Genomic DNA, 144179 nt, shown 5'->3' with positions numbered 1-144179 from the left:
AGCACTCCTTCCTCTCAAGACTGGGGGATCATTGTGGAAGAGTGGGCAAAAGCAGCACTAAAACAAGAGGTGGTGGATGGCTACAAGAAAGCAGTATCTTCTGGGCACAGCAGAGCAGCTGTACGTATGGGCTCACAGGCAGTTATGACAGCGTTCACCACACCAAGACCTGCGCAAGCACAAGCCTGGCCAAAGCTCAGGTGGATAAGGGAGGTGGTCGTGGCCACAAAATCTCACCCTTACCTAAGGAGCTGTAGGCAGTTGATAGTTCTGTGAGATGGAGAAGCAGTTTTCTCTAAGGGTTTAACTCTAGTAAGTCTACAATGCCCCAGTCCAAGAACACATGGGCAACACAAACTGCACTTGTGTTTTGTTTTAAAGAACATGAAATTGAGTGGGAAGGGAAAGAGAGTGAACCCAGTAGGAGTTGGGGTTTGTGAATATGATGAATGCATGCTCTCCAAATTTCTCAAAGAAATAATATTTTTAAACAAATTAACTTTTAAAGCTGGGCATGGTGGCACATGCCTATAATCCTATAACTTGGAAGGTGGAGGCAGGAGAATCAAGAGTTTATCTTCAGCTGTATAGAGAGTTCGAGGGTTGACTGGAATATGTGAAACCAGATCTCAAACAAACAAACAAACAAACAAACAAAAAACACAATAATTTCTAAACTTACTATGGAAACAATAAAAACAGACAACAAAAAATAGCTTCCAATGTCTATAGTCTTTTGTTTTCTGACACAATGGCACCTATGGGACATCAGGATGTTGGCCACTAGACACTTCCTATAAAAATCCCTAAGTAAGAGACCGTTGATTTTCTTCCCTCCTTCTTCCCAAAGGCCTTTGATACAGCAGTGTCAGAGGGACCCTGTGCTGGGCATTTTTTTCTCATCACTATGACTGATGCCTGACAAAAGCAGCTGAAGAGACACAGGATTGATTTTAAAGTCACCATCTATTACAGCAGGGACGCGTGAAGACAAGAATGGCTGTAGCTGTGGAGGAGAGAGGACAAGGCAGCTGGCCACATGGTGCTCACAGTCAGGAGGCAGAGGGAGGAGGATAATGGGGCTCAGCTCCACTCTCCTGCTCATTCTCTCTAAGCCCTTGGGTATCGTGATGGTGCCATCCGAACTTAGGGCAGATCTTCCCTCTTCAGTTAGACTCCCGATAAACACCATCACAGACACACCTTGAAGTGGCTCTCCTAGGTGACAGCAAACTAGTCAAGTAGACAATGAAAATGAACCATCATAATCCCATATCGCCCAGGTCCAGAGAAAGACACTGGCAGGAAGCTGGTTCTGATGAGGCATGACATAATGTCACTTCTCTTGCCAAATGAAAATTCCATTATTAAAAGCCTCACCCATCCCTCCTCCTATTCATCCCCCTAAAGGAATAGACAGCAACAGGATTGAGGTATATAAATAGTCTGTTGTTAATTGTGAAAATATTTTCTTTCCCAAAACTAACAGACATGTTTTCTTTTCTTGGTATAAATTAGTAATCAAAGAAAGAAAATGCTTTCAAACAATTATACTAATTTTAAAAAACAATAAATGTCTGTAATTAGAAAGCTGGGCATTGATAATAATGAAATTTTTCCAGTTTATGGCTTAATTAAGTGATGTGGGATTCCCCTCCATATGCTGTAAATACCATTGGTCAATAAAGAAACTGCCTTGGCCTGTGATAGGACAAAAGAATAGAGGTAGGCAGGGAAAACTAAACTGAATGCTGGGAGAAGAAAGGCAGAGTTTAGAGAAGCCCAGGGAGCTGCTGCCAGAGACAGACATACTGAAACTTTGCTGGTAAGCTACTGCCACGTGGTGATACACAGATTAATAGAAATGGGTTAAATTAATATGTAAGAGCTAGCCAATAAGAAGCTAGAGCTAATAGGCCAAGCAGTGGTTTAATTAATATAGTTTCTGTGTGATTATTTTGGGAGTCTGGGCAGCCAGAAAACAAACAAGCAGCCTTCCTACTACAATTAATTAAGGATTGTCAAAATTAGCAGGCAGGCCCTCTATGCTTTGTGTCTCTCCTTTACTCTCCCCTACCTCAATCTTACCCCGTATCCACCTCACTAAGCCTCTAATCCTTTGTCTCACCAAAAACTGTCATCTCTCTCCTCGTACCTTGGTCACACCTGGAGACCATAAGGATGGGTTGTTCCAAATGAGCAGAGGAAACGGGCATTTTCCCCCAGAGAAAGGAATGTGTGCTGACATCCCTCTTGTTCTGGCCGTATGAGACAGACATCATTGCCTAGTAGAGGCTGTGGGCAGATGGCAGCCTCAGCAGCCTGGGCTTTTGGTCAGCATAATGCCATGAGATGCTTTCCCTGACATTTTGCTCAGATGTTCCCAATACACAAAGTTGGCAGCATAGGATCCTGTCAAGTGTTTGCTAGCCTGAAATTACGGCCTCGTCATGATGCCTTGGCCCAGTGAGTGTGTGCCTCCCCTCGATTCCAAGTCCATAGGCAAAGACCAGGGACAGGACAAGAAGGTCACAAACCCGAAAGAGAAGCTGGAACACCAGCACAGGGTAGAGCTGAGGCCAGCAGAAAGATGAGTGGATTGTTGGAGCTCAGTAGGAAAAATACTTGAGCTCACAGAGATCCATCTACCTCTGTCTCTCAAGTGCTGGGACTAAGGTACATGCTACCACTCCCTGGCCTCTATGGCTAATTAGTGGCTAGCTCTGCACTCTGATTTCCAGGCAAACTTTATTTGTTAGAGCACAAACAAAACATCACCACAGGCTCAGACAAGAATAAATGAAGCTTCGTGCATTAGAGGCCAGGTGACAAACTATACATTAGGCCTTCACAGCTAGCACCTCTTTTGTTTTTGTTTTGTTTTTTAGACAGTCTCATATATGCCAGGCTTGCCTCCAGTTCTCTATGTAGGCAATAAACTTAAACTTCTGATTGATCTGTCTAAGCCTCCTGAGTGCTAGGCTTTCAGGCATCCATCTCTGCCATGCCTGGTTACAGGATTCTGGGAATAAAATTCAGAACTTGTTGCACGCCAGGCAGACCCTCTACCCATTGAACATCCCAGTTCCTACTTAAAAATACTAAATATCTATTAATTAACTCTCCATTCATAAGGAGTTTGTAATAACAAGGATGATCTGGCTTGCTGTTACCGGTAAATCACTCTTAGATAGAAATTGGGGTCTAAAGCCAACAGACAAGAGACGCTGAGAGGTCTTCTAGATTACAGGAATGGATGTCTTCAGGGCCCAGGCTCAAGACACCACATATCATACCCAGTATCTGAGAAGAGTTCTGTGGACTGGGGGATGACTTGGAAGGAACAGACAATTCCTCCAGTGAGTGCTACAGTTACAGTGGAGGAGGGGGTAGTCATGAAGGACAGTGAGGATGACCATGCTTTCATCCCAAGGTTGCCGCCCTGACAAGCTGCCTTTCTGGTTCCTATCCAGGGATGCAAAGAACATGGGAATCATGGGTGAGTGTAGAAGAGGAGGGGAGAGGAAGGGAGGAGAGCAGAGAAAAATATATAGCTCAATAAAAACAATAAAATAAAAATAAACCAAGCATGGTAGCATGTGCTTGAAATCCCAGTACTGAGTAGGCAGACAGGCACACTACTAGAGCTTACTGGTCAACCAGCCTAGCCCACTTGGTAAGTTCTAGGCCAGTGAGAGGTCCTGTATCAAACAGGGTTTTGGAGACCCAAGGAACAAAAGCTAAGGTTGAGCTCACACACAGAAAGAAAGAAAGAAAGAAAGAAAGAAAGAAAGAAAGAAAGAAAGAAAGAAAGAGAAAGGAAAGGAAGGAAGGAATTTAGGAAGGAAAAAAGGGAGAGACAGAGAGAAGGAAGGAAGGAAAAGGAAAAAGAAGCCACCGATAATCATTATATTAAAAGAGGTAGAAAAAAAATCTCTCAGTTTCACATAGCCGAAGTAGCCAAAGAAAAATAAAATTTGAACTTTCTGTAATCTTCATTCTATATCTTCTGCCTCATCCAACACATTATCTTGTGGGTGTGTGCTTACCCACTGATTATTTTGTGTGTGCTCACCTGCTGTTTGTCGTGTGTGTGTATGTGTGTGTGTGTGTGTGTGTGTGTGTGTGTGTGTGTGCTCACCCCACTGTTTATCCTATTGTATTTCCTTTTTGCTCTTCTGGAGTTCAGCATTACATTTCCTCCCCTTCACCCCCACAACACACACAGAGCCAAGTTATGAGTGGCTCTCCCCTTGACAGAATGTCATGAGAACTAACGAGATCATGTCTTTAAACGCTTTAATCACATAGAAGACAAACTCAAGCAGAAGTTTGTATTGTTACAGTGATTCTAATGATTATAATTAATACTAGACAACATGATGATAAGAACGTGTTGTCATTATAATGCCTAATTAGAGCTGTTTCATCATTATTTTCTTCCCGGGCCTAATGACCATGATCATCATTATTAATAACAGTTGGAACCACAGAAGAGACAATGGCTGCGTGAACAGGCAGTTTGGTGCCAGCTTCCTGTTATACAGGGAGAGCACTCCAATGGCTGCTCATGATGACATTTTAGCTGTGAATGACAAGGCACAAATCTCTAGAATGAGAGAAAGGCAGCTCAATCCACCACCAACTCCCTGGGGCTACATCTCTCTCCCAGCACACAGTTAATTTCTAGTACAACCCCTCCCTCCAATGTCAACATCATTTGTCTTTATACAAAAGCTCTTTGGTAGGAAAGCCTAGCTCTGCTCTGAAAGCATGGACCAGCCACCTATTCTCAGTATCCCCCCTGATATGGGATATCCTTCTGTATATGTCTTGTTCTTATTGGTTAGTGAATAAAGTTGCTCTGGCCTGTGGCAGGGAAGAATAGAACTAGACAGAGAAAACTAAACTGAATGCTGGGAGAAAGAAGGTGGAGTCAGAAAAGCTCCATGTAGCCACTGAAGGAAACAGCATCCCCAGAACCTTACCAAAAAACCATAAGCCTCATGGTAAAATATAAAATAATAGAAATGGGTTAATTTAAGATGTAAGAGCTATCTAGAAATATGCTTAAGCTATTAGCCAAACAATATTGCAATTAATATAGTTTCTGAGTAATTATTTCAGGTTTAGGCAGCCAGGAAATGAACAAGCAGCCTCCACCTACAAATTTGCATGCCAACGTGGGCTGACTACATCTACATCCACATAAAACCCAAGAGAGCTTGGAAAGGAATTCTAGACACACACACACACACACACACACACACACACACAAAAACAGAGTTTAATGCAGCTTCTTGGTAGCCACATTTTTTTTTTTGAGATGAGCTCTCTTTGCTGGCGGCAAGCAGGTGTGCTACAAGTCCTTTAAGAGAGGTCTTTCTAACTCAGCAGTAGCAGCAAAAAACAAACAAAAACAAAAAATGTGCAGCTTCTTTAAGAAATGGTGGTTTCCTGGTTCATGCTGGTTGAATGAACAACTCTGGCTCTTTCATGAGGCTGAGCACTTAAATGGGGTCTGTGTGTAGCATGACCTGCTGAAAACCTGGAGCTGGGGGAGGGGTGTGCATGGCTCTCAGAGGCAGTGAACATGCTTCTGCCATGTTGGACTAGATGGAGCCAACAGGCAGGGTCATAGAGTTGGTCCTAGCCACATCCACTTAACTTTAAAAGAAATAGCACTCCTGGTCAGAAAATATTACAGATACACATAAAATAAAAACAAATTCAGATGAAAAACAACATCTAAATGGGTCACAGTGTTAAATAAATGTACATAGTCTTGAGAGAGAAAAAAAAGGGTATAGACAGTTATAATGTAAGAGTAAAGACAGTCATAGATTAAAGGAGTAAAGACAAAATAAATATTAAACTTGTAAAAAAAAGTAATAGAGTAAGAAAAATAAACCATGTAAAGATGGATTATACACAGAGAGTCTAGATTATGTATATTATTGTGTTTTCTTTGAATTTTTTTTTACTGTAAATAAGCTAAGTACAGAGAGAGACATTTCACTGTACAGGCTGCTAAGTTAAACCAGCATATATGCTTTAAAGGTATCTTGACTTCAAAACTTAGGTCTAAGGATATGTTGCTTTGGAAAAGAGGTCTGCTTTTGTTTCCACATAAGAATCCACCTGTGGATTCCTTCTAGGCTTATGTGGCTCGATTGAACAAGACTCCCCAAAAGGTCTCCATGAACCCTAAAAATTGTTTGCCCAACAAAAAGCAAGACGCAGTTTGGAGAGATCTACACCCAAATTCTCAAATATTGTTTATAAATGTTTGTTTACATTTAAATGGAATATGCCATAGAGATGAATACTTTGCATTGTTATAAATCTTGGTTTATTGATACAAATTTAAGGTCAGTTTATATGTATATTTCTGCTCTTGATTAAGGTATTGTGTTTGTCAAGCTCATCTAAAAATGTAATGTATAGTTTAAAAACAGATTAATAGATAGTCATCCATAATATTCAAGCTTGTAGTCATGTTTTCTAGATATACTGATATATTTCAGATGGATAGATATTCTTCAAACTTTTCAAAGACTAACAGAATATGGCATTTAAATGTTTTAAGAACTTAGGACTTTTCACAACAGTGAGACACACCTTCTCTTGGCAGCACCAATCTATTTCAAGAGGATGATAGACGTCAAAGAGGCACCTTAAGAGTTTGTTAGCCATTTGGAAAAAAAACTGCTCTTGCCTGGACTGCTTGATGTTATACTGTATAAACTGGACATACAGGATCCACAGAAAAATGACTGCTGAAGCTGCCTAAAGAAGGTGAGACAGTCCTTTGGGGTTCCTGATTCATAAGAGACATTTTCCAGGACAACTGATGAACTTTGCCCATATAAGACAAAAGATATCCTCAAATTTCCTGCTTCATGGAAAAGTCTGCCAGATACTATGGGCCTGTAGGCTAAAGATGGATGCTGCAACATTACAGAAGAACTTTGTGTGACTGTCCAGGCAGTGAGATGTCTCTGTCAATTCTAGAGTTTTAGAAGTTGCTTACAATACACTTCCTGTCTACTTAGGTAATATTGTATATATCCTTCTGGAGTCTTTGATGGAGTTAAAGAATAGCTAGTTAAAATTATAGTTTTCCTTAGTTATGATAAAGTAGATATAAATATTGTAACTGTAATTCTTGCTTGATACCTGTTTTTATATGTAATTTTACTATGTTGAAGTTAAAAATCTTCCTTTCTACTTTGACAGAAAAGGGGAAGTGATGTGGGATGTCCTTCTGTATATGCGTTGCTCTTATTGGTTAATAAAGGGGCTTTGGCCTGCAGCATGGCAGATTAGAGCTAGGAAGAGAAAATTAAACTGGATGCTGGGAAAAATGAAGATGGAGTAATGGAGATGCCATGTAGCAGCTGAAGGAGACAGCTGCCCTGGAACCTTACTGGTAAACCATGAGCCATGTGGTATAGTACAAAATAACAGAAATGGCTTAATTTAAGATGTAAGAGCTAGCTAGTAATACGTTTAAGCTATTGGTCAAACAGCATTGCAATTAATATAGTTTCTATGTGATTATTTCATGTCTGGGTGGCTGGGCAATGAACGAGCAGTCTCTATCTACACCCCCTGAATCATCGCAAAAGATAAAACCTCTGTGAGGCTGTGGAGGCCAGCGCCATTGCCACTCTACACCCCTGAGAAGGTTTGCCCACATCCAACCTGCAAGAAACTGTGTGAATGAGGAGAGCATGAGACCACAGAAGCCCTACTCACCCAGCTCATCGCTTCCCTACTGCCAAGTCTTGACCAATGGCACTTCTACTTCTACTCTTCCTCATCAAAGACATCGCCATTGTAGAGGGGTGATTTAAAAGGCTCTTCTTATAAGAAGTTCCTAATTCACAACCCTCACAAGTCAGGTTTACAGATAGGAAAATATATAGTAGATAATATTACCATAGTAACATTTAACATTTATTATTAAAGTAACGTTGCAAAATATGGAAGTGTAGGTCTGTCATCTCAGCACATGGGAAGTGGAGGTGGAAGGACAAGGGGTTATCCTCAGCTACATAGCTAGTTTAAAGTCAGCCTGAGCTACACAGTGCTCCAAATTATTAACAACAAATAACAGTAACATATGATTATAATGCCTACATATACAATATATCATAACAGCATAAATATATAATAGAAACACATATAAATGTCTTATATTTAAAGTTCAGTATATGCCACATTTTGCATGTATTTTTGCTCATGCTCATTTTTATCAATATTACTATTCTATTTAACTCATGTATATGTCCATGTATATGGCTATGCATGGGCACAGGTACATGTGACCTCATGACATGAGGTCAGCTTCTGGTATCATCCTTCAGAACATCATCCCCCTGTTTTTTTGAAACAGAGTCTCTCATTGGCCTGAAATAAACCCAGCAGGCTAGACTGCTAGCCAGCAGGACCCAGGGTTCTGCCTGTCTCCTCTTCCTCAGGATTGCAGCTGTGTGCCATGGAGCTCAGCCTTTTAATGTGGGTGGCGTGTCTATGGCACATGCTTTATATACTAAGCCATCTCCCATGCCTGGCTGCACTTAGCATTATTATCAATCTTATTTTTCCAAATGAAGCCCAGGTAGGGAATTTTCCTAAGGTCATACATCCAGCAAATACAATCTGTTAAACACTCGACCCTCTGCCCTCTGTAATAGCAACTACAGAAGATGGCTATTTATCATATAAACTTGGAGATGAACACAGGGCCACGTGACGTTCACTTCAATTTCTGGGCTCCATTCCATCACCATTAACAATGCCCCCACTTCCTGCTCCTGCCCCAATAGGAAACGGTAATGCAGCAGATGTTCAACAAATGTTGCTTCTAATTGAACTGCACTGAGACTGAGGAGCAAGAGGTAGAGTGCACAGCGATACAAACAGGGTCAGACCTTTGTCTTAAAAGTACCGTCTGCCTGCCTCATACTGTTTCCCCGGTTCTGGTGAAAAGTAAGAGAAATGTGGCTGAGACTACATTGCACCAGGGACCCAGCAGGATGAAGACATCCCAAGCATGTTCTTATCTGGACTAACACAAAGCTTGCTACAGAAATGTGTGCAAGATGCCAGCCTCACCAAGTCTCATTGCTCTGCCCTTCTCAGAAGAAAAATTTACACAAGGCATTCCTCCAATTAGGTTTTTGTTCTGTTTTGTTTCTTGAGACAAAAATCTTAGGTACATCAGGCTGGCTTTGAACCCCTGATCATCCTGTTTCTGCCTCCCAAGTCCTGAATTACAGGTATATGCCACTATACCCAGTTTTATGTTGTACCCAGAATCAAACCCAGGGCTTCTTACATACTAGGCAAGCACTCTGTGAACCAAGTTACATCCTCTGCCTTAAGTTTGAACTTCTGATTTTCCTGCCTCCACAGTGCTGGCATTATAGGGATGTGCCAGCATGCCAAGTTTATGTGGTGCTGGGAGCCTACCCCAGGTTTTTAAGCACGCTGGGCAAGCATTCCAACTACCTCCTAGCCCCTCCAATTAGCTCTTTAAAGAATTAACCTCTGTAGGAACTTCCTATTGTTATGTAACAGATTTACCACAGGCTCTAGTAGCTTTAAGTGACAGCATTCTCTGATGGGTTCAGTGCCCACGAGCCAGACACAGCCAGCTGTGCTTTCTGACCAGTCTCACAAAGCGAGAGTGGAATATTAGGCTGGGGCTATCCAGATCATGGCACCAGAGGAAACTGCCACCAGACGTTTCGGTAGGGTTAACAAAAGCTATTCCCTTGGAGCTATCAGGCTCAGGCCAACTTGCTTCTTCAAAGCAAGAATAATAATAATAATAATAATAATAATAATAATAATAATAATAATAATGGGGGCCCCTGTTACAGGAGCAAATCTTCATCCAGAGAGCACCGGTGAGACCTCCGGTTCTTATAACCCCAGAACAAAGAACTGGACCAGGACACGTGGACAGTGATTGACATGGATTGTGATTGTTGCAGAAGAGAAAGGAATTCTTGAGAATGGAAGTAGACTAAAGAGCCCCGAAGGCCCAAGGCTCAGTTATCAGGACTGTCTAGAGGTCGCATACACAGAAAAGCCCCGACCAGTTGTCAGGACTGTCTAAAGGTCACCGTACATGTCACGATCTCCCTCACTTCATTTGCATATCACCCACCTTCCCCGGGCATGCTCTGTGCCTTCCACATGGGCCTACTGGAAAGGGGTTTCCAGGCATTCAGCAAGCTGACTTTTTCATGTGAGTGTTGATACGTGTCTCTCCATGATCTGCTGAGGAATCTGAACTCTGGGAAATCATTAGAGGCAGACAGACAGGGCAAAGAGGCCCTATGCTGCTTACTGTAATTTTCACTTACACATTTAAGATGGCCAACTTCTGGATTCTTCTCCCTCGGTAAAAGAAAGGCTTGATGTGGAATTCCCTCTCCACCCCAGGGAAATGTTTGGTGGGACTTTCAAATCTACCACAGGGGGGCTCCTAGGAGAGAATCAAACCAGCTTCCCTGTCTTTGTCTGGATTATCCAATCCCCTGCAATAACTCAAGCTGGTTAGTTCTGAGGAAGAAAGACAGTTCATCATATCCCCAGATGTAACCCCCTCACCTCACCCCAGTATTTGGGCACATTCAAAAAGCAGTGCTTTGGGTCTCCTCCTCACCTCAGGGAATTTGTCTCTGTGTTCTCTCTCTCTCTCTCTCTCTCTCTCTCTCTCTCTCTCTCTCTCTTTTTCTCATGATATCACTTTCGATAAATTTGGTTGAATGCTGAGACCTTTCATTTCCTGCCTTTTTATTCTTTATATCAACAAAGAAAATAAGTTTCTGCAACCCTAGACATCACGCCAAGGGTTCCACAACCGCCCCCCTGTTGTTTGGAGTCTGCCTCTGAAGAAGGCTGTGTCCTCTTTGGAAGGACAGTTCCAACCAGGCCAAATTCACCCACAAAATCGCCCTGTAATCAACTCAAGGTTAACAGGAGAGTGGTTACAACTACAAAACCTTTCCTTTTGCCTTACGATGAAGATGCTAGTAGAACCCTGTAGAAGTGACCCACATTCCCCGCCTTTATGGTGAGGAAGAGAACTATAGATTGATCAGTACCAGGGAGGAGATCACAGGCCATGCTGAGATTTTTCTACCCTCCTTCGCCTTGCCTCCGCCTTCCCACCGAACCTCTTCTGTTGCCTCAAAATAAGAGAGCTCACACTGAAGTCTGGGTCAGGCTAACATAACCTCATCTCTTTCAGGAAACTCAATTTTCAAGTTTAGGTACCTTCCTAATTACTGATCTCATCTCTCGGACACTAACTCTGCCCTATTCTGGCCATCAAAGCACAAAAGGGTTTACTTGGAGTCTGTATTTTCCTCTTCCTAGAAGACATTCCCGTTACTCTCCACTCTCCGGTAATGATTCAGGTGAGACTTCTGAATTCCCTTCCCCTCCCTCCTGTTGTTTGTAACACAATGACAATAATAACAACGGCAGCAGCCCTGGTGGTGACAATGTCAGACAGTTCTGACATAAGGGAGGCGCTCTCCCCTGCCTCCCACAGAGGCTCCCACAATCGCACATCTGTCAGGGACTGATGGAAAAACAAAACAAATTAAGTTTAATGTCAGGTTGCATCGCCTCCTGTTTGGGAACTCTCTCTACTTCTTTGTCGCAGGATCTGTGACTATGACAGACAGCCACAGACCCCTGATTATCATATTCCCATCATCAATTCTGGTGAAGGGATCCTTCCCTCTCCAGGATTTGAGATTCCGGTCAGAGTCTCAATTCCATCTGGCTAGTCATTCTCATTATTATGCAAATGTCAGCTTTACCTGAAGGCAAGTGCTTTCTTCTTAATATTTAAATTCCATCTCCTTTCCGTTGATCTCTAAACAACAGTCCATCTTTGAACTTTCCATAGAGAACTTTTTTAGGGATGCAATGTCCCCTAAGATTGTTTCCCTTTTTAAAAATAGATAGATCCAGATGGTGTGGAAAGATGTGTCAGGGAGGGCAAGCAGCCCTTCCTCTGATTCTAGAAAAGGAGATCTCAGGCTGATGGAGGGTCCTCAGCTGCTAGGGAAAGGCAGGTGAAAAGTCACCCACTGCCAGAGATGAGACAAAAGGGACAGGCGAGGAAAGTCCCTGTTCTGAGGAGGTAACAAGCAGCAAGAGGGGCCAGCAGCCAACTCAAACAGTCCATGAAGGGATGGCAGCAAGAGGGCCCAATGCTAGGAAGTAATGTCAACAGGTGGGTAAGCTCAGAGAGTGCACTGGAAACCGGAGGTGGACTATGGATTCCAAGTTCCCTGCTCATTGTTCGTCCAGGGTCTAGAGTGTGATGCTATGTCAAGGCCCTAGCAGCTAAAGGTGGAGCTTGATATGATAATGGAGTGGCCAAGTGACACCAGCCTTGTGCCCACTCACCATTTCTTCCTCTCCTCATCTCCTTTCTCACAGACTCTCTACCCTCAACAGCAATGCCACCCAGGTGGGCCCCTTGATGGCTCTCATGTGGACCTCTGACCAAAACTAAGTAGATCAGAGATTCCATCAGACAACTTGGAATTAGGAGTGGATCTCCCTCTGTTTATCCTATCTCCATCTGCTCCCTCCTTGCTCACCTCTGCCTTCTCTGAGCTAGGGGAGCACACAATGTGTATGGCTCCCTGTGAGAGCCAGGAGAGCGCTCAGGGCATGACTCCTGGGGAAGACAGTTGATAGCTGTTGGCCATAAATCCCCGTTAGGAGCTCAGGGACTAAGTTCCCAAGGCTTCCTTTCAGTGTTAGGGGCAGGAGTCAAACTATAATTCCCTGAGTAACGAGGAGAAAGTGGCTATAAAAGGACCAATAACGCTATGTTCAGCTAGTCATAGCGGACAATGAGGAATACTGAGAATTCAAGAACAATTGCAGTGGGTTTTTGATCCTACTGCACGTACTGGCTTTGTGGGAGCCTAGGCAGTTTGGATGCTCACCTTAGGAGACCTGGATAGAGGTGGGCAGTCCTTGGGCTTCCCACAGGTCAGGGAACCCTGATTGCTCTTCGAGCAGATGAGGGAGGGGGACTTGATCGGGGGAGGGGGAGGGAAATGGGAAGCGGTTGTGGGGACGAGGCAGAAATCCTTAATAAATAAATAAATTTAAAAAAAAAAAAAAAGGACCAATAACGGGGTGATATTAAATCTCCACAGGCAACTTGATTGGCTGGAGAGATGCTTGGGAAACAGAGTCTGTGCTGTTGCATCAGTGAGGGGGTTTCCAGAGACGCCTGGCATCTCAGACTGCAACTGAGGAGGGAGTCCTTCTTCTGCCACAACAAGAAGAGCGATGGCGCCATCGGGCAGCCTGGGAGCACAGCTGGAACACAAGGGGCAGGAAGTGGAGGCCTGCTGGCGTTGGCTCGTCCCCTTGGACTCCTCCCTGACCTGCGTGTCTCTGCTCCACCATGTTCTTGGTTCCAGAGTGGATCCAGCTGCGGGCCGACTTCTGAAGCCATGCGCCAAATTAAACTTTCCTCCTAAATTGTTTCTCTTGGAAACGAGGCAATGAAACAAGAAGTGAGGCGAATGAAGAATGATCTCCTTCTCTGAAGGGCTGTGATGGACAGTTACCAACTCATGCTTTACATGTTACACACCCAGTGAGAGGGAGGGATGGCAACCATGGAAGGTAGCTTGAGCAGGCTGGTTTTCTAGGCTGGGGTCAAAACTTCAAGTTTGTGAAATAAATAGGATTTAAATGGATAAACGGAAACACTAGATGTTGGAAAGAAAACAGCATCAACGAAAACAGCCACCCATGGTTGCATACTGGAAAAGGAACGATGTGGAACCAGGAGAGAGAAAACTAAAGGACTCAAGCAGAGTCAATAGAGCTATAGATACGAAGTCTGAACCCCACTTGTCTCTGGCAGAGAGCAATGGGCAGAAGAATCACCAGCAACAGCAAGAGCCCACGAGCCTGCCGCCTGCCACTACTCCCTCTGCTCCAACGGGGCCAGTCCAGGCCCTGTAGACTCTGCCCACTTGGAGCACCCCACCCTGAAACTGACTACTACTGTCTCAAGCTAATACAGAATCAAATATCAGTCTCAGAGTGTGGGAAGGAAACTTCAAACAGCCACTTTGGGTTGAGCTTTGTTTTAGGTATAGTTTGAGGGAGCAACACACATTCTGGATTCAGATTACAAAGAGTTTGGCCACCAATTCTGTCCATGGGAGCATCATCTAACCTCCCCGGGTCTGTTTTGTCATTCCATCTCCAAGCTAAGAGTGAGGACATCGTGGAGGCCGCGTACAGTGGTGGGTCAGGCTGGAAATAATGACTGTAAAGTGTCTACACGACACCCGACAAGAGACAGTGGATCTGTCTGTTGGTTGACACTCTTGCCCTCAACACCTGCCCTGCTGAAGGGCAAGTCATAAAATTGCCAGCTGGGCATCAGAGGAAGATGGGAACAATGGCCAGCTGCTCTGCCTGACTCCCCATTGTGCACTAGGAAACTCCAGTGTGTACTGTGAACAGAGGCTTCACACATATACACACACACTCACACACACTCTCATACACTCTCTCACATACACACACACATATACATACACATACACACACTCTCATACACTCTCTCACATACACACACACATATACATACACATACACACACTCTCATACACTCTCTCACATACACACACACATATACATACACATACACACACTCTCATACACACACACACACATATACATACACATATACACACTCTCATACACTCTCTCACATACACACACATATACATACACATGCACACACACACATACACACACTCTCATACACTCTCTAACATACACACACACATATACATACACATACACACACTGTCACACACACACATATATACACACATACACATACACACTCTCACACACACACCATACCCTTTTCCCACATCTCCTCACTTATCGAGATACGGAACCAGAGGCTCTCCTGGAGTACCGGGACTGTCTCTGAAAGGACACAGATGGAGTGGTCTTTCCTCTCTGGGAGTGGCAGATCAGTCCATTCCACTGTCTATTCTGTTCTTCACCTCCACAAGGTGCCATTGTCTCCATCTGCTGTTAAAACTTCCATTTCCAGATGTTTCTCTTATGGCTTAGTTGTGCCTTTGGACAATGGCCTGCAGATAAACCTGAGCAGAAAGCTTGCCCAATAATCTAGAGCTTATTCAAATGCCTTCACACTGAGAAAGAAATTATAAAGGAATTAATACAGATGAATCATGATGGTGTATTTGAGACACGGATAATAAGAATGATTAGCATTTATTATTTACTGAAAGCTAAAGATTTATACAATTTATCCTAGCAACCCCTTACGATAACAGCGGTGAATATAAAGAATCCCATGATGGCAAGAATAGGTAGGGAAACTGAGGCTCAGAGAGGTCAGATACTGCGCTGGTTAGCACTCTGTGAGTGGTGGAGCCTACCTCTGCTGGCCACTGTCTTAGTTTAGCATCACTGAACCTACGGAAGCCAAGGTTTATTTTAGCTCAGGGCCTCAAAAGATTGACTCCATCATGGTGAAGAAGGCATGGGGGAGTTCAGGTGGTGGAAGCATTGTGACAGCAACCAGGAAGCAGAGACCTTGACTGGGAGCAGGGGCAGGGACAAGCTCCAAAGCCCCTCCCCCTAGTAACAGGAATAAGCTCCAAAGTCCCTCCCCTTAGTAACTACCTTCCACCAATCAGGCCCTGATTGGATCCTCAGTCCTCAAAACAGTGCCCCAGCTGGGGACCTACTGCTAAGAAAAGAAAAAGAGATGGCTCAGCAGTTAAGAGCACTGGCTGTTCTTCCAGAGGTCCTGAGTTCAATTCCCAGCAACCACATGGTGGCTCACAACCATCTGTAATGGGATCTGGTGCCCTCTTCTGGCCTGCAGATGCACATGCAGACAGAACACTGTATACATAATAAATGAATAAATAAACTTTTAAAAAAAAGAAAAAAGAAAAAGAAAGCCAGGAGCGAGTTGAGATGTTTCATATCAAGCCATACCAACCCCTAACCTCTTCCTGCGATTCCCGCTGTGAATGCAGTGACCACTGGCCTGAGCCTGTTCTGGCCTTCCAGAGAAGGCTTAGATACCTGCATAGGATACCTGGTGAGTTTCCTCAACAGCACAGGGCAAGATGTGCCCTGTCATGGGAGGTTAGGCAGGTCTTGACATACTCTGGCTGGGGATCAGCACACTTCCTCACTTGGAGGGCTACTCCAAATGAAAGGGGAGTCCCAAGAAATGACAGCCAAAGAGATTTCAAGCAAACATCAAAGGGAATTCATGACAAAAGGTGTCTGCTCCCAGCTCCTGGCTCCCCAGCAATTCTCCTGCCTCCACCCCAGCACCTAACTTATCTCTACCACCATCTTCTTTTAAATCCTTTGTTTTTTCAATTTTTAACTTTTGTCTTTTAAAGAAAAACATTGTACACATATGCAGTATCTGTATACAATGGGTATGTGTACACAATGGAGAAGCCATTGTGTACATGCGCATGAGAGAGAATTATGTGTGTGTTGCATCTGTATGTGTTTGTGTATATGCATGCTCACACGTATAAGTGCAGGCATACATGTGCCATGGGATGTGTGCAAAGGTCAAAGGCAGCTGTGGATGTCCACCCTCCCCTTCCCCTTGTTTGAGATAGTCGTAGTGTTTTGTCACAGCACATGATATGCTAATAGCCTGTGGGTTTCCAAGAATCCTATCTACACCTCTCACTTCAGCCCAGAAGCCTGGGAATTACAGATGTGTTCTACAGAGCCTGGCCTTACATGGGTTCCAGGAATCTGAACTCAGCTTGTATGATAAGCAATTTTATCCACTGAGACATCTTTTAGGCCTCTTTAATTTCTGTTCTATATGTGGGCATTCATGCGTGCGTGTGTGTGTGTCAGTGTGTGTATATGTGTGAGTGAGTGTGTAAGTGTGTGTGTAACTATGGGCATGAGTACATATATGTGTGTGTTTCAGTATGTGTGAATGTATACGTAAGTGTGTATATGAGTTTGTGAATATGTGTGTGTGCCAGCGTGTAAGTGTGGGCATGTATACATGTGTATGTCAGTGTGTGTATTTGCATGAGTGTGTCAATATAAGCAAGTATACACATGTATGTGTGAGTGTGTGTCAGTGTAGGCAGGTATACACATATATGTGAATGTGTGTGTGAGAGTGTGTCAATATGTGAGTTGTATATATGTGCACGTGCACGCACCCACCAGCCACAGGGTACTGTGGAGGTCTGAGGACAGCTTGTGGGAGCTGGTTCTCTCCTAGTATATGGGTTCTAGGGAAGGGATTCAGACCATCAGGCTCAGCAGCAAGAGCCTTTATTTCCTAAATTTCCTTGGCCCACTTTCTTCCGTTCCTGAGACAGGTCTCACAGTATAGCTGGGCTGTGTTGTGGGATATTTGCACACTGTGTGAAGATGTAATAAAGAGATGAATGGCCAATAGCTAGGCAAGAGGAAGCTAAGCAAGACTTCCAGAGGCAGAGAGAACCCTGGGAAAAGGAAAGGTTGTATCACCAGCTGTATAGTATGGAGATGAGGTATGGAGTCACGTGGCAGAACATAGATTAATATAAACAGGTTAATTTGTTATAAGAACTAGTTGGGAAAAGGCCTAAGCTAAGGCCAAACTTTCATAATCAATAAGTCTCTGTGTCATTATTTGTGGGCTAGCAGTCCCGATGAAAAATTACTACTACAGGCTTAGCCTAGATTACTCAGAAGCCCAGGTTGGCATCAAACCCAGGGTAATCCCACCATAAAGAGCCTAAAAATGCTTTAAGGGAATCCTTCCTGATACCCACATTCCTACATTCCTTAGACACATCACCGGAGATGGAAACCCAACCCCCCACCTTTCTTGGCCTGCAAGGAAAGTGGACCCCAGCAGATGCAGCATCTGTCCCATCTGGTGCCCCCCAGTTCCCATCTGGCTTGCCATCTGAGGTCTTATTCGGCCACTCTGACCCTCTCTCCGACCCTGTGGTCCTCAGACTGCAACTTCTTGTTCCAGCATAATCAAAAGCAGCCTTTTCCAAAAGTAAAGCCTATCTACCAACACTGGCTTCCCCTCTCTTCTCCACAGACTCTGGGTCCTGAGGGGTTTTCTCCCTCCAGCCTCCTCCTCACTGGGGCTGCCATCCAGGGCATCTGGCAGCGGATGGTCCCTGCCTCTGAGTTAGCCAGGACTGTCTCTGTAGAAGGCCAGCAGATGGAACCGGCTCCCTTCCCTCATGCCCCACCCAAGAGCCCAGCCTGATTGATCAGACCAGATTCAACATACAAATTTCCTTTGCCTCCTTGCTCCAACTGTCAGGCAATAATAATCTTGGCCATAATAAGGGCTGACATTTAGCAAGTGGAAGACAAGTAGCCAAGAACATGATATGAATTATCTCAAGTGAACGTGAACAGACAACGCGAATTCAGAGAAATTCTTCCAATCCCGTAGAAAAAAAGAGAATAGTGACAACTCAAGCCTGGAGAGCTAGACTTTAGGTGCCAGGCTCTCAAGAGCAGTTAGCACATTGAGTAATTGATATTAGTGTTCCACCACATAGTAGGTCAGCCGTCTGTAACCATTTATCATATATTAAAAAAAAAACTTAGAAAATGAGACACTAATGTTTCCCAGCATATAAAAACAATGTGTTTTGGGAGAAGAAAATGTTAGTTCCTTCAATTGTACATCTATCGAATTATCATCCCATGCCCCCACAGAACAGTATAGATATGAGGTCAGGCACTGGGGAGGTGATTCAGTCACAAGCCTGAGGATCTGAGTTCTGTTCTCCTAGGTTCACGTAAGAAAAAGCTGGGTGTGGAAGCATGCAACCCCAGTGCCATGGAGATGGAGACAGGAGGACCCCTGCCAAGATTGAGAAACTTTGTCTCAAAAAAACAAATCAAAAAAAAATGAAAAGCAACTAAGAATTACACACAGTGCTGACCTATGACCTCCATGTGTGCGTGCACATGAGCATACATACACACACTCACACATAACACACACAAATATATATATATGTATATATATATATTTTATATATATATATACATTTTTAAAGAGTGCTTAAAGAAACGTTTCCACAACCATTAAGCTGATAAGAAAACAGGAGTCCTAAATCATGGCCGACTCCAAAATTTTAAAAATGCATAATTTGGTTTCATAATGTGAAATACATATTATTAATGTAGAAGAAAGAAATTGCCCGTGCTTTCTATTCAATCCTCAAAGGAGAAAAATCACATCCAGTTTTGTTTTCCTAATCTTAAGACAATTTTTTCATCACTTGGCTAAATGCCTTTTCAGAAGCTAATTTCCCACCTAAGCAGGGCAACCACGAGGTACGTGTCCTGCTGTTATCATTAGCATCACACCACTGTAACTGGTTTTACGTTTGAATGCCAAACCAGAGTCCACACTCTTCCAGGTGGCTCCCCATGCCCACCCTGACTCCCCACACTCAGTGCAGGTATACTGGTGCCCGAGTACAAACCCAGGACAATGTCATGACCTCAGTATCCGGGTGCAGGCTGGTCGTTCACTTCCTGAGTGTAGGTGGGTGATAATTCTGACAACTGCTGAGGGGGGACCTTCACCAGAGAAGCAGCTTTGTCCTCCAATACCTGTCTGGAGGAGGCATGGAATTTTAGATGTGATGGGGAAGGAAAACCGAAGTTTGAGGAAAACCTGGCATACTGCCAGCAGCGTCAGGGGCCTGGCCTCACCCTCAGGATCTATGCATGTACCTGATATCAAGTAGACAGTGGACTGGCAAGTGCACCTGCGCCAGAAAGCATTGCAGATCTGATACAGTCAGTTGACCCCAGCTGCTCAGAGCTGCCCTCTAAATCTCACTGACTGCTTGAACTCCTCAGACAGTAGAGTCTTCAGTCTACACAGGGAAGAAGCAACAGCTGGCTAAGAGACCAGATTCCAGGGGGTGTCCATATACAGAGTAAAAAGAAGAAAGAAACTCCAAAGAAATGTTTGTGTCCTCCCTTTTGGTGTCCAGAACATTGAGATATCATAACCCACGGAACTGGAACTTCCCCAGATCTCATGCTGTGGGAAGGAAAGGGCTGTTATCAGCCAAAGGGAGAGTTTGCCTCCCAGGAAGCGATGGCCCAAGGTTCTGACAAGCTGTAGGATCCCTTTGCAGAAGAGACTGGAATTGAGGTGGTGGACATGACCACACCTTGACCAGGATGGAATGGCTCACCTGTTGGCTTCTACTTAAACCTGAACCTTGTGTTAAAATCCCAAAGATACACTTTGAAGGTCACCGGGCCTCTTAGTTTCTCTTTGCAATGTGGCCACATTGAATAAATCTCTCTCTCTCTCTCTCTCTCTCTCTCTCTCTCTCTCTCTCTCTCTCCCTGTTTTTCACCATTACTGTGTTTCTTTAGTGGCTCTGCAGAGGGGGTGGAGCCAACCCTGGCCTCTTAGGCTGCTGGGGTTCCTACTCTGATTCTGACTCCAGCAACAAGAGGGAAGAGGGAATGAATTTCTACATCAGTGGGGATGAGCTGCCTTGACAAGACACATCCAGTCAGACTTCAGAGAGGTTAGCCATGTCTTCCCCCTGCTTCTGTGGCAAATGCTTCCCCGTGAGACACAGGCTAGAGGATCCAGTATTCAAAAAGCAGCAGGTGGATTGGAGACCCACAGACCAGCAGTGAAGAGCATGCGCTGCTCTCGCAAAAGCCCAGAGTTCATTCCTAGCACCGAATCCAGTAGCTCACAACCTCCTATAATGACAGATTCTTCTTCCGACCAGACACTCACATGCCTGTGCATACATACACAGAGAGACACAAACGTGAATAAGAAACAAATCCTAAAAATAAGAAACTCAGTGTGGTTTTGAATACCAGACACCTGTGACACAGAAGGAACCTCAAGCCCTGGTCAGCACCTCTTAGAGCACTTCTGAAGCTTTGTGAGACCCTGCTGGCTCGCGTGATGACTGGCTCTAAGAGCAAAGGTATTCTAAAGCGAAAGGTCAGAAAGATCTCGTGCTTCCTAAATGTTACCCTGGAAACCACAGTAAGAAAGAAAACTGGGGCTGGAGAGGTGGTTCGATCAGTTGGGTGCTTTGAGGACCTGAGTTTGAGGCCCAGAGGCAACGTAAGAGAAAGCTAGGGAGGCAGAGACCAGAAGATCCCTGGGGCTCACTGCCCAGCTAGGGTAGCCTCCTTGGTGAGGTCCTGGCCAATGGCACCAAGAGTGTCCTCTATCTTCCATATAATGCACACACATGGGTACATTCGCATGCACACACCCATACATGCACAGGCACCGCACATACAACACATGTGCACACACACTCGCAAGGATGCCTTGTTTTGTTGCTGGTTGTTTGGTTGTTGGTTTGGGTTTTTTTGAGTCAGGGTCTCATGTAGCCCAAGCTGGTCTTCAACTTGCTATGTAGTCATAGATGATGTTGAACTTCTGATCCTGTTGCCTCTGCCTCCTAAGTACTGAGATGATACACATGCTCCACTATACCTGGCTTTATATTGTAATTTTTAAAAATTACCCATCAGTTAGTAGACTGACTAAATTTAATCCTCTCCACCACCCTGCTTTCCAACTACAGGAACTAATGCCCCCAAGAGACTGAGCTACCTCCTCACACTGGAGGTTGGACCTGGCCTCCCATCAGTGAGTTCCAAGGTTATCCTTTGTATCAAGACCTGGCTTTCAGCATGAATATCAGACTTAGAAGGAAGCAGATCCCAAATTGCAACCTCCCTGAAGTAGAAATGAATCAGTCATTTGTGGAGAAAGTCTGCACATGGTCTCTAGGCACAACTAACTGTCTCTCAACCCCAGGCCCATATGCCGCTCCCCTTTGCCAGGGCAGCCCACCGGGCCGCTGGGTGTCCTTCTGCTCAGGATGCCCAGCAAAGTAGGTCACACGTAGCATCAGCAGGCTTTGCTCAGCTCAGAAGGTCACCTCAGCCAGCGCTCAGCATTTGTGCGTCTTCTCGAATAAATAATGAACATGCAGGTTTTTCAATATGGCACTGCTGAACTGATTCCCTGGGAACAACATTCTCATCACGCCACGGATTGCCAGCATATGCTTCTCCTTGTAGAGTTGATGCCAAATGGATATTACATCGGGGAATATGGTTTCATAAGGAATTAAGGACATCAAGCAAGAGCTGGTTAGAAAAACAGACTCAGGAAGAACGCATACAAAAGAGAAGTCCTGAGTGCACTGACAACACAGTTTAGGGTGAACAGTTAGGGAACGGATGACGCTGCTGAAAATTATGAAATCAGCCGGGCGGTGGTGGCACACGCCTTTAATCCCAGCACTCGGGAGGCAGAGGCAGGCGGATCTCTGTGAGTTCGAGACCAGCCTGGTCTACAAGAGCTAGTTCCAGGACAGGCTCCAAAATCACAGAGAAACCCTGTCTCGAAAAAACCAAAAAAAAAAAATAAATATGAAATCAGACCTCAAAATGTCACCAGGTGATCTCCATGAAGACAGAGCTGCTCCAGAAACATAAATATGCCACGTGAAGAGCAGCAATCCCTCTTCACATAGGTTTAATAGAATTGCAAGAGAAATTCCAGGGCTCTCCATAGACAGATGAGTGGTCCACATCCCCGTCTCCAGAACCTGTGACTATGTCACCTTGAGTAGCCAAAGCGACTTTGCAGAAGTGGTTAAGCTTGACACTTTGGGCTAGGGAAATAGTAGAGTGTTGCCATCAGGTGACTCACAATTGCCTGAAATCCCAGACCTAGAGAATCCGGCACCACCTCTGGCCTCTAAGTACCTGTTCATGTGTACATACTCACAGAGAAATCCACTTTAAAAAGTACAGATTCTAAAAGAGGCTAGGGATAGCTTCTAATCCTAGTGAGCAGTGGGAGAAGTTAGACTATCTAGAGCAAGCTGGCTAGCTAAGGCCCAGCTACAGACCAGGCCTCAATATATAAGGTGAGCGGTTGAGGAACACATGACTTCAGTCTCTGGTCTCCTCATGCTCATGTATGCACATGGGTCCACACACATGTGAACATGCATACACACACTACACACATACACAAAACACTTTTAGACAGGGTCTTACTATGCATCCCCAGCTGACCTGGAACTTGCTATGTAGACCAGGTTGGTCTCAACCCACAGAGGGCTATCTGCCTCCTCCTCTGCCACGCTGGGATTAAGGTGTGTGCCACTGCACCTGGTTTGCAAAAACACTTTTAAAAGATAGTTTGGTTCTATTTGCTTAGAAAACTAAAACAAAGCCTGTTTATATCTTCTATTTACAGCATAAGCCAAAATAAATTTTGCATGACTGAAAGAGTAAATATCTTTTAAATATTATAAAACATGTCAAATAATAACATTAAATATGTTTAGCTATACTCAGACATTAAGTTTCCCTATTGTTAAGGGAGGAAATCTAATGCTATAAAAAGTCTTTTTAATACTCAAAATATAAAAATTAAAAGGAAAACAAAGCATGAAATGGACCATATTGTATAAAGATGCCCAATTATCTCATGAAAATAAGATGTTCCATAGATGGATGAGCAGAGAGTGTGATCTGATCGTCTGTGCAAAAGATACTGAGCTCAATAAACATATGCAAAAATGTTCCACCTTGCCGTGATCAAAGGAAAACAAATTAAAACACTCATTAAGCATCATTTTACACGTATTACATTAGCAAAAATCACGATAATTTTCAAGGCTAACCAGATTCTGATTAAGTCTGTGTGCTCGCCTGCTGGTTACAATTTGGTTGTGTTTGTTAGGTGGCTTAACTTTATGTAACGAAGCCATAAAATAATAATTTTCCTAGAATGGAGGATTCCGTCACTGGGAATCATCTATCCTGAAGAAGTAAGCTATAAAGAGAAACATGTCTAAGCGAAGAGATATTGCCGCAAGTAGAGAAAAAAAGTAAGTCACCTTTTACTTAACATGACATTAGATACTTAATAAAATAGCAAGAAACGTGGGGGATGTTGATACTAAGAGTCTGCTTTCTTTTCCCAGTAGTCTCTCTCCTGCCTCCATCAAACACACATACACAGAGATCCTATATGGTCTATATACTTGTTTTTGTGCCCATATCATGATTTTTATCACTATGGCTCTATAGTATAACTTGAGAATAAGATATTATACCTCCAGCATTAATATATGTGTGTATTTCTATGACTCACATATGATAGAAAACATGTAACTTTTATACTTTTGTACATGGGTAGTATCACGTAACATGATAGTCTCCAGTTCTATTCTTGCAAGAGGCAGTGTTTTCTTTATGACTGAGGAAGGCTCTGCCGTGTACGCCGCACATTGCTTCGTCCATCTGTGGGCAGACAGGGAGACCGACTCCACAGCTTCAGCTGCTGGGATTCACGCCGCTCTAAGCGCAAGCCTTCGGGTAACTCTGCTGTATGTTGACTTATATTTCTGTTTTCTTTTTTCCTTTAGGCTTCCATAGCAGCTGGACTAACCGCCACTACTGCCAACAGTGTTGAAGGTTCCTTTTTTGAGTCATCCTCATGAACTTGGGTCACCTTTGAGGTATAAGTTCAGAACTCTTGATAAAGGTTGTGAGCAGAGAATAGCATCACCCAGGTGAGGAGAAAGACAAGAAGAGAGACATAGGGAGTGCCATTGCTCAAGGGGTAGAGGGAAGAAAGGGGTCAAGAGGGAACAAAAGCCATGACAGTGAGTCCTACTCCTGCCCTCGGTCCTGTCTGCCAGTGTAGCCTCCCTCTCCAAGTTCAAATCACCTGCACCCATATAAAACTGGGTGTGAGGCCGGGCGGTGGTGGCGCACGCCTTTAATCCCAGCACTCGGGAGGCAGAGGCAGGCGGATCTCTGTGAGTTCGAGGCCAGCCTGGTCTACAAGAGCTAGTTCCAGGACAGGAACCAAAAGCTACGGAGAAACCCTGTCTCAAAAAAAAAAAAAAAAAAAAAACCTGGGTGTGAGAGTAGGAGAGCCAGCTCAGCATTTATGAATGTGCCGTGGTTTGAAAAAAAAAATGGTCCCCAAAGGGAGTGTCTCTATTAGGAGGTGTGGCCTTGTTGGAATGAGTGTGGCCTTGATGGAGGAAGTGTGTCACTGTGGAGGTGGGCTTTGAGGTCTCATATATGCTCAAGTCACACCCGGTGGGAGAGGCCATTTTCTATTGACTGCGAGACAAGATGCAGGACACTCAGTTACTTCTCCAGCACCATGTCTGCCTGCATGCCACCATGATGATACCGGACTAAATATCTGAAAACGTAAGCCACTCCAGTTAAACGTTTTCCTTTTTAAGCGTTGCTGTGGTCATGGTGTCTCTTCACAGCAATAGAAACCCTAAGACAGAGTGCATACTGTTTTTGTAGAGGACCCAAGTTCGGTCCCAGCACCCAGGATGGGTAGCTCACAATCAAGCTGGGACCTTTAAAATCTAACTCCAGGAAATCCAACCCCGGCTTCTATAGGCACTGCAAATACATGCACATACTCAAACCAGGAAGACCTTGTCTCTAGGGAATACGGTGGATGGAGAGGGGTTGAACAGGACATTCAACATCCTCCTCTGGCCTCCACACAAGCACACACACACAAAGTAGCCTCCCCAGTGGTTCCCAACTGCTGACACCTTGATCCAGGGTGACCTGGACCAGATAAGGGATCAGGAATCAACAAATGTTGACTTATGTTGATTTTATGAAGCAAACAGATGTTTGCTGTATAAAAGCAATTTCCACTTCCCCTCCACCTCTTTTTTTTTTTTTTTTTTTTTTTGTTTTGTTTGGTTTGGTTTTTCGAGACAGGGTTTCTCTGTGGTTTTGGAGCCTGTCCTGGAACTAGCTCTGTAGACCAGCCTGGTCTCTAACTCACAGAGATCCGCCTGCCTCTGCCTTCCGAGTGCTGGGATTAAAGGCGTGTGCCACCACCCGGCCCTCCACCTCTTTTCTCACTCCATGGCTCTCTAAAAGTCCTTGTCTTTCCGTTTTACTCCCTTGTACATAAAATATCCACACCGAAATTTCCTCCAACCACCTCACAGGCCTGTCCAAACAAACTGTGATGTGAGTTACTGTTCAGGAGACCCTCCAACCGTGAGTCACAGCCCAGGACTACAGAGAGGTTATCAGTTCTGACTCCCTTTTTGTTTCATTCCTTCCTGAAACAGGTCCATGGGCTGTCTTTCTGGGCTCCCCACTAGGTAATGGATGGAACTGTCACCACCCAAACTCAATTGCCCTCTCCTTTCCAGGTCACTCCAAATCCCAGTCACAACGAAACAAATGGGATGCATTTTGCAGGTAGAGTTGGCAGGACGTGCTCCATTTGCTTTTTGGCCCAGGCCTTTAATTGCATTTGGAAGTAAACAGCACACTATAGGGTGTAATGAGAGTGCAATTTGGAAAAAGACAGAAGAAGGGAAACTGAAATGGATCCAGTCGGGCGCAAGAGGTACATCAAACAAACTCAAAGGAACTGGAACATGTGAGATTTCCTGAGGACATTTGGAAATCAAACTTATTTCGTAGGTAGGCCCGACCCACACTCTTGGGGCCTGAATTTCGAGATCTTTCATCTTAGGATCACATCTTTTACGCCAACCATTTAAGTGTCTCCTCTGCCCATTGCTGTGGCTATTTCAGCCTCTCCATGCTTTCTGCTTTCCCAGTTCGAGCCTCCCACTCCTTCAGACTGCAGGAGCTCCTGTTCTGACCTTCTCCTGAACTTGAGTCCAAACCAATAGCAGGGGGTCTTTCCGGACTCTACCAGGTGACATGTTAACAGTATCTACACTAAACAACTCTTTGGAAACATTATTTTATTTATTGTTGATACTGTCCCCTTTTTACATATTAGGAAACTAAGTTTCATAGATGTAAACTGCTTGAAGTTGGACAGTATTCAATCTTTATTGAGAATGATCGTGGTCCAGCCTCAAGCATCTTTTAAAGGCTGCATCTGTTTTGTTTTTTTGTTTGTTTGTTTGTTTTGTCATCCTTATAGTCCCTGCACATCACAGAAGAAATATGTCTATATTGGGGAAAGAGAAGGTTAAGGCAAGACAAACCCTGTTGGACTGGGAATGTAGCTCAGTTTGCAGAGGGCTTACTGAGCAAGCATGAGATAGTGGGTCCCTTCTTCAGCAGGACCGGAAGTCCAAGAGTACCCTCAGGTAGATAGCAAGTTTTAGCATGAGCTACAAGAAATCCTATCTCAAAAGGAAAAGAAATTATGAAAAGTAGAGTCTCACATGGATTATAGCCATGTTCTTGTCTGTTCTCTGTTGCTTTGTAGACACCATGAGCAAAAGCAATTTGGGAAGGAAAGGGTTTATTTCCTCTGACACTTCTAGGTCACAATCCACCTTTCAGGGAAGTCAGGCAAGAACACAAAGAGGTATTCAAACAGAAACCAAACAGGAACACTACTCATGGTCTGCTCACTGATTTGATTCTCTCAATCAGCTGCCTTACACAGTCCAGGCCACCTGCCTAGAGAGTCACCACCCACAGTGGACAGGGCCCAATCAAGAACATGCCTCCCCAGACATATTCACAGGCTAATCTGATGGGGGCAACTCCTCAATTGAGAGCTCTTCTTCCCGGGTGTCAAGATGACAACCAAGCTCAACCACCACAAGGCCCCAACACTCTTTTCCTAAAACAGATCCTCAAATGACATTTTTCTAGGGACCTTTGGACAATGTTAATTTGCTAATAATTCCAGTGTTATTTTAACCAGTGCAGACTGATTAAAATTTTTTCACAGCGTTTTAAACACAGTTTTCTGAATCTTAGCCCTGTAGCCTGCACAAGGATTACTTGCCGTTTCTGTGAGCTAACACGGACTGACTGAGAAGCCTTAGCCATCACCATGGTAATCGAATGCCTTTTGTTTTCAGCTCTTGGGGAATATGCTCATCAAAGAGACTGGAGCTTTATTGAGGAAACAAAACGTATCGCGTGCCTCTGGATATGAGTGCATCAAATTTAAAGGGATGTTTTCAAATCCTGAAAACAGCTCATTTCTTCTCCCTTCTCAGGAATAAACAGCACGTGCTGTCTAAAAGCAGGCTAACCCCTTTCTTTTCTCCTCCTGAAGCTGGGACTAGTAGGGCATCTAGCAAAGATGAAGGGTCTCCACAGAAGCAAAGGCCCTCGTCAGCCCTCCAGGGCCCCCCTCATTTGCACTAACACCGCAACTGCTGCACGGCTAAGGTCAATGCCAACTTTGTGGCTGTGGACTTCACTCTACATCAAGTGTTCATCTCCACACGCAGTGGCGGTTGACTGTCTGTGAAGATGACAACTGCCCATCTGTTCACTACAGTCTGCGCATCCTCCTACCTGCAATAGGGCCCAGTTTCCCGTTATGCATCTCAGCTGTCCCCATGACTTATCCAATCTATAAAATAGAACAAAAACCTAGACTTGGGGACAGCTCAGATAGTAAGGGGCTTTCTATGCAATCATGAGGATCTGAGGTCAATCACCAGAACCCATGTAAAAAGAGTCAGGCAAAGAGACACCTGTTTGCAGTCCCAGCACTAGGGAGGTAGAGACAGGAAGGTCCCTGAAAGCCAGTCAGCCTACCCTACTGCCAAGTTCCAGACCAATGAGAGAGTCTGTCTCAAAGGCACCAGGTGGACACTCCTGAGAACACCACCATGAGGTTCATCCTGACGTCCATAAACATGTATATACGTGAACACCCACGTAAACATGGACATGTACATGCAAATACAGAAACCTCATGCTCGATAGACTCTAGACTCTAAGCCCAAAAACACCTGACAGCTCCTGTGTTCATTATTTTAGGATCTAGTTGCTATTGAAAAATAGAATGAGGAGCCAGACAAAGGGGGAAGCCTAGCTAACTTCTGACTTTCTAGATACCCCACTGAAGTACCTGATACATGTGTACTGGTGTCTTGGATTCTCTGGCACCAACTGAGCTTTCAACTGAATGAAGACACATGGGTGGTCCTAGCCAACACCACGTGGGACAGAAGAGTCTCCTGAATAATCCCTGAAAAATCACAAAATAAATAGTTGGTGTTTAAAGTCACTTAGGTGACTGTTACCAGAGGTTATCCTTCAGCCTGCACATGTGTGTGTGCGCGCGCGCACACACACACACACACACACAGAGAGAGAGAGAGAGAGAGAGAGAGAGAGAGAGAGAGAGAGAGAAGGTGGTTTGCTCAAGCCTTACACTTTTAGCAGCTTTCTACCCTAATAACTCCAAATCCTTACTGTCACTTAAATAATCATATTGTTGCTCCAACAGACTCCTCTAGCTTCCACATTAATTGAATCGTAAGTGGTCTGTGAGTAGGGGCACCACCAGGACTATTGTGGTTTTTCTGTGCTGGGTGGTGCTGGGCAGATGGCCACAGATAATGTCTTAGAAGAGTCTCCACCTTCTAGGCGCACCCTCTCCAGGGCTACCTAGCTCCATCATTTACAGGAACACTTCCATCACTGTCCAAATGCAGCCGGCCAGACAGGGTGTTTTCTGCATAAGAAATGATCCAGTGATTTCGCCAAGAGTGTTTTATGGTATTAATAAAATTGAGTGTTATGGGAAATGCCTTTTAAGTAGACCAGGTCTGAGGCCAAAGTTCTAGAAAGCTTTTAGTTAAAATGCAAATCCACTGAAAGTCTGAGCTGTGCCAGCGCTGAGGCCGTATCCAGCCGAATGCACAGGACTCAGCCCCATTTCCCTGGTCCATGTGTCCTTGTGTGCACTCCACCCACGGAATGAAACAGAGCCCAAAGGCTTGGGCGTAGAGGTTAAGGGAAGCGGGAAGGGAGCGTGAAAGAAAACCAAATAGAACCAGTGCCTGCCTGCCATTGAACTCTTTCCAAGAGAGGCCCTAAGGTTAAAAGAAAGAGGAGGGATATTTTTTCTTTGTTCTTTTCTGCACATGTGTACATGTTTGTATATGTGGGGGAGCACTGGGTGGTGTGTGTGTGTGTGTGTGTGTGTGTGTGTGTGTGTGTGTAGGTCAGAGGCTGACATCAGAAATATTCCTCAACGGCTCTCCATTTTGTTTACACAAGCAAGGTCTCTTGATGGACGCACTGATTTGGTTAGTCTAGCTAGCCAGCTTGCCCAGGAGATCCCTGTCCCTGACTAGAATTACAGGCAGGCCACCACACTGGTTTTTTATGTGGGCACCAGGGATCCAAATTCTGGTCCTCACATTTGTGAGTCAAGTGCTTTATCCACCAAGCCATCTCTCCAGTACCTGGAATATTTTTTATACTCAGTTTGAAACTCAGACATCTGTGATTGACTGGGTGACTTGAACAAGTCACCGTCTCCTCCCAAATTCATGTATGCAGAGATCACGGGCTTGCATGGAGAACAGCTATAAAACACAGTTGGGAGGAGGCGGGCGGATGCTGAGATGGGCATGGAGATGGTGCACAGAGGCCAGGTTGGCTTGCTCACTCTATTGAGACTGGGTCTCATGTGTCTAAGGCTGACTTTGAACTCACGATGCCACCAAGGATGACTTTGAACTTCTGATGCTCCCCCCTCCACCTCCCAGATGCTGGGATTACAGGCCTGTGGCACCCCCGTGCTTGGTGCTTGGGAGAGACCCCTGCCGCTCGATGCCAACTAGGCAAGCTCTGCACTAACTGGGTTCCATCCTCAGCCCATTCAAGGCTTCGTCTCCTTTTGTTTTTCACATGAACCTGCCGCCTCGCTGTAGCAATAGTGCCTGAAACAGCAGCGGAAGTCCACAGGACTCCTAAGGTTTCGCCCTTAATTAGAAGATGCTGTCTGCCTTAACACAGTTCCTATGAGTTAGAGATGAGGGTGCATCAGTTCAAGTCAGGAAACAGAAATCATAGTGACGATTTTGACAGAGAAAATTCATCCTAATTTATCAGTGTTATCATGATATAAAATCGCTAACAAGGCTCCCGAGGGAGCAGATGAGAGAGTAGCTCTCTCAGCCTGAAGTGACCAATGCTCCTTACTTGTGGGGACAAGGGCTGTCCTGAATTTCAGGACACCTGAATTACAGTATTCTAAACCCCAAAAGTCCCAGGAAAACCAGACGAGCCAGCCACCCTATACAAGTCTAAAGCTGTGAGGATTCTGGTAAGATACTAGAATTAACACATTTCAGAAGTGTAAGGATGAGGGACTGGAGAGAGGGCTCCATGGTAAAGAGCATTAGCTACTCTCCCAGGGGTCCTGGGTTCAGTTCCCAGCATCCATGTCAGAATGCTCACAACTTCCTGTAACCAGTTCCAGAGGATCTGACACCCTCTTCTTCCTCCTCAGGCACCCACACACATGTGGCATCTACTCTCATAGACAAACACACATATACACACCAAAAAAAAACATTTTAAGTCTTAAGAGGAACATGTCAGGAATGGGACCAAGATGATGAAGATGGCACCTGGCTGGATGGTGATGTCGTCAAGCAAGTTCCTCAGAGTGAAGATGGCTGCGTGAGAAATGCTAGGAAAAATCCCAACCCTTGTATGGTCACAGCAGACTCTGCTCCAGCAAGGAAGCTCTGCCAGGGAGCTGCCCACCAGAGCATCCGAAATGTCTTCCTCTTGCGCCCCCTACTGCCAGGCCTCACAAGGAACCTGCTGATGAGACAGAATGCAGTCGGCAGAGTTGAGTCCCTGCAACTTGGGGCAGAATGCAAGCTGCTAAGCTTGGGGCTGGGACAGGGCGCTGTTTAGTAACTGGAAGATAGGGTGTGAAGTGCGTGGTGAGGATGCTGTCTGTAGGAAAGGATTTAATCGGAGAACATACTTTCAGAAATTTTTCCTAGGACTGGAAGGAGAGAGCTTAGTCGGGATCTGTGTTAGATCTCGAAAACTCACATCAAAAAGAAAGCCAGGCATTATGGTTTGTAATTCCAGTGCCGGGAAGGCAGAGACAGGTGGGCCCCTGGGACTGACTAGCCAGTCAGCCTAGCCTGCTTGTGAGTTCCAGGCCAGTGAGAGAACCTGTCTTATACGGTGAACCACGCCTAGAGAGCAATTCTTGAGGGTGTGCTCTGCCCTCCGTATGCACACAGAGGTGTGCACACCCATACTTGCACAAAAGACAATAGTTCTAGGCTCCTGCGTCTGGTCCATTCAAGCATTCAGGAAGAAGGTAATGCCTGCAGAATGTTGTTCTCCGACCTTCCATTAGCCCCCTCCCTGGCTCTGTTACTCCCTCCACAGAACCTCCTAAGCCACTGGCCACCACAATCGCTGCCTATGGACCCTAGGTCATGTCTCCTGACCTTCTCCTGGGAACTATGGCTCCTGCTTTGCAAACTTCTAGACAGCCCAGCTGAAAGGAGCATTAGGCGGCTTTAAAAATTGATACGGCTCATTATTCTTTCATGAGGCACTGCAAATCCAACCTCACAGGCCAAAGGCGTGTGTATGCATGGCGCCCAAGCGAAACACCACAACACTCTGCCCTATTCCTTGTAGATTTGTTCTCTAAAAGGATACAGAGAGGGAGCTGCAAATACCACACACCACCAGAGGTACTCAGACAGCTGTCGTCATGGTGAGTGAGGGACTCCTTCACAGGGATCAGGACAGAAGCCAACAGTGCCCGAGCCCCCTCACCCAACGCCCACTATCCTTGCCTTTGCCCTTAGGTCAGCCACGGGAGAAGAGATAAAGATCCGCAGCTAGGATTCCAGGCTCCACATCTGCTGCTGTGGGATGGAGAATCTCTCTCCAGGGATTTCTGTTTTTTATTTTCCCAGTGCAGAAATGGCTTGGCTGTATTTCCTCTTTTTCCTCACCCTGTTTCCCAGTCTTTCCCCTTTCCATCTTCTCTTATTACCTTCCCCTCTGTTCACCTTCCTGCCTGTCCATCTCATTCCTTCCTTCTGGGCCTGGCCTCTCTCAGTCTGTTTAGTTTTCTCCCTTTTTAGTTTTTGCTCCGGCTCCTTCTGTACATGAGTGTGTGCACATGTGTGTGTCCTGATGACCTCCTGACCCCTGTGGCTCCAAAGCTTCCTCTTTGTCACACTTCCAAGCCTAATCTCACAAGGTTGAAGAAAAATAACAAGCCTGTCCCCTGGGGAAAGAGAACACTCCAGTTCTGTCTCCTTCTTGCTATTGCTGATGAAAAGGGGGAGCCAGGGCAAAGATGGGTTCAACCCAAGATGCTGAGTCCAACTGTGCTAAACAGTGAGCCACAGACACCCAGTTCAGCCTGGAGCCTTTGTTTAGGATGTCCAGCCATGTGCTCATCTCTAGGCCCTCAGAGAGAACCAGATGGGGGTCAGTCCTTAACCCAGGCGTGCCACACACGCCGTGTGTGGTGAGGACAGCAGGGCACCGTGAGAGGACAGTGTGAAGTCATCTGAGTCAGCCGTCCTGGAGGCAGTCTGCTGAGCTTTGGCGGGTGGGTGGGTGTGGACTAGCGCACCTGAGGCTGAAGATGCACTGAAGGCAACCACATGGCGATAAACAGAAGGTTGCTGTGCACAGGACAAGCACATAAGCTGAGAGGAGCCACTGCAGCACCCACACCAACACGGGCAATGACGGGGCAGAGCCAGGTGGCTGAGAGCCCATGAATCACATGGGAATGAGAAGGCAGGTTATGGGAGTTGCTGCCACCTCTCACCCTTTTAGTGCTTACAGTTCACAGAAAGCGTCCCACGTGTGCCTGCCTGCCACTCGCTGCCTGAAGGAGCCTTCTGACCACTGACACTGGCTTGGCCCTCTGTGCAGAAAGATAATAGTGGCAAGCAATTCACACCCTCGGGAATATACTTAGCCAATGACCAATGAGAGTTTTGTTCTGTTGTTTTTTTTTTCCTTTCAGAAACCTGGTTTGTCACCCTTTGAGTAACACTGCACAGCTGTGTCACTGTCCTTCAGGACTGAGCTCCTGCTGCCCATGGATGGGGTGGCCTGCTCACCCACTTGCTGCCTCGATGGGCTTGGCAGCTCATGGATGAACTTCTTCCCCCAAGGAAACTCCCTGCACTCAATTCTGTGTCTACTGCTTCTGTAGACACAAGAGAGCATGTGAAAGCTAAATGCAAGAGTGGAGTCGGGTTCATGTTTCAGAAGAACACACCCACTGCAGAAGTCGGTCTGGGACATCTGGAGGCAGAGCACAAAGGAAAGAAAAACTGAAGTCACTACAGGGCCACCAAAGGGGAGCCAGGGGTAAAGACAGGCACCTGCCACCAAGCCTGATGACCTGAGTTTGATCCCCATAACCCACATGGTAGAAGGAGAGAATCAACTATAATAAATTGTCTACCAACCTCCTCCACAGGCAGGCCATGACACACACACACCTACACACACATGCACACATGCTAAACAAATGTTTTGAAATAGCAATAAAATAAGTTATCACAGCATTCTAGGCCAGAGATAAGAGAACCTCTGTGGAGTAAGGACAGCAAGAGAGAGAGAGAGTGATCATCTGGCTCAGAAACACAGTGAAGGACAAGTGTTGGATTGATAGGTCACAAGCCCCTCCCTTAAGAAGTCAACTGACTCTTACACCGCAGTGTATTGAAAACTGGGGGCGGGGGGGATAAGGAATGGCATCAAGGAACTCCAAATGAACTGTCTAGCCTGGTAGGAGCCTGGAGGAGGTATGGATGGTGCCTGTGAGGTGGAAGAGAATTAGGGAGAGTGAGCAGGAGATGGAAAAGGGATTCAGACAGGACCAAGGGTCGCTGATGAGGAGTCAGAAAGAGTCGAGATTAGATGGAGTGGGGGTTAGAGAGAGGGATTAGTGATTAAGAGCACTGACTGTTCCCCCAAAGGAACCAGGTTCAATTCCCAGCACCTATGGCTACTCACAAGTGTCTCTAATTCCAGTTCCAGGGATCCAAAGCCCTTATGACCTCTGCAGACAGCAGGCAGGCAAATGGTGTACAGACATATATGCAAGCAAAGCACACACACACACACACACACACACACACACACACACTAAAAATAATTTCAAAAACTAGTTGGGATGCATAATAAAAGATAAAAGAACCCTAGAGAGGGCATTAAAAAAGGGACCCTCTGCCTCTCTTCCTGTGCCCTTCCTGACTTCTTGGGGACACTGATACTATTCTTGGAGGTGATTACAGAGTACACAGGCCAGACCCCCCAAGAGGCCCAAGAGATTCCATCTGGCTAAGAGTTGGGACTGAGCCCTCCCTTCCTCTAAGCTCGCTGCCCATAGGGATCAGCAGGTATTATGGTTCAACTTGACCATCAGCTTCATTGGATCTGGAAACTGCTAAGATACACTGTGGTGGCTTGGATTTAAATGGCCCCCACAGGCTCAGGGGGAGTAGCATTATTTGAAAGGATTAGATCTTGTGGCCTTGTTGGAGTAGGTGTGGCCTTGTTAGAGGAAGCGCATCACTGGGGGTGGGCTTTAAAGTTTCAAATGTTCAAACCAAGCCCAGTGTCACAGTCTCCTTCTGCTGCCTGCTAATCCAGGTGTAGATCTCTCTACTACTTCTCCGGCACCCTGTCTGCCTGCATGCTGCCATATTTCTTGCCATGACAATAATGGATTAAACCTCTGAATCTGTAAGTCAGGCCCAATTAAGTGTTTCCCTTTATAAGAGTTGCTGTGGCCATGGTGTCTCTTCACAGCAATAGAAACCCTAACTGAGACACCCATCAACAGGAGGGCATTTCCTAGAAAGATAAACCGCAAAGAGATGGCGTACCCTCAGTGTGGGCAGCACCTAGGGTATGAAGAGGTCCAAAGAAAATCAACGCTGCCCACCCACCCACTTGCCCACCTTCACTTCCTGCTGCTGCTGCACTGCAAAAGATCCAAGTTTCTTTAGCCTACTAATGTGGACTAAGGACCAGAAACTCTCCAGAACTCCTCTAAGCCCTCAATACCAGATTGTAACTGCGAAAACACCCAGCCTCATGGGCTGAGCAACTGCCAGAAGGCAACAAACTCAAAGCACAAGTGATTTATTTCTTTTTTAATCAATTTTTTAATGCACTGATTTTATGTGGACGGGTGTTTTGCCTACATGGATGTCTATGCACCACAAGCATGCCTGGTGCCAGCAGAATCCTGAAGAGAGTACCAGATCCCTGGGACTGGAGTTAGACAGCTAGGAGTTGCCATGTGGGTGATGGGAACTGAACCTAGGTCTTCTGGAGGAGTAACTAGTTCTCTTAACCGCTGAGCCATCTCTCCAGGCTCTGTAATGTACTTCTTGGTTGGCTTGTCCAAAAGTTTAAGTACTTAGCCCAGGCCTGTCTCACTGTATCCAGAGTGTTTTGAAGATCTGTTTGAACTACCTAGCCTTCCTTGGCTAACACTAAGTAGATGTTGGCCTGGTGAAAGGGAATCCCCTATGCAGACACTGCCCATCTCTAGAGCTCACAGAATTTAAGATATAAACATGCTTGACTTAAAATGAGGGCAGAGGCATAGAGGGGCTAGCGGAGAGGAGAGCCTATTAAAACATACTTTCTTCAAAAGCGCCATAATGATATCACATACCTTATATGCAAACTTAAAAAAAATTGATGCTAGCCAGGCAGTATTGGTGCAGGCCTTTAATCCCGGCACTCAGGAGGTAGAGGCAGGTGGATCGCTATGAGTTTGAGACCAGCCTGGTCTACAAGAGCTAGTTCCAGGACAGTTAGGATTGTAACACAGAGAAACCCTGTCTTGAAAAAACAAAAACCAAATAAAATAGGGCTAGAGGAACAACTCAGCAGCTAAAAGCACTTGGTGCTGTTGCAGAAAGCCCTTGTTTGGTTCCCAGCACCTACATTATTGGCTCAAAACCACCTATGACTCCAGTTCCAGTGGCTCCAACACTTCCTCCTGGCCTCCAAAGGCACAAAATACACACAAGGTCCACATACACACATGTAGACAAGCACTCATATACAAAATACAAGTTAACTATGCTTTCGAAAAGACAATGAATCACTTAATTCTGTAGCAAACAGGAAAACCTAACGGGGGACATTTTCATTTGGGAATTGGTCAGATTCTACGTGGTCAAGTCATACAGCAAAGTCAGGTCAGAGAAAATGGAGAAAATAGGGTGGGTATGAGCGCTGGTCTTGCTGTGGTGGGGTGGGACCAATGAGCTGTCTAAGAGGGCTAATACCCTCAAAGATGGGGATGTTGATAGATACATCAAATTTACATAAAAAAGGTTTGGAACCCCAGGCAAACCCAGAAAACTTCCCCACAAAAATGGCCCACACTGGGGCTCTGGACACAATACAGAGGGTTTCAAGGTCATAGTTAGCTGTTAACATTTTCCCGAACCTTGGTGTAGTGGTTTGAGAAAGTCCCCCACAGGTTCAGGTCAATGAACGCTTGGTCCCTGTCTTGTGGCCCTAGGTGGGGAGGTTATAGGAGATTTAGGATGCGGAGTCCTGCTGTGGGAAGTGCATTGCCAGGGGCAGGTTGGGGATGTATAAATTCATCCCATTTCTAGTTTCCTCTCTTTGTTTTTTAGTATGAAGACAAAATGTCACCAGTCAGCTTCTCCTAGCAACAGAGATGTGGCTAATACCCTTGGGAACACCTAAACAGAGTCCAGATTAAGCTAGGGGTGGGGGGAGTGACTGGTTACCTGCTACTGTTCTTTCTGTCTATACTGCTTAAAACAGCAGGTCTTTTCCTCCCCTCCGCCCGAGTCCAGATGAGGCAGCCAAGGGAGGCTGCCTAAACTGCTGTACATGTTAAGCTGACCTCACGTGGTCCCCTTCCTTCTGCATAGCCATGCCCCTCTTGGAAGTCACCCCCAGTTCCATGCTGCAGACCACCACACCTAGCCCTCGATGTGTCTCTTTATCACTGAAAGAGCAAGATGCATAGGAAAAGGCAAAGTCACAAAAGCAGAAACAAGCTACTTAGAAGCAGGGAGAGCTTCATTTGAATCTCAGCCAAGCATCTCCACACTTGTAACCAGAAGGGGGTGAGCTAGGGTGCCCAGTGCAACACTGAGGGTGTTCTAGGATACAGAAAGGTCATGGGTGCTGAGCTGATCTCATTTCTCTCCCTCCCTTCTCCTGTAACAAGATTTAACATCGATAGGGACTAAATGGTTGGTGATAGAAACACTGTGTGTTCATATGTGTGTTTGCTCGTGTGCACATGTGAGCAGGCATATATGCATGTGTGTACTTGTGTATATGGAAACCAGAGGTCTACCTCGACTCAGACCTTAGGAATGCTATCCAGTTTGACCCAGTTCTCTCATTGACCTGGAGTTTGACATTTGGGCCAGCAAGCTCCAGGGTTCTACCTTGTCTCCACCAGGACTGGGATTACTAATGGACACCACCATGTCTGGCTTTTCTCCGTGGGTTCTGGGAATCTGATCCAGGTTCTCTGACTTGCAAGTCTATCAGTTGACTGACTGAGCCATTTCCCCAGCGCCGCTCTGTAAATTCTACCACCGCATTCTGGAGACCATCATTTGTTTTCTTTTTGTTTGCCTAAGAAAAAAGTAATACTGAGGGAAAGAAATAAGTGGCAAGAAGACAGAGACGGCAACAGCTAGAGAGAGCAAGTGTTAGGGAGATGAGCAGAGACAGCAGCCTCACCACCTGGGCTCCTGGGAATCCTGCAGAAACCTGACCCCCACATTACTATGATTTCTGAGGCACGTGGCAGAATGACCAAAGGAGAACAGTCCCTTCTTTGAGCACTCAGATCAGAAATCACCAGAAGCCATGTTGGGCACCGTCTGTTCCATGGCCTTCCTTTCCTTCTGCTCCTTAAATTCTGGCATGCTTCCCCTCCCGAGCACCTGCTTAGGAGAGCCAGCAGGAAGGTGGACTAGGTCCTGCCCATTTGGCCAGACCTGGAGAAGGGACCCCTGAAGTGGCAGCATTTAAATCCCAGTGTCCTTGCAGGTGACATCCACACGGTTTCTTCTTGCTCCCTGCCATGTCTGACAGGCATAAGCTTTGCTGTAACTGTGAAGATCTGTCAGGTAGGGTTTCCATGGCTCCCTTAGGAAAGAGACTCTGCTGTTGCCAGCCTGAGTTTGGACCACATCTGTGTGCTGAAAAGCAAATAGGAAAACTGCCCTGTTCCAATAAAATCAAACTCAGCCAAAGAAGGGTCAGGACAGGTGTCAGCATCAGGAGGATAGCTTTCTCCTGTACTCCGCAGGGTAGAGAAGTCCCTCAAGATGGACAGTAGACACTGAGAGTCTCCGGGGACGAAGACAACTAGAGCAGAAATCAAAAGCCCATGGTCCAGCCTCAGCCCTAGCCCATTGTCCAGTCCCTATGGGGCGGTGGACAATTTCTCCTCTTTAAAATAAGTATCAGTGTGCAAGATCCCATCCTGTCTCTTGTGCAGGCTTCATATGAGGCAGGGGAATGAAAATCAGTCTACAGACATTAAGCTCACTCTAAAAATTTTAAGGTAGACTCAAACTAAAATCAGTCAATGAACAGAATGGGTAAATTTGAAAAGTATTTATATAGCTAACTACTATATATAACGTCTTTATGATTTTCTTACATTTAAACTTATTCCATTAGAATACTAAGCTATTCTACCTGTAAGTTTGACCTTTTATTTTTTATTTATTTATTTTTATTTTCCATTCAAATAATTTCTACTTCCTCCCCTCCTCCCCTTCCCCTCCAGCTTCCCCACTCACCCTCCTCCCTCCCTCTCCAGTCTTAAGAGAGGACAGGATACCCAAGTTTGACCTTTTATGAAAAAAAAAATTTGATGTGCTTACACTTGAAAATATTCTTTTAAATAATGTCCATATACATATCTATTCTGAATTACCTAAAAAAAATTTCAACATTATGTGAAAAAAATTATTATGGCAATGTTAAGTTTTATGTTTTTCTTTCAGTTGTTTATTCAAGATTTATATCTTTTAGTATCTGCTTTTCTTATATTGAAAGTAGATTTTTTTTTCAGACAATATATACTGGTTATGGGTGCCTCTCCTTCTACTCTTCCTAGTAACGCCCCACATTCCCTCCCATCGGGTCCACCCTTATTCTGTCTCTCATTGGAAAAGAATGGGCTTCTAAAGGATAATAATAAAACAAGATATAATAAGAGTAAACCAAAAAAAAAAACAAATCAGAACACAACAAAACAAACAAACAGAAGGAAAAGAGCCCAAGAAAAAGCACAAGCAATAGATACAGACTCGAGTCCATTCATTATATATGCGGGAATCCCATAAAAACACAAAACTGGAAACCATAATATGTATGCAAAGGATCTTTAGAGTAGAAAAAAATAAAAATGAGGGAGGCGGCGGCGGGGAGGAGGCAGAAATCCTTAATAAATAAATAAATTTAAAAAAATAAAATAAAAATGAAAATAAAAGATTAATAAAGGTAAATTTAAAAAAGGAAGGAAGGAAGGAAGGAAGGAAGGAAGGAAGGAAGGGCCCTGACAACATTGTGAGACAGGTGGCTACCCACTGCTTAGCTGTAGTTTGTAACCCCAGTGAAACTCCCTGGGAGAAAACTAAATTGTCATTTACAAGTATTTATCTTTGGAGATTGCTTCAGGGCTAGGAATGGAGGCCAGTGCCCACTTCAAATCCCAGCTCCAGACCCCCACCTGGTGCAGACTCCGCATGCGCTATGCACGCTGCCTCAGTCTCTGTGAGCTGTCTGTGTCTGCCCGGATGTCCTCCACTGTTCTGTTTCCTCTTCCACATCATTGCCTGAGCCCTAAGGGGAGGATTTATGGAGTGTTCCACGGTCTCTCTCTGTTTATTGTCTGTCTGTGAATCTCTGCAGGAGGGACCTTCTCTGATGATGAGAGCAGGACACTGATCTCTGAGTATAGTGATGTCATTAGGGGTCATGCTATTGCTATCTCTTTTGAGACAAGGTTTCATGTATCTCAAGATATCCCTAAACTATGCAACTGCAGACAACTTTGAATATCTGATCTTTTTGCCTCCACCTCTGATGTTGGGATTACAGTTGGAAACCACCACATATCATTGTAATCTATGTAATCTATGCACTGCCAGAAATAAAACCCAGGCTTTGTGTATGCTGGGCAAGCACTCTCCCAACTGAGCTACATCTCCAGCCCAGCACATAGAAATATTTAAAGAACAAATTGCATCTATGTATGAAAGTTCATGAGAGAAGTTCACAAGCAGAATAATGAAAGAAGCAAGATACAAAATACTATGTATTATCCAGTTCTACAAATATGAATATCAAAATCTTATATGAAAACAAAAACAGAAAAAAAAATGAATCTAAAGACAACATTTTGGAGTAATGGAAATGTCCTATAGCTCAGTCTAAATAGCAACTATGGGGTATTAATATGTGTTAATGGAGACAGTTTTAGACCTGGCATCCTGGTACCACACGGTACTTGGATAATACCATAGCTTAAGAGTATAAAAGAAGATCTGGGAAGATGGTTTAGAGCACTGGCTCTAAACCTGCCTAATGATACGGCCCTTTAATACAGTTCCTCATGTTATGGTGACCCCCCCCAACTATAAAATTATTTTTGTTGTTACTCCATACCTGTAATTTTGCTACTGTTATGAAATGTAATGCAAAAGTCTGTGTTTTGCAATGGTCTTAGGCAACCCCTGTGAAAGGGTTGTTCAAACCACCAAAGGGGTCATGACCCACAGGTTGAGAACCACTGGCTTAGCGGGTAAAAGGCTCACTGCATAGGGACTAGCATTTAGATTTGTAGAACACATCTACAGCTAGGTGCTCATGGTGGCTGGCCTGTAATTCTAGCACATGAAGGACAGAGACACAAGCTAAAGGAGCCCCATCAGTCACCTCTGGTGCGACTGAATAGCCCTGGTTTGGTGAATAAGATGGAAAGTAATCAAGGATGATGCTAGCCTCATGCATCTATGTGCACATGTAGATATCATATGTGTGCACCTGCTAACATGTGCATACACACATGCATACACACTACACAGAGACACATATGCCAAATCAGAAGTATGAGAGACGGCTGGGGAGAAAGCTTAGTCAGTAAAGTGCTTGTCTCATAAGCAGAGGACATGGGTTTGATCCCCAGCACCCACGTAAGAAGCCAGGCTTGGTGAGGGTTTCTACTGCTGTGAAGAGACACCACAACCACAACAACTCTTCTAAAGGAAAACATTTCATTGAGGCTGGCTCACAGTTCAGAGGTTTAGTCCATTATCATCATGGCAAGACATGGCAGCATGCAGGCAGACATGGTGCTAGAAAAGGAGCTGAGAGTTCTACATCTTAATCCACAGGCAGCAGGAAGAGAGCTGTGTCCCACACTGGACAAAGTTTGAGCACATATGAGACCTTAAAGCCCACCACCACAGTGACACACTTCCTCCCACAAGGACACACCTACTCCAACAAGGCCACTCCCCCCTAAGGCCAAGCATTCAAACACATGAGTCAATTCAAACCACCACAGTGGTGAGCATCTCTAATACCAGCACTGAGAAGGCAGGCAAAACCAGGAGACAATAGCTGAGACTCACTGACTCCAAATAAGTGAGCTCCTCGTTGATGAGGGACCACATCTCAAGAGGTGAACTGTGTACCTGGGGATGGTACCTTAGGCTGTTTCTCCATATGTATGGTCTCTTCATGTATGGGCACCTACACACATACAAGCATGTACACACATACATGCACACACACACTCATGCATTTTAAGTATAACAGAGGAAACAGAAGCCAGACTGCTGTGCTGGGTGGACTGACAATTAGAACTTCATTCTATGATGCTTTCTCTCTTTATCCGTGACCTCAATCTTTCTTGAAAATTAAAATGCAAAATATGCAGCTTTTCAAAACAGGATGCAGGGTCAGCGACAATTTAAAGGCGAAGTGTCTACCCATACATTCACACACAGATACAAAAGACGCTGCCTGCCCCTGGCTACTACCAGATGAAAACCTCTAAATTGGCTACCACCAGGCTACAAAGCACTGACGAGTTTCCAATCCGAGTGGAAGGCAAGCCCTGCAGTAAGACTGAAAGTACTGCTTGGTTTGATGGATGGGAGCATGATAAGAATACACTGAGGTGGAAATAATGACTCGCCTCTCCCAGGACCAGCAGGCCCTCCTGCCTGCACCCAGGACCAGCACGCCCTCCCGCCTGCACCCAGGACCAGCAGGCCCTCCCGCCTGCACCCAGGACCAGCACGCCCTCCCGCCTGCACCCAGGACCAGCAGGCCCTCCCGCCTGCACCCAGGACCAGCAGGCCCTCCCGCCTGCACCCAGGACCAGCAGGCCCTCCCGCCTGTACCCAGGACCAGCACGCCCTCCCACTTGTACCCAGGACCAGCACACCCTCCCGCCTGTACCCAGGACCAGCCTTGCATTGCTAACCATGGGGTGCCAGGAGGCCAGTGGCATCTCAAATCCATCCTGACTCATCATGCAGTCAAATAACACACAACCTGTAAAAACCAAATAATTTCTGCAAGAATGACCCAAGGGGGCACTGAGCACAAATATCTCTCTTCCCAAGTAACTAGAAAAGGCTTCTGTGCTAGGGTAGGGTCCCTAAAAGAAAAGTCTGGAAGATTCTGGAAGGAGTGGTGTGTGGAGGGGATGCTTTCTTTCAGGAGGAACACATATAGAATGAAGTGAGCAGAGAGGCCAGGGAAGGAAAATATGGCTATGGTCTCAGCTTCAGGCAAGCTCCGTCTCATTCCATGGAAAGTTCTGGACCAAAAGGACTGGTAAGAGAGCCAGTCAGTAAAGTGCTCATTTTGCAAGCAAGAGAACCAGTTCAATCCCCAGAGCCCATGGTGGCACATTGATTGTATCCCCACTCTGGGGAGCCAGAGACAGGCAGATCTTTGGAAACCCTGGGGCTTACAGGTCGGCTGTCCTAGTCTGCTTAGTACGCTCTGGGCTAGGGAGAGACTCTCTCAAAATAAATAAATAAATAAGAAAGAAAAAGAAAAAACAAGGGGGTGGTACCTAAGAAATAAAAGCTGAGGTAGCCTTCAGTCCTCCTCTTGAACAAACACACACACACACAAACACACATAAACATACTCAGGTAAAGTAGACTCCCTACCTGACAAAGTGACCCAGCACCAGCCCACAGCTGGGGAACTAGATACCGGTCCAGTCAAGGAGTCTTGGCTACAAACCAGCAGACTTCCATCCCTACCTGCATGCACCCCACCCTCCTATCTCCTGCCAGACCTCTTCTCTGAATGCCAGACTCATGGATCCAGATGTCTGACCAACATCTGTGGGAGACGACCAGTAGGTACTGGGTTTGTCCATTTAAGCTCCTGACAGTCACCCCGAAGCCTGCTCCCTCCCTCCACCAGGCTCCCCATCCATGGCTAGTCCTGCTCCTCCAGCTACTCTCAATCACATTCTCTCTCTTTCCCCCTCCCCTCCCCCTGCCCACTCCATCAACCACTCCTGCTAGATCTACCTCTCAAATGCCAGCCAGAGTTGGACCACTTTCCATTACCCCACATCACCCTTGCCCAAGCCACAGCTGTGTTTTACCTGTAATTTCCCAATAGCCTCCTCTTAACTTGATTTAACCTTCCAAGCCCTGAGAACTACTCTTTAAAGCTTGACTGAGAGATGCTGTTGAGGTAACTGAATGATTTCACCCCTCCAGTGGCCCTTATGACATACAGAGAAAAACCCACTGCGCCCTGTGCCCTGTTGATCCTGAGTGGCCTACAGACTTACCCCTGAACTGCCAGCGACTCTGACCTCTTGCTGTTCTTTGGGCTCTGTGGACATGGTCCATCCCCAGACCCTTCCACTCACTGTTATCCTACAGAGTGACCTTCAACGGTCTCATAAGCCATCCCTGACTGCCTTGGGGTCCCCACCTGAAAATCCATCTTCTCGGTAATGAGTCCTTTGTTCTCAACCCCTCTTCTCTCCCAGAATTCACATCCCCATTTCCTGGACTAATGCACTCAGCTTTAGCACTTCACTTCTAATATCTTATGTTCTTGTTTAAAATCTGTTTCTCCCGGCAGTGTAAGAGCGGGGACTCTTGCTGTTTACTCCCTGCTATTCTAATCCCAGTGTCTGGAAGAGGAGGGCACACAATAAATGCCAGTTTAATGAATAGATGCATACGTGCATGCATGCATGACATGCATATCCAAATATTTAGAGAAACCCACTCAATGGTTTTAGCTGGATTTTTTTTTATTTTCACTCTCTAAGCGTTTTCTACCTCCTTCATAATCCACTTTTACTACATATATAATTTCCATGTTTGTTCTTGTGATGGTTTTTAACTCCCTGCTTCCAGAGTCCTCACCTCAGAACATTTTTAGCATTTGACTCGGAAAGTCTGCTCTCACAACACCCCCTAACCTGCCAAAAGACAGAGCAGCCTGCTCTGCCCCAGCTCTGGGGTGTCTAGACCAACAGATAAGGTGACAGACAGGAAAGGGGCCCTGGAGCAGAGGGGGCTCTCCTCTCACAAGACTTTGCAGAAATCCCTCCCCGCCACCACGGGCCTCAGCATGTTGGAAAGAAAATGGTGTCCCTCTCCAGCCAGCTGGATCAAACCGTGGGAAAGGAGCCATGTTCTAAAGAAATCCCGAGAGCTGGAGAAATAGGTGTCAGGAAAGAGCTTGCCTCTCATGCATGAGAGCCTGAGTCGGGTCCACGGAACAGCACGATGGCAGGAGGAGAGAGCAGACTGCACAGGTGCCCTCTGACCTTTACCTGTGTGCTGTGGTACAGGTGTCTACACATACATAAAATGCACATATGCTCATAATAATAATAAAGAATGAAAAAATATATAGGCACCCAGTCAATCCTCAATTTTAGGTAAACTATATTTCCTAGTAGAAGCATATCCTAAATATCACACTGAAAAAAATTCATTCATTGTTCTTCCAAAGTTCCAATGTAAGTGGGTGTCCTGAATTTAATTCACTTAGTTGAACAAGTCTAAAGTAGATTAATTCTCCCTTATGAGCAAACCAAGAAAAGATTTTCTTAATGGCTTAAATGGAAAATATCCCCCAACAGACTCAAGTGTTTGAGTATTTGGTTCCCCAGTTGGTAGTGCTATTTTGAGAGGAAGCGTGACCTCACTGGAGGAAGTAGGTCACTGGGGTCAGGCCTTGAGTTTTATAGTCTGGCCCTACTCTCAGCCCTCACTCTACTTCCTGGGCCGTGGAAATGTATGTGGGCAACCTCATGCTCCTGCCAAATAGCCCGAGCCTTCAGCTGCCATGGTGGACTATATCCATCCCTTCAGACCAAGCCCCAAAATAAATCTCTCCTATATTAAGCTATTTTTTCAAAGCAATGAAACAAAGCAACTAATAAATTCTCCTTACATACCATTACTTGGGGTTACAAGAAGGCTTTGATATCCCCTTTTCTCACACATGGAAGTGATGGAGTCTCTCAGAAGCCACCATGTTCTGCTCATTTGGACATGGGCACACATTTTTCCTTCTATCCTAATCTCCAATTTTCCAATTCAAAACTTCAACTTTCCCTTTTATAGTTATTACCTCCACACAGAAACCATCCTTGAAGATGCACATTCATATCAGACTTAAATCTTGCCCTGCGTATGTACAATCACCACCCTGAGACTGGAAGTGCCCCTGGGTACACCCACATGTCCCACCAAGCATGAAATTCTTGGAACAGGACTATGGCCACTGGCAGAGTCTCAGTATTCTCTCCGGTGTATGGCTTTTACAGAGTGTTTGGTAAGTCAGCACAGTGGCCAACTCAGCTGTCATCCCAGCACTCAGGAGGCTGTGGCAGGAGGACCAGGCATTGGAAGCCAGTGTGGGCTAAAAAGTGAGAATAAGGATGACAGCAATGGACAAGCTAACAGAGAGGGAGAAAAGTTCATGGGGCCTCAACCCAAGACCAAGAACCATGGACAACTTGGAAATGCTGAGAGCAGAGAAATGGTCTTCCTTAGACAAGACACTCCTGTCTGATCCAATACAAGAGGTCAACCCTGAGCTCATATACACATACATAACATAATACAGATGGAGTGTGTCATTTGTGTACTTAGGAACATATCTATGTATGTGTGTTGTATGTTCATATGTCACAAAAATGAAAGAAAAAGATGTCAGAATATGTGAGTACCTGGGAAGGGTTAGAGGACACAAAGGAGAGAGGGGAAATTTTGCAATTATATTAAAATTTTCAGAAGTTAAAAATCAGTATTCAAACTGCAGGAGCAGGGAGAGGATAGATAAGCGAATGCATGTGTGCAGGGGCGGAGGAGGATTCAAATCTTAGGAATCGGAATCAGTAAGGGCATCCATAGTTCTCTGACCTTGGAAATTTCCCTTACCCTGGACGCAGGAGTGGTCTCTCATCCAGGAAGAACCCACTTAAGAGGGTTGACAAATCCCCACAGCCCGCAGTGTAGAGTCTAACAGAGCACTCGCAGGTAGACTAGAACTTGAGTTCAGTCAGGAGACACAGCCTCCAATCCTGCCATGCCCACTTGCCACCGGCTTTTCCAGGGCCCCCTCAGTAATGCTTCTGAATGGGCTGTGGTCTTTCTTCCGGGTCACACGTTACCACAGTTCACTCCAAACATGTTCTCACGTAATGCCCATTACATTCAGAGCCGAGTTAAATGCTTCACTCGGCCTTCCCTCAACTCCCAACCCCTGAGGACACCTCTCTACTGGATACAGCTCAGATTTCCCTCAGAGCTACAACACAAGCCCTGAATACCTGTTCTTTGTGTGAGTTCATGGAATGTTTCCCAGTGAAAGCCTGGGAGAAGAATGAATTCAAAACCCATATACAAATGGAAAATCAGACATCTGACCACAATAGCAACAGCAGGTCACAGGCTGGGTCGTTAAATCGCTGAATATATACAGCTGGTGTAGAAGAAAGAGTGCTTCAGGCACATCCAGAGCTGAGATTTGGAACTACTGAAATTGAGACATTCAGAGGCAAAAGTCTCAAGATCGCTCTCATTCCAGCCCCAGGCCTCGGCTCGGCCAGAAAGGTACTCGAGGTAGCACCAGGAAAGGAATTTGTCTAAGAGGCAGAAGGAGCTTATGTGCATTGCTTCATCTTTGAGGAGCCAGCTTGTGAGTGTCACAAGACTGTTACCGTCTTCTAAGCCTGCACACTGTGTGGAATGCTGGATGAGGAGAGCAACGCCATGCAAATGAGAGTGTGGTTCTGCACTCCCTGTGGATGAAGGACACTGTGACATCAACTTCTGCTCACCTTCCCTTACCCCAGAATCACTCTGCGCTCTCTCAATATGATGCACCTTTATTTCGCTATTGGTTAATATGTGCAAACCCTGTGAGCCCAAAATGTGTTGACTTGAAGATACAGGGACAAGAGGCTGAAGCCAACCCCAGATAGAAAGATGTCCAGCAACAATGAACTGGCAAACGAGGAGGTTTGGAACCTCTGGCTCCACCAAAAGCCTCTGCCCCACCATAGCCATCCTATTGCTATGGGTGTGGAGGGGCTGAAGGGGTATGGAACTCGCAACTAAAGCAGCAGGAGACTAGTGTCAGTCACCAAATCCTGCTCAGTTAGTGCAACTGGGGAGCCTGGCTGTGAACAGCACATCCGGGGTCTATGCACTGGTCCCCTACACTTGTAAGAATGAGCCGCTTGGCTGGGTCCTTTCTTTCCTCTTCCTCCTTGGCCAAAAACATAGGTCACATCTGCTCCGGAGGGCACTGGTTCCTCGTCTCCTTATTTGAGAGTTGTGAGAGGAAAATCTCTCAAACCGTGACTCGCCTGTAGAACCAGACATTTCTGGCCCTTTGGGAATGTTTCAAACCAAACAAAGGCCACGTAGTTTTTCATAAGAACATCCCTCTTCCAGCAAAAGCAAAATGGGAGATTGGAGGAACAGCTAAGAGATGCAAATGACTCAACCCCTCAAGCCAAAGACAACTCAGACACACAGGCCCTTTGTCACCCCCAATTAACTCTAAATTACTTCTCATCTCTACTTCACTTTCTCCTCAGGGATATGGACTTTTTTTTTCCTCAGGGTTTGAGAGATGGAGGATAAGTCTCCACACAGTAACAAGCTGTGAAGGAATAAAAAAAGAAGACCATTGTTCCATCATCTGCAAACACCCCACACATCCCTCCTCTCTCTCTCTCTCTCTCTCTCTCTCTCTCTCCTCTCTCTCTCTCTCTCTCTGAATCTGTCTTTCTATCTATCCATCCATCCATCCATCCATCCATCCCAGTATCATGCAATTGGCCCCTCTGTTCAACTGGAGAAATTCTTGCTCTATGCTCTGGAAGAGGGACCAGAGGATGCCCATCTCCACCGAGCATGAACAAAGTGCCCAGCTGTGTGCTCATACCTTCTACCTCTGCTACCGGTGCAGATCTGAGTTCTAAGAGCACCCTCTGAAGTTACCAGGTCCTGTGCCCCAGGGGGGATGAACTGCACCACAGATATGTGTTTAAAAAATTATCTTTTATTAAGAAAGGAAACTCACGGGGCTGGAGAGATGGCTCAGTGGTTAAGAGCATTGCCTGCTCTTCCAAAGGTCCTGAGTTCAATTCCCAGCAACCACATGGTGGCTCACAACCATCTATAATGAAGTCTGGTGCCCTCTTCTGGCCTGCAGGCATATACACAGACAGAATATTGTATACATAATAAATAAATAAATATTTTTTAAAAAAGAAAGGAAACTCAGCCTTGAGAAGAGGAGTGGGCTAGTGAGCTGGGGAAGAGCATAGATGCACTGAAAAGCGCTGAGCAGGAGGCCCTTCACCCTTCATAGGCCATCTACCATCTGTTGTCCTTCTCACACCTGCTCTGCTTCTTACAGCTAGGCCAGGTAAGGGAACTTCCAGTCTCTTTGCCAACTGAGTTCTTTTATGTTAATCTCGATGCTGGGGTCCCTTTCTCCAGCCCTGCTCCTCTTCCATCTGCTAAAGTCCAAAGCAATGCCAATACAGGGGACTTCTGCCCCATTGGCAGATGAGAAAGCTCCACTTTGGAACTTCCTGGATGAATTAAATTCACCTTGCAATTTTCTAAAATCCACTTAAACCCTCCGTTGGAGCTATTAATGTTTTCAGATTTCCAGGACTGGACTGTTGGTGCCTGCTCCGCCCCCACCCCTTTCCTGCTTCCCTGTTCTGCAGTGATTCTGAATTAGATAGCGCCTGCAGAGCTCTCTGTTCCTTGAAGGGAAGTTTCAATAAACACAAGTTATTAACCTTCATAGCACCCAGAATTTTGAATGAAGAAGTTATAAAAATTATCATAAAGTCCCGCTGGGGTTTGATAATGAAGAGACGCTTTACTGACTCTTCAAATGCTTCCCTTTCTTTCCGAGGGCAAAGGTCGGTCCACCCTCCCGCCCCCCCCTCCAGGCAGAACCTGCTTTCATTCAGATCCTAGCCCCAGCACTTCTCTCTTCTGAGACTAGAAAAAGGTCAAATACCTCTTCCCAGAACCTTCCCAGTAGGTCCTATGGAGGCTCTGAGCAGCCAGTGCTCAGGCTGGCTGCAGCCCGTCTCCATGTCCTCTGGCTGACACCGCCAGATGTGGCTGAAATAAAGGCATTAGATGCCTGGCGGGAGTGAAGATGCCACTGCTGAGAAGTCCAGACCCAGACACTTAGTGCTCAAAGAGGTGTCGAGGACCTGCCTTTGTCCACCCAGGCCACCCGGGAAAGTGCAAACTAAGCTGCATGTCTCATGGGATTGTTCAGCAGGTACAAGGGGGTTGAGGGGGAAGTGAAGAAGAAAGGCTGTAGGGAGATAGGGGGACACCTGCCGGATCTGTGAGGTCTGGATCATCCTAATGTTGAGCTAGGTGCAGGAACAAAGGAAGGGTCTTGTACCAGTTACTTCTGCCACAGACCAGCTGACAGAACAGCTTTTAAGGAGAAACTATATTTATTTCTACTCACAGTTTCAGGGTTCCACCCATGGTTGGATAGCCCCATGTTCCTTCATAGGTGAAGCCAGCCAGAAGTCAGAAGACGTGGCAGTCCATCTAGGTGGAAGAAGCTAGGTGTCTTAAGAGTTTCTATTGCTGTGATGAGACACCATGACCTAAGAGCAAGTTGGGGAGGGAAGGGTTTATTCAGCTTCACTTCAGCATTGCTGTTCATCACTAAAGGAAGCTAGGACAGGAACTCAAACAGGACAGGATCCCAAAGGCAGGAGCTGATGCAGAGGCCATGGAGAGGAGCTGCTTACTGACTTGCTTCCCCTGGCCTACCCAGCCCACCTTCTTACGGAACCCAGGACCACTGGGCCCTCTCTTAGTGATCACTAATTGAGAAAATGCCTTACAGCTGGATCTCATGGAGGCATTTCCTCAACCGAGGCTCCTTCCTCTCTGGTGACTCTAGTTTGTATCAAGCTGACACACAAAACCAGCCAGTACAATAGGCCAGAAAAGAGAGGACTAAGAAAAAGGAATACAAACACTTGCTTACCAAAAATGAACTTTAAGAAAAGCATCCACAGTGGTCTGACCAGGGTGGGCCATTGTAGGCCTGTGATGGCGTCATGGCTAGAGAGTGGTACACGTCCCAGAGTGGGAGGACTCGCTGCCACCATTGCCTTCCGCCAGTCTTCCAGCCTCCTGGAGTCCTCAAAACATTGTGTCATCCAGGAACAAGCAGACCTCCCCCATGTCACCACTGCCATCAAGGGCTTCTAGGTCAAAGACCAGAACCGGCAGGATTCTTAGATGTGAAATCCTGAGTCACCTGAGCCCCCAGGTGCCTTCTCTAAAATGCCAGCCTGGCAGTTAGGCCAGTGCAGTCTCCGTAGCCACCAGTGGACCTCCAGACCCAGTTCCTGGGAAAGCAGCTCATTTTTCTCAGTCTCCAATCAAGGAAACCTTTGCGTATTAAGAGAAATGAACCGCAGATGGGAGCACTCTGCAGGGGAGCACCTTGATTAAAGCAACTTGTTTTGCTGAGAAGTCTTGAATCTGTTCCCAGGGTACAGGGCAGTTAGCACAGTGCAGAGGCGGCAGGCAACGTGAATTGTCTTATTTAATTGGAAAGCTCCTACTGAGCTTAGCAGTATTCATTTAGACAAGCAGATCAATAAAATGGAGTGGGAAGTGGATGGCATCGGAGATGTTGTGGAGACCAGCAGGTCCTATGTCTTTCTGCTTAATAAAGACATACTGAGCCTGCTTCCGGGAGGAACCTGGATCTCACTCCCAGCTCTGGGCTGCGACGGGGTCCATCAGTTCAACATGGAGACATTTCTCAGGAGGGATGGAAGACGTATTTTCTTCCCTTGTCTGAATTGGGTGTTCTTGTGGCAGGGAGGAGAGAGTGAAGAAATGGAAGGGGTCTTAGGAATTTGACACAGACTTTTCCTAGCCTCTCCTTCAAAAAGGTACTCACTTAACTTGGACTGAAACAGAAGGATCTAGTGGGCAAAGAGGAGAGAGCAGGGGGTGACCAAATGGGAAGTAGCTAATGGGATAGCAGCCTCCCTCCCGCTCCTTTGCAAAATTCACACCACAAATTAGGAACACCTCATTGGCTTGTTGTGTCTCAGTTCCCTCTGAACTGAAGTATTCCGTCCTGAGGGAAGCTCAGTGAGGCTCAAAAAATAGGCGAAACTTAGAAGACTTAAGTAAACAAAACTAACAAGTCTCAGGGAGTTCCTAAAATGTACAAGCCTCACAAAGCCCCTCCCTAAGGTTCTTATCAGTAGCAAGTGCTGGGAGATGAGACTTTGACCAGTCAAGCTGTCTTCAAGATATCTGGAGAGCTCCTTCAGTAATGTGGTTTTAATGGTTTGTCACCCATTCTGGGGTGAGTTTTTTTGGAATGTGTCTGCCTTTGAATCATCTGTGCTCCTGTGAGTAACACCAATAAGCTCACTAATCCACTAAGCTAGACTTGGATAGAATGATCTCTGCAGACTGGCATCAGCACTCTGTCTAGGACAAACATTCATTCATGTCTTACAGGTTCTCTTTAATAGCTTCCCAGTCGTAACTCTCACATCCCCTGTCTTTCTTACTCATTCCACATTGTCACCATCCTATGTACTTACCTATACCACCCTTGAAAGTGTCCCTGCCTCATTTTTTTGAACAGGAGGCCCAAACAGTGGAGCCCAACTCCCATGGCAGACAGAAGCTTTTATTCAGGTCACAGTGTTATGTCTGATTTTTCTGAGAAGGAAAAATGGCTTCATGACTGCTGTAGGTCTGAGCAGGTGCGGTGTATATACAGATAGGCCCACAGGCGCATGCATGCGTGCGACAGGCTAAGGGTGTCGCATTTACACTAGCTCGGTTATGAGAACGCCTGGGATCTGCTTGGTTCCTTGGCTCCTCCTCTGAGTCTTCTGCAGAAATCCCTCTCTGGCAAGAGCTGTGGGAGGGGACCTGCTGGCATTTAGCTTCCACAAAGGCCTCCACTCCTACACAGTCTATAGCGAAGGCATGAAGCTAGGGCTCATACCTGGGCCATGGGTTGGTTGCCATGGAAATGACTGCAGTCACAAATAAGGCAGTATTATGTTCTATCAGCAGGTCCAGGGGAGAGCTAGAAGCTGGGAGGGGGGAGTGGAGGGAAGCAGAAAGGAAAGAAGCAGAGGGAGGGAGGAAGAGAGAAGAGAGAGAATTAATATCTGCCAATAGTGACCCCAAAAGGTAACACAGAGGTGATGTCACAGAGGGTGAAGCTAGAGAGGAAGAGGCGGTTTGCTAGCATTGAAGGGGGTTTTACTTACAGAGAACCAGAGAGGGAAACCAACTCTAAGGGGCCTCTTGCGCACCCGTCCCCTCCACTGCCTTTGTGTCTCTCTCCCATTGAGCAGTGGTTCAAACGCCTAATGAGGAAGGATATGGGCTAGACAGTGCAGTCGGTCGGGAGCCAGCTGAGGGCGAGAGGCCCTGCTCGGAGGCTAGGCAGACTACGTGAAGCCTCCTGGTCCCTGGCTGTTTAGCAAGTTTCTTTTGAAATTTCTACCCCTCTAAAAGAAGCTATAAAACTGAGAGCCCAGACAGCTCAGCTGACAGAGCATGAGATTTTTAAAAGCCATAAATGCTCCAGCATCTTGTGACATAAATGCTTCCAGCACCCTTATTAAGACATCCACTAGAGTCGAATGCCACGAAAGGAAAAATGGCCATATTGTCTTCCTGGGGTTGTTTTCTCATTCAAAGCTTCATTGGTTTCTTCACTATAGACAACGGTCAGGAAATCAAGACCAGTATCCACACTGTCTCAGCAAATAAAAAGCACAAAGTTTACTTCAGTTAAGCTGTGAGCCTTTATAGGGAGCAAGAAACACTTAAGTTCTTCCCATTCCAAGTGGCTGTGTATGTCTTCGAACAACACATAAAAAGTTTCTTACAATATTCTACACTGTTGTAAGAAGCCACTTGTTTGTTCTCAGCTGCTCAGCACCAAAATAATCACACAGAAATGGTATTAATTAAATCACTGCTTGGCCTATTAGCTCTAGATTCTTATTGGCTAGCTCTTACATCTTAATTTAACCTATTTCTATTAATCTGTGTATCACCACATGGCTGTGGCTTACCAGCAAGTTTCTGTTGGTCAGGCACCTGTCTCTGGCAGGACTCCATGGCTTTTCCCTGACTCCGCCTTCTTTTTCCCAGCATTCAGTTTAGTTTTCCCCACCTAGCTCTATTCTGCTAAGCCACTAGCAGAAATAGCTTTTTTATTCATTAATCAATAAAAGCAACATATATACAGAAGGACTTCCCATACCACCACACTATTGAGATAATCAGATTCAAAATTATTGCAGTCTTGCATGTTTCCTCCAACAGCGACAATGTGTGTGTATGTGTGTGTGTGTGTGCGCGCGCATGCGTGCGTGCACGCGTGTGTACGTGTCCATGCACGCACCCAGAGCTTGATTTCAGATGTCCTTCTTCTGAGGTCATCTATGGTTTGTAAGACAGGGTCTTCCTGGATCTGGGTAGTCATTGCTTAGGCTCTATTGGCTTGCCAACAGGCCGCAAAGACCCTCCTAATTCCATCTCCTCAGAACTGGGACTACAAGCAAGCACCCTCATGCCTGGCTTTTTCATGCAGGTGCTGAGAATTGAACTCAAGTCCTCACACTTACACAGCAAGCATTGTGATGGCAGACTCTGTGGGGGCCCACAGAAGTGGGTCCACTCGACCCTGACTGAAGGTCAGAGAGCGTAAGCCTACTCTTGCTCCTTCAAAGTTATTGACAAGTCTGACTTAAGGAGAGGCTACGAACAAGATATCCTGACCTAGGGTGTGGTTACCTGGTGTTTTGGATATTAAGATGGTCCATAGAGGTAGATCCGCTCCACCTTGACCAAAGGTCAGAGAACTCAAGCCTATTCCTGTTCCTTCAAGGATAAGACAGAAGGTTTGACCCAGTGAGTGGCTGCCTACAGGATACTTGGTCTAAAGTATAGTCACTGCATGTCCTACCTAAAACATAAGAAAGCTTAACTCAGGAAATAGTGGCTCGATGTCTCAAGTATTAAAAACAAGTAACTGTTCTGTTTGTCCTTTGTGTCATGTGAAAGCAGTCTTTTGTCTTCTTCCCCCCCTTTTCAGATTGGGGTATATAAGCATATGGAAAATAAACATGGGTGTATTAGGATTCAGTATTCCCTGGGTTGCCTTCCTGGTACTATCCTATGTCTCTGTGTTTCTTTCTTACTCTGTTCCTCTTGTCTAACATTTCTAATCCACATGCCCCTGCCCCGGAGCATACAAACCCTTCAAGGCTGGACCCCGACAGATGTCACTGCAATGTGTGTCTATGACAAGACTCCTCCCACCTTTGACCACTGCATCTAGCTCAGCCTCATCCAGTGTCTAGTAGCTTCCTGCGCAAGGTGATTTGAATAACATTACTAATCTTACCATCCTAAAATTTCTGGACCAGGTAACACCCATTAAAAAAAAAATCCTACATGCCTGCTGTCCTGCTACAGGAAGGTTACAGCTAATACCTACCCGCCTACTGGGGCGTGGCCTCATGGACTATTTACCTGGAGGCAGAAGCCCGTCCAACCCCTTCCTTCCTCTCTCTACTTGCCCCTGGACCCCATTTTGGCTGTTTGGTTTGCTTTGGATCTGATCTTCGTCCATCGTTCAAGCAGAACATCTGTTTTCTTAGTTCTGAGCTAGTGTGAGATTCCTTTATTGTTAAGCGGCTGATCATTTCCGCCATGTGGGTTTGAACTTCCCGCCCTCTGGGCTGGAGGTTGAGCCTTCCCACAGCGCGGACAGATTTGCTTTTGCCTGAACAGTATTTTTTTAATATATATAAAATACCCCTCACAAGGAAGTTTGCAGCTTGAGAGCTGGAGTGCGGATAGAAGTGCTGTTTGCCAGCCACTCAAAAGGGCCTTCTCTCAACACCGTCCCCTTTAGTCCTGCAAGAAACATCTACTAAACAAACAAAGACATTAGCTCATGCCACCCCGACTTCTCAGGAGGAATATTCTTAACTCTATAAAATGTGTTCAAGAGAATGATACCATTTTGCCTTGGGACACATTATTGCTCAATCCTGGACATGAGCCTCAGCCAGGAGCAACCTCACACTCCCTCACAGCTGTATCAGACAGAAGCGTGATGTCTTTCAAAGCAGACGTAAAGTTCTTTCCTCATCTCACTGATGATTCCTTGAGGTGGTGCAACTGTTCCAAATGCCGCACAGTCCTGACCACAGCCCTACTTCCCTTCCTCCACTATGAGTATGGCTTGGAAAGACCTCGAGACTCAAGAGGGCAGTGGTGGAGTCTAATAACAAACCAGGCAGCAGCCAAGCTGAGGTCTCCACAGGTCCTCACAGAGGTAAGAAAGGAAAGAAACGCTATCCTGACTGAGGCCGATGGCTTAAACTGATAGACCAATCAGAAGCTAGACTAACAGAGACAGTCATAAGACACAAGTGATATGATTATGATTTGTACATAAAATGTCCTCTATACACTCATGTCTTTAACGTAGTCCACCTGGCTGTTGGAATTGTTTAGGGGAGGTTGTTTAAGGGAAGGATGACAATGACGGGTAAGATTGGTAGAGACACGTACCTTCCCAAACCTAATTTAGAACATTAACCCACAGACCTGCAGAACTCAATACCAACTCCAAACAGGACTTTAAAAATTGAGTTTCACACATATATTATTAGTAGTAGTAGTATTTACTGCTAGTAGAATTATTATTATTATCAAACCAGTGAGCTCAAAAGATGTCTTAAAGATATAAGTACAAAAACTAAATTGATTAAGTTCTGAAAGCACAAAACCATCAACTAAAATTTTTACATTTGAAACTCTCTTTCAAAAAAAAGTGAAATAAAAATTAACACCTCTAGGGCCGCTGAGATGACTCAGTTGGTAAAGGGACTTGCTGCTCCCACATGGTGGGAGAAAAGAAACTACCTATGCTCTGACGTGCACATGTACATTGTGGCACACATGTGCCTACACACACACACACACATATACACACATAAACAAATACATACACTCACACATATACACACATAAACATATACATACACACACATAAACATATACATACACTCACACATACACATATACTTATACACATACATACATACATACATACATACATATACATACACACTCACACACACACACAAACAAATAGATGCTAAAACCACCAATACATTCCTTTTTAAAAGATAAAGAAGGGAAATCCACTGCTACCAGGTTTGCTCTACACGGAATACAGCATAGACATAGAGAGCAAGTCATACCAAACAATGGACTAGACTCCACAGAGAGGCATAAGGACTATAAGAACCAGCTACACATGCTTGTTATACAAAACATGTAAATAAATATATGGTCAATACAAAACACTTCTCTTTTTTCCCCTCTCAGTGTCCTTAAAGAAATAGGATATATAAAGCAATAAGCGGATTGCTGAGAGAATAGTGTAACAATAGGAGGAAAAAGAAGGAAGGAGAAAGCAGCTCAGTGAGGCAATTTCCAAAACCTATAGTTATTTTGGTATTAAGCTAAGGAAGACTGTAATAAATAAGAATGACTGTAAAACTTAGAGAACTCACTAAAAATAGTCTTAACCACTATACAAAAAGAGATACGGATCAATAAATGGACACACTTAACATTTATTGGCACAACCAAGACAGTAAAAGAGGAATGGGGAAGACAACATAAATTCAGGACTACAGCAAAAGGAAGGCAAGAGTCTAATGCTACCAAGAAGACATTAAATGATCAAATGTGAAGACTAAACATCACAATAAAGACAGAGATTGAGGCCAGTGAGATACAACAGATAAAGACACTTACTATCAAGCCTGAGGACCTGAGTTCAATCCCCGGGACACACACATGGCAGAAGTAAAGAACTAATTCGTGGAGCTGGAGAGACAGCTCAGAGGTTAAAAGCACTAGCTGCTCTTCCAGAGGTCCTGAGTTCAATTCCCAGCAACCACATGGTGGCTCATGACCATCTATAGTGAGATCTGGCGCCCTCTTCTATCATACAAGTATACATCCAGACAGAATACTGTATACATAATAAATAAATAAATAAGCCTTTAAAAAAAGAACTAATTGCAGCTGAGGATAGGGAACCTGAAATGACCCTATCCTTGAGCAATACTGACGAATATCTTGCATATCATCATAGAACCTTCATCTGGTGATGGATGGAGATAGAGACAGAGACCCACACTGGAGCACTGGACTGAGCTCCCAAGGTCCCAATGAGGAGCAGAAGGAGGGAGAACATGAGCAAAGAAGTCGGGACCACGAGGGGTGCACCCACCCACTGAGACAGTGGAGCTGATCTATTGGGAGCTCACCAAGGCCAGCTGGACTGTGACTGAAAAAGCATGGGATGAAACTGGACTCTCTGAGCATGGCGAACAATGAGGGCTGATGAGAAGCCAAGGACAATGGCACGGGGTTTTGAACCTACGTAATGTGCTGGCTTTGTGAGAGCCTAGCCAGTTTGGATGTTCACCTTCCTAGAAATGGACGGAGAGGGGAGGACCTAGGACTTACCACAGGGCAGGGAACCCTGACTGCTCTTTGGACTGGAGAGGGAGAGGAGTGTGGGGAGGGGGAAAAGGGTGGGAGGAGGGGGAGAAGGGTGGGAGGAGGGGGAGGGAAATGGGAGGCTGGGAGGAGGTGGAAACTTGTTTTTTTTTCTCCTTTTCTCAATAAAAAAATGGAAAAAAAAAAAAGAACTAATTCCTAAACATTCTCCTCTGACCTCTGCGTACATGCCATGGCACATGCACATGAACACACACACACACACACACACACACACACACAATAAATGGAAAATATAAATTTATATCAGTTCTGCTATTTGCAAAAATATTTTATATCCACAGCAGGTTGAATGAAAGGTGGGAAAAATAAATAAGTAGTATGTAGGAATTTTCTATGGAGAGCCAGGTGAATATACTTTAAAAAGCAGACTTAGATCGACTAAAAATTACCCTAACCAAAAGAGAGACATTTCCAAATGATAAAAGGGTCAGGGCATTAGGGAAGCATAACCATGACCAGTGTGTCCATAGCTGGCAACAGAGCACTAAAATACATAAACCATAATAGGGAAGGAGAGATGGTTTAAAAACCGTTGGTTTTACTATCACACTCTCAGTAATACACAACACACTCAGATAATAAGTAGGAAATCAGAAAGCTTAGACAATACTATCAACCATTTGACCTGACAATCACAGACTACAGCAACCAAGGACAGAGGATACATGCGCGTTTCAAGTACACAGTCATTTCTAACCTAGATCAGAATGCCACAGTGGAAATGATAACAAAAACAGAGCCAGAAGCAGTGGTACACCCTGTGATCCCAGTTTTCTTAAGGCCAAATGGAGGAAAGAAAATCATGAGAAGCATCTGGGCCAGACACCCTGGTGTATGCAGTGGAGAACAAGAGACCCAGCCCCAAATGAAGTGGAAAGTAAGGACTGATAGACAGGTTGTCCTCTGACTTCCACATGCAAGCGCTGTAATCCATACACACACACACACACACACACACACACACACCCCAGAGAAAGAGTGAGAGAGTTTAAAACTTTTCAACTGAAAATTAAAATAAGTATAATTCTGACTTTAACAGACTCATGCTAGAAATCAAAAAAAGAAATGCTCAAATATTGAGAAACTTGATAACACACTTTTAAATACTATGTGAATCAGAGAGAAAATAAAAAGAAGTTGTAAGATATTTTAAGTTAAATGATTACTGCAGAAGCCATGTAAGGCCTTTTTGGGCTGGATGAAAATGAAAGTGCAGTCTGCTAGCTTCATGAGATAGAACAGCCACTCCCCCATCGGAACACCTGCCTCCTGCACCAGAACACCTGCCTGTCCTATCAGAACACCTGCCTCCTGCACCAGAACACCTGCCCCATCCACCAGAATACCTGCCTCCTGCACCAGAACACCTGCCTGTCCTATCAGAACACCTGCCTCCTGCACCAGAACACCTGCCCCATCCACCAGAACACCTGCCTCCTGCACCAGAACACCTGCCCCATCCACCAGAACACCTGCCTCCTGCACCAGAACACCTGCTTGTCCTATCAGAACACCTGCCTCCTGCACCAGAACACCTACCCCATCCACCAGAACACCTGCCTCCTGCACCAGAACACCTGCCCCATCCACCAGAACACCTGCCTCCTGCACCAGAACACCTGCTCCATCTACCAGAACACCTGCCTCCTGCACCAGAACACCTGCCTCTTGCACCAGAACACCTGCCCCATCTACCAGAACACCTGCCTCCTGCACCAGAACACCTGCCCCATCCACCAGAACACCTGCCTCCTGCACCAGAACACCTACCCCATCCACCAAAACACCTGCCCTGTCCACCAGAATACCTGCATCAGAGAAGAAATGGTGCCAAGGCCCCACAGAATTTCCCTGTGCCTTGGAAAAGGAGAGCGAGCTTGAACCAGGGCACCCTAGAGTCAGGAGGCACAGCAAGTGTGAAAACTCAATGGTATAGAAAACAAAAAAGTAATAGGGAACTCAAACAGAAGCTAATTATCTAAAATGATCCATACATTGACCAACATTTTAATTCAGATGAACAAGAAGAAAGATAAAACAATTTCCCAAAATCAGGAAGAAAAGAAGTGCCCCCCCCATGGCTAACCTAGGGAGATAAACCAAATGTAATGTCTTTTTCATTGGTTTGTTGGTTGTTGTGAATTGAACCCAAGGCTTTGCCCACAATAGGCAAAAAAACAACAACAACAAAAAAAAAACATGGTTGAACTTCAGCCTCAACCTTGGTCATTCATTTACTTACACACACACACATACACACACACGCATGCACGCACGTATATATATTTTAGAAAGAATCTCACCAGTTATTCAGGCTAACCCTGAACTCTGAAGCCCGGTCAAACCCTGACCTTGTAATCCTCCTGCCTCAGTTTCTTGCATAGCTCATATTATAAGATATTGATCGCCAGGTTTGGTTGATTATGAGACAGCATTTTGAAAAATTTTTGCAAAGAATTTGGATAAAATGAGTAGATTCTTAGAAAGACTCAAATTGCCAAAAACTTAGAAAGAAATAGAAAATCCAAATCAGCCTTTACTAGTCCAAAAGGAAAGTTGAATTGGTAATTTAAAGGATCTCACCACAAGAACTCCAGATGGCCTCACTCGTGAGTTCTGTCAAATGTTTAATGAAGAAATAACACAAAGTCTTTAAAAATTCCTTCAGAAAATAACAGAGGGGAGTATGGCAACCATTTACTATGGGACTCGTGCTGGGGTACCAAAGCTGTCCAAGAACTGCATAAGAAAACAGCAGATCAGTGGCCCTCACTGATACAGCCACAAAATCCTCAGGATTAGCAATCGACAAATCCAGCAACATGAAATGACACAAAAGGCAAGGTAAGTCAGGCGCCATCACTGGAGCACACAGAGTTACAGGTCCATGCTCTACCAGGGATATTTACACGTGTGTTCTAATTGCAGCACTATTCATGATAACCAAGATATGGAACCAATGAATAACCAGATCAAGAAAAGATAGCACTTAGCTGTGTATATAAAAAGAATGAACAAAGCCAGGCAGTTTTTAAGCCAGCACACCTTTAATCCCAGCACTGGGAGGCAGAGGCAGGCAGATCTCTGTGAGTTTGAGGCCAAGCAGGGTCTACAAGAGCTAGTTCCAGGACAGACTCCAAAGCTACAGAGAAACCCTGTCTCAAAAAACAAAATAAAAAATCAAACAAACAAACAAAAAAGAATGAACAAAGACACACATAAATAGAGAAAGGTATGGGAGACAGATGTAAAAACAAACCCTCTACTACAACCCAGAACTAACTCTTCAGTATGTTTTGATACATAAGAAGGAATATGGCACACAAGACAGACCAGAGTGATGGTGGTGCTGATGATGGAGCTTGTCTAGAACATGAGGTTGGGAGTTAAAGATACCGGTCTTTCTCTGTGAGTTCCAGGCCAGCCTGATCTACAAGAGCTAGTATCAGGACAGGCTCCAAAGCTACACAGAGAAACCCCGTCTTGAAAAAACAACAAACAAACAAACAAAAAGATACCGGTCTTATGTGAACAGATGCTTCTTTCAATTTGGCATTGACGTATCCAATACACAGATCTGTAGTGTTCTGTATATAATGGCAGTGAGAGTGATCTGAACTCATTCTGAGGAGATGTATGGAATGTCAGCAAGTAGGAGACGGATCATTCCTAAAGTTGTTGTCAGAGGAAACTGCTTGAAGACACTGGATGCCAAAGGTCTCCTTTGGAGAACCGTGAAGTTGTTATGAGTATGTCTGTCCTTAATTTATACAGAGATAAAATAACTATGGACTGATTGAACAACTGGATCAAGCATCAACTCCTTAAAAAAGGGTTATCTTAGAAAATCTTTACTTCAGAGACCATGATGGACAGCAAAGGAATCACAGGTGAAATACTTAAATAAAAATTGTATCACCACAGAGAAACCCTTTCTCGAAAAACAAAAAAAAATTATTTCTCCTCATTTTTAATTTATTCATATTTTATTTATTCAAAAATAAAAATAATTGAGTCCCATAATTTGAAACACATAGTTCAAATCATGTTAAGTGAAATAAACCAAGCACAAAATATATTCAATGCACATTATCCCTCAGTCAAGAAGGCTTGAAAACAGCAAAATATCCACAGGAGAGATGAAAATAGTCATCATTGGGGTCCTGGAGGGCAGAAGAAAGGAGAGAAGAAACAGGAAAGGTTAAACAGTGAGTGCCAAGATGTGGCTAGATGGGGGAAATAGTTCTAGCGTTTACAACGCAGCTGAGTGATATTCATCTACAGCAGTTTATGATATACTTCTAAGTAAACAGATAAGAATCAACTCAAGTACACAAACACACAGAAATAATATTTGAGGAAATAGAAACTCTAATTAGTGGGCTAGAGAGAGGGCTCAGCAAAAGCACCTGATGCTCTTGCAGACAACATGGGTTTGCTTCCCAACACCAGCATGGCAGCTCACAACCATGGAGTTCCAGGGAATCTGATGCCTCTTTTGGCCTCTGGGAGCATCAAGCACACCTGTGATACACATACAAACCTGCAGACAGAACACTCAGACACATAAATGAAATCTTCTTGAAAAACTCAAAGCCAATTATTAGCATATGAGTATTTCATATTTCTATGTACACATCAAACAATTACTGTGTACCCAATAAATATACCCAAATAATAGGCGTCAGCTCTTAAAATTTCCTAATAAGAAAAGAAGACCAGAATTCATTGCGGGGACAGGAGGTGGAGACTGTCCAGGTGTCCCTTACTAGAGAGCCAGTGAGTAAAATGAAAGAAAGTTCACCACAGAGGAAGACAAGGCATTCCTGTTGTGTGTAACCTGGTCATGTGTTTACAGAGGGATCTTTCAAAAATGACTTTAGGAGGGGGAAAAAAAGGAACAGAATGTGTTCTGATCCCAAGCACAGGTGCATGAGACAAGACAAAGGAAAGAAGGCTCAGTGACAGAAAAGGAAAGACTATAACATCTCAGGATGTTCCCCATGCAGAAGAAACAGTTAGAGAACAAAGTAGAAAATTAAACTAAGATGGAAGATTGATACAGGATAGAGTCAGGCAGCGTATTAGTTGCTTTGTTGCTATGGTAAATGCCATGGCCAAAACAGATTAAGGAAGAAAGGGTTCATTTAGGCTGACAGAGGGCTAGTCCATCATGGAGGGTAAGCCATGGCAGGGCACAAAAATAGGAAAAAGAGGGAAAGATGGGAAACAGGAAGTGGAGCCTAACCCCAGTGATGTACTTCCTCCAGTAAGGCTGGACCCAAACAGCATCACCAATTGGAGACCAAGTATTCAAATAATTGAGCCTATCAGGGACATTTCTCACTCAAACCACCACAGACAGATAAATAGATAATAGATGGACAAACAAATAGATTATAGATAGGGAATTTGCCTTCAAAAATTGAATAATTCACTAATTTTCCTTCTAATTAAGTGACCTTAGAACCCAATAATTATCTCCAAGGGCAATTTCTAAATTCCAATTTCAATTTGGCCTGTTATGGATTATGTGCCTGTGATGGGTATGCTATCATCAAATAACATAATGGAAGCCTTTATTTGGAATTAATTTCCAGGTTCAAGTGAAATAGAATGGGGATGCTCTGTTACAGGTTTCAGTGGGATGTGAAGAATGCTTTCAGAGAGTTTAATACCTATGAAATCAGCGGACTTAGCATCAAAATTAAAGTAAGACTGACTTTTTCTACGTAAGTATGTTAACCAGCTTTTTCTTCAACAATTTTTACTCCTATTTTTTTAAGCTCTGGATCTGGTTTCTTTTAAGAACTTGACTGCAAGCTGGCGGTTCACGGATACGCCTACACGAGCCTCCCTCGGAATGTGCGAAAGGATTGAGCAGATTGTGAAGTAACCCTGAGTGTGCCAAACACGTGAGGCTGTTTGCTTCTCCATTCCGCACAACCACCAAGACTTTGTTCAAAACAGAATTTCAGTGGGTGGGTACAAATGAGAACTTCAGAATAGTGAATTCTCATCTACTTACTAACATTGAATAACTGATCCTTCCTGTGAACCAGAACAGGAAAGTTTCAATGCCTTTGCAGTGTGGTTTTTAAAAAGCACGGTTAAGAAGAGAACATAGTCTAAGTATGTGCACAGAAGCTTTATGGCCATAAAAGGACGTCCAGACAGTCCCATGAAGCCAAGGCACCATTCACAATAGGCAATCCTTCAAGGAGTTACAGCGAGACTGGCTGTCTTGACCAGCATCTTTCTCTTCTGGCTTTCCCATTGCACCTGCTCTGTCCACATCTACCCACGTCTCTACAATGTCACTCCTACCAGGAGCTGCAGCCTACTTGATTCCCAGTCATCCTTTCAGAAAGATATGGCAACTCCCAGGAGTACACCTGGATCATGTGCCCCTTATGGCCCTCACACAGAGAACAGTTTTCTGCCGACTTCCTCCTGATGTACTGCAACTGCTGTAGATAGACCAACAAGATGATGAAATCATGGAGTGTTTCAGAACAGATCTGCAATTCCAACACTAAGGAAGTGGGAACAGGAAGATTGGGAGTTCAAGGTCATCCTCAGCTATACAGCTAGTTTGAGGCCAGCCTGAGCTACAAGATAACACATCCCCAAAAAAAGAAAGAAAAGAGTGGGGAGGCTAGAGAGGTGGCTCAGTGGTTAATAACACTAATAGAGCAATTGTGAGGTCCAGAGTTCAGATCCCAGCACCCACAAAATAAACTGGGCATCCCTGAATATACCTGCAACCCCAGTTATAAGGTAGGAGGGGCCTGTGGGATTACTGGGGTTTGCTGGCTTCCAGACTATGGTGGCTTGAATGAGCATGACCCCCATAGACTCATATGTTTAAATGTTTGGTTCCCTGTTAGTGGACTATTTCAGAAGGATTAGGAGGTGTGGCTTTGGAAAAGGGGTGTCATTGGGGGTAGGATTTGAGGTTTTAAAACTCTATACCAGTCCCCCCCCCCGCTTGCAGATCATATATAAGCTCTCAGCTACAGCTACAGCAACATGCCTGCCCACTGCCACACTCTCCCTGCCGTGATGATATTGGATGAACCCTCTGAAGCTGGAAGCAAGCCCCCAATTAAATGATATCTTTTATAAGTTGTTTTGGTCCTGGTGTCTCTTCATAGCAATAGAACAGCATCTAAGCCACAAACCATCTGAGAAAACAGCTCCAGGTTCATGGAGAGACTCTGCTTCGAAGGAATAGGTGGGAGCAATAGAGGAGAACACCAGTGTTCTCTTTGGATCTCCATGAGTGCCTCTCAGGGTTTGTAAAAGTGTAGACGGGTGAAATTTTGAGCTAATTGAATAAAACCTTTCTAAAAGTATGTATAAAGATGAATCATTAAGAATATAGTATACAAATCGTCTATCTACCTATGATGACATGAGATCACAGTATACAAATCATCTATCATCTATCTACCTATGATGACATGAGATCATACTATACAAACTGTCTATCTACCTATGATGACATGAAATCATAGTATACAAATTGTCTAACTATCTACCTATGATGACATGAGGTCAGAAGGAACTGTTTGAAGCAAAGAAGGTGACTACAGGAGCATGAAGGATGGTATTAAAAAGACCAGTGTGAGCAAACTAAAATGTTATGTATATATAAAGCTGTCATAATGAAATCTACTATTTTGTATGCTAACTAGAAAATGAAAAAGATAAAGCATTACTAATAATATTTAGCAGCAGAAAGAGCTCATTATTTAAGTGAACAGGGAATGGTAAATCCAAATGATTAAATATCAATTACTAATTATTAATGGTTATTTTAATAAATACTATAAATAATGCTTCATTTATATTAAAATAATATCCCACAGAAATATTGACTAGAATGAAAAAAACCTTTGATATGTATTGTATGGCATATATTCATTAATGAAAATAAGATTACAAAATAAGATATATAGTAGAATTCACTTTCTCCTTTATACACTCTTAAAATCTTGCAAACTGAAATCTTGATAGTCTGGACGTCAATAAGCCTAGAAGTGTGACTGTCCATGAAGTGTGAGTCCTAGAAGTGTGACTGTCCATGCATGCTGCCCTAGTTTGGGTTCTGTTGCTGAGACAAAAAACCTTAACAAAAAGCAACCTAGAGGAGAAAGGGGCTTATTTGGTTTACAATTCCAGGTTACAGTCCTCTATCCGTGGGAAGTCTAGGCAGGAACTCAAGCGTCTAGCTACATTCTCAGTCAACATCAGAGAGAAGTGAGTGCATGCATGCTGGCCACTTTCTGTGTACCCAGATGGGCCTCTACTCTTATCTGGTCCAGGTCCCCAAACCAGGGCATGGTGTGCCCACAGGGGATTGGGTTTTCCTATATCAAATAGCAGTCAGGAATGGTCCCCCTCACAGATGTGCCCACAGGCCACCCTGATCTGGACAGTCACCCCACAGACCACCCTGATCTGGACAATCCCTCACTGAAGCTCTCTTCTAAACTGATTCCAGGCTGAAATTTAAATATACAATTAAAATTTAAATACATTTACATTTAAATATTTAAATATGGTTTAAATATATTCAAATCTTTTGCTTCATAGAGATGGTTTCCTTACAAGGAACCCCACTCATAGCTGCCACCTTTACTAAGAATGTATGGATCACGGCATCTTGGTGCTGTGACCAATCACTGCTTTAAATTTTCCCCAATCTAATGACAACAATCAAATACTTCACGACTTGAATTTTCTTTTGTTTGATAACCAAGAAGGTTGACTTTTCCTTATCTTTATTATTAAAAATATCCAGTGTGCTATGAGACTGCTTCCATCTTTTCCTGTTGACTCATAGGCCCTTTTCATTAAAGTTATTAATATCTTGTGTCATATATATTATAAATATCTTTTCAAATTTGACATTTGCCCTCTAATGTTTTATGAGGTTTCTTATGTTTTCATAAGAAGAAGAATAAAAATCTCAGAAGGCTGGGGAACTGGCTCAGCAGTTAAGAACACTTGGTGCTCTTGCAGAGGGCTGAAGTCAGTGTTCAGCACCCTTACTGGGTGGCTCACGACTCCAGTAACTGGCTCCAGGGAATGATGTACCCTCTACTAGTCTCCACGGGTGCCTGTACTCACATGTACACATACATACACACAGTCACACACAGACACACGTAAATAGAAATAAAATAAATCTCAGGATGGCTACGAGACAAATGGAATCAATGCAGTCCTTTCTCTACCTCCACTCAATAGACCAAAAATAAATAAATACCCAGGCAGTGCTAGCGCACACCTTTAATCCCAACACTTGGGAGGCAGAGGCAGGAGATGTCCAAGTCTGAAGAATGAAGACAAGCGGCAGTCCCATGACCGCCCGGAATCACAGCAGGCTAAGCACCATCCTGCATGAACAAATTCCAAGGAACAGAAAACAAAGTTTGGGATCTATAGAAGATAGGGAGCAAATGCAAAATGACTGCCCAAAACCAGACCATGGTACACGATTGCTTTCATAAAAGAGGAAAAAGGGAGTTGCGGGGGAGGGTAACTCCACTTTACCTGCAACCCTGGAAAATCCAAAAGTCTCCCTCAAAGAAATAAGACCAAAGCCTTCTAGGACACAGGATGCAGGGTGTGCATGCGTAAATGCAATAAAGGTTCAGCAGGAGAGTACAGAAACAAAGAAAACCTTTTAAAGATTCTCAGTATGAAAACATCTCCAAGTCTCTTAGCTGAATCAAATTAACAGCCACTCTGAAGCAACTCTCCCCCAACCTAGCATCCACAGGGCTCCTGCCTGCCAGGAACCAGCCTGGCTTTAAATTTGCCACACATCCATAATCCCCAGATTCAGGAGTGGATACAGGAACACAGTTTTGAGGCCCGTCTAGCTTACCTAGAAAGTCCAATACCAAGGTTGGGGAAACAGCTTCCTTGGTAAAGTGCTTGTCATACAAGCAGGAAGACATGAATTTGGATTCCCTGAACCCATGTGAAAAATCAGAGGCAGTAGCTCATCGGTCTTTAATTCCAGTGCTCCCCCATTATGCTCCTCCATCGTGCTCCCCCATCGTGCTCTTCCATCAAGGATCTTATTGGCCAACTTGCCTGGTGTGCACAGAGGCCTCCAAAAAGGCAGAAAGTATGGATCAATACCTAAGGCTGTCCCACTGATTTCCACGCACATGCCCTGACATGCATGCATGCACACATATACACACAGAGAAAGAGACAAAGAGAGAGAAAAAGGAAAGGACTTCTATGCCAACCTATACTAGTTAGTGTCCGTTTCAACTGTCAATCTGACACAAGTTAGATTTACCTGGGAAGAGAGTCTCAATGAGAGATTATCTAGGTTGGATTGGCCTGTAGCTATGTTTGTGAAAGATTATCTTAGTTAATTGTTGTGAGACAACCCAGCCTGCTCTGAGCAGCACCATCCTCTAGTGAGGGCATCCTGAACTCTGTAAGTGTAGAGAAACCAGGCTGAGCACAAGCACATGAGCAAGCATGCAGCCGTTTCTCTCTGCTCATGACTGTGGATGTGATGTGACCTCCAGTGTCTAAAGTTCCTGCCTCAACTTCCCTGCAATGACGGACTGTGGCCTGGCCTTATAAACTGAAATATCTCCCTTTCTCCCCTATGTTGTTTCTTTCTTTTTTTTTTTTTATTTTTCGAGACAGGGTTTCTCCGTAGCTTTTGGTTCCTGTCCTGGAACTAGCTCTTGTAGACCAGGCTGGCCTCGAACTCACAGAGATCCACCTGCCTCTGCCTCCCGAGTGCTGGGATTAAAGGCATGCGCCACCACCGCCAGGCTCCCTATGTTGTTTCTTGCCAGAGCATCTCATCACAGCAACAGAAATGAAACCACACCACATACTGTAAAGCTGTCACTATGTGCCTGACACTGATCTTGGTGATTTTGCATGCGTTAGTTTAATTGGTTTTCACAATGTTTACCCAGGCAGAATACCTTCTATGGAAGAGAGCACTGAATCACAGATGATAGCTCTGGACAGTCCCAAGGCCCCAAACTGCAACACGGAATAACCACCATTCAAACACAGCCAGCCTTGGCTCCTGTGTATAAACCCAACATTGTTTTTATAACAGCTCAGCTTCAAAATATACGAGACACACATTTACAGAATTGCAAGGAAAAATTAGCAAATCCACAATCATAATAGATATTTTATTGTACATGTCTCTGTATCTAATTAAGCAAATAAAAAATTGGTGAAGATATAGTACACAATTAAAACACTTGATATAATGGTGCTATATAAAATTCCATTGCCAACCATGAGAGACTGCACAGTCTGTTCAAGCAGCATGAGACACTTGCAAAAATAGATCACATGCAAGGTTGCAGAGCAATTTGCCAGAAATCACAGAAAACGGGAAGCACGGGGGCCATCGTCCCTGACCACAGTTTAATTAAATAAGACATCAATAATAGAAAGGTAACTCACATATTTGTACGTTTTAAAGCATACTTTAAATTGCATTATGGGTCAGGGAACAAGTCATAATGAGCACAATAAAATCTAGAGAAAAAAAGAGGAATGACAAACCAAGACACCAAAAGCCACCGAGGGGCAGGAGGGCAGATTTTCTCCAAGTGTATGTGTGTCTTAGGAAAGACAGTTAAAAGCTAAGAAGTCAAAGTTCAGATGAAGACAGAAAATGACTAACTTGAGAAAATACCAAGATGTAGGAAATGATCTAGTAAAAGCAGTTCGTAAAGCGGTAGGGAACCTCCAGAGAGCTGCTGCTCATGGGCTTCTTTAAATCAGTCCAGAGGAAAAGGAGTGAACTCTGGCCCTAAGGCAAACATAGGATACTGGGGTCTCCATCGGGGGCTGTGTGGCCTTCAGCAGGGTGCGTGGCCTTTTTGGACTCATAGTTAACCAGTGAGAGAAATTCAGAAACTCAGCCGTCCCAAGTCCGCTAATCAACAACTGATTAGCACGAGAATTTGGGGCCTGGAAAACAAGTGTCGGTGAAAGGCTTGCTCAAGCCTTCGTACTCTGTGCAGTAGTGGGAGAAATGGCCTTTGGTCATTGTGCAGTAGCTTTACAATACACCAGGAAGTGAGACGCATCCAGGTAAAAACTCTTCCCTGTGTTGGCTGACACAAGGCTAACTACACTTGAAAACTTCTCTCTGAGGAATCAATTCGTAATGGAGGTAGATGTTCTATGCCCATAGGATGCTATGGGTGTCTGAACCATGTATGTGTAGCGAGTATAGCAAATCCATGACATGCGCAGGCATTTGGAACTATTTAAAGTAGTGGGTGGGGATGAACATTCAAGGGTCACTCAAAGGGAGCCCTGCTACAGAGTTTAAATTACCATCCTCTCATGAATCAAAGGAGCGCTGGCTCACAAAACGCTTTCAGGTGGATGCTGGTGTAAGATGGGAGAGCAGAGGGGAGATGAAGAATTGAGATAACAAAATATAGATTGTTGTAAAGAGGAGAGAACCCAGAATCACAGAGGAAGGGAAGGAACAGCTGCGAAGTGCAGAGGAACAGAAGGGAATCCCAGAAAAGAGTAAGTCACATGCAACTTCTGCCATGTGGTTCCCTGGAAGAGGAGGAAAAACAGAAGCCTCATCCAGGAGGTAGACCAGGTGGCCCTGGTGAAAAGAAACCAGCAATCCTACCCAAAAGAGAGGCCCACAGTTTGCACCAGGCTCAAGTCTAGGTGTGGGTTTTAGTGAGCCAATGATTCTTCCCACTCAGTGGGTCATCAGCGGGATGGAGGTCCATTCTATCATTCCCCGTGGATCAGAGGGCAATGTTGGGCATGATCTTTAGGGGTAAACTGTGTTTTGAACGATCTGCCACCAGCCACAAGGGAAGCATTAGTGGGGAATGGAGAGCCAGGCACTGCCAAGCTAAAATCTATAGACTGAGCAGGGGCCTCCTTTTGGCAGTGAAATGTCCCACCACCATGGTCAGGAGTTAATGCCATCACCTGGAGATGACTCTGAAGTCTGACAAATGGCTAGGCCCGAAGTCATCAGGCAGATGAATAACTAAAGCCAGGTGGGTGGGAGCCTATCTGCTGTCAGCTTCACTGCTGAAGAGACTGAGAAGAGTGTGGGCAGTGGTTCACTGTTGCTTAGACGGGGTCCCTTGTTTTCCATGCTGGTCCCATACTGGCACTGTAGCTAATTTTCTCATCTCTGCCTTCTGGATCCTGGGTCTATAGGAGTGTACCACCATGTCTGGTCTGACATGGAGAACTGTGAAACTCCTTGACATCCATAGCCTCCATATGATGCTTAATGGATTTAGGGTCTACAGACACAGGTCTGCCCACACTTAGTTCAGCTCTCTTCGCTCTCCCTACTCCAGGGGATTTATCAGACACCACAATTACAACACTACATACCTCAGGGGTATGAGCTAAGGAATCTCTCAGAGGGCAGGGGAGCCAGCTAAGCCCACACACTGCAAAGCCAAGGGTGGTCAGCATTGGTCCCTAGCATGCAAAGAAAAGCTACTGAGAGGAAGATAACTCTGGTGGTCATCTGTCACATGGCCGCTACAGGCTCAGCACCAGCACAGACTGTAAGAAAGAAAGAGTCCATGAGTCCACTTGCTGCACCAAACTAGCAGACTCCAGGTTTAGACGACCCAGGAAAAATCTGCTTCAACACTTCTATTTTCTGCCTTTTATCCCTTTCTTTCTTTCAAGTCATATTTTTAATTTGTCAACCAACTATAGCACTCCGGGGTGTGTTCTGAAGAACCCTAAGTCAGCATTCTACAGAGATATATATAGATATGTTTACTGTAACATGTTCGTAATAAACAAAAACAGGTCTAGATGCCCACCAATGAATGAGCGCATAGGGAAAATGTGCTATGTACACACAATAGAGCTTAGCCAACCACAAAGTCAAGGGAATTTTATCACCCACAGGAAAATGGATGCAACTGGAGACAAAGCAAAATAAGCCAGCAAAATAAAATACGAGTGTGTACACGCACATATGCACACTCACCAAACACACTCTTGGACTAAATGTCAGAAAGGTTAATGTCTCCAATTAGATGAAATCATGCTGGACAAGGACAGCTATCTGCTGAAATAACAGACTTGAAGCCTTCTTGCTAACTAGGGAAGGAAGAACAGGTGGTCAATACGGCACCAAGGTTTCTGAGGCCCTCACTACACAGAGAATGGCACACCGAATTGTGTGTGTGTGTGTGTGCGTGCGTACATACATGTGTGCATGCATGCATATGTGTGTGTGTACATGTGTCCCACTGAGTTTAATTGGTGTTGCTTGCATGAGCATGGGTGGGAAGTTATTTAAAGGAACATGGACAGTTTTTTCAAAGCCTACACCACTGAAAAAAATTATCCCCCCACTTGTAATCCTAATAGTCAGTAATCCCTGGGAGGGGGTTGGACAGGGCATCATAATCTCCTCCCCTATCCAAGGTGAAATGTTGACAGGCCCAATACTGAGCCGGTCCTGTGCAGGTAACCAGAGCGACAGTAAGTTCATAAGTGCAATGGTCACATTATTTCCAGAAGATGTGTGTGTGTGTGTGTGTGTGTGTGTGTGTGTGTGTGCGCGCGCGCACGCACATACACTCATGCACACTCATGTGCTTGTATCTGGCATATCCCTCTAACCTCCAGCTCCTACATTATTTCCATCCCTCTTCTGTGATGTTCCTGGAGCCTTGGAGCATGGAATGACACAGGAGTCCTGATTACTGCAAACCACTCCACCATCCTGTGTTCTTGGCATTCATTTATGAGTATCAGCACTTATGGCTCCTGACAGTGATAAGAAGCTTCTCTGATGAAGGCTGACAGCAGCACTAATCTTTGGCCATAAACATGGATATGTAGAAGGCATCTTGACAGCATACAAGAGTGGTAGGGCTCTTCTCTAGGGTCTATGACCTCCCAAGCCACAATTCTGGACCGGGTTCACAGTAACAATTACGGGTTCCCTTCTGTGGGGCTGACCCCAAAACATATCAGAAAGTGGTTGGTTATCTCCATCATAATTATGCTACTATTACACTAGTACCATCTTGAATTTTTAAGATAGGGTCTCTCACTGGCCTAGATCTAACCAAATCTAGACTGACTTACCAGTAAGACCCAAGAATCTGCTTGTCTTTACCTCCCAAGCACTTCAATTATAAGTGAACTTAAACACACACACACACACACACACACACACACACACACACACACGGGAGAGAAAGCGAGAAAGAAAGTCACTGTTTTTTATGTGAGTTATGGGGACTCAACTGAGATCTTCCTGGATTCTCTTGCTTAACCTCTAAGCTTTTTACTGATTAAACTATCTTCCTAACCTGTAGACGGAGGCTGCTTGTTCATTTCGCATCACCCCGACCAGAAATAATCACACAGAAACTATATTAATTACAACACTGCTTGGTCTATTAGCTTATGCATATTTCTAGCTATCTCTTACATCTTAAATCAACTCATCTCTAGTAATCTGTGAATCACCATGAGGTCATAGCCTACCAGCAAGATTCCAGCAGGCATCTTTCTCCTTTGGCAGCTACATGACATCTCCCTGACTCCACCTACTCTCTATATCAGATTTCCCACCTGGCTATATTGTGCCCTACTATAGGTCCAAAGAAGATTCTTTATTGACCATTGGTAATAAAACATATTCACAGCATACAGAGGGGAATCCCACATCACTGACCTAGACTGTACTTTTGCATCTGCTACTCCCCTTGAGATTGCTCCTGCCCTTCCATCTCTTTCCATCCTTTTTACTTACAAATGAGTACTAAACAGCAAAAACAGCTTCAGATACCCCAGTGCCATGCATTTTCTAAATGTCAGTCCCTAAAGGACACCTCTGCCAATGGTTTAGCCGCATTTCAATGATTAAATTGCCTAAATGAAGTACATTCAAAGAAACGTGTGTAGTCTTCTTTTTCTTTCCACACCTCTACTTCATTTTGTATTTCTCTCCTTCTAATTGAAATTAATTTCCCTTGCTGTTTTGTGTTACAGAACACCTGGATAGGGTTATTATTCTGGAAAGGTAATTATAAAATTAGAAGGATAACCATGATGTGAATTTCCTAAATTGTAGGTGGCAGTGGCCTCACATATACACAAGGGAAAATATTCACAAATGCAAGCTAAATTCTTCCACAAAGAAACTTCCACGGTTCTAGAAAAGCCTCAACTCAGCGCACACCTGCAAAGTACCACAATTAGACAAGGGAAGTTGGATGCTATGGTTTACAACCTAGATTTCCCCTCAAAACTGAAGAACATTTCCCTACTTGCTAGAGGTAGATGGCCCTCAGCTGGTAAGTGATAGCCCCCATCACAGGACCCCTTCTCCAAGGTCTCACTGTGGAATCTACTAAGGATTTAGAGTGTGTGAGTGTGTGTGTGTTTGTGGGTGCGGGTGTGTGCACAAGGGGAGGTCAGAGAACACCTTTCAGTCCATGAGTTCCAGGGATAACTGAGACTGTGAAGCTTATACAGGAAGTACTTACACCCACTAAGCCATCCCACCCACCCTGTCCTAAGGACTTTACTCTGCCTTCATCACAACCTTGCCCTCTGCCCACAACTACTTCTTTCCCTCTCTTCTACAGATGTGAACCCCAGGAGTGTTCCATACAAACCCTTTTGAAGTCTAGGTTCATTTCAATGAAGAAAACCCCACCTGCAACAGAGAGAGGAGTTGCAGTTTCTTTTAAAAATTAACCTTGGGGCTGAGAATGTGGCTTGGTGATAAACTCTTGCCTAGTATGCAGTCATAGGTTCAATCCTCAGAGCGACAAACCAAATAGATCTTACATTAAGTCCTCCAATCAACTGATACTCTTAGATGCTTAATATCAGTCCAATGGCCTAAGGTCAATAGATCTTTCATTAAGTCCTCCAGTCAACTGATTCTCTGAGACCCTTAGTACCAGTCAATGGCCTAAGGTCAATAGACCTTGCATTAAGTCCTCCAACTAATTGATGCTTCTAGACCCTTAGTACCAGTCCAAGGTGCAAACAGAGATTGTGCCTTCTTTTCCCAACTGCCCAGACCAAATAATCACACAGAAACTATATTAATTACAACACTACTTGGTCAATTGGCTTAGGCCTATTCCTACCTAGCTCTTATATCTTAAATTAAGCCATTTCTATTAACCTGTGTATTGCCACGTTGCTGTGGCTTACCATAAAGGTTTTGGTGTCTTTCTCCTTCAGCAGCTACATGGTGTCTTTTTTACTCTGCCTTCTCTCTCTCTCTCTCTCTCTCTCTCTCTCTCTCTCTTTCTCTATCTCTACCTCTGTTCAGATTTCCTACCTGGCTTTATTCTGCTCTGCCATAGGCCAAAGCAACTTCTTTATTAACCAATGATAAGAAAACATATTCACAGCATATAGAGGGGAATCTCACAGCACCAATGGCCTAAGGTCCAAGTAAGAACAGATGACATCAGGGGGAATCAATGAAAATGAAAATTAATTGACAGCATATATCAAAAGTCTTAAAAATTTCACATTCTGTTCCAACAAACTACACTTTTATTTATGCACATCCCAATGCATTCCAAACTTTACTTTTACAAACTTTGAGTCAGAAAATCAAGCCACATAAATGAGCCTCATGGGGTTAAATAACAGCACAAAGTTGGAGGGAGGCAAGTCCATGCCTGTGGCCGTAAGGTCAGGTAGAGACAAGAACATAAACAAATGTGTTGAAGTTCCCAAGTTGCTGACAGAAAATTCACTTTGAAATTTTTTGACAGAAATTTCACTGAAAATGAACAAGTAAGTCAATAAATGGGGTGCAACTGACCTTGGGCTTGAATTGCCTGATGGGTAATCCAGGTGGCAGAGGTTTGATGCCTAGGCTGGGGATGAACTGGTCACTATAATAGTTAACTTTTTCAACTTGGGACAACCTAGAATAACCTGGGGAAAGTCTCAGTGAAGGGTTGTCTACATTGGATTGGCCTGTGAGCGTGTCTGGGAGGGATTAACCTAAGTTAGTTGATGTTAGAAGGTCCAGCCCACCATGGGTGGCACCATGGCTAGGCAAGGGGTCCTTAACTATATGAGTGGAGGAAGCAAGCTGAACACACACAAGCAAACAAGTGCGTGTGTGTGCATTCATTTCTCCCTCCTCTTGGCTGTGGGTATGATATGAACAGCTGTCTCAAGCTCCTGCCACTGTGACATCCCTGAAATCAATGAACTATGACCTGACCTATAAACTAAAATAAACCATCCCCCACCCAAGTTGCTTTTGGTCAGAATATTTTATCACAGTAACAGAAACAAAACTAGAACAGGAAGGAGGTGGCTAGTTCCACACAGGGTTAGGCCTCAACCCAGGGACACTTGGTTCATAGCAACAGTCTTTGGAGCAATCCTCTGTGAAGGTAACTTTCCGCATCAGACCCTTCATGAGGGTTGACTGGCTAGTTTTCCAATGACATCTGTAACAGAGCTAAGCACAGAATCCAGAAATGGAAGCTACAGCTGACTGAGGTCAACGCTGGTGCTGTCCGCATGAGTGAATGAACCACACCCCGAGTCAGGCATCACAACAGTTAGTCTTGGGGGTCAGGGACATTGTGTCTATTAAGACACTGTTTCTTGCTGTGTCTGCTAGAGCATCTCTGAGACACAACATTTGAATTGATGAGTGGGTAAGATCCACCGTCAATCACTGCAGGTGAGCATCCTAGAGCAGCGAGGTAGAGTAAAGGGGGATCCTGGTGGGTCCCAAAGCTGGGACACCACTCTTTCCCTGCCCTGAACGTCAGAAGCTCAGAGTTTCAAGCCACTGGCCTCAGACAGAGCTCCACCAGGGACTTCCTCAGTTCTGGGGCCACTGGACCTAGATGGAGTCACTCTTGGTTTCTCCAACGCCCTAGTTTATAAATGATGGAGGAAGGTCATTGGCTAATAAAGGAACTGCCTTGGCCCATTTTATTGGTTAGAAGATAGGTGGGAGGAGTAAACAGAAGAGAATGCTGGGAGGAACAGGAAGTGAGCTCAGACTCCACAGCTCTCCTCTCGGGAGCAGACACCTCAGAGAGAGGCCATGCTCCCGGCTCCCGGGCAGAGGCACGCGATGAAGCAAGCCGCCAGGTCAGACATGCTGAATCTTACCCGGTAAGACCAGTGCTCACAGATTATTAGAGATGGGTTGATCGGGTTATCAGAATTAGCCAGTAAGGGCTAGAGCTAAAGGGCCAAGCAGTGATTAAATGAATACAGTTTGTGTGTTGTTATTTCGGGCATAAGCCGAGCAGGCGGCTGGGGTGCTGGGAACGCAGTCCCGCCGCCCTTATTACTACAGATTGGCGCCCAACGTGGGGCTCGAACCCACGACCCTGAGATTAAGAGTCTCATGCTCTACCGACTGAGCTAGCCGGGCAGGCGGCCGGGGTGCTGGGGACGCAGCCCCGCCATCCCTATTACTACATATAAACATCAGTGTACAGAATGTCTCAGTTTCCTTTAACCACATGAGACAATTCCCATAGAGAATTCCCTCTCAAACAGAGATTAGATAAAAGACATAGGCACAAAGTGTGGACATGTGCCATTCCAGGGAACTTCCCTCCCATCTCAGCAACCCTGGGGCTCAGTACACATCTGGACTGTTTGGTTCTTGTTCCATTTCCTGTCAGTGTCTAAATCAACCCCACTGCTGTATTTCAATCTCACCAAAGTTTCTGACTGTGAACAAATTTAAAAACAAACAGAAAAAAGACAAAGGGAAATGTCTCGGTTACAATTACTTTGATAATGTCATGATCCCTTACTTGGGGAGTAAAGGGTTTATTTGGCTTACAGGTCACAGTCCACCATCAGGGAAAGTCAAGGAAAGAACTCAAGGCAGGAACATGGAGGCAGGAGCTGATACAGAGCCCAGAGGGGAATGCTGCTTACCTTGCTCCCCAGGGCTTGCTTATTCAGGCTGCTTTCTTATGCAGCCCAGGACCAACTACCCAGAGTGGCACCACCCACAAAGAGCTGGGCCCTCCCATACAATCTTTAATCAAGACTTGTCTACAGGTAATCTTATGGGGACATTTTCTCAGTTGTGTTTCCTCTTCCCTATAACTTCAGCTTGTGTCACATTGACAAATAAAAAAAAAGCCACAGTAGAATAACAGATGAAAGACCAAGCCTCACTTTCCATGGGTAAAAAAAAAAAAAAAAAAAAAAAAGCCTACAGCAATTCCACAGTACTGTCTCACATGTCCCCCAGGGAGACAAACAGGAACAAAGAAAGTCTTTGTGTCTACAAAACAATAACTGTCCCAGCCATGGAGACACAGTATCAAGACTGAAATCTAGAAGACACAGTTTGACTGTTGGGATAGAATATTCATAGTTCAGAGGACTCTAAAGCCAAGAACTTGGTGGTAGCCAAGGTCACCTTCACTCTGGTGACCAAAAACATTGAAAACACCTAGGGGTCATCTTCCTCAAAACCATTTCCCAACACAGGAGTAGACAATGACATTTCTAGTCACTTCCCCTGTGTTAGACAAAGAGAAAGGTATGTGGTAGAACTTTGAAGTGTGCTCATGTTTGGGGTGGATGTAGAAACAGATCTTTGAAGTTAAAGCCAGTAACAGAAATGGGAGCTGATGAGCTGTGGTCCACACTGTCACAGACATTGTTTACCATGAAGGAAGAACTTCCGAGCTGAGCTTCTGAGTGTGTGTGTGTGTGTGCGTGTGTGTGTGTGTGTGTGTACATGCTCTCACATGTGTATGTGTGCTTGCGTGTGCCTATGTGTGTATGCTTGAGTCTGTGTATGTACACTTATATATGTATGTACTGTGTATGTACTTATATATGTACACTATATGTGTCTGTATGTGTCTATCTGTGTATCTGTGTGTACGCATTTGTGTGTGTATGTGCACACATGTGTGTGCTCATGTGTGTGCTCATATATGTGTCTCTGTGTCTGTGTGTGTTTGCATGTATGTGCACTCGTGTGTCTCTGTGTCTATGTGTCTGTGTGTGTTTGCATGTGTGTGCACTCGTGTGTCTCTGTGTCTATGTGTCTGTGTGTGTCTCTATGTGTGTCTATGTGTCTGTGTATCTGTGTGTTTGTGTGTGTGCTTGTGTGTATTCATATGTGTGTGCAATATTTGCCCCAAAGATCCACACACCTCACATCCAAGGTCTTTCTACAAACAAGCAACTCAAAATGAGCCCCCTCCTAACCACTTTTCCGAGAACCAGATTGGCAACTGTTCCTTTTACTCCCCTTTCTTGGAGTATGAACAACCTGAGAATAAAGTGTAATCCTGATTCCTGACTAAAGTCTTTGTAGACATTCTGAAAGCTTTCTAACTCAGGTTTGTGAGGAGACAAGTGGAGAGAGATTCCAATACTGGCTGTCTGAGGGATACTGAGGAAGAGAATCCCAGAGGCAAAATCATGGGTCTCTCAGTAGCAGGTTCTAGGAACCGGACTCGAGCCTGGGGTCAGAGTCTGATAGATCTAACCACTCCTCGTCACAGCAAGAAAGATAGTTGGGCCAGTCTCCATCACCCACCTCCACCAAGCCTCTGTGTTCTTCCTCAAAACTCCAGAGCGTCTTATTCAGGGACAACATGATTAGAATTCTATTATTATATTGGTTATTCTAATCAATTATTAAAATAATTGACAATTAAGAATTGGATGGTGACTCTGAGCGTGTCTGAAATAATAAGCCCCTGGTGTGTAGGATGATGAGGTGAGATCATGGCTTTTCCCGAGGTCCTGCGACCTCAGCCACACAGGAGGGTGTAAACTGCCAGGCTGGAAGCACACTGTCTCACCTGTGTAGGTGTGTGTGTTTCCCTAGCACAGAGTTCCCTATGGAGGAAGCAAGCCCTCTCGTTCTCAGGATTTCACTAAGATGCCCATGGCTCCCGCACACTCTGGAAGATGCAGATGAAACCAATGATCTCTGCGGAGCCTACCTGCTTTTCCCAGTGGAAAAGCTTCTTTGGGGCACCAGAGAAACTTGGTCATTGTGACATGAAGCTGGAGAAGCTGAATGGCAGCGGAGATCTCCAATGCCAGGCTGTGTGGCTTCTCCCTTTCCCTTTGTCCAACTGTCTCACAGCCATCTACCGGATCAGGGCTCAGCTTTCAGAAGGTGGAGGTTCCCCACCACAGCCCCCTCTTAAGAAACCCCAGAAACCCTAAGGTTCTTGATCCTTTGTTCTCTCCCTCTCTTTCGTCCCCCTCCCTCCTTTCTCTGTGCGCTGGACCTGAAGCCATCAGTCACTCTCTACCTGCTCTCTCTAAACCTTGACCAAACTTTGCCACTTCTACATTTTCACAATTTTCTATTGGAAGCCTACACTGGTTTTATAATGGGAAAAACCCACTCTAAATTGCTCAAAATAAACTCAAGTCTCCTAAGGTGATGAGAAACTGCTCCAGCCCCACTGCTCAAGGCTACAGTTCCAGGGAGTTTATTTTGGCTTCATAAACACCCACTCCAGAGTCCATATGGCCTGCGCATAAGCATGCTGCAGTCTAGTTTTTTAAAGGTTCATGCACAGACTCACTCTGCACTTCAAACAGGAATATAAACTTGTCAAGACCTTTTTTTATTTTTCAGAGAAGTGAGAAGAGAGAAAGAGAGTACCAAAGATCTACAAAACTAGTGCTTTCTTCTATATTTCATCCCTGGGATACACTTGCATGTGTACATGTGTGTGTGTGCATGCTTGCATGCATGTGTCTGGTCTAGACTCGGATCTTGGATACAGCACAACAACAGAGCAAAACCCTGCACACTTGGATAAAGCTTATGTAAGAAAAAAAGGTCCTGCCTAGGGCTGCAACCCCACAGCTATCCGGATAGGGCGGCGGGTGTTAAGACCTGGGTATGCGAGGAATGGAAACTCTGTCTGCAATGGTCAATGTCAAGGGAAGGAGATAAAGGGCCAGCAACATCCCTGGGATTGCTGCTGGAAAACTCAGTCCTGCCCAGTGAGCTGTGCTACCATCCTAGGCCAGCCACCTGCAAGCTAAAAGTTATCCTAAAGCAGAACACAGAAATTTCATTTCTGAAAATTCACTCCTGTTTTTTTTTTTTTGGTTTTTTTGTTTTTTTTTTTTTTTTTGCTTTTATGGTAGTTTGAAAATAATTGGCCCCATAATCTCATAGGGAGTGGTACTATTAGGAGGTGTGGCTTTACTGGAGTGGGATGGCCTTGTTGGAGGAACTGTGTCATTGTGGGGTCAGGCTTTGAGGTTCCCTATGCTCAGGATACCTAGTCCAGCATCTTAGTCAACTTCCTGTTGCCTGCAAGATGCAGGACTCTCAGCTGCTTCTCCAACACCATGTGTGCCTGCACGCCACCGTGCTCCTGTCATGGTGATAATGATCTAAACCTCTGAACAGTAAGCTGCCACGCCAATTAAATATTTTCCTTTATAAGAGTTGTCGTGGTCATGGTGTCTCTTTGCAGTAATAGAAGCCATAACTAAAACAATTTTGAAATAGGATCTTACACTTTAGCTCAGGCTGGCCTGGAACTCATGGCAATCCTCCTGCCTCAATCTTCTGAGCGCTGGGCTTACAGACGTAAGACACCATGCTTTTCTCACTGTCATAGTTCTACAGCAGCGCCCAAGCTGCGTGGGTAATAAGGACTTCCCTCCACTTTTCATGCTAACATGATGATTTGGGTTCTTTCCTTGTTAATAAATTACATGGGGTAGAAGGAGAAGCTGGCTCACAGAGTCTCCCAAAATGTCTCCCGCCGTGGCCTTGGCTTCACACCAACCTGTGTGTTTCCTGCTGCTCTTGATGCCAGCTGGGGTCACCAGCCGCTGACACTGAGAGGAAACTCTTTCTTCCCACCTCCTCCTGTTTCGGTCTTGCCTCAGCCTAGCGTGTGAGGCTGTGTGGAATGCTTCCGATCAATTCCGTTCACCACGTAGCTCACGCTGTCACACATAGTCAGTTATCTGGACGCAGGGCACGTGAGCGTTTCTCGCCTCTCCAAATGGAGCCCAGCTCTCAACACTGTCAGCACCTTGAAGAAAAGAACAAGGCAGGCAGCAGGTAGTCAGAGGTGGAAGGAAGGAAAAGGAAATCGCCCGTTGCTGGTCTTTCCCTCGCCCTTTCTTTCTTACTTAGGAGTGTGGCCTGAGACATAGACACATAAACATGGGACCCAGGTCACAAGTTCTGTTGGAAGTACTGGCTATAAAGAGTCAGTTTGGTATGGGGTGGCTGAAATTACCTGGCGCAAGTGAGAAGGAAACACCGAACAAGCAACAAACCCGCTTAGGACTTTATTAAAGGCCTGGGAATCCGTGTGCAGAGACAGAGAAAGATGGTGCGTCCAGCTCTTAAAAGCTACCTAGCACATGCGCACAGAGGGTTGGCGTGACTATGTCACACGCAGATGACAGGCTCACGCATGCGTGCAAGGGTTTAGCTGAGTCATACGTGGATGGAACCACGCATGCACGCACATGGGTCACGCGGAGCCCTTTAACATTCAGGCATCTCTGCCCCTCGGGTCGTCTGCACATGCTCGCCTTTAGAACCCGGAAGTGCAACCTTATCTGTGGCTGAATAAAGTGGTTGTGGTTATTGATGTTGGTGGTGGTGGTGGTGTGTGTGTGTGTGTGTGTGTGTGTGTACACGTGCACATGTGCACACGTTCACATGTAGAGACCAAAGGAGGGCATCGGGTGTCCGGCTCTATCACTCTCTTCTCCTTTGAGATAGGACCTCTCAGTGAACCTGGAGCTAGAATGATGGCCAGTCAGATACATCAGCCCGTCTGCCCCACCACAGTGCTGGAATTACAAGCACAAATATGAACATATCCAATTTGTTACGTGGGCACTGAGATGTAAACTCAGGTTCATGCCTATGCACTGAGTGCTCTTATCTGCTGAGTCATCTCCCCAGTCCGCAGTTATTGTTTAAACCACCACAATTTCTAAGATGACACAGTTGTCACTATGGCCTGAAATGTACCAGTGATACAGACAACAGTGGCTGGGGGAATTTCAAGGTCTGTGAGCTGGGTAGGAATTTCCGAAGGTCACTGTGGCCAAATCTCTCATTTTCAAACCTGTATTTGGCTTCTAATAGTTGGTGGAAATCAACCAGGTAAAATTAACAATGGAGTTTTCACCAGCATTAAAGAAGGGGTCTTAATCTGGTCAGTCCTCCCCTAAAAGGGACAAGTGAGATTTAGGCTAAGGCTGAAAAGGCCTGGGGAATGGATGATAACTGGGTTAAAGGAGAAACCATTAGTGCACAGCACACCCTAGATGCTCAATCGACTACGGGTGCTTTCCTCAACCAGTGATTAAGAAAAGAAACATTGTAAGAAGCCCCCAGCAACAGCAAGTTCTTCCATGGAACAGCTAAAGTGACCATCTCATGACAGATTCAATACAGGACCACTGGACTCTCGAGATACAGCCTTCAAGGATGTGAGAGAGCCCTCTTATGCAAAAAGCAGGGAGCTACATACTTCAAAGTGCAGTCATTGAACCTGCCAAAAAGACATTCCTGCAAACCATGACTTGGTGCATTACTTCTGAAGCACCACCCTTCGCAGACCACAGAGCATGAGTATGCTTCACGCCAGCAGACAGCCCTTCATGCATGCACTGGAAAGCCAAACGGAGATAGGAACGTGGGCTCTGGGGGCAAGAAATCCAAGGTTTGTTCACACCAAGTGAGATATCCCAGAGTTTTCTTGGAGCATTTGTCAGAACAATAACAAGTGTCTCTTCCCTACAGGGTGGACCCCACTGTCTATGTCTTCATAAACTTCTGAGATATCTCTGGTACACTCTGAAGTTTTAAAGCCACTGGTAAGACTATGTCAGATAAGCCAATTAGACATATACCAGTTTTTTGTTTGGGTTTTGGTTTTAGTTTTGGCTGGTTGGTTAGTTTTAGCTATAAATGTAACACAAGAAGGACCTCCCCCAATGTCTCAGGAGTCCATGGGAGAAAGAAACCTCCCCTTGAAGATGGCATGAAGTAACCCTTCTCTTTGTTATCTGGGATGCGGTCACAGGGCCTTTGCACAAGCTGCTCTTCTGACTTATGCTCCTTTATTCCCAGTGCATGTGGCGCTGGGGACCAAAGCCTGTGTCTTTTATATGTCCCAACTGATACAGCCCCAACATGGGGTTGTTTTTATAAAATTGCAGTAATATAGTAACACGTTTTCTGGTAATCCTCAATTCATGGCCTCTTCTTCCATTAATGTTACATGAATATAAATTCTTAAATACGTAAATACAACATGCCCAGTCTGTACAATGACGCTTGTGTGTTTTCAGGGCTGACCATTTGGTACTGCATAGCAATTGGTGTGTTCTTCCTTGTGGAAAACCATTCCTCCCACTCTCAGCACTTCTTAGTTGCCTGTAGTTGTTTGTGTGAGGGGGAGGCCTCTCAGCCTTTCTTTGGCCCACAGTACCATGCCTATTACTGTTGCCCTATTCAGCTTCTGTGTAGACAGTCATGTTGGTGAGACTTTATGGGTGTGGCATCTGGCATTCCTAGGAGACACAATCTCATAGCGAACTCCCTCCGCTGGCTCTCACGATCTTTCTGCTCCTCTTCCACAATGTCCCCTGAGTCTTAGGAATGGAAGCAGCTTTGTAGATTCATTTATCCATTGGAACTAGACTCAACAACTCTTCATTTTGATTGACTGTTGTTTTCTGTAATGGTATCTGTCTGTTGAAAAGAGAAGTTTCTTTGATGAAGGGTAAGGACTTCACTTATCTGTAGATAGAAGGACAATTATTTAGGATGTAGTTAGGGACTATGTTGGTTTAGTAAAGTGGTGATCATAGGTTCTCCTCCAAGAGCTATGACTTTGCTAACTCAGGGTAGTTGGCTAGGTTTCCTGTACCAGGTATGAGTTACCTCTTGTTGAACAGGTATTAAGTCTAGTTAGGGATACATGAGATTTCATTAATTAGAAAAAAATAATTCAAACATCAGGTCAGTACACATTTTCTATAATGAACTTTTGAGTATTTTGTTTCAGATTTGAATAAAATAAGTAAAACTAAACTTTACAATAGAGAACTGCATGCATACCACACCCTCTGTAGTCTCGATGCTTCTGTGCTATCAAAAGTGATAAAGCATGTCAGCCAGAAAGTTAATAAAAATAGAGATGACACAGACGTAAAGGAACTACAGCTGATTGATCAAATGAATATAGAACACTCTCACCACCCAGAGAAAAACACATTTATTTCCATCTTAGATGGAAATCTTTCAGACGAGAACATACATAGCACTATGTTACAATAGAGAAAGGCATCTCAAAAGAGAAGCTAAATGTCAAAACACAACAGAAAAATATGAATATGTATAAGCAGCATTAGAATTAAAAAATCTATATCAAAACACTCTACAAAGTTGAGGAAGGATTAAATATTTGGCCCTATAGACATGTAAGACTTTGAAAAGTCAGAACATCCCATAAATAAAAATATAGATAATGGATGCAATTGGGTGATAGATTCATGAGACTTGTTGCAACTGTTCTAATTTATGTATGTTCTACTTTTTCCATTAGGCAGTGTTTTAAAATGCCATGCACAAAATTAAAGGGCAAATGAAAAATATTGCTATGTATGAGAAACAAGGAAAATAATTCATACTATCTAAGTATTACTTACATTTCATCTTTAAAAGTGTATTTGTCAACTTTTTTTAAAAAAAAATAGGTAAGGTAGCATGTAGCTCAGTTTATAGAGTGTTTGCTGAGCATGCATGAAGCCCTGGGTTCAACCACAACCACACACAAAACAGAGCACAGTGGAGCATGCCTGCAATCCCAGCACTTGGGAGGCTGAAACAAGAGGATCAGAAACTATTATAGTACTCAGCCTCACAACAAACTCAAGGTCAACTTGAATACAAGAACCTATGTCAAAAGAAAAAAATAGGGCAAAGGCTACAGACCAGCAGTTTCAGGCACAATAAGCACATGAGAGATTTTTCTATTAATAGTGATCAGAGTCTCTGATTGACATAATAACTGATTTCTCACTCACTAAATGAAAGTCTGAAAAGATACCTTTTTCTCTGAGCCTGATACAAGATTAAAGTCATTTCTCCTCGTCACTATTCCATAGATTTTAGCCAGCTCATTAAGAAAAATAAACACAAACCAAACTTACTAGAAAGAAAATATTTCCATTGTCCAAAAATGAGATAATTACATAAACAAAAAATTCAAAATAATCAACAAACTTTAGAATCAACCAGTAAATGTAACAAGATTATTCAAGATCAGTGCTCAGAAGTAATTTCATTTATTAATGCCAACAACAATTAACAGACAATTTTTTAAAAAGACTATTTACAACAGCACCCGAAATATTAAATATCCAGGAGTAAATCTAAAAACATGAACATGAGACTTTTAACAGGAAAGGACAAAACATGACTGGAAGAAGTCAAGGGTAGTCTCTGTAAACTGATATGTGTTCTACACTCCCAGATGGAAGTTTCAATTCTTTATAGGTCAATTGTGATGGCCATTAATTGCCTACTTGACACCATTCAGAATCACTTGGTAAGGGTGTCTCCATGAGAGATTCTCTGCATTAGGCTGGCCTGTGAGCATGTCTAGAGGTAGATTATCTCGATCATGTTAATTTAGGTCAGAAGGCCCATCATGAACATCACAATTCCCTAGGCAAGGGATTCTGAACTGTTAACAGCAAAGGTAGTGAGCTAGGCACACATGTACTAATTTATTGCTCAGATCCTGTCTACAGACATCATGTGACCAGCCACTTCAAGCTCCTGCCACCTCAACACCCTTACAATAACGACTGCAACCTTTCTCCCTTAAGTTACTTTTGTTGGGGTGTTTTATCACAGCAATGGGAAAAGAAACTGAGACAGATCCCAATTTCCTCCAACATGGCACTCATTATCAAAGCCTTGATAGAGGGTACTGCCTTAAAAATATATACCTCTCTAGGTGTAAGTATACATATACGTGCACATGCATATGTGTGTGTGTGTAAAAGTTGACACACTGACTCTAATACTTACATTAAAAGAGAAGAGATTAAAGAGAATAGTTATTCTTGGAAATGTGAGACTTGCACAATAGACACCAAGAAAAACTACAGCAAAGGGAGACAGCATGGACTTTGTGCAGGGAGAGAAAGACAGACCAGTGCATTACAATAACCTCAAGCACACAACAGTAAATACTCTAGAAATGAGTTTGTGGCAAACATGTGATAGACAACAGCAGGCTAGCAACATTTTCCATCAATGGTGCTGGCTCAAACAGCTATCCTTATCTGCTCAAAGATAAGCCTTAACCCTTACTCTGAATAAGAAGAGTCCAAGTGGAGTAGAGACTCAGTAGAAAATATAAAAATATATGAATCCATAAGCACTCCATCAGGAATCCCTACCCCAGGCTCCCTGAGTTATACGGACTCCAACTTGTTTTCCACACAGTGATTCCAGTTATCTTCTCAAACCATGGGTTGGATTATTTTAATTATGTTCAATGGTTTCTCGGTGCTCTCAAAAGAAAGACCAAATCACTTGCCATGTGTTGCAAGGGAGAGGGCCTGCTTGTTTGTCCCGGCCACCTGGCTAGCTTACACCCAAAATAACCACACAAAAAAACTGTAGTAATTAAAACACTGCTTGGCCTATTAGCTCTAACTTCTTATTGGCTAACTCTTACATCTCAGTTTAACCCATTTCTATTAATCTATGTATCGCCACGTGGCAATGGCTTACCGGGAAAGATTTGGAATGTCTGTCTCTAGCATCTCCATGGCATTCCTCTCCTACTCCGCCTTTCTTCCTCCCAGCATTCCATTCTATCTTCCCTGCCTACCTAAGTTCTTCCCTATCAACTAGGCCAAGGAAGTTTCTTTATTCATTAACCAATGAAAGCAACACACAAACAGAGGAACTCCTACACTAGTCATGGCCTCAGAGGCACTCCACAAACTGGCTGCTGCCATATTATCCAGGCTTATCTGTTCGCAGTCTTCCAATCTCACTGGCCTTGGAGACAGTCTGCCTTCATTGGGTCCTTCAGGTGCACAAAGCTCTCCTGCAGTGCATGTTCCTTTCCTCTGCATGCGGTGCCATGTCTGACCTCCTCCACTCTTCATCTCCCTTTCCTCCTTTGGATGTCTACTGGAAAATCCTTCCTACAAACAGTTGTCCTCATCCTCTCCCCCATCCTAAAACGGGTTCCCCCGTGGCTTCCTTGGAAGGCTTCGGCATCTTGAAGGCAGACAATAATGAACTGTATTTCATCGCAGGTGGAGGAGAGACTCATGAGGCCCCACCCCTCCCAGGGGGGCTATTGGTAGCTAATGATTGCTGGGGAAAGGAAGAAATTTTCTTCAGTGGTGTAGACACCAATAATTTGCCCGTGCTCCAATAAAAAAAAAAAACATTCATACTCATGAAAGTAACCGTAATTAAACTCAGTGGGGGACACACACACACACACACACGAGATTTTAAAGTAGGAGAAAGGTTATTGGAAAGTAGAAGGCTTTCACTGGGAAAGGGAGTGGGCATGAAAGAGTAGTGAGAAGTGAAAATGAACTAAAATTCATTATCTACAAATATAAAGCTGTCAAGGAAGGTTTTACAATTCAATTTTGTCCCAAGTACCAGAAAACACAAATTAATGTTTCAAACAACATAGATATATTTCGTTCCTTATAAAAGAAGTCTAAAGGTAGGAAGACAGCCAGTCACCACATCTTGCCACCATAATTTTCTTTTCTCACATGGTAGTGAGTCAGTTACTATGATTCTACTTCATCACTTTCTTTCTGGGACTCCAGTCGAGGTTTCTGCCCCCTTTTTACAGGATGTCCCTGTAAGCCACGTGACAGAAAGGGACTGAGAATGGGGGAGATGAGCGGGCACTTCCAGGGCTTCTGATTGGCTATGGTATACATCCCTTCTGCCCACATCTGATTAACTAGAATAGGTTATATTACTAAGCCTGAAATAGAGTGGGAAGGTCTCCAGGGGAGCAGCTCATTGCATGGTAATGAGTAAGTGTGAATGAATCCTTCTCCCAGGGGGAAGAGGAGTGAAATTATGGGTGTCCCTGACAACAGAAGTCTAATAAAGTCACGGGACTCAAGATCTTAGCTTTGCTTATCACACTTTCTACCACGTTCGACAAACGGCAGTGCAACGCTCAACCAGCATGTGGCATTCTAGGCAGCAGACAATTCCCTGTATCTCAGGAAGCCAAACAAGGTACATATATCTTACTCATGCATTCAATAAAGATTTCATAACAAATAGCTTTTATGGTACAGGTGCTCATGATAACTTCAGAATCAAACATTAACCCCTTACTCACAGAACTCACTCTCTAGGATATTTTCTATATCCATTATTTATTATCATAGGACAACCATCCTAACACCAGTTTAAGACTCACCTATGAGTTTGTAAGTTCAATGAGTGATTCTGTAGATCTGAGCCATGCTTCTCTGACTTGGCTGAGTTCCCTCTCAGCAAAGTGGCAGCCACATAAAGGGATTCTGCTCATCTTTGGTAACTCATCTGAGGCATTCATACGGCATCTTAGCACCAGTCCATGCTCTCTCTCCATCCTCCAACAACCCAAATTGGGGATAAGAAAACAACCAAAAGATGGAATCTCAAGAGAGATAGGAAAGTAAATCTTATAAGGCTAAGACTCAGAGGTAGCAATCACCATTTTTCTCAAATTCTATTGGCAAAGCAGGTCAGGGGCCAGAGCATGTACAGAGGTGGAGAAAGGGATCTCATCCCTTTGTTAGAGAAGTTTCCAAAGGTGTGGACATCTCATCAGGGGCCAGGGCATGTACAGAGGTGGAGAAAGGGACCTCATCTCTTTATTAGAGGTGTAACCAAAGGCATAGACACCTCAAAGACAAATGATAAGGAGAAGTTTAGAATCTGCCAAAAATGTCAAGATCCCCATCCTCATCAGCTTTAATTGCAACTTGACACAGCCTAGGGTCACCTAAACAGAGTCTCAGTAGAGTAATTGTTCTTCTAAGTAGGGCTGTGAACATGTTTGTGGAGGTCTGTCTGGCTGGTAGTTTATGTAAGAGGGTACAGCCCATTGTGAGCAGCACTGTTCCCTGAGCAGATGGTCCTGGGATGTCCAAGAAAGCTACCTAAGCCATTCCTCCAGGGTTCTGCTTCAGGCTCCTGCCTTGACAGTCCTCAGGGATGACTTGTAACCTGGGAAGTGTAGATTAAGTGAACCCTTTACTCCTCAAGTTGCTTTGGGTCAGAACATTTCATCACAGAAACAGAAAAGAAACCAAATCAGTCCCCCTTTTAATGTGTGCATTATATATACATATGTGTAGTATGTGTATGGTATGGAAAGAAAATAATTTATAATACAATAGAAATGAAATATTTGTCTGCCCCTCCAGGAACAAGCTCAACAGCTTAGTTTTGTTTTTAATTTGTTCTATCCTATTCACAAAAGTTACCAGAATTCTCAGGGGACTTATAAAACAATAACAAAAAAATTAAGAACCATATCTGTGTGTAGTGTGACCTCTGCAGACACGAAATACACTGAAGTGGAACTAATGATTCCTTTCGAAAGTCACTTCAATATTTCAACCAAGACTATAATGCTCCACCAGGGAACAGTTTTAAGTTCATATATTTTATGCATGCTTATTAAACATATTTTATTCATGTACATATATACAAGTAACCATATTCCATACAACAATACAAATATATAATCAATATAAAAGCCAAAGGAATAAACATAAAATCAACCTTTTGTGCTTACTTTAACCAAAATAACCATGGGAAAGATTTTGGAGTAGAAGAATGTTTAGGTTCAAACTATGTCTTAATGTTATTTTTAAAAATTACCATTTCTCATGGTATCCATAAGAAAACAACCATTTCAGTTTCAAGGCTAGAAGAAACATTTTGAAAGAAAAATGCCTAAACAATAAATTTATGGATCCCAGCTTGTTATCAATATAACCATTTGAGAAAAGACAATTCATGCCCTTCATCCTGGATCAAACCATCATTTTTGTCTTGTTTTGTTTTTTTATGGCTGGAGACTGAACCCAGGGCCTTTCACATTTTAGGCAAGCCCTTCTGTACCACTGAGCTACATTCTCAACCCAAATCATCACGTTTACATATTTACTACAAAAGGAAAGCATTTGTGGGGTGAGGTTATGGTGGAAAAGTTGAAGTCTGCTGAAGAGGCGGCCGGTTTCTGCACACAGGCAGTGTTAGGAGAGGAGAATGTTTTAGAAGAATAATACTAACCAAGAGTGGGGCATTTATTTCTGGTCTGAATTCTATACAAAACCTGAAGTTTTCAAATTTAGATATCAATTTTGAAATCTTAGGAATGATGTGAGAGTATTCTCCACTTGTTGTAATAGGAGCGGCGGGGCTGCGTCCCCAGCACCCCGGCCGCCTGGCTAGCTTATACCCCGAAATAATTACACGGACACTGTATTCTTTTAAACACTGCTTGGCCCATTTCTATCTAGCCTCTTCTAGGCTATTTCTTGCACCTGGACTAGCCCATTTCTAATTATCTGTGTAGCCCACGAGGTGGCTTACCAGGGAGATTCTAGCCTACATCCATCCTGGGTCAGAGCTGAATCGCGTCTGCCTCTGAGAGCTGAGCTATAATGTCTACCCGGGAGAGCAGAGCATGGTGTCTCTGCTCCAGAGAGCAGAGCTGTCGAGTCTGAGCTCACTTCCTCTTCCTCCCAGCATTCTGTTCTGTTTACTCCTCCCACCTATGTTTTAACCTATGAGGGCCAAGCAGTTTCTTTATTGCTTAACCAATGAAATCAACAGATTGATATATGACACTCCCACATCATCCACTAGCCAGGCTGGGTACTTAAATTCCTTCTACTAGTCTAATGTGTTTTCAAACAGGGACTCATGTCATTCAAGTGGCTCTCAAACTCATCATGTAGATGAGAATGACCTTGCGCTCTTGACTGTGCCTCCATCTCCTGAGTGCTGGGATCACAGGAAGGTACCACCATGATGTCTTAGTTGCTTTTTCTGTAGCTGTGAGAAAATACCCGGACGAAAGTGACTTAAGGCAGGAAGGATCTATTTGGGGTTACAGTTTGAAGGTACAGACCATGCTGGTTGGTGAGCCAAAGGGGCAAGAGCTTGAAGCAGCTGGTCCTTGTGGGTTCCCAGCCAGGAAGAAGATTACAAGGCTGCTTGTCCTCAGCTAGCTTCTTCTTCCCTATGCAGTCCAAGATCCCAGCCCACAGAAAGGTGCCTCCCTCTTTGAGGGTGGCTCTTCCCACCCCTAGTAACCTAACCACAATTTCTCATAGGCACACTCAGAGGCTAACCTAAATTAAATAATCCTTCATGGGTGCCTAGCATCTTGTCTCCTAGGTGACTCGAGATCCTGTCAAATTGACAATTGATATTTACCATTGCATACACTCAGTTTTATGGGGTGTGAGACACTAAACTCAGGTTCTTATATATTCTAGGCAACTGCTTTCCCACTGATGTGGGAGTGTCATATATCAATCTGTTGATTTCACTGGTTAAGCAATAATGAAACTGCTTGGCCCTGATAGGTTAAAACATAGGTGGGAGGAGTAAACAGAACAGAATGCTGGGAGGAAGAGGAAGTGAGCTCAGAGAGACGCCATGCTCCCCTCTCCCGGGCGGACGCAAGAGCTCTGCTCTCTGAGGCACACGCGATGAAGCTCCGACCCAGGATGGACATAGGCTAGAATCTTTCCCGGTAAGACTGATGCTACACAGATTATTAGAGATGGGTTGATCGGGATATCAGAATTAGCCTGTAAGGGCTAGAGTTAATGGGCCAAGCAGTGTTTAAAAGAATACAGTGTCTGTGTAATTATTTCAGGGCATAAGCTAGCAGGCAGCCAGGGTGCTGGGGATGCAGCCCCGTCACTCCTATTACAACATCCCACAGTCTCCTTGATAGAATGAAGTACTCACAGCCTCTGGGCACAATCGCTCTTTGTGAGTTTGAACTGCAATGTTGGTGTACCAGTTAGTTCACACATCCCTTGGTTATCGCCATTCTCATTGGCTCAAAACATAAGGCAGAAGTAACTATGACACAACAGAGAATCAAGCATTTGCTTACGGAGGCCACCTGCCCAGTCATACGCTGGGGGAAGGGTCCTCAGTGCCTTCTCCATTGGTTCAGTGTGTCTTCTAGCTTGACTTTCTGTTCCTGTGAGAAATATCATGGCCAAATGCATCCTGGCAGAGGAAAAGGGTTTATTACAGCTTATACTTCCAGATCCCAGTCCATCACTGAGGGAAGTCAAGGCAGGAACTCTAGCAGAAAATGAAGCAGAAACTGTGCAACAATGGCTTCCAACCTGTGGGTCAGCACCACTGAGAAGGAAGAGCTGGAGCAAGAGGTCAAGGGTGAAAAACAGTGTGACAGGCCAGCAAGAGCAAAGAAGCAGTCTGAGTGGCATCCTGTCGGGCACCCCAAGCATGAGAATGTGCTGGTTAAGACAAAGCATGGAATTGCGACACAGCCACCAAGTTCCTTGGAAGTGGTGGAAAATATACCCCCGGAGGCCACAATGTGCTAGTCTCCGAGTTCCAAAGAGTCTCTTTAAGAGGCTATCATGGTCTAGGGCCATGACCTGGTAGAGTGCTTACCTAACATGCAGAAAACCCCAAGCTCCATCCCTAGCATCACATAAACTGGTCATGGAGGTACACACCTACAATACTAACACTCAAAAGGTAGAAACAGGAAGACCAGAAGTTCAAGGCCATCCTTGACTGCACTGCAAATTCAAGGCCAACTTAGACTATGTAAGACGACCATATCTCTACATAAAAACTACTACTAGTAGTCAGGGCCTGTCCACCCAGGGCCTGTCTGTAGTGACCCCAGGATGAAACACAATAAATAAAAACTCAGAGATGGAAATTAGGGTTCAACCTGAAGGTCAGAAAAGCAAAACAGCAAGCCATTGGCTCTGACCTCTAGCTCAGGGTGAAATGGTGAACCTCCCTCCAGGAATCTCATAATGAGACTGTGTGTGAGAGCTGTCCTCTCCCGTCTTCTAACCCTCTCCAGTTCTGGGATTAAGGGCGTGCACCACCACCACCTGGTTTCTTTGGCAACTAGTGTGGCTACTGGGATTAAAGGTGTGTGTCATTGCTTCCTGGTCTGTAAGGCTGGCCAGTGTGACTGTTTTACTTTTCTGATCTTCAGGCAAGCTTTATTTATTAAAATACAAATGAAATGTCACTACACCAGGACCTCTGCCTGACGGCCTGAACGGCGTCTTATACTCTCATGAAGCACCATGAGCCAGTGGTCCCTCCTTGTTATCTGACTTCTCTGAATCGAAATCTCTTCACCCCAAAGATGGAGAGCAGATCTCTTTCGCCTTGTTATCGATAGAATTCTAATTCCAGTGAGAATCTGAAGTGTAAAATTTGTCCAAACCGAAGGAGATCACTGGATCTTGCTTATCTTTTTGCACATAAGAGACACAGCGTAATGGCATTTTCTCTTACTGTGGGAACTGTAGAAATTAAGCCTTCTCTATTAACATACTGACACTAGTGATTTATCGAATTAGCACAGAGGTTAATGGCATAAACAGGTTTTGGTTTCAACTCCTGGCACCATCATTCAATTAGGTATTTGACCTTGAAAAAAAAGAGACTTAATCTCTCCCCCTTAGTTTTCTCATCTGCAAAATCAACTTAATGATAGTTTCTATGTTTTGAAGAGTTAATGAGTTAAACATCACACAGCAATTTGCATAACACCAGGCACATTGGTAAGGACTGATTTATAAATATTTAGCTATTTCCTCTGCATTGCTGTTACCTCCCTTTTATTATTTTGATTGCTAGCAGCACCATAAAGAGATTATGCCTAGAACAGCAACTAAGAGAAGTGACCCTGGACCTGAGCTACAAACCCTCACTTTTTCATGAAGGCAGCAGGTTCATTGGCCTACACCGGCTCCAAATTGATGGACAGCCAGAATCACCTAGAGCACCCACTCCGACCACATCACTTCCCCACTTAGGACCTCTGACAGCTACACGTTTCGGCAATTAGGATACATTCCAAAGTCCTAGCCCTGGCCTAAGAGCTGCCCACTTCCACCCCTGCACTTTGTGGCTAATCTAAAACGTTATTCATTTATTCCTGGGCTAGGATCTCTTGTTCCCCCAATAGACCATAGGTTCCACAAGAATAGAGCATGATGCAGCTGCAGTAGAGCTGACGCACACTAAGCTAGTGATGAATGTATGTTGAATAAATAAATGTTCATTAATGTGAACAATAAACCCTGGTGCATACTGGAAAATTTATAGTTTATAGGAAATTTCATGTGTCCTGAGCTTAATATTATCCCGTTACTAAAAATGGATGCTTACTGAATCTAGGGGCTTTAGTCATGTGCCTAAAGTGTTGGGACCCACATAAGGGAACCAACAGGCAGCACTGGAACTCACGGAATGTAGCTGAGTGGTTGGCAAAGTCACATCTGAGTGAGCCTTCGAGAGGCAAAGTCCCGAGGACCTCATGCTGCTATTGAGCACATCTCTGGTTGATGTCTTTGAGGTCACCACATCCCTCATAATCTATGGGTTGTATGAAAACTCTCGCGGGATTTCTAGCCCCTCACTAGGCAATGTTACTGGTACTTAAAATAATAGTGATTGATTTTCCAAGCATTGATGCTGGAGCAGATTAGTGATTCAACCACCAACTCAGAAAGAATTTAGACATATAGAGTTGTTGGTACGGTTAGGTTAAGGTGTTTTTGTTAATGGCTTTGAGATCAAAAATCTTGGGGAACAATTTAAAGTTTATAGAGACACATTTTTAACAGTTGAGCAAGAGACTTGTTGAGGTCATGGAACAGGAACAATGACAACCTGGTTGGCTAACATACCTTTCTTGCTAGGATCGGTTGGTGATTTAAGTTGATTATTAATTCCCTGTACCCATTTCTGCCCTCAGCTTCCTTATTTTAAAAAAAAAAAACTGTTGATGAGTGGGTATACATCATGAGGATTTAAATTAGAGCTGACTGATTGGTTTTTCATATATAAAAGTTTAGATTTGTGATTCTTTTAAGATTTTTATAAGATTACCTTTTAAGACAAATAATAAAATAATTGATCTTTTCCTTGTAACTGCAAAATTCAGCCCACCAGCAAAAGAACTGGCTGAGAAAAATGCCTTCCTTGCTCACACTCTGTTAATCTATAACAAGTTGCTTGACTATGAATATATGTGGGTTCTTGGGACAACTTGTTTCTCACAAGTATCATGTAAAATGCTTAATCATGTAAGAGATATGAAAAACATGTCTTTTACTTGTACTTATTACAGTCATTCACTTAAGAAATAGAATGCAGCCACGCTGTAACTTTTATACTGCTTGAAAGATTCTGCTGGGGTATATAAGCTCTAAGGGGAAAAATAAAAAACGTGAGAGGAGGAAGACATCAGGAAAGATGTAGAAGAAAAACATCAGGGAAGATGTAGAAGAAGACACCAGGGAAGATGGAGAAGAAGACCCCAGGGAAGATGGAGAAGACACCAGGGAAGATGGAGAAGAAGACACCAGGGAAGATGGAGAAGAAAAACATCAGGGAAGATGGAGAAGAAGACACCAGGGAAGATGGAGAAGAAGACACCAGGGAAGATGGAGAAGAAAAACATCAGGGAAGATGGAGAAGAAGACACCAGGGAAGATGGAGAAGAAAAACATCAGGGAAGATGTAGAAGGAAGATATCAGGGAAGAAGAAGAAGGGAAACATCAAGGTAGAAGAACAGAAAAAAAAAGAACAGAGTAGAACAAAGACAAAAAGAAAAATAAAATAAAGAAGCAGCTTTTATTTTATTCCCCCCTCACAAATGAAGTCTGTGTGTTTCTCTTACCAACTTTGCATCTCATTCCCAGTCTCTCTGACCTGCAGAAAGCTGGTCCCTCTGCACTAAAGACACATCTCCACACAAGAACAGAAACCATTGAAGACAGAAAGGCCAATGTCTGCCGGGTACTTGGTGCCTTCCCTACTCTAGGAAAGAACCTATGAGTTCCCATCCTAGATGAGCAAAGCAGTGGTCTGGCCCTGTGGTCCAGCAAACAGTGCTGAAGGAGAAACCATAATGAGTCCTGGTCTCAGAAAGACTTTGAATCCTCAGGCTTGTTTCTTCTCTCTGTGTCTCCCATTCCTCCCCCAAAAACTGGGGCATAGAAATAACCGAAGGTCCCTTTCCACACTCAGAAGCAATTTGGTGGTTCCACCACTCCTAAAATCACACACCTCAATAGGAAGCTATCCACTGTTTCTTAGAGAAGCCTCGCCCTCAGCCAACGACCCTCTAGCCATTGCTCCTTACCCAGCCCCACTGCCAGCAATGAAGCAGCGATTTCCTGTGTGCACAACTACCCTGCTCTCAGAATTAAGATCCTGCCATTCCAGCCCTGGCACCTCGCAATGTGTGTATCTGTTTATTTGGCTCCTGTCTCCTTCATGCAGCTCTCAGTAGCACTTAAAAAGAAAAGCAAACTCAACGACAAAGTTTTCTTTCTCTCCTGAGCAGGCAGGCTGCCTCCCCATTTTTCAGCTGACCCAGAATCTCTAGTTTTGCTGATTTCCTACTGTAACTGCCTCCTCATTTACCACACAGTGGAGAGCTGATCCCTTCCTACTGAGACAAGTAGTTTTGCCTGCTCCTTTGGGCTTTTAGTATTCTTCCAAATTATTCTGATTGATATAGACCTCCATCCATGCTAATTATGCATAGCTTCTCTTATAAAGTGTGGTTTCCATGGTGATGGCGAGGGGAGAACAGGTGTGCAGAAAGCTGTGCTATATTAAATGACAGTTACCCTCTGCCTCTCCTATGCAGATTGCTTTTCTCTGCGTTTATTTATAGCAGGCAGTAATTAATCTGTGTGAATCTCATTGCTGGAGGGTGGGGGAGGGGAGAAGGATACAGAATGATTAACAAGAGTCCTAATTATCCACGTACCTGTGAGTGTGAGAATTCTGCTACTGCCAGATAATTCCAAAGTAGAGAAGTCAAATTTACCCTCACGCAGAGATGCCACCACATGACGATCAAGGCTACGCCTAAGAAAGAGGCCATCTTCCAGCTGCTGGACCTCTAAGTACACATCTGGGCTAAGTTACTCTGTGGAAGGTTCCAAAGTGAACACTGAGGCTCTCTTCAGTGACCCATCAAGGTACAAAATTAGATCAGGCCAGTGTCCCAGACTCCAGGGACTGTTCAGGTCCACCTATCACAGCAGAAATGTCACCACTAAGTGCAGGAGAAGGGCAGGAAAGCACCGCTGGTGGCTGGCCTTCTGTGGGGTCCAGAATGCTGCCCAACTGAACCCAGGAAAGAGTTCAAGAAGACAGCAGACCAGGCCCAGTCCAAGGATAACACTGAGTCTCCCACTCAGGGTTTGAGCATCCCACTATGCCTCTGAGCCTCAGTTTCTCTATATGTAAATTATGTGTTAAAACACAAATTCTTGGGACCAGAGAGATGGTTTATTTGGGCTTATTATTTGTAGGGAAAAAGTCCATCATGGCGGCAATTCACGGTGGTGGGAGCATGAGGCTGCTGGTCACATTTCACCCACTGCCAAGATACAGAGAGAGATGAGTCTGAGCCTTTGCATATTCTCCCTTTGTTTCCTTTTTATTAAGTCTAGGACCCCAGCCCATGGGAAGGCGCTGCACATGTTCACCTTTCAGTTAAAGTCTGTGCAAAAACACTCATACAGATGAACCCAGAGGTGCTCCTAGGTGAATCCAAATCCAGCAAACTAACAGTGAAAATTAGCCATCACACGACTCATGTGGTAGATGGTGAAAGTGGTCAAGGGTGGGGAAATAAATAGAAGAATGTAGATTTGTCCATGCCCAAAACCCACACATGGCATCCTTGGATGGCCCAATGCCATGCGTCTCCTGTAAGGAAGTCAGAGAATTCACTCATTCCTGCACAACTTCCCACTGTGGGATGCAGATTCCATCAGAGGTGAGGTGGGAGTTTCCAGGATGTGATAACTGCACAGTTCACAATTTTTCTGTTTCTCTCAAGCTTTTGGGAGTCAGTCCAATAGAGCTAGTGTCATTTTGATGACCTGGTAATCAAATAACGTGGAGTGAAAACTGCAAGCTTCCGCTAGAACCGCGAGAGCTAGTCTCACAGGGAGACAGCACTCGTGTTTGAAGCTCTGACTCTGGTGTTTCCTTCCCCATGGATGTTTTATTTCTGAAATGACCTGGAAAAAACTGTACAGAACACTACAACAACAAAAGCAAAAGAAGAAAATAAGAACCAAACATATCCCCTTTAAAAAGAAAATGTCTTCAAAGTTAGCCTACCTTCTATGAGAGGAGAAGGGAGAGAGAAAGAGAGAGAGAGAGAGAGAGAGAGAGAGAGAGAGAGAGAATGAATGAATAAAACCCCTGTGTAGTTTTAGCACAGACAGCTTCAGCACAGAACAGGGAAACATTGAAGAAAAATATGTCTCATTCTCAGTGGATTTCCCAAACACCACAAGAAACATCAAAAAATTATTAAATTCCCAATTACTGCCATCCGTACATATGTTTTTCACAGCTGGAAAACAAAGTTGGAAATCAAGCAGGACAAGCAAGCAGAATATAGATGTACTTGAAGCTTTTTTACTAACTCCCAGAGGGGTCACACAATTCAAAAATGGAACTAACAAGAGGTTTTCTGTGGGGAAAGTCCACGATGGAGGATGAGAAGCACAATTCATCGCTGACACTCGGCGTCCTCCATGGGACTGTCTGAAGTCAACTGAGACTAGGCAGGGGCAGGAAGCAAAGGTTGGTGGATAGAAAATACCTTGTCCCTGACTGCCACAAGCTAAGGCCACTGTGTCTCTCCCTCCTCGACTCACTGATACATATACCCCTAGAAACGTATGAGTATCACCTCTCTCTTACCTTTGACTGTGAATCTAGGCAAGAAAAGTACTAACAGAGCTTCCGGAGTCTTAAGATGAAGCTCCCAGCAGGTGCAGTGTTCAGTCCAAGTCCACTTGGCTGGCAAGTTGCCATCCTCAACTCCATCTTTCTGCCCTTTCAACCACCTTTCTAGACAACGCCACACCCAGGCAGACCACATGGTCACATCACACTATAAACATTTTCTCCCCCCCCCCCATGAGCATGGAAAGTAAACCAGTCCAGTCCGCATTATCCGCAGCACCCCCCCCCCTTCCATGTCTCTTCCCAATGTATCTTCAGCATCTCCCACTGGGCTAATCTATGCCTTGCTTCAGTCCGATATCCATGACTGAAAAAGCACTAGGCCTGGGCGTTGAGACTGACTCCTTTCACATCTATCTTGAAAACCTGGGTCTACTAAGCAAAAAAGTCCACATTAGTTCAAGTGCACAGCCCATCACTTCCACTAATCATAATCTGTCCAGAGCCCAAAATGCTAGTGACTTTGACCAAAGAAAGACCCAAAGCAATTAAAAGCCTGGACTCTGCACGAGAAGCATGGTTTGGCTCTATCTTGATGCCCTTTCACTGTGGCCTGTTTTGTATTTATTTTTTTAAATACCATTTAATGATGTTTTACTTTAAATTCTATTGCTATGATACAACGCCCAGACAAAAGGCCACCTAGGATAGAGTGAGTTTATTTTAGTTTATAATCCCAGCTGATGAGACAGCTGGTCATAACACATCCTCAAACAAAAGCGGGGGGGATGGGGGGAATGCATGCATGCTTACTTGCTGGCTTGCTTGTGTTCAGCTCACTTTCTCTCCCCTTACACAGTTCAGGAGCCCCCTCAGCGTAGGGAATGATGCCACCCACAGTAAGCTGCTCTCTCTTCCTATATCAACTAATTAAGACAGTCTCACTACAGACATGCCTGGGAGCCAACCCAATCATAGAGTTCTCTTCCCAGGGGACTTTAGATTGGATCAAGTTGACAATTAAATATAAGAATCATAAAGGAGTTATGGGATGGATGAAGCTCCACAGAGGAGATTCTTACCATTAAATTTCTGCTCTGCGCCAGTCACTCATATCTAATCATACATGGCCAATAGCTTATTGAATACTGCCCTTAAAATCACCCATTCCACAGACACAAGTCACCATGATCAAAACATCCATCGCCAGACCCCGTGGTTTATTTTCCCTGTTGTTTTATTACTATTAATGTTGATTTTTGTTTGTCTTTTATTTCCTGGAAAGTACAACTATTTAAGAAAGACCAGAGTTCAAGTCCCACCTGCTACTAAATTGACTGTGCAATACTCTTAAGCCAAGGGTACAGTTTACTGTAGAGAAGCACAATCCCTTTAACCTGAACTTCCCTACAACTAATTTCATGCCTAAAAATAGTTGTGCAGTAAGGGGGAGAAAGAAGAAGGTGTTAGCCTAGTCGATTCCTCCGGGGCAACAGCCAAGGTGACTTCACAGAGACAGTTCCGAAAAGTGTTTCTGTGAGTTAGAGAATGTGGCTTTTTCAAACGTGACATGCCACAGGAAGGGCGCCCAAATCCACCGTATTTCTGCAACTTATTATCCTTGCTTAATTAGAATTTGTCAAGAAGCAGCTTAAGCAGCAGTTATCAAAAGGGCATAAATATCTCAGCATCGGCCCTTCTGGCCCTGAATTTAAATACCCCTCCCAAGAAAGACACAGGGAAATGTCAAGGTGCTGGAGGGGGATGCTAAGCCCCCAGGCTCACACCGTAGCCTGGTTTGGGAACACATTGTCAGGTGCCTGCCTGGGAAGCTTCACCCATCCGGATATTTAGCAATGTTTCAAGTGTCACTCACTCTATGGGCACTCTTCCCCTCAAAATGTACTGACAGGTCTATTAAAAATTGTTGTATCTAGCTGAGACAATTCATAGGTGATGATAGTCATGAGCCCCTGCCTACAGTAGCAGATTTTCACCTAGAGTAGCTATAGCAACAATAAAATAACATAACCATGTAGGGGTTGCTGGTTATTATTCTAGCTCCTGTACAAACAGGACTGGACCTTCTGTGCCCCACACCGCACCACTGATGGGCTGTCCAGCATCTTGTTTATCCATTGCCTAGCAACAGATGTCATGCTACTGAGATTACAGTGATGGACTCTTAAGACCAAGTTTAAGTAAAAACCCGGGGCCCACAAGATAACTCAGAAGGTAAAGATGCTTCCAGAGCAAGCCTGGTGACCTGAGTTCAATCCCCAGAAGCCACGTGAGGGGTTAAAGGAGAGAACTGACTTCACAAAATTGTCTTCTGACTTCCATACATGCACCACGGCATAAACATATGTGTACACACATGACACAATAATAAAAAAACATAAAACAAATAAAGAAAAAGCCAGGACTTTCTAGACAGAAGGAATCCATGACCCCAGGCCCAGGCAGTCTAGATTCAAAGACAAGACAATCCATAAGGATATCTTCGGGGACCCCAAATTTGACCTATCCTGCACAGGTCAGTGAGACTTGAGATAAAATTTCCTCTGAGAAAAGAGAGGCCATAGCCCAAGAGCCACAGCATCTCCGGGGACACAGTAAGAGAGAGTCTGTCCAACCCTGGGCTCCCATAACAGACTGTGTGTCCCTTCTCTTGGAGAGACATGAAGAAAAAACACAGCACAGAGGTGCCATTCCACCCAAGTCTAGCTTGCTGAACCCATGAACTTTCGTAGGGTAGGCAACATACAAGAACAAAGACAAGGATTTACTTACAGGAGTATGGGCGTTCTAGTTATTTTTCTGTCAACTTGACCAGAGTGAGAGTCATCTGGAAAGAAGGAACCTCAATTGAGAAAATGCCTCTATTGGATTCGCCTGGAGGCAAGTCTATGGGGGCATTTTCTTATTTAATGCTTGATGTAGGAGGTTCCTGGAGGCAAAAGAAAGCAGGCTGAGCAAGCCATGGGGAGCAAGCCAGGAAACAACACTCCTCCATGGCCTCTACTTCAGTTTTTGCCTTCAGGCACCCTTTCCTCTCCAAGTTGGTTTGGGTCTTTATCAATGCAGTAGAAATCAAAATAACACAGTTGGTAACTAAAAACAGCTACAGCACCACAGAGTCCCACGTAGCATGCATCATGACCTCTTGGAGGCTGCATCGTGGAGTCCACCCGTCATCCATCATGACTTCTTGGATGCTGTATCACAGAGACCTGTCTTTGCTAATCTTCCTTCCATTTCCTATGCATTCTAGCACCTTCCACTATCATACACAGCTGGGAGGCAGGAAGGGTAGTACCTGGGATTGCAAGTCAGGGTCCTGTCTCTCTCCCCTTTCTCCTTTCAGTATGGAGCGTTAGTGGCTCCATTGTCATTACTATGCACCTGGCTCTAGCTGTATCATTCTTATTGCCATGACTACAGAGGCTGCATAACCTCTGTTCCAAGACAGTGACAGGGAGGTCACACGTGCCCAGAGGAAAGCACATTCTTTCATTTGTGCATTGTGAACAATGCCGTGATGGCAGAGGTGGATAGTCCCCAGGAAGAATCAATGGCCTGCAGAGCCTAAAGTCTTTGCCAGCTGCCTTTTTACAGGAAACGTATACAGTGACTTCTGGTTTAGGGGGCAGAGGACGAGCCTGTGATACACCTGAGAAAGCTGTGACTTTGGAGGCTTACTCTGGCATGCCACGACAATCATGCTGTTATCTCCATAAGCTGTTGGCTGAACTGAGATCCAACTTGTTCTTGTGACTGCAATCAACCAAGGTCACCTTTCAGGAGAATAGGAGTGACCTCACCAGCTCAGGCTTACCTTCATGCTCCTGGAAGTCCACCTCTGGGGTGGCTTTGTTCTCTGGAGCTCACTGAACAACTTTGCAACCGTGAAACCTCTTTGTGGAGTGGGAGGGGTAAGCCCAGTGTTTCATAATGATTTTACAAGATCAACCACAACCAGAATGAGCGCTCATTTGATTTATGGGATTTTTGATTTATTGCCTGCAGGCCTAACCTGGGCTCTGGTTTAAAGTCCTCTAAGGGACTGTCTGTTAAGGCTTGATTGACAGCCTGTGACTCTATTGAGAGGTGATAGAAAATTTGAGGGAAGTGGTTTAGTATAAGAAAGTTAAATCATTAGATAGGTATCCATGAAAGGGATAGTAGATCTAGTCTGTGCGCTCTCTCTCTCTCTCTCTCTCTCTCTCTCTCTGCGCTCTCTCTCTCTCTCTCTCTCTCTCTCTCTCTCTCTCTCTCTCTCTCTCTCAGGTTTTACATAAAGAAGTATCATATCACCCCTGCTAAGACCCTAAGCAATAGTGGAGAGGGTGCCCAAACTGGCCTTGCCCTGTAATCAGATTGATGAATATCTTAAATGTCATCACAGAACCTTAATCCAGCAACTGATGGAAACAGAGGCAGAGACCTGCAGCAGAGCACTGGGCCGAGCTCCCAAAGTCCTGTCAAAGAGTGGGAATATGAGCAAAAAGGTCAAGACCATAATAGGGTCATCCACTGAAACAGTTTACCTGAACTAATGTGAGCTCACCAACTCCAGACAGAGAAGGAACCAGCATAGGACCAAACTAAACCCTATGATTATGGGTGACAGTTGTATGGCTGGGGCAGACCACGGGGCCACTGGAGGTGAGACTAGGATTTATCCCTACTGCTTGTACTGGCTTTTTGGAACCCATTCTGTTTGGATGGATACCTTGCTCAGCCTAGATATAGCAGGGAGGGCCTTGGTCCTTCTTCAAAGCTATGTGCCTTATCCTCTCTGAGGAGTGGATGGGGATAGGTTGAGAGGGAGGTAAGGGAATGAGGGGGAGGGAGTAGGAACAGGGATTGATATATAAAATGAAAAAACATAGTTTGTTTTCTTTTTTAAATAAATAAATAAGAAAGGGGGGGAAGAGCAACTGACTCCCCTGTGCTATGGTTTGGATGTGATTTAAACAGATCACCCAAGTACATTGGGAGCTTGGAACTTGGCATGGCAATATTGGGAGATCAGAGATGGAACATTTAAGTGATAGAGCCTAAAGATTGGGGAGACTGCTCAGTTCACAGCATTTTCCTTTAAAACAGACCTGAGTTCTATCCCCAGAACCCATGTAAAATGGAGGGAGGGAGGGAGGGAGGGAGGGAGGGAGAAAACTCTGGGTGTAGTAGTGAACTCCTTTAATCCCAGCACTCTGGAGATAGAGGCAGGTGGATCTCTGTGAGTTCAAGGGATGCCTGGTCTACAGAGTGAGTTCCAGGACAGCCAGAGCCACACGATAAGGCCTGTCTCGAAAGAAAGAAAGAAAGAAAGAAAGAAAGAAAGAAAGAAAGAAAGAAAGGCAATGAAAAAAAAAGTAAAGAAAGTCAGGGCAGGCAAGGTGTGGCCTTCAAAATCCCAAGAAACCTGGACCCATCTGAAATGGTAGAAATAGCCCCTTTCTTGATTGGGGTTATGTTCACAAGGACCACACATTTGAAAAATTGCTATCAAACTGTAAAAATAAAAAAGTATACATTTTACTTTAAAAACAATAGGAACTGGCTCAGTAGTTAAGGACACTGGTTGCTCTTGCAGAGAACCTGAGTTCAGTTCCCAGTACGCACACTGTATGCCTTACAACTACCTATAACTCTAGCTCCAGGAAATTTGACACTCTCTTCTGACCTCTCCATGGCATACATGGGCGTGCACGCGCGCACACACACACACTGAGAGAGAGAGAGAGAGAGAGAGAGAGAGAGAGAGAGAGATTCACACATAAAAATTAAAAATAAACACAATTTTAAAAAAACAAAGTCAAAAAGAACTAACTGTGTAAGTAGAAATCATGGAGGATTTATGAAGATTGGATGAAATTCTACAGCCCACAGCAAGACACTGGACAGGACTCAAATCTCCCCAAATCCTCGCTCTTCCCACAGGCAGTAGCTCTTCTGTGACAGAAAGTGAGGGCCTTGCCATGCCAAGCAGGACAGGCGTTTCCCCTCAGGACTCCGGAGTCCCTGTTCAGCAACCTCGTAGAATTTGGGGTGTTCATTTGGACAGTGAATCAGGGCTCTCGGGGATGGGAGCCCTCCAGCAGCCCAGGATTTAAATAACGATGTGTCAAAACCTGCCTCAGAAGCCTCAGATTTAATCTTCACCGTGACCTTGAAAGCCTGCAGGATTATTAGTGCCAGCCACAGAGAAGCAAAGAATATTAAAGTTGTTTGTCAAAAGCCTCTTGCTTCTGTCAGGAAAAACTCCAGAACAGAGGAACATATGTGCTGGAAACAAGAAGGTCCGAGCGGAAAGGGAAGGAACGACATGATGTGCCCACTGTTTGCCCAGATCTGACAGGGTCTGCAGCACTGGCGTGGTGTTCAAGGCCCCGACTCTTCATTACACGTTCAAGATTAAAATTGTGTGGCCTCAGTGTTTCCTCAGAATAAACATTTCTGAGTAACTGCCTCAAATCCTGCTGACCTCGGTGACCAAACTTGATCTGTCAGGGCTATAAGCAGACCGTGTCGACTTCTCTGGGCCTCAGAGAAGTCCCATTCATCCAGTGGAGAATTGTATTAAACAGGAATGTTAAAAGGAGGAGGGCTGGGGAGACGGCTTGCTGGCCAAGTGTTTCCCTTGCAGTACAAGGATACAAATTCAGTCCTCAAAACCCACATTTAAAAAAAAGAAGAAAAAAATGGGTTTGGTGGCCTTGTATTTGTAATTCCCAGTGCTGGTGGAGAGATACAGAGCCATGGGCCTCACTGCCCGGCCACTCTGGCCTACTGGGCAGGTTCTGGGCTCCACTGACATGTTTTCTCAGAACACGTGGACAGTACCTGAGGAAAAACAGCTAAAGGTGTCCTCTGACTGCCACATGCATGCACACACGTGTGTGGGCATGGTGTGTGTGTGTGTGTGTGTGTGTGTGAGTGTTGAGTGTGTGTGAGTGTGTGTGTGTGAGTGTGTGTGTGTATGTGAGTGTGAGTGTGTGTATGTGAGTGTGTGTGTGTGTGAGTGTGTGTGTGTGAGTGTGTGTGTGTGTGAGAGTGTGTGTGTGTGAGTGTGTGTGTGTGTGAGTGTGTGTGTATGTGAGTGTGAGTGTGTGTATGTGAGTGTGTGTGTGTGTGAGTGTGTGTGTGTGAGTGAGTGTGTGTGTGTGAGAGTGTGTGTGTGTGAGTGTGTGTGTGTGTGAGTGTGTGTGTGTGTGTGTGTGAGTGTGTGTATGTGAGTGTGTGTGTGTGTGTATGTGAGTGTGTGTATGTGAGTGTGTGTGTGTGTGTGTGTGTGTGTGTGTGTGTGGAGAGGAAACAAGCATGGCAGTGCAGACCTGTAATCCTACCACTGAAAAGATCAGAGGCAGGAGAACCACGAGTTTGGAGCCAGCCTGGGCTGCACAGAGAACTCTTTCTCCGTTACTAAAAGGGAAGGTTACAGGAAGCCTGGGACCCAGTGAGTAGTTGGGAGTCACGAGCTGCACAGGTTAAAACCCCACACAGTCCTCTCCATCCACCCAGACTACGGCAGACTCAAATTCAAGGGTGCGCTCAGCCAGACCTATAATTCCAGCTACTCGGGAGTTTGATCATAAGTTAAGGCCAGCCTGGATAACTTGATGAGATTTTATCTCAAATATTCTTTAAGGTCTAGGGATATAACTCAATAGGGGAGCACTTCCGTCTCCACTATTAGAGGGAATATATATTCAAGTATTCTGAACTCCCCTGGGAGGTGGGGTTGTTCAGCATTGCCTCGCCAAGTCTGAGGCTCCTTCTAGACTTCACAGTGCAGCAAGTGTATCGAGCCCGGCACTCCCTAGGTGAAAGTGACTCAATATCAGCCTTGACAAACCTCTCAGGCTCTGGGACAATGGAGGAAGCCTGAGTTCTCTCATGAGCATGGCATTGACAGGCAGGCACCTGGGCGGGAGATGCCTGCACTTTGCTCCATTCACTCAAGTCAGCGAGGCCATGCAGAAAGACACACGTACCTGGAAGAGGAACAAAGGGCTCTCATTTTCCATAGAAAGTCACCTATCACATCCAAACCTGGCATCTTAACCATGTCTTTCCTTGACAAGTCAATTGCAAAAGGCGTGTGCGCTGAAGGATGCGGCTGAGCATTCAGAAGCCCAGGACTAGAAAATCCACTTCCATGATCCCTTCTCCATCAATAGCTGGTCGCATTTTGCTCCTTGGCCTTTCTTCCTTCCCATGTGATATAGCATCTGGTGGCCTAGGACAATTGCCCATCTTACAAGGCCACTAGCTCCAAGGCACAAAGTGCAAAGATTGCCAAGCTAGCTAAAGGGTGCGTCCCAAGCATGCTGGTGTCTCTTTGACAATCCTGTGGGTCAAAGCAGGGGCATGGGCCAAAGTTGGAAGCACAGAGTTTAACTCCTGGGAATGGAATGACAACGTCACGGGGAAGTCGACATGAGCTAGAGGGTGCCTCAGCAACCATCTTTGGAAAGCACAATCCTCCACAAATCCTCTATGGGTTGTGCATTTTGAAAGGGAGAGCTGGGAACCCTATGACTACTGTAATCTAGCTACACTAACAGCAAAAATACACACTACTTAAAGGCTTATAGAAAGAAAAACTGTAGGATCATTGTTGTTTAGGAGAGAGGATGGTGTCTTTCTTGAAGCCCTCCAGCAGGACACATCTGGTCCTTGGGGTCCCCATGCCTGGATTATCGGGGATGGAGCAGGTTGATTGGAGAGCAGGGCCTTCCACTGGTTGCTATGAGGTCTTAGGAAAAAGCAGCAGATGTCAAATTCCCGTGTATACAGGTTAAATCTCACACTGCATGTAGACAAAAAAAAATAGTGTTTATGGCTACTATTTATTGGCTAGCCTTGCTCTTCACAGCAAATGTCAAAACCTTCCCCAATAGGCATGCAGCTAAGGTTATCAGCAATGACCAGGGCCACTGCTAACAAAGGGACAAGCGTGTCAACTGTGGCTCCCGTTCACTATGCTGCAGCATGCCTTTGGCTTTCCAATGACAGCCACTTGATGCTTCATGGACCCCTCAGGGTTCTTGGCACTAAGAAAGAGTGACTAGCAGGAATGATGGCGTTCACTTGCTACCCTTAGTTCCCCGCAGAAATCTAAGCCCTCTCGAAGTGAAGTGGGAAGGAAGCGCACATGGCCAAGGACGGGCCTGCTTTGACTTACAGGTCAAGTGACCAAATCCATCATGTGGGAAATCGTGGCAGAAGGAACGTAGAGCAGCTAGTCACATGCTTCCATAGTCAGGAAGCAGAGAGCGACACATGCTGGTCTCTGCTGTCCTTCTCATTCAGTTTGAGATCCCAGCCCACCGAATGGTGCCACATGCATTTTGGGTGGGTCTTCCTACCTCAGCAGATCTAATAAATCATATCTCTCATAATAATCTATCATAATCTATTATATCTATCTTAATCTCACATATATGCACAGAGGTCTGTCTCCTAGACCCTGTCAAGCTACAATATTAGCCATCTTACTTTGATTTTGTACACACATGCACACGCGTGCACACACACACACACGTGCACACACACACAATCACATGATGGCTCAAGACTGAACACATTCTGTAACTCGGGGTAAAATGGAAATGTGCCTTATGAACTGGACCATGAGAGTACCTTTCAAGCTATGTCACTGTGTTTTCATTTAATGAACTTCTTTGCTTAACATCTTTCCCACCCACATTACAGCCTCTCCAAAAGCAAGGGTAATTTGTTCTCGCCTGTCTGCCCCTTCATTCTCAATGCCTAATGCAGAGATGATCAAACACTAAGCACTCTATAAATATTTATTGGACCAACGCGTGAACACAGCCTCTTAGCTCCATCCACAGTCATATTGGATAGTTCGGGACTATATTTCTCCTGCTCATCTCCTTACCCCAGCTGGTGCCTACTAAATGCTCAGTGAATGTTTGATGAGTGCGTGAAGGGAGAGCCCCACAGCAGAGGAAGGAGGGAGAGGAAATAGCTTTACATTCGAGGGCAAACCTTGTCTCTTGCACATCAATCAAGTTTTGCTGAAGTCACGCATTCTCCCTCTCAAATCCTAGGTTTTGAGAAGAGCAGCTTCTAGCACTACCCTCAATAAACTGCCCATTTGTTACCCTGCATGAAAATGTGGTAACCAGCAACAGAGAAATATTGTTAATAGATAATTCAATTTCACTTACAAGGTTTCTTTTTAGAGCTGGAATCTCACTAAGTAGGCCAGGGCACAGGTTAGCTTGGAATTCACTATGCAGCTCAAGCTTCCAACAAAGTGTTCAGGGCAACCCTCCTGCCTCAGCCTGGGAAGGCTTACAGGTATGCTCCACCATACCTACCTCATCTGCAAGATTTCATACAAGAACGAATCATTGGAGCCCAAAGTCTGTGAGTGCTCAGTAAAACTTAATCTTGAGAAAGTGCCATCAGGGCAATAGTGATAGCTCAGCTGATAAAGTCCTTGACTTTCAGGATCTCAGTTCAATCCCCAGAACCCACACTGAAGGCCAGATCGAGTGGAGCACACTTATCCCAATGATGGCAATGTGGAGTGTGAAGATAGGCAGGTTCTTGGGAGGTCATTGGCCAACTAGCCTAGTCTACTTCAAGCCAATGAAAGAGCCTGTCTCAAAGAAAGAGTGGAAGGCATCTGAGACAGGACACCAAGAGTTATCCTCTCATCTCCACACATATGCATGTATGCACAGATGCCTAAGTGCACAGAGGACATGTATGCCTGTATGCACAGATGCATAAGTGCACAGAGGACATGCATGCCTGTATGCACAGATGCATAAGTGCACAGAGGACATGCATGCCTGTATGCACAGATGCATAAGTGCACAGAGGACATGCATGCCTGTATGCGCAGATGCATAAGTGCACAGAAGACATGCATGTTTGTATGCACAGATGCATAAGTGCACAGAGGACATGCATGCCTGTATGCGCAGATGCATAAGTGCACAGAAGACATGCATGTTTGTATGCACAGATGCATAAGTGCACAGAGGACATGCATGCCTGTATGCACAGATGCATAAGTGCACAGAGGACATGCATGCCTGTATGCACAGACACATAAGTGCACAGAGGACATGCATGCTTGTATGCACAGATGCATAAGTGTACAGAAGACACTCATGTTTGTATGCACAGATGAATAAGTGTATAGAGGATGTGCATGCACATATGCACAGATACACAAGTGCAAAGAGAACATGCCACAGAATGAAGCATGTTGTTTAGACTTTAGCAACTTCATCTTTGCCTCCCTGTCTCATCTGTCTCCTTTCCCTGCCCTTCTCAACCCCAGCACCAGCAAGCTCAATGAAACCTGGGCTTCCCTTCACTGCTCATCCTATGGCCATCTCTTCTTATGATTCTATAAATCAGTGCAGCCTTCTCACTCACATCCTGCCTTTGCTAGCTGCCTCTTGGGAAACATGCAATGATACAGCTAAATTGCCCTGCTTTGCTTGGCTTGAGGAAAGGGCATTCTGTGCAATTAAGCATGCCACGAATGAGTTATCTCCCCAGAGACTCTCTTCAAGCTTGAGAATGCCCAAGACACCCAGACCTGAGAAGTGAACACATCTTCTCTCTGCGCCAAAACAAGGCCTCTAACCTGGGTCACCACATCACCCACTTGCCAGGGAGATCATTGTGTATAGACCCACAGACCCAGCATAGGAGACCCGAAACTTGGAGAGCTCCAGTGGGCTTGCACTTCTAGATTCTGAGCCTCTGTCTCTGCCTGAGATTTTAGCATGGCCAATTATTTTTCTCATTCTTCAACTTGCGGCGGGACAAGAGAACTAGGTCAGAAGGCTGAGTCTGCAAGATTAGGCCGGAAGTCATCAGAACTCCGGACACCAGCTAGGGCTTCCCCAGAAGGTGAAGGGGTGATTGTGAGTGTTGTAGTCAGGGTTTCTACTGCTGTGACGAAGCATCATGACCAAAAGCAAGCTGGCAAGGAAAGGGTTTATTTGGCTTCCACTTCTACAACATAGTCCATCATTGAAGGAAGTCAGAACAGGAACTGAAGCAAGGCTGGAACCTGGAGGCAGGAGCTGATGCAGAGGCCACAGAGGGGTGCTGCTTACCGGCTTGCTCCTCAGAGTTTACTCAGCCCAGCCTGGTTTATGGAATCCAGAACCATCAGCCTAGGGATGGCACCACCCACAATGGTCTGGGTCCTCCCAAGTTGATCATTAACTAAGCAAATGCCAAACAGCTGGATCATACAGAGGCATTTTTCTCAATTGAGGCTCCTTCCTCTCTGATGACTCCAGCTTATGTCAAGTTGACATGAGACTAGCCAGGACAATGGAGTGAAGGAAACCTATGGGCTCAGACTTGGGCACCAAGTTTCGGGAAAGCGACACCGCAGAATGAAGTCAGCTGAGCTAGCGGTTTCCTCGTATCAGTTATTCCATCAGAAGAAGTTGTCAGTGCAGTGACTGAAAGGGAAGTGGAGGGAGCCTCCTTATTTAGTGCTCTGCAATCCAGTAGTCATTCTGCATAACTCCTGCCCTTCTCTGTTAGCCTCAGCCAGCTGCAGATGTGGCTACAGGCCAGGAAACAATCTCCTGCCACAATATACTTCCTTTCAAGGGGGAAATGTGCATACTATACTCCTGAGGAAAGCGGGACTGCCTGTCCCTCAGACAAATACGACTTTTACCTCCGGTACCACTCTGTCCCATACCCCTGCTCTGTTTGGTCCCCATTGCTTCTGGGGTTTGCATGACTTAAGAGTCACTCAGACCCACCATACAAAGCCCAAGCAGTCTATAGATCAGCAGGTAAGCAACAAATGCACGATTTAGTTGCAGACCTCTGGTCACCCCACATGCTTCTCACCTACAAACTACCTTGGTCACCCTGTTAGGAGAGCAGCTGGGGTGGCTCCTGCCACTCCCCTCACCACAATGAGAGCCCCTGTCTTCACAAAAGAGGCGCAGTAGAAATGACCTGCACCTCACTATTTGTACCTCCAGTGAACAGCTTTAAATCCTTCAGGGAGAGGGGGGCTAACAAGTATTTCCTCTAGCTTTTTGTCATTTTTTTCTCCCTAGGAATTCCAGCTCAATACAAATCTTGACACATTTGCCCCTGAGTGACCCAAACAGGCCCCTTTGTCTGCCTTTCCTTTTTTTTTTCATCACCTCCTATCTGTTTTAACACCCAATTTTCACACCAATCTAATCCCTCAGACCTGCCAGAGCATCTCCTCCCAAGCTCTCTCAGCCACATTGAGGGCTTGCTCCCACGCCTGAGCACTTGGGTTTGGTAACCTAGCAGTGAACGGAAACTGAGCCAGAGAAGATTCTGTCCACAAAGACTTCTAGGTCTCAGTTTCATGTCCTATCAACCCATAGCAGGAGCCATGCACCTGTCACTACACCTAGGAGACCTGCCACCCCATCTCAGAAATACGATAGCTACATAGAGATTCCCCCTATGAATGGTCTACTAATCCTTGATTATTCTGGTCCCTATTTGGGTTTAAATGTAAGAGATATCAACAGAGCAAAGAAAGTATGCCCAAGTCCAGCCTGGTGAACCAAGGGGTTTGCCCAGGCTTCTTACAGAATTATATAGCCACACAAGAGCTTCATTTTGTTGGGATAATGAAGTAATAAGGGCGGCGGCGGGGCTGCGTCCCCAACACCCCGGCTGCCTACCCGGCTAGCTTATGCCCCGAAATAATTACACGGACACTGTATTCTTTTAAACACTGTTTGGCCCATTCTCTTCTAGGCTAATTCTCACATATTAATTTAGCCCATGTCTAATCATCTGTGTATGGCACCCCAAGGTGCGCTTACCAGGAAGATTCTAGCCCATGTCCATCCTGGGTCGGAGCTTCATCCCGGGAGCGGGGCATGGCGTCTCTCTCAGGCATCTGCTCCCTAGAGGAGAGCTGTCGCAACTCTGAGCTCAATTCCTCTTCCTCCCAGCGTTTTGTTCTGTTTACTCCTCCCACCTATCCTCTAACCAATAAAATGGGCCAGGGCAGTGCCTTTATTAGCCAATGACCTTCCTCCATCATTTCCCCTTTTTCGGTTTAAACAAAAACAAAGGAAGGCTTTAACTTTAACATAGCATAATTACATATAACAAAACAATTATCAAGTAAAAATTACAATAATCTTTATCATAACTAAGGAAAACTATAACTATAACTAACTATTCTTAACTCCATCAAAGACTCCAGAAAGATATATTACCTAAGTAAACAAGAACTAAGAAACTTCAAACTCTAGAAATGACAAAGACATCTCGCTGCCTGGACAGTCACCCAAAGTTCTTTTGTACCGTTGGGGCATCCATCTTCAGCCTTCAGGCCCATGGTATCCAGCAGACATTTCCATAAAGCAGGAAAATTCAAAGTCAGTTCAGTCACTATCTGTTGTGTCCTGCAGAATGTCTCGCAGACTCTTTCATGAATCAGGAACCCCGAAAGATCATCTCACCTTAGGCAAGTTCAGTAGTCCTCTCTCTGCGGGTTCTCTGTGTCCAGTTTATGCAATAGTCCAGGCAAGAGTAGTTTCTTGCCCAAATGGCTATCAAACTCCATTAGGTGCCTCTTCGATGCCCATCTTCCTCTTGAAGTACATTGGTGCTGTCAGGAGCAGAGTGTCTCATTGTCATGAAAAGTCCTCAGTTATTAAAACATTTAAATGTCCTATTCTGTAATCTTTGAAAGACATGAAGAATGTCTAACTAAAATATATCTCTATATATCTAGAAAATCTAACATGACTACAAGCTTTACTATTATCGATGATTATCCATTAACAACCTATATTTCTTAATTATACAGTACATATTTAAATGAACTATACAATCACAATACCTTAATCAAAATCAGAAACACTTATACATATAACAAAATTGACCTTAAATCTCTATCAATAAAGCAAAATCTATACTAATGTAAATTATTCATATCTATATCATATCCCCCTTTAAATGTAAAAGGACGTTTATAAACCATATTTGGGAACATGGGCACAGTTTTTTCTCTCCAAACTGCTTCCTGCTGAATGGGGGCGTCGTTAATTAGGTCTTTCATGGTATAACCTGTGTGCTAGTTTCATCTCAGTTGGCAGTTGAGCGAAGCAATTTTCTGAAGGTGTTCACACCAACCCTTCAGGAGGGCGTGGTCCATCATACCATATCGGGATAAATGCAATCCACAAGGTCTGATCCTCTGTGAAAACAAAAGAAGAATCTCTTTTCCAAAGTATCATATCCTTAGATCCAAATTCAAAATATCTATGTCGGATTAGTTCAGCAGCATTTATAAACAAATATCTTTTAGCAGCTGTTGCTCCTTCCTCAGCATTCAAATAATTTAAAGAGAGCATAATAGCATACAGTATCAAAATTCTCTGTTTATTTTCCATCTTTGTACGCTTTATTTTAACCTCTATTTTGTTTATTTTTACTTTTAACTTTTTGCTTTTTGAGACAGGTTCTCTGTATCTTTGACCTGAAGTAACTCTGTAGACCAGGCTGTCTTTGAACTCTCAGAGATCCGCCTGTCTCTGCCTCCCAGGCATTCGGGATTAAAGGTGTACACTACTACACCTTGAACTCACAGAGATCTGTTTGCCTCTGCCTTCTAGGTACTGGGATTAAAGGCGTGTGCTACCACACATAACAACTCTCTTCCTTTTTTTTGTTTTTTACTTCAAGAACTTCAACTTTTAGTCTGCATATGTTTTTAACACACTTCAAACCATTTAGAAATTTTCTCTGTCTTTGAATCTCTTTTTACTGTATATCTTTCTTTTTCTGACCACATGAATCTTTAATTTACCAAGCAATCTCAGTAGGACTAAAGGCGTGGCTTTGCCAGCTAGATCCAGTCCTTTCCTTAGCTTTCCAGCCTCATGGCTGAGGTACTGGCTGTAGCCAGCAAGCGAGCTTCAGCAGCCTGTGCTTGCAAACCGCACGAACCGCCTGCGTAAAAGAGTTTGCCCTGGCAGGACAGCCCAGAAAGCCGGCATTTTTAAACGGCGCAGCTTTTTTCCTGGTATGGCTGAAAACCGAAAAGCATGTGTTCAGCTTTTTCGTCAACACCGTTTAAGTGTTTCGTGGCAGGACCTCTTAATGAGCTGCAGGCTTTGCAGCTAAAGCTGAGTCAGGAAGCCTCTCTTAGATGAGGTGCTTGCTTGCCTCTAGCAAGCAGAGTAGAACCGAGAAATTGCTGCTACCAAGAAACCAGGCACAATGCTTTCATTTTGTTCTAGAATTACTTCCCAAGCTGTCTCAGGCTTTATGTGGAAGCAGTTGTCCACGTGGGCGCCATATGAAGTAATAAGGGCGGCGGCGGGGCTGCGTCCCCAACACCCCGGCTGCCTACCCGGCTAGCTTATGCCCCGAAATAATTACACGGACACTGTATTCTTTTAAACACTGTTTGGCCCATTCTCTTCTAGGCTAATTCTCACATATTAATTTAGCCCATGTCTAATCATCTGTGTATGGCACCCCAAGGTGCGCTTACCAGGAAGATTCTAGCCCATGTCCATCCTGGGTCGGAGCTTCATCCCGGGAGCGGGGCATGGCGTCTCTCTCAGGCATCTGCTCCGGAGAGGAGAGCTGTCGCGACTCTGAGCTCAATTCCTCTTCCTCCCAGCGTTTTGTTCTGTTTACTCCTCCCACCTATCCTCTAACCAATAAAATGGGCCAGGGCAGTGCCTTTATTAGCCAATGACCTTCCTCCATCAGGATAATCTTTTTGTATTGGAGTTGTGCCTCTGTCTTACCTCATCTGCCTAAGGCACCTTGTGGTTGGTTTAATAAAGAGCTGAACATCCAATAGCTATGCAGGAAAGGACAGGCAGTACTCCCAAGGAGAGATAGGAAATCTGGGAAAGAATCTGAGGTGAGAGATTCACCAGCCAGATGCAGAAGTAGTCAGACATACGGTATTGAGAAGAGGTAATGAGCCACGTGGCAGAATGTAGATTGATGCAAATGGATTAATTTACATTTCAGAGCTAGTTAGGAACAAGCCTAAGCTAAAGTCAAGCCTTCATACCTAATAAGCTGTCTCGGGGTCATTATTCAGGAGCTGGCGGTCCAAAGAAAGACCTGTTACATCACTCTTGACAAATCCACCCTGTCAACTGTCTTACATGATTTAGGAGACAACCTCATGAGCATCTCAGGGAAGCCTGGAGAGCCACACTTTCTCTCTTCCCTAAGGGAATATCCATGGACCCAGTCATGTGACGGTCTCATGTGCGTGACCACAGCTGCTCTGATCCAAAGCAGCAATGACCGTGTCCAACCCTGAGAAACAGCCATGCCATTTCTGCCCTCGTCAAACCTGTTACTTCCCACCATATGGCAGAACTGGGAATGCTCTCTCTCTCTCTCTCTCTCTCTCTCTCTCTCTCTCACACACACACACACACACACACACACACACACACACACACGCACACTCACATACTCACAGAAGTCCTAAAGGATAGGGTGCCCTGGGGTGTGGATCTGTACCACACGCTAGCCTGTGGGACAGTATTGCTGTTCCCCAGATCACAGTGAACTCCATGGAAGAACAGGAGTGGCTAACAGGAGTGGCTGCTCTTGCTGGCCCTGAGTCATTAGCAGTGTAGGATGTTGCACTAGAGAGAAGGGAGGAGCAGCTGGAGACAGAGAAGAGTTAAAATGGAAACTTTAAAGGGAATGCTTTTTCCTCTTACTCGTAACGTAATTAACCAGAAGAGCCCCAACTGATGCCGCTATGGTGGCTGTAACATGAAACTGAAGCACAATGGGAGGAGCTGGAAGGATGGGAAATAACAGCACTTAGCATCTCTACGGCCTTTTACATGATGCTTTTCGTTCCCTTCGAAGTGCACAAACATTAACTAATTAATTGCCATAGGACCCCAGAGTAGACAGTAGGCTTTTCTACCCATATTTTATAAGGAAAGAAAATGAAGCCTTTCTAAGCAAGGCAGCAGCAAGTTCTAGTCTCCAGGTATTCTCTCTCTCTTTCTCCTGCATTCACCACAGCCCTCAGGGAGCGTGTATTTTTACATCTTTGCACAGTTTCAAAGATTCCTATTAATAGCCTTAAAATGTGAGTAGAGTTCAGCTGGAAGAGACGGAAGAGCAGCATGGGGCCAAATCTTTCATTTGACAGAGAGAGGCTTATTTCAGCCAAGGACTTTCAAAGGTCAAAAAGCAGCTGAGGGGAGACGCATCTAGACCAGCCCTGTGCTGTCGCGTCGAGGGCAACATTTGAACCCACAAATTCTGAAAGAAAACCACTACTGTTGGGCCCAAAGGTGAGTGGTCTATAGGAGTATGTGGATGCGTTATGCATGTGTTCATTTGGGGTGTACACATGGCACGTGGAGACCAGAAGTGACTATCACATGTCTTCTTCTATTGTTCTACATATAACCTTCTGAGACGGTCTCTCGCTGAACCTCATCAATTCAGCTAGACTGGCTGGCCACTGAGTTCCAAGGGTCTGTCATGCCCAGTCCTCCGCTACCCACCCCTACCACCCTTTTGCCCAGCTTTTTACTTTTTACACAAATGCTGAGGATCCAAACTTGGGTCCTCGTGCTTGTGCAACAAGCCCTTCATCCACAGAGCGTTTTCTTCAGCCCCGGAAGAGAGCTCTTGGAGTATTTGCCACCAGTTACCAAGATTTCACCGGACATGGGACACGTCAATCTGGGAGCACTAGGTACCTGGAAGTACATAAGCTCATGTCAAGCGAGGTGTGTTGAGAAGTCAGTCCTGTGAAAGAAAAACATGCAGGAAACCTCTGTCCAGTGTAGCCCAGGAGTCCCTAGCCTAGGGCACTTTGGCATTTCTCAGCCAGATACTGTTCTGAGCACAACAAGTGGTATTCAGCTGGCGTATTCCAGAGGCTAGCCAAAAGCCGCCTTGTCGTGGAATAGTAGTTTAAGATGCATTACATTCATTTATGCTGTGGAATGTTTGTTTAATGATGCAAAGATGTGCTGCATTTTTATCTTGCATTTGTGTAACTCTGTAAGGCTCTGTACTTTATCTGTCTAAAACACCTGATTGGTCTAATAAAGAGCTGGACGGCCAATAGCTAGGTAGGAGAGAGAAATAGGCTGGGCTGGTGGGCAGAGAGAATAAATAGGAGAAATCTAGGGAAGAGGGTGAGGAATGAGAAAAGGAGAAGAGGAGGACGCTGGGGTCAGTCACCCGGCCATACAGCCGGCCGTGGAGTAAGAAGATAAGAAGATATATAGAATAAAGAAAGATTAAAAAGTCCGGAGGCTAAATGTAGTTAAAGAGAAACAGAATATTTAAGTTAGAAAAGCTAGCTAGAAATAAGCCAAGCTAAAGCTGGACATTCATAAGTAAGAATAAGTCTCTGTGTATTTATTTGGGAGCTGGGTGGTGGCCCCCAGAATAAAAAAAAAAAAAAAAAAAAAACCTACTACACTGCCTAAAGTAAAACAGAATGTAAGCTTGCCTTACTATGGGAACATACACACAAGTACACCTGTCCAAGGAGGCCAGAGGCATCAGATTCCATGGTACTGGAGGCATGGGCAGTTGGGAGTTTGCTTGGGGTACTGAGAATTGAACTCATGTCCTCTGCAAGAACAGAGGACCTCTGTACACTCTCTTAACTTCTGAGACATCTCTCCCTACTATGATTTTAGACCCAAAGGGAGATCTATGAACCCAGTCTCCTGACTCCTTCAGCCTGTGTTTATCTGTTGGATAAACATATATTGTGTATCAAACATGATTTGAGGATTGCAGTAGGTACAAGGACTACAAAGTATTCTTCATCTGTCTTTTGTCTATTTAAGCACACAGAACACTAGAGATTCATCCAGACCTAAAACTTCCTTGGTTGTACAGTAGATTTTAAGAGATTGGCTTTCTAGTGACAGAACAGACAGAGCAAGGCTAGAGGCAGGGGTGTTGGGTGCAGGCTCTGACTGCCACAGCCTACTACCCCAGGGCCTGGAATCTGGCCGCCACTATCAGTACTATCATCCACCACACTGGTGACACTGGGTCATCAGCACGTCCCGATATAGGAATCCCAGCCGATATAACACACGGTACATGCATCTCTCCTTCTCAGCGTTGGGAACAGAGGGAGAAATGAACTGCTCAGAGTGGAATAGAATCCAGGCAGACTAGGGAAAAGAAGGAAGGTCCCATAGACAGGAGAAACAGATATCTGCAAAGCCTAGCATTAGCTAGGTGCTCAGAAGTTGCTTGTCTGTGTCATCAATAACTAGGCAATGTTTTTTTTAAATACAGTAAAAATTGCTTTAACTTCTAGGAGGCCATGCCAGTAGACTGATCAGAATATTCTAGAAAAACATGAACAGCCCAAGATTACCTATGTTAGGTCTCACCTTCCCTCTCTGTTTTAGTCATGTGTGCTCAACTGTACCTGGCAGAGATGTGTCACCAACAGGCAGAGTTACTTATGTGGGTGGCTGAAGGTCATCTGAAGAACCTGTCTATGAAAGAAAGCACACTCAGAAGAGCTTTGGTTCCTGAAATCCAACTGGGAGCGGGGGATTCAATCTTTACCATCACCAATGCCAGCAGTTCCAACTTAGAAATGCCACAGTCACACTTCTGGAGAGCTTTGCTCCTTGGTAGAGACACACTTCTGAGTGTCTGTTCTGTCAAGTCTCTACTGAGATCCATAGCAACACTCATGTCTACAGGTCCACAAGACCACTGCCTTCTTCACTACCATACCTTACTGCCTGAAACCCAAGTGCTGTTCCAACTTCCAAGCCTGTGCACAGGCGTGTCCTCTGCCCAGAGAGCCTTTCAAACACTCCAGTCTCTCTTGACTCTATCCCAGCTCCAACACAACAAAGAGCCCCTCCCTCCATGAGGTCCGTGTCACCTATCACCTTCTCCCATTAGCTTATCTTTCTCTCCCTCTATAGCTGTGGTCTCTGGGTCTCCAGTAATTTGCCAAGAGCCTGGCTCATTTGAACTTTGTTTTGAAACTGAGTCATGTTATTAAAGTGGCCTGAAGAGGGAGGACTTGCATGCAGACCGAAGACACCAATAGGCACCGATAAAGAAGAGTCTTCCCCTTAATGGAATTTACACTGGAATTTACACATGGCCCCTCGGGTTCCCTAGACCTTAATTTGTCTGGCAGTGTAGCTCCGGAGCCTTCAGAGGCAGCCAAGAAAAGTTTGCATGGCTCTTTAAGTTGCTTGTCTTATAGACCAAGAGCAGTGTCAGCTAAGTAGACTGTGACTCAACCACTGATCTACCCATAGGACACTCAGGAAGTGGTCACAGCATGCCACCAAGTGCCTAAAGGATCCAGGATCTTGCCAGCATCGCCACAGCAAACATTTGAGTATGGAGGGCAAACCCAGATTATGTGAGTTCCTGGGCTGCCAGCCAGTTGCCAGTAAACACAGAAATCCAGCTTTTCAGTACAAGCTACTTGCAGCCTTCTGGTCTGTCAACCTTTCCCTTTCCCTCCATTGACTTTCCCACTGTTCCCTAACTCTGAACGCAAGTCTCTTAGCACTAAATGCATGCAAATGGCGTTTAAGGGAAATTAAACAGCTAGGCTCTCCCAGTACCTGTTCAGAGCCGACATAGAGTTCCAATTTCCTGCTGATACAAACAATTATTCGGCTTTAAAATCTCCTAGGTCTTTTTTCTCTCTCTCTCTCCGAGAGAGACTGCAAAATTGCCTTTCATGATGCCATTTGGAGGGCAGGGAGAAGAAATTTACCATATAATTTGTTTTAAATAAACTTTTTAAAGGTATAGATAACTGAAAAACAAGGCTGAAGGCTCTTGGTACAGCTCCCTCTGCCTGGTCTCCACATGTAGCTTATCACTGTCTCCCAAGGTCAGAATTTAATCAGTAGCTCTGAATCTAGATAGAGACAGAAGGTGGTAGTGTGGGCAGGACCTAGGGAACCTAGGGAACAAGGACAGAAGACATGTCAAGCAATGCCACTTTGTCTTCGCTTGTCAAGGATAGCACAGTCTCTGGGGTTGAGAGGAACAATGGGGTAGATAAAGCCATCTCTAGCACTCAAGAGGCTCTCTCTTTTGAGGGGGAGACCAGGAGAGAGTTGATCATAGTGTAATCTCAGTGGGCTGGGCCAAGGGACCAAGGAGACTGGCAGAGATAGATAACTGTTCAGACTAAATGGTCAGATGATGCTTTCATTCAGGAGAGACAGATAGAAGTGGTTCTGAGAGACTTCTTTTTTCTGTCCCTAAGACAGAATTGTCATGGATGTGCTGGTGGCCTCCCTGGTCCTCTTTTCTTATTAATGTGCCCATCCTCTGCTGTTCTAGATGCTGCTGCCAACGGATCTTCACCAGCCCTTCTCCAGAAAATGGTCCAGGACACAGGGTTGCCACGTCCACAGGTCTACAGCACTTATTCCCCCGCCAGGAGCTGCCTGTACCAATAGCACAATGGCGGGAGAGCATACAACTTTACACTTGCCCTTCCGCCTTGACCGAGTCAACTCTATGTTTCAACTCAACTCCTGGTGAGTCTGGGTAAGGAAGGCTGCAGCTAAGACCCTATCCATGTGTATGTCTTTTCGCGTACTGTCTCACTTCCCTCTTTGCCCCTATCATGCAAGAATCCCACTTGGCATCCCTATTCCAAACTGAATGGGCGAATATCCCTTTCTCAAGAAATTCCACTTGGGATTTAACCCATAGACTTATCCTTGCTAACATTCCTGACTTACTCCTTTCCAGGTCCCATACCAACCACCCCAGTCCTATGTTCCAGGTACTTTCTTTGGAACATATCTAGACACCACCACTGTTACGGGAGGTCCTCCCACTCCTCCTGCCTATCGCTGCTGAGATACCAGCCCATTGGGGCATGGTCTCTCTCCCTTTAAAAAAGCAGCCACTTCCCTCTCCTCTCTCTCTTCACTTCCTGCTCCGCCGGCGACTAGACTCCCTTCCTGGTTGCACAGAGGGCTGACGGTGATCTGTAAGTTTTTTCCCCTTTAAATTAATACCACCCTATTAATCATAATTCCAAACTGGTGTGGCATTGTTTATGACTTACGCCTTCACACCACCACCCTCTGCCTATAGTTTTTGCTCCTAGGTATTCCTGAACCGACATTCCCCAGCTATCTCCAACTGCCAGCTTGACAACCTGACTCAAAAGCCTTCCTAGTTCCTCTAGTAGAATCATAGCTAAACAGCACAGCCTGGAACTTGGTTCTCCCATGAGTGCTCTATCCATATGTTCCAGATATACACATCTGCATTATTGCACACTCTGGCTATGCCAAGTTTTTCAGCGCTCCCCAGATATGGTCTCTAAGCTTCTATAGCTTGCTCTCTTTCCTCACCATCAATTGTTTGAAATGTTTCACTTTCCACAAGGTTTCCCATAACCACACAGTAGTGGTAAACCTGTCTTTCACACAGACAAGCAAATCTTTATTGTCTCAAGGGATCATTTCATTGGGTCTAAGGTAACTAGCTTTCTGCAAGAGCCTTCTTTTCCTCTTGAACTGGCCTATGTTCCCTGGGCAGAAAATCATTGTTTGTGCATATAATTCTTCAAATTACATTGTGGGGGGGGGTGAAGAAGCAATACACTTTCATATAGATGTATGCACCCAATCATACTGAAACATGAGAGTGTGTGTGTGTGTGTGTGTGTGTGTGTGTGTGTGTGTGTGTGCGCGCGCGCACACACGCCTGTAAGAGCTAGGAGTTAAATTTCAATGCCTCCACTGATAACTCTCATCTTATTTTTTCAGACATGGACTCTCATTCACTCTGGAGCCCAAGTCATCTAGACTGTCCAATTAGTTCCACAGACCCTCCTGCCTCTACCCTACTCCCAACAGTGGAGTTACAGGCATGCACCACCATGCTCAAATTTTTACATGAATTCTGGAATCTGAACTGAGGTCCTCATGACTGTATGGTGCTGTGGGATAAGCTCTTATACACTGCAAAGATTTGTTACTCATATTGGTTTAATAAAACACCAATTAGCCTTTAGCCGGGCAGGAAGTACAGGCAGGGCAACCAGACTAGGAGAATTCTGAGAAGAGGAAAGGCAGAGACACAGTCACAAGCCAGTCACAGAGGAAGCAAGATGAGAATGCTTTTTTTCACAGAGAAAATGTACCAAGTAATATGACTAAACATAAATAAGAATTATGGGTCAATTTAAGTTGTAAGAGTTAGTAATAAGCCTGAGCAATAAACCAAATAGTTTATATAAGCCTCTGTCTGTTTATTTGAGACTGAAAAGCTGTGGGACTGGGTGGGACAGAAACTTCCCTCTTACAGTATGGAAGGTGCTTTATTGACTGATCCATCCTCTCAACCCCTACGTCTTATAACCTTATAGAGGAGACAACACCGCGTGTTAACTGAGCATTTACTGAATACCTGCTAGACTGTGCCTTAATATTTTGTACATGTCATATGAATTACACTAATGCCCACATAGCTCTCACATGTAGCTTAATGGATTTTACCTACCCACATCCATGAGCCATGAGTCAAGGCAAGAAACTCCCTCACTCCTCAGAAACATCCCCCGTGTCTTTCACAGGAGTCACCACTGCCCACAGCTCTCTTACCGAAGACTGCTTTGGGCCCTTCTTGAGTTCATATAAGTGAAGTATAAATAGAACTCCAACAGAGTAGAATAAAAAGAGTGCATACTGTCTGGCTTCTTTCGTTCAACAGCAAACCTTTGGAAGTCACCTGTGCATCTGCCATTCGCTGGCTGAAGCAGGACATCCCCTTCAGAACTCCACCAAAGCACGCTCATTCCTCCTCCGTTGATGAATGCCTTCTAGCTTTCTAATGCTATGCATGGGGCTATGAAGAAACACAACCCACCATTCCCTTGAGTACATGCTCAGAAGGGAAATCGCCTGTCAGAGCACACACACATTCCCATCATTAGTAGATTCTGGGCACCATTTCTCCACAGGCTCCACTCCTATCCATGCTCTAGCCCAGAAGCACAGGAGAGTTGTTTCCACTCAAACTCTTGACATTGCAATCTGTCAGATCTTCCATTTTACCCATTCTTCTGGGGGTGATGTGGTATCTTATTGTGACTTTAATGTAAAGTGCTGTCAGATGAACTTTAACATATGTTTATTGGCCATTTCTATCAGACATTTGATATACAAAGAAATTTCAGTCAGGTTGGATGCTAGCCCTGAAGGGCAAGGGTTGTTATCTCCCTCATACAAAAGCTAAGTTGAGTTGCCCAAGAAATGTAAGGAAGGAAATGATGGAACTGGGACCTTAAAACATAACTACACAGATTTCTCCCTGAGAGCAAGCTCTTCCAGAATAACAAGTGCATTAACTAAGCCATCAGTCACTAGGGTTTAAATCCAGCCCCTGTGATTCCTAGACAAATCTGACGGCTCCTTGAGCTTTCAACACAAAGTATGGGTGATTTGCCACCCCCTGCCTCTAGAGGTCATGGTGAAGACATGCTGGGACAAGACACAGTTGACATAGCAAGAGTTCAGAACATGCCATGCACTTTCTTGGTACCTCCACGGATTTCTTCTTCTTCTCTTCCTCCTCTAGAGAGATTATAAAATTCTACTATAAATAGAGAGTAGGAGTCTCCTGCCTGCTTGCTTGTGGGTTTGCTTCTCATAACACTTTAGCTCAGAGGTACCCCTAAACCAGAGACTCTCAACCTGTAGGTTATGACCCCTTTGGGAGTTCCATATCAGATATTTACATTATTATACAAAACATTCACATAATTACAGTTATAAACTAGCAACAAAATAATTTTATGGGTGGGGGTCACCTCAATATGAGGAACTGTATTAAGGTTGCAGCATTGGAAAGGTTGAAAACCAGTGGTCTAGACTGTATCTTCTAAAACCTTGAGGCAAAACATGCAGATTGTATTGTTAAAATGCCATAAGAGAACATAACCACCCAAGGTCAAAGTACAAGCTGACTCAGCCTCCAACCTGTTACAAGTCCAGTTCCCAGACACATCCACCCTTGAGCTGGAAATCCCAAGTTCATTACACATTAGGGAAGTATAAATTAAAATCACAGTAAGCTTACCACTTCACAACCTCCAAAATGGATAAAGTTTAAAAGATTGACAATACAAAGGATTGGGTCCCTGCTTTGTCTCCCCGCTGGGGACCCTTCAGAAACATTTTAACTGCAGACTTCAATGAATGGGAACAGGTTATCGATTCTCTGTTATTAAAACCCAGAATGTGAAGTCACGAGACGTTTAGTTCAGTAACTTGCCCAGTAAATTTTGAAGGGATATAGCATTATTAAATAAGTCTCTCGTGGGTTCTGTTAGAACAGTTCAAAAATAATTATTCTAGAGTTCCATGAGCCAGTGGGGTCTCTGGTGTTTTCTTCAAGTTACTGAAACTTACTAAAAATCTTCTCAGAGAATAATCTCCAGCCGAAAGCCAGCCAGCACCACAGTGAAAACCACTTCAACCTGACAACAATTGAACAAAAACATGATATCCTGGCTGCTGTGTAGCCAGACAGAAACTATCTAGACATATTTGTATATGATAGCTGTTATATATGCTATGAAGTGATGAAAGTTAACATGATTTTTAAAATCAAATAAAACCAAAAGCTGAGTAGGATTATATCATAAGGAAAAAAACGGCTTTAGATCGAGCAGGTAGGAATGTCTGCTAAAGAAAACCCACGTAGGTTGAAATTCTAAAGGATAGAAATAGCTAGCCAAGGGATGGGATGGGGAGCATTAGCCATTCCCAGTCTGTTCAGGCTGTTCCATGAAACTGGACAGGCCCTAGGCTGAGGAAACGAAAGCAGGAGCTACACAGCAATGGTGTGATGGAAACAGCAGGGGCCAGGCCATGTAGCATCATACAGGTCATACAGACTGGTCCAGGTTCTGTTACAAAGATTGAAAACAACTGAAGGACTTAAAGTCGGAAGAGCAACGCGAGACAAGCTGTAGTCAGCTAATGGAGAGAGATCAAGGGAACTAGAAAAAGACAAAAGAAGCATGAAGTGGATAGGCCAGAAACTGTTTTCATCTGGTCTCTGCCACCACCACTGCCCTGAAAATGGCCTGTTGGCAAAGCCAACTACAGGTAACAAGCTTAAAAAAACTTTAATCTTCAGCATCCACCAAGAAAGCTTCCCCAGCCTCCAAAAACTTCTCCCCCTCCCCCAGTCTCCATACACAGTCTGCCCCAGCCATGTGAGCATAGTTCAGTCTATAAAATGCTAGAAGACTGTTCTTGCTCTAGAGTCTAGAACAATTCTCAGATTTGTAGTCACGGGCCAGTTTCAAAGACTTCAACACTATAGTCCAAAAGGGGTTAGCTTATGTGGATTGTAATATGTTCTGTGTGTTGATGTTTCTTGTGTGAGAAAGTAGAACAGTCACTTTAACTATCAATTCACTCCAAAATTAATAGTTAAAATCCTACTTTGTATTTATGTAAACAACTTATTTTTATGAGAAATCACTAACCCTCTCAAGCCAAAGAAAGCCAAAACAACATCACGGAGAGAGAGAAACGGCAGCTGAAACCTTGGTATTACTTTGTCAGTAGTGATGACCTTTATGACCTCTGAAAGTGTCTCCATGACCTTTATGTGACCATAAATCATATTTTGAGAACTATCACACTGAAAATGATGAAATTAGGAATCTATGGGCTAGGGGACACCAATCCATAGATGACAGGAACAATTAAGGAATCAAAAATGTGAGCGTTGACTAAAAGATTTGCATTGAATACTGAAACTCTGTTCTACCTTCCAACTCTATTCTTAGTCCATTTAGGGCTACAGAACACTGTCAGCCAAACTAAATTCTCAGCCAGGACACCTCAACTATCTTATAGGAATCCAGCCAGCTGAATATGGCCTTGCAGACATACCTATAATCCCAGTTGGGGTGGAGAAAGAACCTTGATTTTGCTGGCCCATCAGTCAAGCCAAAAAGACTGTGAGCTTCATGGTCAGTGATAGACCCTGTCTCAAGGGAATAAAGTGGAAAGTGATAAGATATTCAATGTCCTGCCCTCCACATATGCACACACTGATATGAGCACCCACATGTACAAAAAAAAAATAACACACACAAAAGAAAATAATAACTTGAGGAAGGGGTGGGCAATTTCGTTCAAAAACCCAGGTTACAGAAGATGAACTTGGAGGATCTGATCACATCACACCCACAGTCAAGCGAAGAGAGAAATGAGGGCACACATGCTCACCGCTCAGCTGCCATTTTCCACTCTTGAACAATTCAGACCCCAACCCCAGGGGATAGTACCGCCCACAGTGGGCTGGGCTTTCCAGGCACCACACATCTCGGTGGAGCAGGTATTACAGGCAGTATGGGAAATGTCCACAGCAGAAGGCACAAAGGACGCCTGTGTCACTTGGTTCCCATGTAGATAAGATGAAGGAGGAAAAGTTGCCCTTATTTGAGACAATCAAGGGATAACCACATTTCAGTGGGAGATGGGAGACAGAAAAACTCAGAGGCCATAGGGAAGTTCCCTGCTGACATCTCCAGAGAGCACAATGGAACATATGGGCTCAATTGGAACTAGAGGAAATTTTGGCCCAGAGGAATATTTTTAAAAGCCTAGAGTCATTGTTTATTGTTAAAATTTAGGGGGTGGATAAAGAAGAGGTATACTTTTAAATATGAGCAGAGCTGTCATCCACAACAAACTTATCCAACCAAAAATCTCGATACTACCTAAAACCCTGGTCATGGTATTGGATGGGTTTATGGACAGGAAGGAAGGAAGGAAGGAAGGAAGGAAGGAAGGAAGGAAGGAAGGAAGGATAGATGAATGCATGCATGGATGGATGAATAAATAGATGGGATGGATAGTATAGTTAGAATGAATGGATGGGATATGAATAAATGAATATGGGTTCTATGGGATGGACAGGATGGATGGGTGTATGTATGTAAGCATGGATTATGGATGGATGGATGGATGGATGGATGGATAGATAGAGGATAGATGGATAGAGGATAGATGATGGATAGATGGAGATGGATATGAAGCATGGATGGATGGATGGATGGATGGATGGATGGATGGATGGATGGATTAGTGGATGGGTCGATAAAGACAGGATCTATTAGATGGGTGTAGGAGTGTGTGGATGGATGGATGGATGGATGGATGGACGGACAGAGAGATCTATTGGATGGGTGCATGGGTGGGTGGATAGATGGATGGAGGATGAATAGAGACAGATAATAGAAATAAAAAGCTATGTAGTTAATTAATATTATTCATCCTACTTTTTCCTTTATTATAGATTTTATTTACTCTGCTTTGTTTTAAAATAAAATACATAATCACCTAAGAAGATAAAAGGAACGTGTAACAGCAATAATTGAAAACAAGACGATTCAGAAATAACCTCTATACTGCCTGGGTATTTTTCCCATGCTCTTTTAAGTAGCAGATTTACCAAATTAATTCGATTTCACCTTGACAAATATTAAAATTATTTTTCACTTCTTAAACACCCACCAACTGGTGGTGGGTGAGATAAAGCTAGATATAAACTGAACGGCAGGAAAAGGCAAGCTAGGACATGGTTCTTTGGAGCAGGAAAGTCACGAGCTTTATTACTTTTGAGCGGATGATGAAGAGTTTATTTATAATCCCCAAAGTCCTTTAAATTTAATAATAAATAATGACTCACTTCTCCATGAATATTCCTTGCAGTATGATCTGTAAAGAGATGCTGTTTAAAATTGCATTAGGAAGATTTTGGCGGGCCTGATTAAGCCAATCACCAGGTAAACACGGTAAGTTATGTAAATTATTGGACCAAACGGTCCCAATGAGCCTTCTGTTCATCCTTTCTTAAACCAGTTACCTGCTCGCCCTCTGTTACCTGGCTATTCAAATGCAAGTCAGAAGCCCAGCAGCTCTGGCAATTGCTCACCCAGTAGGCAATGAGTGAAGACTAGAACCCCTTACTTGTTCTGGAAAAGCTCACGAGATCGGTGGCATAAAACCCTGAGCGTCCACTGCAAGTGCACTGTTTTGGGACAATGATGAAAGGCAGGCACAGTAGCCACTTTTGATCACAGTGCTGAGGACCATGGCTCCCTGGGAAAGTCACAGGCAATCACCTCTAAGAACGTAGAAGAGGCTACTTGGTCGTGAGATCATCCTCTGGACCGACAGGAATCATGCTTGTTTTCCTAGCACACACATAGAGGGGACTATGCAATAAAGGGGGCAATATAATGGGTACCCCCTTGAGATGACCCTGGGGACCCAACCCAGGGAAAGTGGAGGGGTACAAAGAATTTGGTATTTAGAGTCAGAAATCAAAGAGTGTCCCACTTGCTGGATATAACACCCCGAAAAGTCTCCTGTGCAACTTCTCTAAACCTGGTCTCCTTATTTATAAAGCAGAGATAATAATGCGCATGAGCAGGTGACATTCCACAGACAGCTAAAAGGCTAGGTCGAAACCGATAAACAATGGCCAAAGTCCCGTGGTACAAACAGAACTTCAAGGACAAATTGCTTCTCTGTCAGTTTCAAGTGAGAAAAAAGAGGCAACAGTCAACAGCACACTCATGGGACAAAAAGCCCCTAAGTCCCAGCCAGCATGCTGCCTAGCTATAATCTAATGTCATTATACACAGTGGCTTTGTCCCATTTTCACCAGAGTATCTCACAGCAATTTGATTGAGTGAAAGGAGTGGTTGGGGTGGAGAACAAGCCCTTCTTTCTCACGTCACCTCAGAGGTTCTCCAGAAGACCTGAAGGAGCGGCCCATGAGACAGCACTTTATAAAGTGCTGCAGTAGTTTTGGTGACCTTTGCTGGGCTCCAGCAGTCATGAGCTCTGGATCCATTTGTTCAACCCCACAGGAGCCTAACCAATGGAGGAAGGCCCAAATGTAAAGAGACAAAAGAAGGGATCATGAAATCAAGGTTAGCAGGATGGTGTGGGAGGTTCTTCTGTCTATGTGTTGCTTTCACTGGGTGAATAAAGAAACTGCCTTGGCCTTTTGATAGGGCAACCCTTAGGTGGGTGAAGTAGACAGAACAGAATGCTGGGAAGAAGGGAAATGTGGCAGATGCCATGAATCTGCAGCCTGAGATGGACGTAGGTTAGACTCTTGCTGATAAGCCACAATCACGTGGTGATACACAGATTTAACAGAAATGGGTTAATCAAGGTGTGAGAGTTAGCCAATAAGAGGCTAGAAATAATGGGCCAGGCAGTAATTTAATTAATACAATTTCTATGTGGTTATTTCCAGTTTGAGGCAGCGGGCTGCAGCCCATGGCTCCTCTTAAAACAGCAGGATACAAAAAAAAAAAAAAAAAAAAAAAAAAAAAAGCCTCCCTGGGTCCCTAGTCCCATGATCCATTTCTCCTTAATGAATTTAGCCCCAGGCACACATCAGTTTATCACTAGTTCAGAAGTCATGTATCTCCATCTTTATTCTCTACCACAATTCAAATGCCTATGTGGCCTGCTGCGTACTGAGATGTTTATCCTGAGTTATGTTTAGAGGTAAAGCCTCCGGAAGGTGATGAAGTCATTGGGCAGAGTCCTAGTGAGAAAGATTAATGCTCTGTAAGAAAGGCCTTCACCCTCCATCTTACAGGTGCTTGCGCATGGTGGGCTAGAAAGCCGAGCTCTACCAAACTCAGGATCGTCAGTCTACAACCTTTGCCAGTCAGGGCACTCCCACTGTGGCTCCAGGGATCAAACCTGGGTTGTCAGGCTTGCACAACACCTGCTTTTCCCTGCAGAACCCTCTCACCAGCCCACAAGACCAACCTCTACCCTGGGTTTCCCAGCTTCAGATCGGTGAGATATCAATCTCTGTTGATCATAACCTATTCCAGTTTTGGTATTTTGGCATAGAAACCTAGAAGCAGTTAAATATCCATTTTTTTCTTTTTTTTTTTTTTTAGGAAAGCAGAAAATTGATATAAAATCTTACCAAAAGTTAGTGCTGAACACACCTTTCAAACACTCCTGTGACATTTCTCATGACTGGACAATTGTCTCTGTAGTCATAGCATTCAAACTAGCAGGACATCCTCTGAAGTCCTGAGTAGTAATGAAGTCCATATGAGAAGAATTAATAGCACAGTATCCCTACTCTTGACTCCTATGCCCAAAACTCTTGACTAGTAGCTAAAATTGGGCCTTATTTGATCATGCAGTAATTAATCTATTATTTAGTATGAATCAAGGCCCAGGACCAGAGGTTGAACAAAAGAAGTTAGAATGTTCCCTGCTTTTCTTCCATCCTCCCTTCTTTCCATCCTTCCATCTCTTCTTCCCTCCTTTCTTCCTTCCCTTCCTTCTTCCCTCCCTGCTTTCCTTCCTTCCTTGATTTATTCAACAGCAACTCCATAGCGACTACTGTCTATAGAGGGTCAAAGGCATCAATCATATCTGACCCCGACCAGAACACAGACCCACCTCTGACAACCTCTGATCCTTGCCCGTTATTAAACCTTACTTTACATCTGGTCCATCATCTCAAAAACAGAGATGGAAGGGTATCTATTCCGTAGAATTCTGTAAGAATTGCCTGGCACGGTCCATAGAAAGGCCCTAGCACAGTCCCTGTGGTTAGCACCTTCCCGGTAAAGATCATGTCGTACACCGTGTTTGTGGTAGTTTGTGGTATAGCTCTAGATGATCCTTGTCTCTGAAAGTTCAAGCCTCTTGAAACTCTCTCCCTCTGGTCCTGCGCACTGGTCCTGGTGACTTCTAACCAATAAGAACAGTAGAAGTAATGAGAGGCCTCCTCCTTGCTTAGGTTCCAAAACTAGTCTCCCAGCATAGATAAGCCCTCCCAGCCCTGCTTTCTTTCTGAGACAGCGGTGACTGTCCTGGAACTCACTGTACAGATCAGTCTAGCCTCCAACTCAGAGATCTGCCTTTCTCTGCCTCCCAAGTGCTGGGATTAAAGACATGGGCCACCATACCTGGCCGCCCTGGTGGTGGAATTAAGAGTGTGTTCCGTCACACCTGGCACTACCTTTCTCTTATTCTCACCTCGATTTCACATGTCTACACTTGCTCTCTTTGCATGCTTGCTTTTGTCAAAAGGGCCACTGTGCAAAAAAGTGAAGGCAACCTCTTGCCAACAGCCATTGGGCAACTGAGGCTTTCAGCTCAAGGGCCCAACAGGAACACAATTCTACCAGTAAGTTTGGAAATAGATCCTGCTCTAACTGATCCCTGAGGCGGTTGTACCCCCTAGTTGACACCTTGATGGTAACCATGTAAACAAAACCCTGAAGCAGAAGACCTGCTAAGCCACACCCAGATATCTGACACACAAAATCTGGGAAATGGCATCTAATTTGGAGGCAACCTGTTACATAGCAAGAAAAATAAAATATACTATGTTATCAAATTTAGTGTTGTAATTGGGGATGTATTAGGCATGAGTCTCTAGGGGAACAGACCCCAAAAAAATGTGTACATGTTACAAAAGGGATCCGACAGGTTGCCTTACACAGTAAGGGCTTGGTGGTCTGACAATGGTCATCTGCATGCTGGAGAAGCTGAGACCTAGCATCTACAAAGCAGTATGCCTCTGGGATCCAAATCCTGTGCTAAAGGCCTGGAGACTTCCTGAGAGCCTCTCACTGTTTGTGATGATTGAATAAGAATGACCCCATAGGCTCATATATTTGAATATTTAGTCATCAGGGAGTGGCACTATTGGAAGGATTCAAATAATCAGGAGTCATGGCCTCGTTGGAGAAAATGTTTTATTAGGGATGGGTTTTGAGGTCCCTAAAGCCATGCCAAGCCCAGAGTCTCTGTCTCTTTCTGTGTGTCTCTCTGTGTCTCTCTGACTCTGTCTCTCCCTGTCTCTCTGTCTCTCTCCGCCTATAGATCCCAGTGCTTGCTTACACATGCTCCCCACCATGATGACAATGGAGGAAACCTCTGAAACTATAAGCAAGACTCCAATTAAGCATTTTCTTTTATAAGAATGGCCTGGATTTTGGTCTCTCTTCATAGCCACTGAACAGTGACTAAGACACTGCTCTTCAGTCCACAGTAGAGGGCTAGAGAAGTTCCAGTCTGATGACAGCAGAGGCTAGCAGCAGGAGCCCGGATAGGAGCTCCCACTAGCCAGAGGCTAAGGTAAGCAAGCAGGCACCAAGCTCTTCCTGTCTAGGTTACCAGCTGGGGGCGCTATCTGCTCTGAGGAAGGGTCTTCTCTCAGTTAATCCTTCCTAGACATACCCTGGAAAACCTAGAGTGCTGCCTGTCTCTTGACTGGTTCCACATTCCCAACAGCCTGACCTCACAATTGACCATCACAAGTGACAAAGGGTGAGCACGTACAAAAAAAAAAAAAACAAGATGGGCCACTGGCAGCTACAGCAAGGGGACCTGAGAATGACACGCTGAATTCTTGACATTCCACAGAGGGGCATCGCAAAGTCGCGAAACGCTCTTCTTAAACAATAAGACACATGTCGGGCCTTAAAAAAAACAACTTTCAAGAGGAGGAGCCGCGTGACTCTTTAAACCCATGTATCATCCAAACTATGAAATTGGAAACTTCCCAGACAACTAAGATCTTTTCTTTTTTGTTCCTTCAGCTATTAGGCAAATCACTTAGGGATTTATTTCACCAAATCTAATGGCAAAGAAAAGACACAAAAGTGAAGTCACTGAAATAAACAACCGCATTAAGTTCAAAATTGATTAGATGTGTATTACCCTTTTTAAGGGCACAAATAGTACATTAATAATAGTGAAATAAGTTTGAGGGTTACACAAAAAAACAAGACTTTTGAAACAATACTTGGCATTGTAATATCCGGAACCAGTAGGGATGTATCTTTTTTTAAATCTTGAGTCAAGACTTCTACATGATCCTTCCTTGGACAAGTCCCAAAAATCACTTTGAAAATGACCCAGTTTTCACACACGAGCCATGATATCCATGTATCCAGACACTGCCATTACAAGGGCATGGAGATAAGAATGTGATCTATAAACCAAGCTTTAAAAACATAACCTCTAAGTTGATAAAAGAGGAAGTCTGCTTGAGAGGGGAATCCGGTGTGAAGAAAGGCAACAGATTCCATGTGCTAAGTCTAAGCTCTCGGTACCAGAAGAGTCTGTTGCCATCAACTCACAGAACTTCATAATGCTTTTTTGATTGGTAGATAGAGCACCTACTTCATGGTAGGCGCTGTGTTGGACTCTAGTCACCCTCTCACCTGCTAGCATTAAGGGAAGGTGGAAGGGGTAGAGGACGGAATAAGGGGAGGGTTGAGGAGAACTTGAGGGAATGGGATAGTCGAGATGGAGGAAGGATAGAGATGAGAGCAAGGAAAGAGATATCTTGATTGAGGGAGCCATTATAGGGTTAGCAGAAACCTAGCTCTAGAGAAATTCCCAGGAATCAACAAGGATGACCCTAGCTAAGACCCTAAGCAATAGAGGAGAGGGGGTCTGATCTTGAGTTGCCCTGTAGTCAGGCTGATGAATACCTTAAATATCACCATAGAACCTTCATCCAGCAACTGATGGAATCAGAGACAGAGACCTGCATCGAAGCACTGGACTGAGCTCCCAAACTCTAGTTGAAGAGTGGGAGGAATGAGAATATGAGCAAAGAGGTCAAGACCATGATGGGTTCACCCATTGAAACAGTCTACCTGAGCTAATGGGAGCTCACCAACTCCAGCCAGACTGGGAAGGAACAAGCATAGGAACAAGCTAGTCCCTCTGAATGTGGTTGACAGTTGCATGTCTGGGGCAGTCTGAAGGACCACTGGCAATGACACTAGGACTTATCCCTACCGCATGTACTGGCTTTTGGGGAACCTATTCTCTTTGGAGAGATACCTTGCTCAGCCTAGATATAGTAAGGAGGGCCTTGGACCTTCCCAAAAGCAATGTGCTTACCCTCTCTGAGGATTGAATGGTGGGTGTGTGAAGGAAATGGGAAGAGGGGAGGGAGTGGGAACTTGGATTGGTATTTTTAAAAAATCTAATTTAAAAAAAAACAACCTATTGCCCTTGTTGAAGACAGGAATAGGCCTCGTGTAGGAAGAGAGTTTCTATCAGAATGACCAAAATGCTTCCCTGAGCCTACACTTATCCACTGAATTAGTTACCTTTCTCACTGCTGTGCTAAAATACCCAAAGAGCAGCTTAAGAGAGAAAGGGTGTCTTTGGCTCACCATCCAGTCGGTAGAATCCATCACGGTGGGGAAGATATGGTAGAAGGCTCGTGGGGCAGTTGGTCACATCACAGGCAGAAGCAGAGAACCATGGATGTTTATGCTCAGTTGCTTCCCCTTGTTATTCAGTTCAGAAGCCCAGCCCATGGCATGTCAGCACCCACAGTGAGGGCGGGTCTACACACCTCAATTAACCTAATCTAGAAAACCCCCCGGGCATAAAACAGGAGCCCTGTCATCTGGAGGACACACAAAATGCATCCTGTCACCAACATTCAGCACCGTCAAAGCAATCCCATAGTGTCCTTCCAGTGAAGGACACATTTGGAGAAAGCAGAGCTGAGATTGAGGAGGCAGCCACTGCCTCTTGGTTCCACAGACAGTCTGTGGGTCTGAGAAGGTCTGACACCTACGTGAGGTTGCTCAGGAGACCCTGCTGGCATCAACGACATCTCTTCAGCATGTAGCTAAGCTTGGGCTAGAAGACTTCTCTAGGTGTTGCCACAGTGCAGCCTTCACAGCTCTAACTCTTTCCAACATCTCAGAACAGAGATGCCTCTGGTCCACCTTTAGCTCCCATCCATCAGGGAAGAAAGCCAATGCTAGCAGATACTGACAAGGCATTCTGCGCCAGATCTAAAACCAAAACTCAGTTCACTCAGACCTCATTTGGCTCCCCAAGCCTGAATGATCTGTGAAATAGTCCCTAGACTGCAGTATTACTCCTCGTGCTGCGACTTGAACTCAACCGACCCACTGAGCTAAAGCCATTTACTCCGGACAGCCACCTTGACCCAACAGGACTCAGTCTAAGTGAGGCTCATGCAAAATAAAAAAAAAAAAAAAAAAAAAAAATGAAGTTCCATCAGGAAAACATGAACATAGGAAGTACCAGCAACAACAACCAACAGACAAAGCCTGTCCTTTACACCCTCGATAATTCCTTCCAAGGGCTGAAGACCCCATGCTCCAATTCACACCTTCCTCCTTTGGGATGTGCTTCACAGACAATGTTCCGTTCTAATCTTTGCAGATTCCTCCATGGGAAGTGGTTGGAGGGGAGAGCAGTTTTAGCTGATGATCTGGAATTAGTTAAACTGACTCCTAGGGTGTGAGATGTACTTTACTAAATCAGAGCTAATGAATCTCAGGGAGAACTCATGAGAGGAAGGGGGAAAAAAATAAGCCCACTGTCTAAATATACTTCACTTCATGAGAGACAAAAAGAAAGTTCACCTTTGAAAGGGTATGTGGCCCCACCTCGGTGAAAAAGACTCCAGAAACTGCCTGACTAAGAGCAGTTGCTTCCAGCCATCTTCTGCATTCAGATTTTTGTCTTTTTCAAATGCCTTTTGGCATGCAATTTGCCCAACTGTAGCTCTAAAGGGCCCACAGCTGGAGTGTATCATTTCAGCCCAAGTCCTTCCTCTTCCTGCCTGCCAGATCATGAGGTCAGTGCACAGGAGGGGGTATGGCAGACTCCAAGGGGTCCTGGCAGATGCTCTGCATGGTACAGACACAAGGCTGGCTTTTGTTCTTTCTGCTTATGCCTCTAACCTGGTTCTACCTCATGTTCCCTCTGTTCCTCTGTATCTCTTGCTAACACTCTCACCTGCCTAGTGTGCCTCAAGTGTCCCTCAAGAAAACAGACCAGAACCCTGGCATAACCCATTTTCTTTTCAAGGCAAGAATTCTGGGCTCAGGGCACAACCACAAGGCTGTGTAAAAATTACTCGTGATCCTGGGTCTGTCTCTGTCTCTCTGTCTCTGTCTCTCTCTCTGTCTCTCTCTCTCTCTATCTATCTATCTATCTATCTCTATCTCTATCTCTCTCTCCTCTCTACAGAGTGGAAATCAGTCTGTCTTGTGGTGTTGCTGAGAAGAACTTTATAGAGAAACAGTCCCAGGCAGAACTGAGCCTAGCCTTCCTGGGAAAATGAGTTCTCTTTTGTTTTCCTTCTCCCTGTTTAGCCAATTTCTGTTGTCAACTTGACTGGATCTAGGGTCAACTAATAGGCAAGCCATTGGGTATACCTGTGAGGGATTATCTTGTTGGCTGTAATTGAAATATGAAGACCCAACCTAGACGTGATTGGCACCTTCCAGTGGCAACCCAGAGAGCAGGAAATATGAGAAACAAAAGCTTATGCTTTCTGCTTGCTTGCCTTTGTGTCTTACTGGTAAGTTCATCTATTCTGCTGTCATCTTGCTGCCGCTGCTGCTGCTGCTGCTGCTGCTGCTGCTGCTGCTGCTGCTGCTGCTGCTGCTATTACTACTATTGATGGTGATGATGGTGATTATGGTAATGGTGGTGATGATGACAATAGTAATAATGTCATTTTTCTCTGCCATGAAAATCCATCTTTTTGACCTTCCAACCTAGACCAAAGACCAGTGACTACCCACTAATCCTCCAGGCCTTCAACACCAAATGGGACTGCTGAGACATCCAACTTCATGGACTGAGCAGCTACCAGGTTCTTAGCTCCTCCAGTGTGCAGACAGTCATTGCTGGACTACCCAGATGTTGGCTGTATTCCTCTAGAGAACCCTGATAAGCACACAGTTCCTCTGCAGTGCTTTCTTTGTATTCCAGTCTCTACCAACAGAGAACCCCAGGTCAGTTCCTCTGTACCTCAGTGGAACCCGGAAGCAAGAAAGCCGTAGCTTTCCATGAAGTAACACAGGAAGTTCTCATGGAGTTAAGGTGGCAAAGCCATCCTGGACCCTATCTCTATCCCATGGAAAATTAAGTGTATTTTTAATGACCCCTGGGATACAAATAAATAGAAGTCTTCATTCACTCAAAAGGTAGCAGACATTTTAAGCCCCCCAAATAATGGCAACAATAGGAAAAGAGGAGAGATGCAGTAAGAAACACACTTACGATGATCTATACTATGAATATATATGTATATTCATATCTCAGCAGGCCCCGCAGAGTTACAGATGAGCTAATTAAAATGCTTGTGTTTTTAGCAATGATGTTTATTGAAATCATTTCATAACCATCCAAATTGGGATTTGTTTTCAGCTATGATGTTATGCTACCTGGAATATTCTGACCTAAATTATTTATAGACCTAAGAATAGATTTCCTCCTCTCATCATTGACTTCATAGATAGATCTCAGGATACGGAAAGTTTTAGTGAGCTTTTACAGTGTTTACGAAGCTTTTGTGCATTCCCTGTACCTGCCAAGAGGTGCAGAGGCCTATGAGGGGCCAAGAGTAGAAGCTCCTCCAGCTACTCAGCTTCATGTGGAACCCATAGCATGTCCTTACATTCTAGCTTGCCTTTCACAGAAACTTTAAGAGCCAACCAACAGAAACAATACTGAATGTGGTACATGGTGACTTGTGTGAACAAAAAAAAAATGTTTTCCCCCTCCCTCAAAATGAGACAGTCAGTATCCCACAAGCCACTGATATTGTCATTCACCTTCTAAGTCTTCTATATTCCCACCTAAAACCCTACAAACTCTTTAGTTGACCAGAGACATCCTAAAACAAAGGAGAAAGAAGGGCTAGAGGAAAGGAAAAGGTGTACTATTGTTCTGCGAAGGGAAAACATAAAATGACTCCTAAGGACATTCTGCTCAGATCTCATCAGAGAAGTTTCCTCCTGCAGTAGGGGGGAACTAACACTGAGAGACCCCTGAACTACACACAGAGAATCAGGGCCTTCGGAACACTCAGCCCTAAATGGGACAAACTTCAGGGCTTGTGGAATTACGAAGAAGAAGAAGCAGAAAGATTACAAGAGCCACAGGGGATGAATGACAAGAACAGTGTCTTCCAGACATTAGAGAACTGATGCACATATTAATCCACAGGGACTGGGGGAGCAAACACGCAGGGCCTAAACAGCTCCAAGACAGATGGGGCCCCAGTGTTGAAAGAAAAAAGTAGACACGGGCTCCCACTGCTAACCAAGAAGCTATTTGTGATTAACCTCTACCTGCAAAGGAAAAGATTCATTTTCTCTAACAGAGTCCCACTGGGCATATTGAGCATATGGATAGACCCCATGTCCAGCTGGAGATGACCAACACAAAATGAACTCAGTGTTTTCGGAGATTATTTTTTTGCCTCATATCGTTTTGTTTGGGCATTTTTTTTCTTGCTGGTTTTCTGCATATGTATTATTGTTTCCAGTGAAGTATTTTTATGGGTTTGGGGTGTGTGTGTGTGTGTGTGTGTGTGTGTGTGTGTGTGACCCCAAACTACCTCTTCCTGGAGCCTTCATGCCTGAAGTTCCACTGTGAGTGTGTAGACCCTTTTTATTTTCTAAAATCTCTTTGCTCAAAAATCATTCCATCAAGAAACAGCTTCTAGGGGCGAACACAGAGATGACTCAGAGGTTAAGAGCATTGACTGCTCTTCCAAATGAGCTGTCTTCCCATTCCCAGCACCCACATGCAGTTTGTGATATTCTGTAACTCCAGTTCCAGATCAGTCAAAGCCCTTCTCTGGCCTCCTTAAGCACTGCACACACATTGTGCACAGATCAAACACCTAGACACATAAAATAGCAAAATATTACTTTAACTTAAAGAAACAGCTTCTAGGGCTGGGGATGTAACTCGGTTGGCTGACTACTTGCCTAGAATGCACCAAGCTTGGGATTTGAACCTATACACTGGCATGATGGCACATATCTATAATCTCAGTACTGAGGGCGATGGAGGCAGAAAGAGAGAGTATCTCTCTCTCTCTTTCTTTCTGGAGAGTGTGTATATAGTCCAGGCTGCTCATGAGCCTGCTATATAGCCAAGAATAACCTTACACTCCTGATTCTTCTGCCTCCATCGCCCTCAGTACTGAGATTATAGATGTGTGCCATCATATCTGGGTCTGAAAAAGCATGGGATAAAACCGGACTTGCTGAACATAGCGGACAATGAGGACTACTGAGAACTCAAGAACAATGGCAATGGGTGTTTGATCCTACTGCACGTACTGGCTTTGGGGGAGCCTAGGCAGTTTGGATGCTCACCTTACTAGACCTGGAAGGAGGTGGGTGATCCTTGGACTTCCCACAGGTCAGGGAACCCTGATTGCTCTTCGAGCTGATGAGGGAGGGAGACTTGATTGGGGGAGGGGGAGGGAAATGGGAGGCGGTGGCGGGGAGGAGACAGAAATCTTTAATAAATAAATAAATTAAATAAAAAAATATATCAAAAGAGAGAGAGAGAGAGAGAGAGAGAAGGGAGGGAGGGAGGGCAAGCTTCTGAAAAGCTATTGTTTCACTGTCATGAGGATTCTTTGCTCCCTAAAATTAATACTGAAAAATGAACAGGTCAGTGCCTCAAAAATGGTTTTACACTACAAAATGGAGGAGCAGAGTAGTGTGGCTGTGTGCCCTTTTGGGGCAGGCACCAGGAGTGGAATAATAGATGTCAGGAGGATGTGAGGGCAAAAGAGAAATCTTTTCCTTTATTTCCCTGGAGACAGCAGTCAGAAGCCAGAAATGAAAGGTGACGAGCCCAGGTGTAAAATGGCAGATTAGCTTTGTTCTAAGGATCCGGCAGGACTAAGGGATTTGCGGTGACAGCCCGAGGACGGTGGCTGGTACCAAATGTCAGCTAGAGCTCTTGGTATGTCAACAGCACACTCTAGGGAGAAACTTGGAGCTGGGAAACAGATAAGACCACAAACAAGGACTCCAGAAGGCCGGGGCCTCCATGGCACTCTCATTTGGAAAACTCAGCATTCACTCTGAGGTTCACCAGAAACTCCCCTCCCACTGGACACAGATGCTTCCTGGATTAGTCCTTCTGGCCTAAGAAGCATGTTTGCTGACTAAGGCTTTCCTGGCCAGTGCCATCCTGAGACTCTCCACGTGAGAAGGGAGTCCTCCTTGGACCAGGGAGCTGAAGGCCGAAATGCGGCACCTACACCCAGCTCTCTACTCTCTCCAGCCCTGGCCTCTAAGCCATGGAGACTTCTGTATGACCCAGGAATCCCAAAGATTTCCCTCTTGGGACTCCAGTTGGTTCAGGTTCTATTCAGCATCTTCCCTAAGCCATCTCTGCTCTGTCCCCCACCTGGATCATGCAAATGCATGTGTGTCAAATACAGCAACAGACATACAGTTCCTGCTGAGGACCCAGCTCTGTTCAAACGTCCACAACTCTGTCTTCGTGGAGTTTCTCCACCTCTCCCCGCTCAGTCCTTCTCTAAACCACATTAGTTGTGCTAAGAAATGCAAGAAAGGGGCTGAGGAGAGGGCTCTGTTGGTAACATGCCTGTCACACAAGCCCAAGGACCTGAATGAGGATCCCCAGTACCTGTGGAAAAGCAGAGTGCAAAGGCACAGTCTATAATACAAACTCTAAGAGCATAGGACAGGGTTCAGCAGCCAGCTGAACCCATGAGCTCCAGGCTCAGTGAGAGACCCTGCTGCAAAACCTAAGGTGAAGAGAGAGGGAAGAAGGCATTCAGCACTGACTCTGGCCTCCACAAGCACATGCCCATATATACATACATGCGCGCTTGCACCCATACACACATGAATACAGAAAGAGAGAGAAAGAAACAGGCCAGAAGTGGTGGTAGATACCTGAAATCTCATCACTGAGGCAGGGGGATGCTGAGAACTTGAGGCAATCTTAGGTTACACATAGTAAGTTCCAGG

The sequence above is a fragment of the Microtus oregoni genome, unplaced genomic scaffold (assembly GCF_018167655.1).
Source record: "Microtus oregoni isolate MIOR12 unplaced genomic scaffold, Mior012 000028F_ref0000031, whole genome shotgun sequence".
Classification (NCBI taxonomy): Eukaryota; Metazoa; Chordata; class Mammalia; order Rodentia; family Cricetidae; genus Microtus; species Microtus oregoni.
The sequence above is the reverse complement of the archived record's forward strand: the minus strand, read 5'-3'. Positions refer to the sequence as shown.